The 142,995-nt window shown below is 46.7% G+C and overlaps 1 protein-coding gene across 6 annotated transcripts; it reads left to right on the forward strand.

Moving 5' to 3' along the window:
- Positions 1–757: 757 nt before the first annotated feature.
- On the forward strand, positions 758–102,667 carry FGFR2 (fibroblast growth factor receptor 2). Of its 6 annotated transcripts, XM_060098774.1 has the most exons (18): positions 758–961; positions 4,781–5,072; positions 26,882–27,148; positions 28,046–28,123; positions 39,400–39,569; positions 50,447–50,570; positions 66,711–66,901; positions 69,421–69,565; positions 71,632–71,828; positions 80,286–80,437; positions 83,289–83,410; positions 85,962–86,072; positions 87,982–88,172; positions 94,796–94,918; positions 95,476–95,546; positions 97,194–97,331; positions 99,025–99,130; positions 102,168–102,667. In XM_060098774.1, exons 2-18 carry the CDS (start codon positions 4,907–4,909, stop codon positions 102,330–102,332), a joined length of 2,517 nt encoding a protein of 838 aa, XP_059954757.1. In that variant the 5' UTR covers positions 758–961; positions 4,781–4,906; the 3' UTR covers positions 102,333–102,667. The 6 variants fall into 6 exon arrangements, with proteins under 6 accessions (XP_059954757.1, XP_059954762.1, XP_059954768.1 ...); XM_060098779.1 differs by lacking the exon at positions 26,882–27,148; XM_060098761.1 differs by lacking the exons at positions 758–961; positions 69,421–69,565 and adding an exon at positions 68,027–68,174 and having other exon boundaries at positions 4,809–5,072.
- The last annotated feature ends 40,328 nt before the right edge of the window (positions 102,668–142,995 follow it).

Raw genomic sequence — 142,995 nt, forward strand, 5'->3', positions numbered from 1 at the left:
TTTGAAGGACAGAGCAGTGTAGCGTCCAGCAACCATTCCCAAGTTGCTTCCTCTCCTCTCAGTTTGTTCATTACATTTCTCCCCCCAATACCACGCAGACGCATTTTAAAGTCTCTTTCGGGGGTAGAGCAGGCATTCTCTCATTTGTTTTGACTTGAAATAAGACAACGTAACGCAACCGCCCGGCAAACCGTCGGTCAGGCCAGCTCCCGAAGAAAGGGGGCGGGGGCGGGGGCGGGGGCGGGGGCGGGGGCGCGGGACCCGGCCTGATTCACCGAGTATGCTGCTGCCTCTCTCCGTCCCGGTTCTGGCCGGGCCCCTCGCCTTCCCGGCCGGGGTCTTGGGGCCGCTCGCAGGCGTCGGGAGCCGCGCGGAGCAGGGGCGGTCGGGGCGCGCGGCGCTGATTGGCAGAGCGGGCGCCGCCGTCCAGGAAACGGCTCGGGTTTCAGCGGGGGCGTGACCCGCCGGGAGGGGGCGGCGGCGGCGGCGCGGGCGGCGGCGGCGGCAGTGGAGAGCGCCGCGGAGAGCCGAGCGGGCGGGCGAGCGAGCGAGCGATCGAGCGCGGCCGCCACAAAGCTCGGGCGCCGCGGGGTCTGCGCGCGGCGTAGCTGGCCCCGCGCGGCGACTCCTTTCCATGCTGGCTGGGCCCGGCCGCGAGCCCCGGGCGCCCCGAGGCCGCGGCTTTCCTGCGCGCTCCGAGCGTTCGCAAGTTGCGAGCAAAGTTTGCTGGAGGCAACGCCAAGCCTGAGTCCTTTCTTCCTCTCGCTCCCCACATCCAAGCGCAGCCTGCGGGCGTCATGCCCGCGCGCCTCCGCAACCTGGGGTGCGCGTGAAGCCTCGGAGCCTTGGCGCCGGCGAGGACCCAAGGACCACTTTTTGGGGGGAGCTCGTCGTTTGCTCCGTCCCGACCCACGCCGGGCGCGGGGACAGAGCCGGTCGCCGGGGATCGTTGCCATTCAAGGTAACCGCCGTGGTGGGCCCCTTGGGGAGCCTCGCGGGACGGGAGAGTGGGCGCCGTGAAAGCCCGGGACGCCGGGTGCACGGCCCCCGAGCGGAGGGCTGGCACTGTGGAGGCTGCTCCCTGTTCTCCCTCTTTGGCGGCATAGGTGATGGGGGAGCTGGGTGCATGCTGACGGCTGGCGTTAGGGAAGTTCTGCCTCAACCACCCCCATCCAGATGCTGACATCTGCCTCTGGCGCTCACACCCGCCCCCCTGTCAAACTCCGGACGGCGCACTCCCGCCAGCCTGGCGAGATCCTCCGACCCCAGAGCTGGCGGGCGAGCGGCGGGGCTGCCTCGCTGGTGGCACAGCCGCGCAGGTCCGGAGCTCGGAGGGGCATCTTCGGGGTGCCTCGTTCCGGGCCCCGGGGAGCACCCGTCCCGTCCCATCCAGGCCCCGACGGGGGCGCCCTTCCCCGGGAGGGAGCCGCTGGGGTGGGGCCGGCGACACCTCTGTAGGGTAGGAGATGCTCGGGGGTGGCACATTTGGGGAGGGGGCTGCTCCGGTTCCCCGATTGCAGTGCCGGGCGCCCCTGGCCCGCAGCCGCCGTCGGCGCTGGAGGGAGTCCGGCGCGCCTGGGGCTAGGGGGCGAACAGGACCGACTTTTTCTAGTTCTCTGCCTGCTCCGCCGGCAGCAGCTCGGAGATGTCGAAAGCGCAGGCGAGTTCTAACTTGCGCGCTCATTCTTTCGGCTGCCGGACCGCGCCGGGGAATCAGCCGGGGGGCCGGGTCAGGAGCTGGCTCCGACCCTCGCGGCCAGAGGGCCAGGCGCAGAGGTCCGGCCCGGGGGCGATGAGTCTCCGCAGTTCCCCTCGCTGTCCGCTCCCTTGCAGACTCTTCTCGCGACCCTCCTTCCTCTCGCCCAATTCAATAAAACCTACTCTTAAAGGCAAACTTGCTTTCACCCATTATGTGTTTGGTGTGAAACGCTATCAACATTTAAAACCCCATTGTCCCCTTGGTCCCAAATCCCTGTAAATCTTCCACTGGCCTCGACTCATTTTCATCTGAAAAGACTGCTTAGTTTGAATAGAAAAGCAATCGGGAGCCCCCCCCCACCTCTTTCTCCGTGGAATGTCAATTAAAATGCAGATTTCTCTGAGCTCTTTAGCGCCCGGAGAAGGGGGAGAAAATCAGATATTCCAAGCAAACAAATGAAAAAAGTGCTACAGTGAAGCCGGGTTGGTGGTGTTCAGTTCTCCCGAAGCGGCGGCAAGTCCTCATTGGCTTGCCAGCGTTAACAGGGAAGAGAAGGTGGTCCCAGGTCAGCCTGTATTTTGTATTTTCTGAGATTTCAGTATGTTGAGGAATCCCCACACCCCTCGCATTTGACCCCCTGAGAGGCCCCCGCCCTGTTAGCTGTGGGGAGAAGGGGAGCTAGGGAGGCTCTGAGCCAGGAGGTGGATCTGCCCCCTGGGGGACCTGGGCGCACCCCCCCCCCCCCCCCCCGCCACCACCACCTTGCCTGGCTCTCTTGACTGATGTGAAATATACTGGGAACAAAACACCCAAGTGCTCGTCATGGGCGGGCAGGCAGACAGACAACCTCTTAGGGGTAGAAACTCAGGTAAGGGGGGCGCTGTATGGGCTGTCTTCTTGGAGTGTGTGTGTGTGGGGGGTGTTGGGGAATGTTCTGGTAAACCGAGGAGCCCAGCATCGACCTGGCATAGGGACCACTCCCCAGCCAAGCCCTCTCGCTTGTCACTCTGCCTGTCTTTGGGGGCAGGATTGTGCCGAGGTGAAAATGGACCAGGGGGACGGGTGGCCATGAAGAGCCATCCATCACTGGGAGGGTGACAACTCCTCCCGCGCCCGGGTGGAGAAGAGAGTTCCCTTTCAAGGGGAAAAATAAACACGCTGGGGCTTTCACTGAGGCTCAGACTCCAGGAGGGATTATGGTATTGAAGGCAGGAAGCCGGGATTGTGGCCGCCAGCGGCATGCTGGGCCTGTGTTCCCAGCACCGAGCCTGGGGACCTCATTATCCTGCCTAGGAGGTCCCTCCATACTTTTGTCCAGTCTGGAGAGGACTTGTGCAGACCTGCCGCCCTAGGCCTCCACCTTCCAGAGATTTGGGAAGGGGGTGGCCGCGGGGCCTGGACCTGGAAATGGCTAAAAGTCAGTTTCTGGTGCAAGCTGATGGGATGAACGAATGGTTTGCGATTTAGCTGAGGTCACTCACTGTCCACCTTTCCCTGCCTAGAGCAAAGGAAGCTCCTCTAGGCTGGGACAGGTGGGCGAGGCGGCTGGGGAAGCAGCCTGGGGCCCACTCTCCTGCTAGGATTTAAGATTGTTCCTGTGAGGCAGAAAATTCCCATGCATTCTGGAAATGCTTAGTCAATCAATGAGAATGTTTGTGTGTTTTCCTCCCACGTGTATGTAGAAATAGATATGGAATTATCTTTTGAGGCTCTTAACTTGAAGAGGAAGGAAAAGTTGGCCAAAAAATCCTTCAAGCAGTCTGAAAACAGGGTGGGCACACATGCTTTTCTTGCTTGTGCTGTGAATCACACCATTTCACATGTGCTTTCTTTGAAGCAGAGATTTTCTTTATTCCTCCTCTGGAAGTGGTGCAGCATCCTCTTTTCCCTTACCCACTTTAATCCTTAGTTAAGGCTAAAAGTTTTTTCTCATGTAGCTTTGGGGAGGCCCCAGCAGTATTGAAATCGTAGTCATAATTCGAAATATCAAGTCATGCAAAAAGCGTGGGGTTTAGAAAGTTCTCAGCCCTACCCTCAATCCTATAAAATGTGGTTCATTCATATATAGTTCACAGAATCTGACTGTGTCGATCAAATTCTCTAAAGTTTGTGCATTTCGGTTCTATACTTAGTAATTGATACCGAACAAATTTAAAGTTATTTGGAATATCTTAAGTGTGGAAACTTTTCTTTGCCTTTGGATCAAATGAGTGAACAGAATTGCAGGTTGGGCACCCCCTTGTAAGTTCTGCTCTGAAATTTTAGCCAGTAGGTTAGTATACTGAAAGTTCTTGGCCCAATCACATACCTTGATAATAATTTACATATCATCAGAAGCAGCATCATTAATAAATGCCTGTGATATTCATCAGAATTTGCACTTGCTCCATTTCTTAACCCGCTCTGTCTGAAGGCATTCGCTAGGCCTGGGTTGCCATTAATCATAGTGGAACGGGATTCAGCTTTCGAATCTCTTTTTTGGATCAGCTGCTTTGAATGTATTGCAGTTCCGTTCATTCTTTGTAAGTGACTGCTTGGCGAAAGATTGAAATACATTTCTGCGTTTGAAAATGAATCTCGACAAGTGTAAACTGGTGGGAATTTTTGGTCGCCTTCCTGGGGTTCTTTTTACTTTGCTGGTCTCCCTTCTTCCTGAGGCCTCCAGCCCCCAGAAGCAGATGCCTCTGAAGCCCAGTTGGCCTGAGAGAAGTTAACGAGAGGCTGGGTATGCCAGCCTGAGCATCATTAACTTGCTTTGTAGTTGCCCTTGAAACTAAGGTCACGTTGCTTCTGCTTTTTGAGGGCTGTAGAGGTGACAGTGGGTAGGAGAAGAGAGTACACTTTGCCTGACTGAAGTGGCCGCACGTATCTGTGTCCTGTAGCTACTCTTTTTTTAATCTCTGTTTCTTAAAAGTAGGCCTTCTAAACGATCAGCCTGACACCTTTTGTGGACCGGTCTGGTGGAAACCCCTGGGACTCACGTGCGGATGGAAGGCATTTGCAGATAATGAAAGAGAACTGGGTTGAAATGAATTGGCGTTGGGGAAGATTTCACTGACTTGCCGACTCTCTCTCCTCTAGAGGCTACAGCAGCAGCAGAAGTGGCTGCAGGGCCAGCAGAGGCTGTCACAGCACCTTGGTTCCCGAGCCCACCGCCGGCTGGAGGCATTGCTGCAGGCAGTCCATGCTCATAGAGGAAGTGTGCAGATGGGATTAACGTCCACATGGAGATATGGAAGAGGACGGGGGATTGGCACCGTAACCATGGTCAGCTGGGGGCGCTTCCTCGGCCTGGTTGTGGTCACTATGGCAACCTTGTCCCTGGCCCGGCCCTCCTTCAATTTAGTTGAGGATACCACGGTGGAGCCGGAAGGTAAGTTGTTTAATTTCACTTTCAGGGTACCAGGGTTGTTTTGGGATTTGTCCGGGGAAGTGGCACTCAGGTCAAGGCCTGTTTGAGAATCAGCTGCCCCTTGCGTTGTAAATGAGTCTTCCAAGGGCAAGGGAGAGTGGGCTGTCTGCTCCCCGCAAGCCAGAGATTGCGAGAGAAGGTTCCCAGCTGTCACACTGCAGGCAGAGTGGTGTAGTTTGGTGGTTTCTCGGCATGTGCGTTTCTCTGAGCTGGGTGAGGGAGACAGCGGGCAAGTTTATCCAGTGCCCAGGAGAGCCGTGGAAGGGGAGCTTGCAGCTGAATGCCATCTAGGGCTTCCTGCGGGAGCATGCTTCCCGGAGAAGGTCTTGCTCCCAATGTAAAGAATTGCTGTTTTCTAACAAAAGGAGTCACTAAGGGAAATTGCCAGCATCTGAAATGCTGACATTTTATTTTCATTGTCTAAGGAGAAAAAGCAGCCTCTGAAGTTCAGCACAGAGATGCTTGACACATTACATTCTTTTGAGCCGTTGTAATTCATAATACTTAAGCAGTACGTCACAAAGCGGCAGATTCTATTTTAAGTCAATTTGAAGTGTACCTGGGCCTTTCCTGAATCTCTGAGAACTTCCAGATCTAACAGGGTGTGCGTTGGTGTTTCAGCTTTGGAAATTGCATGAAGGCAACACATTATGCATTTTGGAAGGTACAGAAAGGCATGAGGCCAGTTGTGAGCACCAGACAGGGCCGAATTATCCCGCCGGGCAGATTTGGAACCTCTTCCCCAGGTCCTTCGGAGACGTCGGTAGCCAAGCCTTGACTTGGTGCAGCACTGAAATCTGTCATCAGTAGGGAATATTGGTAGCTGAGCTATTTTTCACGTGGTAATCTGAGAATAAAACGGCAGATCCTAGCACTCATCGCCACTTAATGAACCTGTTTGCTGAGAGCCCACCTGGTGCCTGCTGAGCTCGGGGGCCTGAGTGGGCTGGGGTCAGCTCAGCTGTTCTGGAAAGGCACCCAGCACAGAAGAGGACCGCAAGCCCGTCTAGGACCACGCGGGAGGGAGGGCTGTGTCCCCATCCGAGGGGGGCTCCTGCTGAGACCCTGAGTCAGGAAGCATAAAGGCATATCTTTTTCTAAGACGGAGGGACTTCTTACCGGAAGCAGTCCAGCAGTCGTGAGATGAGGCTCGTGCCCTTTTTCTTACACAGAGCTACGGAGGCTTTATAATGAACAGGTGTGGTGACATCGCCGAGGCTTCCAGATCTCCGGGAAGGAAATCTGGTAGGAGCTTGTGTCTGTGACTGCCTCCTTGTGACACAAGCATGGCTGTACTGTGCAGTGGTGATGCATTTTTAAAGGGCTTAACTTGAGGGAAAAGGGTCCTGGTTTCTGAAAGTCATGCCTGTACTTCTTTAATTTTGCTAATAATTAAAATGGATGTTTCTCTAATTGCCAGTTTTCCCCCGAGTGTGTGGCTCAGCCCACACCGAGGCAGCTGAGCTGGGATTTCCCAGGAATGGCCCAGGTTAGGAAGAAAATGTCATTTTTCATTTAGACTTTCAGGGCAGTATTATTGGGAGTTTATTTCAACATAAAGTGTAAAATGGTCCTGGAGGACTTCTTTTTATCATATTTAATTATTGAAGAGAGTTTAAAATAAGTGTGCACATACTGGAAGAAAGAGGTGAGGCAGAGAGGGGGAAAAGCAGTGGACAGGGATGAAGTCCCCACGGTGGTTCTTTGTTAAAAATGTGCATCCAACAATGTGAGTATTGTTGGAAGCAGGTCTTCCCAACTTGGCATCTGTGGATGCACTTGCGGGTTGAGGGGAGGTGCCTGAATTCCCTGAAATGGTAGGTCATATTTTGCAGATGTCCTTCTGTGCATATTTCGGGGTTCATAGCTCCTATGAGGTTTGTGTCCAGAGTTGTGAGAGGTTAAAAAAAAAAAGATTTAGTGGACCCCGCAAAACCCTGCAAAGAGGTGACTTTGGAAAAGCAAACAAACCCCTGGACCTCAGTTTCCTTCCCTTTCTGTCACCTGAGGGTTGGATAAGACAGTCTTCAGGGTCTCTTCATTCGTGCTAAATGAATATTTATATCCTCAGAAGCCTTCTGATGACCTGCCTCAAAAGCTTGCTGGGAGATTTAGGTGGGCCTGGACGTAAAGTGCAGTTAGCGCAGGGCCTGGCGTCTGATGAGCACCTGGGATGTGTTGTCATCGTTGTTCCCAGTGCGCTGGGCACATGCATCTTCCTGGTCCCGTGGGCCGGCTGGGTCAGTTGCCACAGTGTCAGGAAACATCTAGGCTTTTGGAGACAGTTGAGAAGAAGGTTGCTGTCTAATGGAGGAGGCCCTTCGTGTTTCCAGGCAGCTGTGTTTGCTTTCTGCAGGGTCTGTACTTCCCCCTTCAACTGATTTGAGCCCTAAGATGAGTTCTTCCAATGCCGGAGTTTTGCTTCGGTGTCCGAGGGTGTTAGGAAGGTAATCTAATTATAGATGAGGAAGAGGAGATTTTGGCAACTGGAAGCAGGCTAAGTAGGGCAGCTCCACTTTAGGCTGTGGTACCAGCGAATTGGAGAGAGACAGACAGAGAGTCCCCCATCTATGTGTGTCATCAGTCCCTGTCTGTCTTCCGCGGTGAGTTTAACTGTAGCTTTGGTTAAAATAAGTTCAGCCTTGACCTTCTAGTGCACACGGCCTTATCTTAATTTTGGTTTGCTAATTGGGAAGCTCAGTTTAGATAATGTGTATTGGGCTGGACCAGAGGAAAATTTGTCCAGAGAAAAAGATGACTAAGTTCCAGGAAGGAGCCTGAGCCCTAACGCTTGAGGGTCCTTTTCCAATTGTCCCGGCTTTGTACAGTATCATGTCATCTCTCATCACCCTATCCCATCCATCATCATATCATGTATCACATCATCTCATCTACCATGTATCATCATATCATATATCCCATCATCTGTCATATATCATTTGTCTCTGGACACATTCTGAAGTGGTAGCAGCAGGTTTGGGTCTACTCAGCTGACTTAAGAAGAAAATAATCTCTAGAAGATTTTAGTTGTTAATATTCCAGACTAAAAACGAATATTTTCAGCTGGTCATTCATTTTTGTAGGTGACCAGCTGCGAAGGGTTGAAACTCAGTTGACTCAAAGGGGCCAGTCCTCAATGCCAAGTACTGTTCTGTTGATTAAGATTGTAATTATTTAAAGTATAGTCAAGCTTGATTACCCTGGGGTGGAGGCGACTCTTACTTTCAAGTTCTTCCTGACATTGTCACCTACTCTGGTTAATTAAGTCATTGTTGACATTATCCACATCTTTGTTTACATCAGCCCAGTAGGAGCTAAAATAAAAGGACTTTTCCAACCCCAAACCCTTAATTACTCTTCCACCCTCCACAAAGTGTCATTCTGAAAAACAACAACCTGGGAAGAAAGTATATGCCTTTTTTTCTTCTTCTTTTTTTTTTTTTTTTGTAATCAATTTTTGGGCAAGGCAATGCTGACTGATGTGAGTTGGTCCGAAGTTCAGTAGTAGCGGGTCCACACGGAGACCTCCTTACCTCAGATTTTTCCAGCATGGTTTAAGTCCTTTGTTAGAAGTATTGTAAATGCCATGATATCAGCCATACGCATTTAATTGCAAGTTAAAAGAAAAGAAAAAAAGAATATATCCGCATACCAAGAATGAATGATTTAAAATAATCTTCTGTTTTGTATTATCTGCATCTTTGTTTCTCAATATGAGTGTTAATATTTAAGAGTTGACTGTAACTTGATAGCTTAGGAACAAGGACTTATTCTTGGTAAATTAAACCAAACGTAGGCTTATGCAGTTAAATACACAATGAAGTACACATTCTTTATTAGTATATAAAGTATTCACAATTCATAGACAAAGAGCTGTGTTTAATATTACTTCTAGAGCAAAAATTTGGCAAGCCCAGAGAATTGGTATTTGTATACTTTCTATACTGGCTCGCTCTCATCCAAATTCCAAGAGAGAGAGAGAGAGAGAGAGAGAGAGAGAGAGAGAGAGAGAGAGAGAGAGAGAGAGAGTGTGTGTGTGTGTGTGTGTGTGTGTGTGTTTGTTTTGCCTTTTTATTTTAACCAGTTAAAACACTGAGTACCTACTAGGTGACCAGTCCTTGCTAGGCCATAACTGAAGACTTGTTGATCTCAAGTGTTTCCCACTCAGTGGAGGGTGAGAATTCAAATAACTAGAGCAATCCAATATGAGATGTTTCCAATATCAGACTTAATGAATAATTACATGGTTATGAAATAACTGGGGTAGTGTTTAAACAGGAAGAGTTTTGTTTAATGTTTGTATTCCCAATAAAATGTGCCCAGGAGCCCTCCCATTTGTAGTCTCTTGTCTGGGTATTTACTTATCCAGGGTAATTGTTAAAAGGCTACCCCCCTCTTTCATCAGAGTCTGGCTTAGTTTTACATTTCCATTAAAAATGCTGTCTAATTTTAGTCTTTAAAGGAAAACGTGGGAAATTGATTTTTGGCTGCCAGCATCTTAGGCTCGGTAGGAAATACAGCTTAGTGTGCTACTTTCTGCTGTGTTGGTTTGATTCTTAGCAGGGTGTGCTTGCCTTGGTAAGCAATTCAGAAGTGATTGGAAGTTTTTCAGGCTGTCCCACAAATGATTCTGATCCAGTGGGTTTTATGAGGCTGTGCAAAAAGGCCCATTATCTTTATTATTATTTTGTTTTCCTGGAGGGATGACTTTAGCCTTAGGTTTTGCATCCTTTTTATGCTTTTGCTATATCCAAGTGAGATTTAGAGATGGCTCTGCTTTTCCTGCTTCCCTGGCATTGCAATGCCTGATGCCACACCCTCACCCCACGTCCTTCTCTCTGCCTTGCCATCTTAGCAGTAATTTCTTTTAACTGATGGTGACAGTGCTGAAGGCCATATGTGTCTGAATCGTGAACCCAATGTAAGGGCTGAACATTTGGCCTTAAGTCAGAGAGGTGGGTTTCTGATCATTATATCCAAGATGAACAAACCCCGAAGAATTCAGCTTTGACTTCTTAGAGGCTTAGAGGCTCTTGAACTTGAGTTTTTAAAGCTATGCACAAGTCGTGTTCCATTTTGCGGACAGTGTTTATCTTCATGGGAAGCCTTAAGGCTTTCTGGCAACCCGAGAGTCTGCACAAACCGGCCACTTCCTCCTGCTTACCCAGATAGACCTGGAGTGACCCAGCCAGGTTCAGCCCTAGCTTTCCTGGATCAGGGAATGTGAGGAGGTGGGGAAGGGAGCTGAGGCCGAGTTCTGTAAAGAAGTCTGGTTGAACAAGCTGCTGGCCTTTTCACTATGACGGTCCCCCATGTCTTGGAGATATTTCCTTTTGAAATTAACAAAGGTCACACTTTTCCCAAGTTTTTTTTCCCCCGTGCTCTGATTGTTACTACGCCATTTTTGGGCATGACAGGAAATCCAAAATGGTAGCCACATCAGTGGTAGATGGTGGTTGCAGGCTTTCACTGGCCTCTGTTTGTAGAACTTCAAGCTTTTACCGTTTATATAATCATGCAAAAGGATATTTTTAATTATCAGGCTAGACCACTGTTGTCCATGAAGAGTGCAAATCAAGTAAATTAGGCATGCTTTAGAATTTCAGTAATTTTGGTTTTAGGAAACTTGTACCATGATGGAGTTTTAAGATGTTGGGTGTGAGCTGTTGTCATTTATTCCACTTTGGAATACCATAAGTAGTTACGTCCCATTCTGGACTTTTGCCATTTCATGTGAATATTAAAGATGTCAACTTCTTTTTGACTGTACTGAGTCAGGGAGCTAAGGTGTGGCCTACTCTTTGCTTTAACCCCTGTCCAACTAAAGCATGGTAAATTCCGAGTCGGGTCTGAATGGAATGCACATATATGGGACGTCGGGTCGTGGTGAACGTGTTTTATGGGGAAGTCAAAAAAATAGCTTATAAGGAAAATACTGACAGATTCAGAATTGAGGTCAAGGGACATATATATTTTATGATTTATATACAGCACTTTACTTGAAAGAAAGAACCCAGTTCTGAGCTCTGACATTAATACAGTAAACTCTGTATATATTGTCATGATTATTTTCTAACACTAGAACTTCTTCTGAGTTACTATGTGTGACCTCTTTTTAAAGGCCAGTTTACTGTGAAGTTTTGCCATACATAACCGGCTGTAATGTTTTAAGAATATCAAGACATCGAAAAGGCCAACTTTATGTGTTGCAGAGGGCAGGGGGGTCGGAGGTGGGGAGGTGCTATAAAATGAATAGAAAGATCTTTGCAGTGGCGAGTTTAGGGTTTAAACTCTTTGAAGACCCTTACACTTCAGATTGTGAGTAGACAGTGAGTTTGCCCCAAAGGAGTGTGGCTGCCTTCAAGGCACCTCCTTCCTTTGGGAATTCCCTGGCGGTCCAGTGGTTACGACTCTGCGCTTTCACTGCCGAGGGCCCGGGTTCAGTCCTTGGTCAGGGAACTAAGATCCCGAAAGCTGGCTGCACAGGTGGTGGCCGCCCCTAACCCCAGCCCAAAAAAAGGCACCTCCTTCCCATCCCGCTAAGCCTCCTGGATCTTGACCAAAACTTGTTGCCTTTTTAGCTGACCCAGGTAGGCGCACAATTAACTATACATCCTAGGGTTCAAACAGAAAATCACTCAGATCTTTAAAAGACCAGGAATCCTCTATGTAATTAACCTAAATTCTGCATCTGACTTTTCTTTTTCATAGAAATGAATAAAATCATTTAAAGTGGTATGTAATGTGCTTTCTGGGGACAGAAACTCACAGAAGGAACTTGGCCTTGGGAGCTAAACAAAGCAGATTTGAATCTTTCCTTTATCTACTGGTGCTGTGACCTTGGATAAGTTAGATAACCTCTCTGAGCCTCTCTTTCTTTATCTAAAAGTGGGTCTGATAACATCTATCTTGAAGGGGGGACCATGAGGATCAAATGCAAGTGTATGTAAAGCCCGTACAGTAGTTCCTGGCAGATAGTAGGTGCTCAGTAAGTGCTGGTTTCCTCCCTGCCCCACCCCACTTCCTTGTAGAAGTAAAAACCTGAGATAGGATGTCAAACCAATATTTCTGGGATGTTTACCCTATGATATACAATGACAGATTTTCTGATGAGAGTCATTTACTTTAATTATAGTAGAAAGGGAGCCTATCCAACCCTTTTTATTATCCTGGGCATTTACAAGTCTGGACCTTAGAAATGGGGTCCTCTTGCTGCTTGCAGTCCAAATGGTTCAGGGTTGACATTTTTTTTTCCCTGTTGAAAAAAGTCAGTTGTGGCTATGTAATAACAACAGGATATGTGCTTCCTAAGGAGCAATATATTTTGGCAAGGAGTTCTGTGCTTGGGGCTTCCAAACAAAGGATTGTCAAGAGGCCCTGTGAAGAAGGATGGAGAGGGACTTCCCTGGCGTCCAATGGTTAGGACACTGTACTTCCACTGCAAGGGGCACGGGTTTGATCCCTGGTCAGGGAACTAAGATCCTGGATGCCACGCGGCACAGCCAAAAAAAAAGAGAAGGATGGAGAGAGGTTTATGGGATTGGTTGGCAGGGAAGGGGGGTGTCACAGGCTCTGCTTTTGTCCTGGCCCATGAGGGGAGCTCCATAGCATGTTATGATAGGCTCTGCCAGGTTGGCCTGTAGTGACTTCCCCCGGGCAGCCTGCTGGGCCTTCCTTAGGTGCACAGGTGGCTGGGCTTCCAGTCTTCGTGGAAGGGAGCTCAGGGAGATTGTTATGGTACCCATGGTACTGGGGGTGTGAGTGGGGGTGCGCAGTGTGAATGGGGTCGTATTCTATTAGCCCATTCCTTGAGAGGCTGAGGATGCAGGTGGTGGTAACAGTAATTTTTATTACCATCTATTAAGTGCCTGCTGTGTGTTGGACATTGTGCTAGGTACCTTGACATATTATCTCTAATCTCTTTTCCCCAGTTTTATTGAGATATAACAGACAGCACTGTTTAAGATGTATGGCATAACCATTTGAGTTACATATATTGTGAAATGATTGCCACAATAAGTTCAGCTAACATCCATCATCTCATACAGACACAAAAAAGAAAAAGAAAAAAATATTTTGGGATTAACTCTCTTAATGACATTCACATATACCAACCACAGAGCAGTGTTAACTCTAGTCATCACGCTGTACATTATACCCCTGGTACTTATTTCCCTTCTAACCGGAATTTTGTACCTTCTGAACCACCTTCCTCCAATACCTCCTCCCGCTACCATCTCTAATCTTAGTAATGCAGCTGACCCCAGCTATCCACATGCCCATTTTATGGCTGAGACTCTTGACTGAGACTCTTGGAGATGAAATGATTCCTCCAAGTCCCCATAGTTAGTGAGTGTGTGTCCAGGCCTTGGGGTAAATTTATTGGTGGAAGGGCTGGCCCACAAGGCAGCAGCATGAGGCCATCCCATTTTCCTTGTCCCAGGTGCTTCAGGCGGTCTGCCCTGGGACCTACTCTGTGTTCAGTTTTGGTTGTCAGTTTGACATTGTGTCAGGCTTTTCTTCAGCATTTCTGGTTTGAGATTGGGTCAAGGCTTACCTCTGCAGACTGGTATACCTGGGGCTTCTGCAACCTGTGGTCATGGACAGATACTGGGCCTTCTAATGTCAGAAGCTAGGAAAGCAAAAATAAATACATAAATAAAAGGGGTGGGGGAAGGGAAAAAATTCCGAGAACGAAAGGGCAGGAGCGGCAACACCTATATGCTTCCTGTAGCCTTGGCCAGGAAGGGTGTCCCGAGGGAAAAAAGAGGCCGAGGAGCAGAACCCATTTTTTTTTTTTTTTTTTTTTTCGGTATGCGGGCCTCTCACTGTTGTGGCCTCCCCCGTCGCGGAGCACAGGCTCCGGACGCGCAGGCTCCGGATGCGCAGGCTCAGCGGCCATGGCTCACGGGCCCAGCCGCTCCGCGGCATATGGGATCCTCCCAGACCGGGGCACGAACCCGTATCCCCTGCATCGGCAGGCGGACTCTCAACCACTTGCGCCACCAGGGAGGCCCCTAGAACCCATTTTTAAAGCAAACAGTTCAGTTTGGTGGTTTTTTAAAAAAAAGAAAGTGAACTCTGAGCGGTTCCAGCCCGACGTGGAGGTGAATGAAGCCTGGTTCAGTCAGTTGCACTCTGCGCCGGCCACCTGCTCGGTGACGCAGAAGACAGCAGGCATTCAGAAGGGGGGCCCCGTGTGGGTGAGAGGTTGTAGGATGCTTGGCTGGAAGGTGACACCGCACGGTTCCCTCTGAGCCTCTCAGCCCTGGGGCGGCTGCAGCTTCCAGAGCCAAGGTCATTACCACGGAACACCTTTCAGACTGCAGCGTAATTGCTGTGGCTCCTTTGAGTTTGTCCCCCAATGATGTTGAGACCCTACTATGTCCTACTGTGTGCCGGGCTCTGTGGGAATAGAATGACAAGCAGAGAAGTCTCAAGTCCTGTTGAGTTGGGAGGGACACGGGGCGGGGACTGGGACTGGCATTTGTCAAATACTTGCAAAAAACGAGGGGGCACTTCCAATCGGAGGTGAAGGTAATCTGAAGTAAAAGCATGGTGTGTCTCAGAGGGATTTGGGGAGCCCCGAGGAGGCCAGTGTGCTAGAGATGGGGCTGCAGAAGTAGGCCAGGCCAGGCGGGGCTGGAGGCAGCCTATGTGCCACGTTAAGGATTTTTCTGGGTCTTCCAACCGTACACCTTCCTGACGCTGGTCTTGAAGGCAGTGGGTGCCGCCTTGATTTGCTGGCAAGTTCACCGTGTTGGCCCTAGTCAGCCCCGGCCAGGTGTGCCGGCTAGGTTGCTCTGTGCCCACTTTGGGAATCCTCCTGACCTCTCTGCTGTCCGGTGAGAGGTACCTACCCTTAAAGGTATGGCGAGTAAGGAGGTCACGGGCAGCCCTCAGCTGGCACTTGAGTGGGGCATCTCCTCGCTCCTTGACAGTCTGGAGCTGCGGTTCCTTACCAGCCCTACGTGGATGCAGGGAGACGGCCCCGGGAAGCCAGGGAGACCTAGTGAACACGATTCTGGTCCCCTCTTGGGGGCCTCACCTGGGGACTCAGAGATTCAAACAAGGCTTCCTCCTCTTTCCATGGAGAGGGGTGCACAGTCTCAGCTAAAGAAAGGACCTGGTACGCCCTGTCCACGTCTTGGGAAACCAAGATGTGGGGGAGCCGTGCACAGCCTTTCCAAGAGCAAATGCTCCCAAGGGTTTTGAAAGGGGCTCTCTTAGGAGGTAGGGGCTCTTCAAAGTTTGTTTCCTTGAAGTTTTTACCTCTCTGCAAATAGGCGGCTTAGGGTTGGGGAGAAAGGTTAACCACGGTGGCGCCTATCTTAATTTGGAATTTCCTGAATGAATGTGGTTTCAATCCTCAGGCACAGGATTCCCCTAGGGAGACTTTTTCTTTTCTCTGCGTATCACGGGAAAAAAGTGATCCCTGTGGCTTGTCCTGCCTTTCTGGGCCCAGCCCGGCTGGGAATGGGCCCTGCCCACCACAGAGGCTCCCCGCCCCCTCTGACTTAGGGAGACCTCTCCCAGGGGCCATTCTGATTGAGCTGCTCGCTAAAGACCCCTCGGGCTAGGAATCTGTGCCTTCGCCTGCCTGAGCAGGATTTCAGCGCTGGCCGGGCCTGAACTTGCTGAGGCCTGGGCTGCCAGATGAAACCCATTCAGATGAGGAGGCCCATCTGTTTCCCAGTATCCAGCTGCTCTCCCTTCATTTGCAAATGGTTGGGATGCTGCTGGAGGGGGGACCAGACTGGGGACACATCTGCAGGCTCCGAGCGGGTGTTGGAACTGGGGTCCTGCTGAGAGAAGAAAGGCCGAGCCCTTTAAGTAAACTTGCTGAATAATACCCCCAAAAGGTCCTGAGTTGCAGAACCCGAGGCAACCTTGCCTTCAAGGAGTAACTCTTCACCTCCCTCTCCTCGTCAAGCTTCCCGTTTTCTTCCCCTCTCGTTTTCTTCCCCTCTCGTTTGCCGCTGGGGCCGCTTTAAAAGTATTCATGTATTCAGAACGTGCTCACTGAGGGAGGGGCTCGGGAAAATGTCCAATAGGATTTGGACATTGATCTAGGATTTGGATATTGATCTGACCTTTACGGGACTCAGAGGGCAAATGTATGCAGTGGAGTTGGCACCATTTATGTCAGTAACGGGGCCGTGTGAGCCGCAGGTAACACTAAGGTGGAAAGGCGACCGCCCCTGAAAACTTGCTTCTGAATGTAGTCAGACTGCTGGCTTTGGAGCATGCTCTCTGCAACGCAGGCAACTGCCCCACTCACTGGAGCCCAGGTCCTCAAGCTAGTGGCCTCTGGGTCTGGCGTTCAGGGGTTTTCATGGCCTGCTGTCGGGTTGCGGTGAGTCATCCCTGAGCTCAGCTGGGATCCCCTTTTCTAGGGAGTTCTTTGGGGGTAACCGTGCCCCCCATACAAATATCACTTATCTCAAATTTGTTGGATGGATGAATAGTAAATAATGGTATTTTAATAAGCCACAGGCTTCTTCCCTTACAGAAGTAATCAAACAGGTGTTGTACATGGCCGTTGAGGACGACGACTCTCACAAGATCCTTGGATGTTTAGTTCCATTTGGGAACATTCCAGAAATCCCCATTTTGGTAACTTACATATATATGATGTGGCAGATTTGTTCATTTGAAAGAAAACCCCTTTTTAAAATCAGACAAATTCAAATTGAGGTTCCCATGTGATTGGAAAAATGTAATCTGCTGATCAGTTAAAATATTACTCAGCCATAAAAAGGAACAAAATTGGGTCATTTGTAGAGACGTGGACGGATCTAGAGACTGTCATACAGAGTGAAGTAAGTCAGAAAGAGAAAAACAAATACCGTATATTAACGCATATATGTGGAACCTAGAAAAGTGGTACAGATGAACCGGTTTGCAGGGCAGAACTAGAGACACAGACGTAGAGAACAGAGGTATGGACACCAAGGGGGGAAAGCGGGGGTGGGTGGGTGGTGGTGGGATGAACTGGGAGATTGGGATTGACATGTATACACTGATGTGTATAAAATGGATGACTAATTAGGACCTGCTGTATAAAAAAATAAATAAAATAAAATTCAAAAAATTAAAAAAAAAAGTATCAAGCTACAGCCCACAAGCAGGAGCCTGGCCTGCTCTGGCCAGTGCTGAAGGGTAGGCAGGCAGGGCACCCCTGCCGGGGTGGAGGCTTCTTTTAGGTGTGCCCCCCACTTTACAAAAGCCTTCCCAGGCAGTCTCTGGTTTTGTCCCCGTGGTGACCTTGACCTAGCCTGGAGGTAGCCTCTTCTACAGACCAGGACTCTGAGGCTCAGGGAGGAGAAGGGGCCGCCCAAGTTGACAGAGTTCATCACTGCCGCAGCAGGTCTCAAGCTTGTGCTTAGACACTGGAGCTGAACTTCTCACAAGGCGGCCCTTGGACCAGTAGTATCAGCATTCCCCGGGAACTTGTGGGAAATCCAGAATCTCAGACCCCACCTCAGGCCTCCTGACCTAGAAACTTTGGAAGGGGGGCCCTGGAAGCTGTGTCTGGCTGATCTTTATGCAAAATAAAGGCTGAGAAGCAGAGCCCCCCTCCTCACACCCCCCCCCCCCGCCCCCCAGCTCTCAATTGGAGTGGGTGGGTGGAGGCAGACTGTATTCTGCTGGGAATATACTAGATGGATAAACAAAGACCTGATGAATTGGAGATGCGAGCCATGCAGTCTGTCTTAATGGGAATCAGAGGAGTCTTCACAGAGGAGATGGTATTTGAGTTGGGCTTTGAAGGCTGAATAGGAGTTTGCCACGCAGAGTATCAGGACAGTATCTTCCACGCTGAGAAGACCTGGTCAGGGGCGTTTCCTCCTTTCACGGTCAGCCGACTGCAGCCCCGGAGTAAGGCTTTCAGCCACAAGCTCTTCCCCACGGCTGGTACTTTGGAGTGCTTGCTAAGTGCTGGGCACTGTGCTGGGTGCTTTCCGTGCACTGTCAGTTATGGTTGTTCCTGGTCTGCGGGGGAAGCATGACGAAGTGATTAGAAAGCTCAGGGCCCTGTCCTGGGTCACGCAACTTCTAAGTGGCAGAGTTGAGACTCAGGCCTGTTCGAAGTCTGGTCTTTTAACATCCCCAGCCTGTCCTTGCCTTTTCTGAAGAGTCACCGGGGAGGGGACCACAGGGGAACAGCTCTAGGAATCGAAGGAGCATCGGACGAGGAAGGCGGCCTCCCACTCTGTACAGTGAAGAGGGCTGCCTGGGGGCAAGGGCTGCCACGAGGACTTGGGGACAAAACTGTTCTGGGGGGCAGGGGATTCATTTTTCAGGACCGGAGATGATGGTGTTTGTTCATTTTACAGGCGACGATGCCTCTGCAAGCCCACTCTTGACCTTAACGAGGGTGCTGATAAAGCTCAGGCAGATCCCGTTCATGCCTTCATTCCTTTACCTCCTCGTGACGCCCCCATCCCCGTTCCCCCCTTCTCCCTTCCTGGTTGTGGTGATACAGGGAGTACAAAACCTTCTGCTGAGAAAAAGAGACAGATTTTCCAGTGGTCTCAGTCAGTCGGCAGGGCCAGCTTTTTGATGATGTGGTTTTTCCTAGAACAGCATGCCCTAGGAAGCCTAGATTTCGAGAAGGGCCAGCCTCCTCCGCTGTGTCTAGCAAGCGTGTTTCCAGAAGGCAGGCTCAGGGCCTGGATGACCAGGTGGCTGAGCACGTAGGCTCACTGTATATCCGATCTGGGGCAGGGGAGCTACTTTGACACAACTCTAAGTGCCAGTTTCTGCTTCCCGGGCACTAGATACCCTGATGGCTTGTCTCTCTGGGAAATGGTTTTTGAACAAAGGGCTCAATTTTGAAGTTCTTGCTCAAGCAAAGCTGCCAATATCTAGGGATTTTATGCAGGTGGTTCTGCTCGATACCCTCATCCTGGTGGTCCAGTGGGAATCTTGCTCTCCCGAACGTGAGTTCGATGCACGCATTGTGACCAGGAGAAAACCTCTTTTCTGTCCCTCTTGTTCCCTTTCGGAGGACACTATCATTAATAGCCTAAAACCTCGGATCAAAAGAAGATGAGATGCTGACAGAATACGGGGTGAATATTTCCGCGTTTTGGGTCCGAATATTGGGCGATAATGGTGACTCACTCTTAAATGTGTACTTTCTTAGGCACTTTACTATTTCCACATTTTTATTTTCTCTTAGGTAACAACATCATTTCTTGTCAAACCTGGAGAGCCGTTCACCATGTTTCTCAAAGACAGACCTAAATTATATGAGGGGTGTGCCTAAATATATACTTTTTAATGGTTACCATATTGGAAGCATTAGCCATTATCCCATCTGATCACAAGGAATGTGAGCCAGGCTAGAGTTTCTGGAACAGTCAAGCTACTGTGGCAGAGACAGCTATTAGTGGTTGTTCTGGCCCCCGTGATACCGCCAAGGAGAGTTTTAAGTCCTGACGTGAGCCTGCAAGACACCCCGACAAAGAGTTGGAAGAGAAAACTGCAGCCTGTTTACTTATCTGTGTTCCAGCGCTTTGAATTCTTTGAGGCCCCCATTTTTATGTTGGCAGTATTTCTTGAGGTAGAGAACTTTCATCTTTATATTGTGCAGAGTATTTGTCTCTCCCTTCCCCCCTTAAGGAACAAGTAGTACCCAGGCCTTATAAGGCCTCTGTTTGAGGCCCGGATTTTGTCTTCTGCAAGCCCGTTCTCGTAAAGGAGAAGCTTCGAGCCTGTCTGAGCTGAAAACAGCCAGCTCTGCTGCTGCCCTCTGGGTGTCTGCAGAACCCCCGTGCTAGGGCACGCAAGGGTGGTCATTTCTGGCTTGATTGCAGGGACACCAGGACCTTTAAATCTTTCTACGGCTAAGTTTTGATGCCACCTAGATGGAAACTGTGCCATAGAAAAGTGTGGGCTTTGCTCTTCCAAAGCCCCTGTGCTCTAAGACATCGTGGATTACGGAAAAGTAATGCGATATAGATGTCTGTCTGTCCGGACTCCCTCCATTCCGGCTGGTAGAAAGTACTTTGGCAGTGCTGTGCATGTGAGAAATTCTGTATTCTGTTCCTATGGACAGGAAATGGGGGATTGGCCAGTTGAAACTTCTTACCGGGACCGGAGTGTGTCCTCTACGGGCCATCGTGAAGACCAGGAGGGCGAGTCTGAAACAGACACTTACCTGCTCTGTGCCCTGTGACATTGCAGTGACATGTGCAGCTGCGTCCTGTGTATTTCTTCTGTCAAGACGGTGGCAGCCCCACAGCAGTGATATTTATTCCTCTCGTGCAAGGTGGCAGAATGTCGGGAGGGCACCAGGAAACCAAGGTTTTACTACTCTTGCCCCACATGCTGGTGTTATAGCTCCCGGGGAGGCCTGCCACCCATACCCCCTAGCAGGACACCCCTTTCCCTTTCTCTTCCTTCCTCCTCTCTTGCTGAGGAATCTGTTTAGGGATTTCTTTCTCCATTTCTTCCCCTTCCTGGAGGAATGTCTTTAGGGCTTGGATGCCCCTGACTTTCTCAGATGGAGAGACCTCAGGGGGGATGCATTCCAGGGGTGACCCCCCTGCATCCTTGAAGCTGGGCTTCCCATTTCTTAGCTGTGATCATCTTGACCTTTGAAAAGACACTGGTCCCTAGGAAACCCTAGAAAAGGCTGAATTTGTGTAGTTAGTTGTCTCCTTGGCATATGCGGCTTTTTTCTTCCTTAACAGTTTAAACCTGTCATCCATTCTCCACGAAATGATTGGACAGGGCAAGACGTGGGTTTCCCATCTGTTCTCTGTTTGCGTTTGGGCGCCATTTCAGAAACCACACGGGAAAAGTTTATAGGCAAACATTATAAAAAGTGACAGTCTGAAGTGCTGCTATGGCTGGTACGGCAGCATCAAGTGTTACCTGAAATAGCTCCCTGTTCCAGATTCTCTCCTGCTTCAGTTGTCTCAAGACAGCCTCCCGATGACACCAGGGAAGAATCCAGCTGGTCGTGTACAGCGAAGTCCCAGAAACCACAGCCTTTTCTGACTTTTACAAGACTTCCCCCTCCCTGGGCTCTGCTCACCCCCAGCAAGGATTGGCTTCCCTGTGTTGATTTCCTGTGAAGTAAAGCTGGTGACATCAGCGTGATGTCACACCTCTGCCCTGATCCACTGCGGGACTTGGGGTGTCAGGCAGCCCTCGCCTGCCTCAGTCTTCTCTTCCCAGTTGGAAGCCCCTCAGTTCTACATTCCAGTAGCTCCCAAGGCATCCTGGCTTCAGAGTTTCTTAGGGGTGGGAAGGAGATGCAGCTCCGGACAGGAATCACACACCAACCGTATGCAGTGGCGGCTGTTAGTCACACCATTCACTTTTTGATGAGCTGTAGAGATGCCCATCTCTCATTTTTTAATATCAGATTAGTCCATTTATTGGAAAGCAGCTGTGTGATAAGATGCCACTGGTGCTTCTCAAGTGTTTGAAACTTGTGGGGAGAAGGTTCAGATTGATGCAACCAAAGATCTGCACAGCCGAGCTGTCCCCGCCAGTCGTGTGGCCTCAGCAAGTAGAAACACGTGCCTTTTCGTCCTCCCAGAAAGTACACTCAGCGCCTTGTTTGTTTAACGCTTTTAGGTACAGAGACAAAGAATGTCCAGCACTGGTGTGTGCGCTGCAGCCTTCTTGCTTCTTTGTGGATTGTAATTTATATTTTGAAAGATATGAGGAAGCATCTTCTGTCTGTGGAAGCCTCTGGAAGAGCAGTTGGTGTAGAGCAGGGTGGCTTCTGGAGCCTTCTCCTCAATGTGTTTTGGTGAGAACAGATGAGGGAAGCGTTGGGCTGTGTGTGTGCTCTGCATGGATCTCTCCACTCCTGTCTATAAGAAAGAGTAAAAAGGATGCTACAGTACCAGAAAAAATAAATGCAGGAGATATTAATATTGCTCTCAAAGGTACCGTTTAAATCCCTCAGGGAATACTTTGCCCCATGTCAACCATCATATTTTATAGAGCAGGCCGTGCACCTTGGTGGACTCAAGGAGAGGCACTGACCTGTGACCCTGGAAGGTGATCACGTCACAGTTAGAGGGGTGGGTAGGGTACCGCAGATGCAGCATCGCCGAGGTCAGAGGGAACCGGCCCGTGTCTCCACGGAGCAAAGTGAGGTCGGTACCACTGTGCAGGTGTCCGCTGCGCACTCGGGAGCACGTGGCAGGGAGTCGTGGAGGATAGCGGCACAGAAGAGAAACCAAGCCCCAGTGGCCGCATGGGAGGGGCCGGGACAGAGTTGCCTCCTCTGAGCCGGTGGTTTGCGTCTCGGGCTAAGTGTCCGTGTCCTGGGATGTCTTTGATGCAGGAACCTGCGAGCTGGGCCGCGGAGCTGCTGGGTGGCCTGGGATGGGCGTGTCGTTCTGCTCCTCACCCCCACCATGTGCCCCCCTGGTCTTCCCCGACTTTTTATCCCCAACCTCTTCTGCCTTTTTCCCCGCTTTCTGTTCACTCTCCCATCCTCCCTAAGTTGCGCTGGAAGTCCTAGATGACTCAGGAGTGTTGCTGGGTTCTGCTGGGGTTCCCCAAAGCCACCACAGACCCCCAGATGAGCCTGCTGTGAAATAATCAGCTGGGGAGGGGGGGAGCACACACTTTCGGAATTTCCCGCCGGTAGTAGTTGCTGGTTTCAGACCTTGAAGGTGGATGGCTTAATGTTATGAATGAACATCGTTATCTTATTGATGTATTTTGGGGAATTATTTTACTATCCTTGAAGCTTATCACCTAATTGGAAAACTGGGTGACAGGTTTTTTTTTTTTTTTTTTTTGCGGTACGCGGGCCTCTCACTGTTGTGGCCTCTCCCATTGCGGAGCACAGGCTCCGGACGCGCAGGCTCAGCGGCCATGGCTCACGGGCCCAGCTGCTCCGTGGCATGTGGGATCTTCCCGGACCGGGGCACGAACCCGCGTTCCCTTCATCGGCAGGTGGACTCTCAACCACTGCGCCACCAGGGAAGCCCTGGGTGACAGTTTTGACTTGGTTTTCCTGGAAATTAAAACCACTCTTAGTATCTCAATTCACCTTACTAGTCCGTTCGACCTGGGAGCCCATCATTAGTAGCATCATTCTGTATCCATGGCGATACAAATCCAAGGAGTCTCTCTGATGATCCTCCGAAAAGAGTGGTGCTCGAGATCGTGGCAGTGTCTTCAGCCTTGAAGAACGATGGAGATAGTGACCGTCATGGGACTAACAAGGTATAGTTGCAAGATCAGGTTCATATTGAATGGCTTGTTGGAGTCTCAACATAATATCCTGTTTGGGGGGCATTCTTTTTTTTTTTTTTTTTTTCTTTTTGCGGTATGTGGGCCTCTCACTGCCGTGGCCTCTCCCGTTGCGGAGCACAGGCTCCGGACGCGCAGGCCCAGCGGCCATGGCCCACGGGCCCAGCCGCTCCGCGGCATATGGGATCCTCCCAGACCGGGGCACGAACCCGCATCCCCTGCATCGGCAGGCGGACTCCCAACCACTTGCGCCACCAGGGAGGCCCTGGGGGGCATTCTTGCTTCTCAGGAGATGAGGAAGCTGAGGCCGAGAGGTTAGGTAGGAGCAGAGTGCGCTTGGACCTCAGGGCTTCATCCTTTTCCCAGACAGGCAGCACACACTTAACCAGCATCTCCTGTGTGTCCAGCCTGAACAGGACGTGGTCCTTACCGCCCCATGTTACCTCCTTCTACAGCAGCAGGTGGTGGTGTCTTTTTGGTGATGTTGGTCCAGCATCTCAGATACTCCTGGTTTCAGCAAGACTTTGTGGTTTACCCATTTCAGATGAAGGAAAGGCTTCTCAGTCCAAATGCTTTCCTTTAAAAATGGAGAAATCATAATTCCACCTTTGTCTGGAGAGACATTTTTCTGCATCATAATTGCAAGTGTCTTGCTTTTTTAAAAAAACAAACAAACCAAAACAAAACAGTATTAGAGCTTTCCAATACCTCCATGAAATAGGGACATGGCTTCCCCTTATCCAAGGGCCAGGACAGAACAGGTTGGCCCTACGGGTCCTGGGCTCTCCTTTAAGGGAGGAAAGTGTTGCTGCTTCTGACCAGCTGCTTCCTTGCTCAGTCATCTCTTGATGACCAGTTCTGGTTCAGAGGAAAGCAAATTCCACAACATTCTTGGTAACTTGCTCATCATACAATGTGGTTGTAATAAATATCGATTATTTTATGACCCAGGCTAAGCCACTGGCAATTCATTCTAACATTGTGGGTGCTGTTTCTGTAATCAGTTGTTGGAGACCCAGGACCCAAATGACATCTGATCCTGGCCTTGACCAGCTGTGAAAGGGGTGGGCCAGGTGGCCTTTGGGGGCCTGTCATTTCGGATATTGACTGGCTCTGACTCTAGGAGGTGGGAAGTGGGAGATGCTCTGAGATTACGGGCCAAACTGATTTCTTTGTTCTTCTCCATTTCCCCTCTTACCCGCATTTCTGCTCAGGATCCAGGGTTCAAAACATCTTTATTAGTCCCTGAATTCAGCAGCATTATGACTTAGCCTCGGGAGGCCTCATCTGAGGACCTTCCAACTAAGTTCCCAGCAACATCTTTTAAGCATTGCTTTGCCCTTCACTTCTCTCTAGAGAAGACTTCTCTGACCATCCTATTCAACAGGAGTTGGTGAACTTGCTCTAACGGGCGCGACTGTAAATATTTTAGGTTCTGCAGCCCATTAGGTCTCTGTTTCAACTACTCAGCTCTGCCACTGTCACCTCACAGCAGCCCCAGACAATATGTAAGCATGGCTGTGCGCCTATAAAACTTTGTTTACAAAAACAGACGATGGCTGGGTTTGGCCCGGGAGCTGTGGTTTGCCAGCTCCTGCTTTGGAGCCCAGAGCCTCCATCTCTGGGTGTGCCACTAACCTGCTGAATTCTTCTCCCTGACACTTAGGACCACCCTACATACTTTATAATTTTGTAGATGTTGTATTTATTGTCTGTCACCCCACTGTAATTAATATCCCATAAGTGCAAGGACTGTTTTTGTTTCCTGTTGCTTCTTGAGCATCCAGAATAAAAAGCAGCATGGCCCGTAGTAGGTGTTCAATAAATAATTGTTGAATGAGAAAAACAAACTTTTGAAATGTAACCTGCTTGTCAGTTGGGGCTCTCTGCCCTTGTTTTGGGGTGTGTTTTTCCATATTAAATATGATTTGTATTTTCTTCTCTTTGTGTGGTTACTTCTTTATGTTCCCATCCTGTTCAACGTCTGGGCCCTTCTTGGTGTGGATGCCTCAGTGAGGCTAGGGGCGCCCCTTTGGGGGCCCCTGGCCCTCCATGTTGGCTGGCGGTGGTGGTGGGAGAAGGATTTTTCTAGAACCAGATGCGTGCGGCTCTTGCTGGTCCTTGGATACAGGGACTGAAACGTGAAGTAACTTTCTTTCAATCTTATGTGGGAGATTGGTTCAGACCACATTCAAAAGGACAAAACAATTGCCTTGTGATGCTGCCCAGCTTTGGAACCGTCCCAGAGCTGGGAAGCTTTGTGTTTTGCTGGGCCTGGGACTCTGGGTACCATTCATAGTTCTCACTGTGAAGGATGAAAGCCGATTCATAGACCCTCGTGGGTCCCGGCTGTTCTTAAAGACGCATGGCTCCTTGTCACTCCTTTCGCGGAGGCTGGATCCTGCCAGGTCCCATCTTGCCCTGCAGGTTTGGGGACTGTGATCCTGTCCGAAATGATCACCTTCCATGTGTCTGCCTGGGGCAGGGGAGGGGCTCACAGAGAGCCACAAGACCTCAGCCCTGGCTTCAGGATCTTGGCATCTCCGAGGGGAGACCCGCTGCACTCTGGGCCAGGGTGGCTGGTGGCACACCCTCATCCGGGAGGGCACGAGTGATTTGGGCCTTGAAGGACAGGTTGGTGTTAGTGTGGAAGCAAGGGAGGAAGGAACAGCCCTAAAGGAGACAAAGGCCGAGGCCTGAGGAGGCTGAAACCCAGGGTGTATGGCGGGGGCTTGTGGGCAGGGAGCGGTCCAGCTTTCCGAATGGAGCAACAGGCCTGCAGCCTTCAGCAGCTTCATTTCAGGATCCATTTAAGTGTAATGGGGACCGCCTCTTGGCCCACTGGGGGCATTTTTCTCTTTTCTGTTTTGACGTTAACGCCTCCAGGCTATTATCATTGTTAAGAGAAAGCAGTGTATCCCAGCTCACCCAGCACAGAATTAAATCTCCAGACCAGAAATGTTCGGATCTGAGCCTGAGAGTTTGAGGCATTTCTTCTTAAGAAGCTCAGATTTATGACAACAGGCAGAGACAGCACAAACAAATAGGGGTGTGTGTGTGTGTGTGTGTGCGTGCGTGCGTGCGTGCGTGTGTGTACACAGCCATGCAGCCATGTGGAATGAAACCATTTGTAAAACACACGTTCTCACAGATTAAAAACGCCACAGTGATAGACTTTCCCGGGGGTTACAGTGTAAGCAGGCTTTGGATTGATAATCGGCTTCAGAGTTTTCTTGTATAGTGTCTTTCCAAGTTGGGTTTGGGGTTTGTGTTTAACGCTCTACAGTTTGCGGAAACTCAGTGGGGCAGCTTTTGCCGGGTGCTTCCTCTGGTTGGTTTTGGAGGCTCCTTTTCTCCTTGGTGAGGGAGGCTTCTGGGGGTGCAAGGAGAAGCAGACACCCCTGGGGCCATTTGCAAAGCATGAACTGCCTCTCCTGGGAGTCAAGGGGCCTCCACTGACCTTTGTTGGACGTTCTCTCCTTTCCCTCTTTCCCATCTGTCTCCGTCTTCTCTCTCCCACCTTTCTGCAGAGCCATCAACCAAATACCAAATCTCCCAACCAGAAGTTTACGTGGCTGCGCCCCGGGAATCGCTAGAGTTGCGCTGCCTGTTGCGAGATGCCGCCATGATCAGTTGGACTAAGGATGGGGTACACTTGGGGCCCAACAATAGGACAGTGCTAATTGGGGAGTACTTGCAGATAAAAGGTGCCACGCCTAGAGACTCCGGCCTCTATGCTTGTACTGCTGCTAGGAATGTAGACAGTGAGACTGTCTACTTCATGGTCAATGTCACAGGTGAGTTGGCCTGCCAGCTGTCTGCTCTCTCTCTTCTCTGTAGCCATTTTTCTGGGTAAAGTGTTATTGGACAAGTGAAATCATAGGGGGATCTGTTAATTGGATGCCAGGCACAGAACTTCACAGTTTGTGATTGATCTGTTTTTGAAGTTCTTCTACGGGACCTGGTATATCAGAGAGGCTGGTCATTAAAAATGACAGGATTCTCATGTGCACAGTAACATTTTTCTTTGAAGACAGCACACTTTCCTATAAGTGAAAACACATCTTTTTTTTTTTTTTTTTTTTTTTTTTTAACCCCCATACCACCGGCATCCTTGGCCTTTAGAACATAGAACTGAAATTTGGATGCTGAAGATTTCTGCTTCCTTTTGTTAAAATTTGAGTTTCTCTCCTTGACTTTTCTTCCATGTGGTGAGGAGGGACTGCACAGGACCCCTTTTGCAGCCAAGTTTAAAGTTCCGCTTTCAGAATATTAGTAAACGGTTAGAAGGCCACACGGGGGCTAAGTTTTTCTAGCGACTAATTCCTTTCTTGAAGTAGACCCCGAGTGCTGAAAGGTTGTGTTGGAAAGAATCTTTGGATATTACACAGTCAGTAAGTTCGCTGGGGACTCGAGTACCATTTGAAGCTTAAAATCCAGTTTCAGTATATCCAATTTTATAGCATGTTTAAATAATGTGAACGCAAAAAAACGTTGAGAATCATAATATAGACGAACTATCATCATGGAGTGAAAATTTAAGCCATTAAAACCATCTTAACTAAACATGGTCTCAGACTTCTTGCCTGGGCTCCTGGGTTGTTGAATCCCCTTTCCAGAAAGACTAAGTTGTAGATGATCGCAACCTTTGGCTTTGCAAAAACACAACCATGGCTATGTTCTTTTGAATACAGATGCCATCTCATCCGGGGATGATGAGGACGACACAGATGGCTTGGAGGATTTTGTCAGTGAGAACAGTAACAGCAAGAGTAAGTAATTGCTGTCTCCGAAGGTCCCCGAGAGAGGAGAGCTCAGTGGGAAGTCCCGACTCTAAGCTGTCTCCCTGTCGACTCTTCGGGATGCTGTTGCCTGCGGTCCCCACCTCTCTCCGCTGTGTCTACTCTGTTGACTTTCAAATCTGAGAATAAACCAGTGTTACTGTACACCCTTCTCTACTGTTTGTTCTTTCTTATTGTGTCAGTAGCCACTTTTCTTTTGAAAGCAGTTATGACTTTTCTTTCCTTGATTTTCCTTTTTCCTCTGGCTTCTCACTATTTGGAGATGTAAAGCCGGTAGAGCCATGGAACATCCTGGTCTTCTTCACAACCGTCGACGGTGCTTGGCTTGTCCCAGTGGTTCTCCATGGGGGCGTGATTCTCCTCCTTCCCCCTCCCCAGGGGGACACTGGGCCATGTTTGGTTGTCTCAGCACAGGAAGTGGGGGGATGCTAGTGGCTTTGAAGAGGCCAGGGATGCTGCTAATAAACATCTTTACAATGTACAGGGCAGCCCCATAACAAGAATTATCTGGTCCAAAAGGTTGATAGTGCCGAGGTTGAGAAACCATGGCCTTGTGAAACACTATTGCTTGCTGAGCAGAAATAAGGGAAGTGTGTCTTACGTTGCAGGTAGAAAAGGGGGGCAACGAATGCTGTTTGCGTATTTAAAGGCAGTTAAAGCACTGCCGTAACTGACACTAGGAGGCCTTTACGTGGTGAGTGAGAATGTGGCCTCTCAGAGCTGGGCAGCCTCGGTTCAAATGCTGTTCCACCACTGCTGAGTTGGGTAACCTTGGGCAAGTAATTTAACTTTTGTGCCTCAGTTTCTTTATCTGTAAAATGGGAATAATCACAGTATCTTTTGGGGTTATGAGGATTAGTGAGTCCATGTTTGTACATTGCTCAGAAAAATATTTGTGAGTGTTTATTCAATAAAGAAGATCAAATATAGCAAGTTGTATTTTCCAATAACATGGTTGGAATATTTCCAAAGTGATCTTGCATTGGTCAGTGGCATTCTTTGCTTAGATGTTATATTCTACGTTTTCTCAAAAGGATATTACTTTAATAACTTTAAACAAGGCCTAACTAATAAGATCATTCGTTATTAAAATAGACCCAGGGCTTTTTCAAGGAAGAAGAGAAAAATGCATGTTGTCCGGCACCTGGGATCATGTTTTGCTTAAGTGGGGAACTGGATTTGTCTCTTGAGTCTCCTAGCAGCTTAGGCAAAAAGGGAGGTATTTTGGCTTGTATAGTTTTCACTCTTTGGCAAGAGAAAGCTTGCGGCCTGGACCACTAGCATCAGCGTCACTTAAGAACTTACTAGGAATGAAAATTCTCAGGGCCCACCCCGGACCCACCGAATTAGAAACTTCGGGAGTGATTCTCATGCGCAGTAAGCGTAAGAACCACTGGCTTAGGGATTCACACATGCAGATCTGCTTCCAGAAGGAGTTTATTGTTAGAGATCTTGTTGGTAAAACAGTGGGTAATAAGGTGAGTGAAAGTGTCTTCGGCTGTGATTAGTACCAACCTTCTAATGAGGTGGTTATTATCATTGCGATTTAGTAATAAAACACTGGTACGTTACAACATGCCACTCACTTCTTATTAGTTCTTTGGCTCTGGCAGGAGAGGCAGTGACCCTGACAGTGATGAAAAGGGTCTGCTCTGGGCCGACTCTGGGCTGGCTGCGGGTTCAGTCAGTGCCCCCAACGACCAGATAAGGTTGAGAGAGGAGTTATTTGTGTTTTTTTCATTGGGAATTTGTGGTTCAGTGAGCCCAAAGCAGAGCTGCAGTTCAGTCAGAGGCCTGTCGCATGTCTAGTCACAGCGCCCCTCTGCCAATACTCAGGGTGATGATGGGGCTGAAGGGAGGATGCTCGCACAGCTGTTTACGGCTCTAAAGTGGTACCCGTGTGCGGGAGCCATTGCTGTTGACTGGGGCACCAGATTCAGCGCGGTTCTGTCGGCATGCCTGGGAACCGTGTTGTTCAGTCCCCTGCCTAATAGCGTGTTACCCGGAATATGCAGGAAGTTATAAAATGTAACAGCAGGGTAGGCTGAATGAACTGAATCTCTCTCTGATGACTCTCTTTTCATCCTGAATACTAGTCCTGATGCTCAGTGCCCAGCTAGGGCCAGGTAGTAGCGTGTTGCATTTAAGGAACGCCAGCCCACGTTGAGTGGATTGCCGTGCCTTCACCTTGCAACCAGGGTTCTTTGTAATTAGCTCTCGAATGACACTAGCTCTGCCCCGAAGTGGGTGCTCTGTGGTGATTAAGGGCTGGTGTTAGCTGTACCAGGCAGATACTGCTGTCGGGAATTGCCTCTGTTTGGTGCCTGTGAAACATTAGATGCGATTTAAAGTGATAGCAGTTCTTAGCTGGCTGCTTGGCCTCTGCCATCTGTTAGTGTGATTAGGCCGGTCTGATTCACAGGTGCAGCCTGGGGCAGCTGAGATTAAGCAGCTGTGGCCTGCGTGGACAGAGGAATGCCATGGCCCGGGTAATTGGCAAGGCGGGGAAGGGGATGTTGCCATTAAGACAATTTTTTGCCACCTCGAGTGTCAAATGCCTGACCTGATTAATAGGGAAAATTGTAGAAGCACTGAATTCTTTGCATTTTCAGCCACCCGGAAACCACTCATGTGTCCAAATTGATTCCTTCGGTGCCTTCTGATTGCCTGGAGATGCCACTGGGGTGTGTTTTGAAAGTTCCCCTTCAGTGAAGTTAACAAATGATGCTCCCGTAGCCCTGTGCTGACAGTGATATTTCTGAGCTTCTCTGAGAAGGGTTTTTCTCCTTTAGGATTGGTCTATGTTACTTCTCCATCAAGTGACTCCAAAAATAGATTGTAGGTTACTCTCATTGCTGGTATTCTTGTTTATCTAATTTTGTCAGTTAACTCTCAAGTTAAGCCAAGTTTATCTGCCTGGTAGAGTTCTTCTTAAATTCTGTACAGAGTACAAAAAGTGTGGTAGTCAAATATAATGGCAAAAAGAACAGTCAAAAATTAAGGCAGGGGCCTCCCTGGTGGCGCAGTGGTTAAGAGTCCGCCTGCCGATGCAGGGGATACGGGTTCGTGTCCCGGTCTGGGAGGATCCCATATGCCGCGGAGCGGCTGGGCCCGTGAGCCATGGCCGCTGGGCCTGCGCATCCGGAGCCTGTGCTCCGCAACGGGAGAGGCCACAACAGTGAGAGGCCCGCATACCGCAAAAAAGAAAAAAAAAAAAAAAAAAATTAAGGCAGGATTGTTGCATTTTTGGCCGTGAAACTGGTATCCGTTAACCTCCAGGTCCGATTTGATTTTTATAGGAATGTACTGCAATGTTCAGGTTGATCTGAACACTTACCTCATCCTGCGAGACCCAGCTCAAAAGTGGGCTCCTCTGTACAGGATTTCCTTGTTTACATTGGGCGATTGAGTGGCTTTGACTGTTGTTCACAGGTTCTGTGATACAGTGTATCACAGGTAGTGTACATTGTATCACGTGTAGTATCACGTAGTATCTCAGACCTGCCTTTTCTGGTAGATTGCTTCTGGAGGGCAAGGACTAGCCTGGATGTTGAATGAATATTTTGTGGAACTACCATCCTCACGTATATCTTTTACGAATCCCATTAAAAACAGAGCAGCGTTCAGGTTTGGTTTGTACATTAAGAGAATCAGCTGGTGTTTCTCAAAGAGTATCCCTTGGAACCCTAGTTCAGCATAATTCTCTGCCAAAAATGAGTTGTGTTTTGAAACGAATTTGGAAAATACCTCATACTGTGACCTTTCTTGAAGACTTACAGTGTCTATCAGCCTGTTACCAGCTCTGAGAAGTTCTGTAGTAAGACATCTGTTTCTTTTTGTCCTTTCCCAGGGTTTTCCAAACTTATTGACCGTAAGACCCTTTTTAAAATATAGCATCTATTCACATCCTGCTGCACGTGCTTTGAAAATCCCTGCAATGGGCTGATTTGATTGATCTGACTCCTCCTCCCCTTTAAGTCAGGTTCTTCCATCACAGATGTGAAGGGTATTCTCCGGTCATATTTTAGCAGCTGACTAGCTGATGACCTCACCCTTGACCAGTGCTAGACGTTTCCCTGAGTGGAAGAATCTTGTGATGTCACTACAAGCCTGGCTGCCAGGAAATAATGCTGCTACATATGCCCTTTGGTGAAAGAGACTTTCTCCGGACAGAAAGTTGTGATGTCAAATGCTAATTTTTGAAATGCATCCAGGTTGAGGATTTTGAAAAGGTTCAAGCTTTGTGCTTTAGCTTAAAAAAGCCTAACTTAACTAGTCCTTGCCTTCCCTAGGTACTAGGTATCTTAATGGGTTATCTGGCAGCAAATAAATAGACATGTCTGTCCGTTGTTTTCGAGGTACTTTTTATCACCTCCGGCTTGTGTTTAAGTGATTACTGTCTCTGGAGAACTTGAGCCTGACTTCTTGGGAAAGGCACGAGTGACAGAAGGTGCAGGTTGGCTGCTTAACTAGAGGAATTGATAGTAAGACGTATCAGGTGCAGTGGTTCTTTCTATTGAATGAGGAGAGAGAAGGTAATTTTCTATTTTGGCTTTATCTTTGTTCAGACCTGCAGCTGCCCATCCTCCGTATTAAGGAGAAAGGCAATTTTTTTTTTTTTTTTTTTTTTTTTTTTTTTTTTTTTTGTAAGCAACTGGGGAAAATGAAGGTTCTTGGCCTGAGATTCTAAACTTTCATTGAGAGACCTGCTGATAGTAACAGTTCGCCGTCTCCTTGGCTCTAATTGGGATTTTCCTTGGAAGAGATCATACCTAAGTTGGTAAATGCTGGTTTCTTAGTTGTGTTGAAGTTTCCAGGAACTGAAGAAAACAAATTTTTAGAAAATGTACCAGCTGCCTAAAGTGTTTGAAACACCTTTGCAGTGAAAACCTCATTACAAGTTGGTTTGGGTGTTTTATCACAAAGGCCAGTGATGATGTTCCATCCATTCGGCCAGACTGAGTGTCTTTTCTTTCTCGGCCTCCCCTCTGGTCCAGCAGCATCACCGGCCACTAGTGGGTTCTCTTTTGAAGGCAGAGCCCGGAAACTCCCCGCAAGCCACTTGGTCTCCCAGTGGACTTAGGCGTTTCACATGTGGGTCCCTTGCCTGGTTTGTTTTAATGTATTTCTTATTGAATGCCTTGTTGGTCAGCAAGCTGTTGTTTTAATGAGATTTCTCAAATAAAGCCCCCCCTGAGCCCCACAGTCACACCTTCACTGACATCTCCATATTTTGTTAGAATTGTTTTCTCTTTCTCTGTGCAAAACTGAAGACAGATGAACTGCAGTCTACTGCAAAGATGGGTAGAGCTCTCAGAGACGTGCCTCCTTCCCTCATCAGGGGTCAAAGCATTGAAATGTCCTGATTAGTGATATTTTTAAAGGCACTAACTATAGACTTAAGACAGAGGCCTTAGTGAGGCTTTAGAGAGTTTGTGAGACTTAATCTAAGAGCTGAAACAGGCTGTTTTTTTTTGTTTTGTTTTTTTTTACATCAATAAAAATACAGTTGGCAGTCATCAGCGGCCACAGCTCACATAAATCTTGAACTTTTGACTTAATTACCATGGGAGAGTTCAAAGGGCAGCATGGAGTGGTTGAAAGAGCACTGCTCAGGGAGCTGGAGACTTGGGTCTAGCCTCAGCCCAGCCTCTGGCCACGTGACCTTGATCAAATCACTTAACCTTTCTGGATGACACTGATCACACCAGCCGTTGGGCCAGATGGTCACTGAGGTCCCTTTTGGTACAGTGGTAATTTGAGCCCATGTTTTTCCTTTAAACCACCAGGCTGTATTCTCTCTATTTGGTTAGAGAGAGAGAGAGAGAGAGAGAGAGAGAGAGAGAGAGAGAGAGAGAGAGAGAGAGAGAGAAAAGACCATAAACCTTAGATGTCAGGGTGGGGATACGTAAGAGTTTTCATGGGAGCTGGCTCAGCAGCCCATGTTTTCTCCTTAGGTTTAGGTTGCAGGGTCAAAATAAATCCTCTGATCCTATCATTCGTTGACAGAATCAATATCTGTGTAGAATATAGATAGATACCTGGAAAGAATGTTAGAACGGGGAGGGGCCTTATCAGAACATTCAGTTCAGCTCCCTCATTTTATAGCTCAGGCTTTTAACAGTTGTCCGTCTGGTCGGTCCATCCATCCATCCATCCATCTGTTCAATAAACACTTGAGTGCCTGCTTCATAGTCTGAAGATGGTTCAAGCTGTACACTCCAGGTGATCTACCCTTACTGGTCAGCAGACATCGAGAGGAATATATTTCAGTCTAGAAACACCCTGGATATGGAAACAGACATAAATAACCAAGAAGATGGTGGACCAGAGAAGGAATGATGAGTCTTTATTGTGGGTTGAAGGGGGTTTAAGAAAGGCTGTGTTGAGGGAACGTTGAGGGAAGTTTCTGTGGGGTTATAAATCTGCTTAACCAGCCACAAGTTAAGAGACTTCTGTTGTATTAAATTAAAATTCTACTTACTTGGTATTATTACTAATACACAGTATCTGTTTCGGTGTAGAAAATGATAATGAGTCAATACGCTAAACCTTGATGATGGGCTTGTATTTATGTATTTATTTATTTTGGCTAGGTCTTACTGTTCCCTTAACTTGCTCGTTATTAGTATTTAATGACTAAGAGAATGTCATTCTTTTGCTACATACTACAGCAGAAGATTTGAGAGTGTCAGAGCAGAAGGGGCCATACCTATCATCTAGGTCAACTTATTTCCTCCTGATTTAAGTATAATTCTTGTTTTATGCCATCAGGGGTTTATACCACAATTCCATCTCTATTAAATATATCCCTAAGATTATGTCAGGGAAGGTGTACAAAGTGGATGCCGTACACCTCTTTCAAGCAACATGATGTGGCCTTGGCCATCCGTATTGAGTATCTACTGTGTGCTAGAGTCTTCTGTGCTCTTGTAGATCATTAATTTGTTAAGTGAGTTCCTCCTCCAAATGAAAATTGTTAATGCTGTTCACAGCCTTGGGATAGAGAGGCCTCATTAGGTAGAGGAGCTTCTTAGGAGCCTGGTCCCTGTTTCTCTCCAGCTGCATTGTAGTTCTTGGGGTGGGGACCCTGGCATTTCCATGTGTCCAGACTGCAAACATAGCAGGAAATATTGAAGCCAGGAAGAGTTTGCAGAGGACATAGGCCATTGATGATGGAAACACAGCAGGGCTGTTCCTACAGTGTCATTATTTTTCTGGACCTTCCAGATTCTTCAGGTTTTCCATAAAACTAGTTTATTTCAGAAAGAGCCCTTGTAAAATAATAAAATAACTCCTCCCCTCCAGCATCATGTTCTTAAAAAAATTCGTGAGCTTCACTTCTTAAAGGAAGGCCTCATCATGAAAGCACATCGTGCCTGTGTGATGTTAGCACCCAGAGTGGTGTTGGACACGGAGTTGGTGGTGACCCATCACTGCCACTCAGGGAACCTCGAAAACTTGGCCTGACGGCCCTTTTTGTTGAGTCAAGCTTTACCGTTATTCAGAGAAGGCGAACGTTGTGAATTCAGGTTTCCAGTGACAGTCATGTAGGTGATTGGCTTCTACTTTGTTGATTAGATTTCATGGTGCCTCACCCACCTGTGATCTCTGAGCCTTTAGATGAGACACATGGTGCCCACAGACTTTATTTTTAAAAATTTTTTTTCTGGTTTCTTTTTTTTTTTTTAACATCTTTATTGGAGTATAATTGCTTTACAATGTTGTGTTAGTTTCTGCTGTATAACAAAGTGAATCAGCTATACGTATACATATATCCCCATATCCCCTCCCTCCTGCGTCTCCCTCCCACCCTCCCTATCCCACCCCTCTAGGTGGTCACAAACCACTGAGCTGATCTCCCCGTGCGATGCAGCTGCTTCCCACTAGCTATCTGTTTTACATTTGGTAGTGTATATATGTCAATGTTACTCTCTCACTTCATCCCACCCTAACCTTCCCCCTTCATTGTGTCCTCAAATCCATTCTCTACGTCTGTGTCTTTATTCCTGTCCTGCTCCTAGGTTCATCAGAACCTTTTTTTTTTTTTTTTTTAAGATTCCGTATATATGTGTTTGGCATACGGTATTTGTTTTTCTCTTTCTGACTTACTTCGCTCTGTATGACAGACTCTAGGTCCATCCACCTGACTACAGATAACTCAATTTCATTTCTCTTCATGGCTGAGTAATATTCCATTATACATATATATACCACATCTTCTTTATCCATTCATCTGTCGATGGACACTTAGGTTGCTTCCATGTCCTGGCTATTGTAAATAGTGCTGCAGTGAACATTGTGGTATGTGACTCTTTTTGAATTAGCCCATAGACTTTAGATGAGGAGCATGGCTGTGTGTCTGTTTTGCACAAGCAGATTTTATGGGTGCAGTTTTTTTTTTGTTTTTTTGTGGTACGCAGGCCTCTCACTGTTGTGGCCTCTCCCATTGCGGAGCACAGGCTCCGGACACGCAGGCTCAGCGGCCATGGCTCACGGGCCCAGCCGCTCCGCGGCATGTGGGATCTTCCCAGACCGGGGCACGAACCTGTGTCCCCTGCATCGGCAGGTGGACTCTCAACCACTGCGCCACCAGGGAAGCCCTATAGGTGCAGTTTTGGTGATTGAAATTTCACCCCAGGGAAGTGGCTACCTGCCAGAAATTCCAACAAAATTCTTTCACCCTTGTCCTTAAATAATTCCTCAGGCTCCAAGAAAAAGGTGCTGGTTGCCAGTGTGCTATTGCCACAGGCCAAGACCGTACAGGCCCATGTGGCCTGGGGTTCCCCATGTGGGTTGCAGGCTCACCAGCAGCTTAGCCCAGTGAGGGAGGAGCAGCGCAGCGTTCCTAGTTGCTAAAGCTGAGTCCTGCTTTTCAACATAGGGAACATGGAAATCATGCCTATTGGCACATAAGCACATGTCTGTTGATTTCTTTTTATATAAAAATGAAAAGACATTCCACAGGATCAGGGCAGCTGTAATTGATGGTATCTGAAAGAGCTACTACATTAATATTTAGCTAATTCGTATGAATAGGCTATTGTGTTTACTTAAACAGATAACATGAATGCAGACACCTGACAGCATGAGGTATGCTTTTCATTTAGGTCAGATTTGTAAAAGTCTTTGTGTAGCGACAAAGCTCATTATTTATTTTGTGCTCTCAATGCTTTCTTTTTTAGTGGCTGTGGATGGAATTTTCTAAGTAGAAGCTTTTAAAATGAAAGATGATTGAAATTGTTTCTGTATATGCCAGGCCCTGGGAGACTTATGATAAATAGGAATCGAGTACTCCCTGGGGAACCCTCAAAAGAATAGGTGTGTTTATGGGCATTTGACACCCCAAGTCAAGTGGCTACCAAGTTGCCTACTCATTACAGACGCAACTGGATTCAGAGAAAGAAGGGAAGCTCTATTTTCTCCCCCGGCTCCCCTCCCGCCCTCCCACTGGCCTTTCTCTCTCTGGTGCACATGACTGACAAGTTTTGCCTCACTTTGCTCTGCCTTGGCGTCATGTCGATACCACCTATACCCCACCACCTTGACACTTAGATAAGCAGAAGGATAAAGAAGATACAGCATGTCCCTGTGAAGAAATCCCTGTTTCACCTTTTATAGCAGGTTTTAAGAGCAAGGGTGAGTCAGAGAAGGGTAGGTGTTTTGGATGCAGTTTTTCCACTTTCTGATTCCACCGTGACAGCCTGGCTGTTGAGTGAAGGGCATTGTTACCTTGCCAGGAACAAGCTGTGTCATCCACAGAACATAGGAGGAGACTTCTAAATCTGCATCGCAGACAAAGCCCCTTCCTGCGCCCATTTTTGCTTCTGGTTTGTGGAGGGTGTGTGCTGTTGCTCAGTCTAACCCTTGTTAGAAATAAGCACTTATGGATCAGTCTTCAAGAGTTTTAATGTTCTAGAATGTTCTAGGATGTTAAAGGCCCTGCTGATGGATGCTTTGGTGGGGGGGGGGATACAGGGATTTTGGTTACCTGTTTGCTAAGACAGAATCACGCATGTGAAAAGTTAAATTGCTGTATAAGATTTCATTGGAAATCCTGGGCAGTAATAACGGAGGCAGTGTGCCTTCAGCTGAGGCTGTCTGTCCTGGACGCCAGTCCTGCACATTCAGAGAGGTTAAAGGTATGGATTCCAATGCTTTGGAGAGTAGGTAGGGGAGACAAACAGTGGGCCCTGAAATCAAACTGCCTCGGCTCACATCCTGGTTGCGCTTCTTCCTGGTTTTGTGGCTGTGGGCAGATTACTTCTCCGTGACTCAGTTTCCCCATCCCTAAACAGGGATTATAATTAACCGTGTCAGGATTAATACAGTAAACACGTGAGAGCTTCTGGGGCTTTGTCTGCAAATAAGAAGCACCCAGTCAATAGTGGTCATGAGCCATTATTAGCAGGCTTGAAGAATTTATGGCAGAATTCCCGATAGATGCTGTGACTTTAATTTAGAAAAAATGTCCTTCCTGTGGTAATTGAAAAAGGTGTCTTCTTCCTTGAGTTTAAAAAATCACTAGTGTCCCTGTCTTTGAGGGCTACTTAGAGGGCACAACTTTCATGTTTAATTGGCAGCTTCCTATTAAGTTACCTGCTTAGACATGCTGGTAGAATTATGGGCATTCACAACCACCATTGGAGAGGAAAGAAACCTTTTTTTTTTTTCATTTTAAAAATTAAAACATATTTAGTAACATGGCTTGTTGACTTGTCATATAAAGTGCTGGGAAATTAATGATGCCTCCCTGAATTATTTTACCCTACTGAGATAAGTTATACTATTGATTACCCTGTGAAGCGCCAATGGATAAATTGATGGGGCTTTTGGGCACAACTTGTTTATGTGTATATGTGATCCTTTCATAGGTGTGGTGATCTAAAATGATATATTTGAGGGGGACTCAGCTGTTGTTATGGTGTGTGTTGTCACTGTGTGTCTAAAGTAGCATTTTAACACATGATTCATGAATTTATATTCTGGCGCTAAGAACAGGGAGAGAAGGTTCCCTGTTAATAGACATAAACTATAAACTATCAAGCAGCCCACCTCCAGGGACCTTCTGGGAGGCCAGCTGGATCAGACTTCAGAAAATATTTCCCTAATGTAAATATTACCCAAAGATTTTGAAAGCGTCAGATCGTTCACATACAAAAGAAAATGATCTTACCTGTTAGGAGTCTAATGATGGAGATGAAGCTATCCATCTATGTACATTATAATGTCATTTTCCAAAACAGGAGCACCGTATTGGACCAACACAGAAAAGATGGAAAAACGGCTGCACGCCGTCCCAGCAGCCAACACTGTCAAGTTCCGCTGTCCAGCTGGGGGGAATCCAACACCAACGATGAGGTGGCTGAAAAACGGGAAGGAATTTAAGCAGGAACATCGCATTGGCGGCTATAAGGTAGAGTGAAGCTTTCAAAATATTCTATTTCTTAAATTTTTATTTCTTTATTTTTTTAAGTAGTCAAAAATTAGCAGGAACTAGAAGGAATATTCTTTTTTAAAAAAATCAGTAATTATCATAATTGATCATTTCCATGTTTGATATTTTTAAAAAATTACCCTGGACTTGCATGTAATTTTAAAGTACAGTCCCCATTTGTGTTGTTCTTTATATGAAGAGAGTTTAGTAATAGAAGGGTCGAAAGTTGAGAGTCTGTTTTCTATATGTTTTATGGTCTGTAAAACTAAAACTGGAGCAGAATTTGAGAAGTGTAAGTACAGTTGCCCTATCTGAGCAGGATTGTATGAACAGTGGATGGACTTGGATGAGAGACTGGGGTATGAAATACTACTTATTAAGAGAGAACACTTGCCGGGACTTCCCTGGTGGCGCAGTGGTTAAGAATCCGCCTGCCAATGCAGGGGACACTGGTTTGAACCCTGGTCCGGGAAGATCCCACATGCCGCGGAGCAACTAAGCCCGTGCGCCACAACTACTGAGCCTGTGCTCTAGAGCCCACGAGCCACAACTACCGAGCCTGCGTGCCACAACTACTGAAGCCTGTGCGCCTAGAGCCCGTGCTCCACAACGAGAGAAGCCACTGCAATGAGAAGCATGTGAACCACAACGAAGAGTAGCCCCTGCTCGCCGCAACTAGAGAAAGTCTGTGCGCAGCAATGAAGACCCAACGCAGCCAAATAAATAAATAAAAAAAATTTAAAAAAAACGGTAATCATGGTTTCAGTTAAGGCTGGGGTCTCATCTGAAGGGTCAGTGGGGAAGAATCTGCTTCCAGACCCACTCATGTGGTTGTTGTCAGGATTCACTTCCTTGCAGGCTGTTGGACTGGGGGCCTCAGTTCCTCACTGGCCGTTGGCTGGAGGCCACCCTTTTGCCACATGGGCCTCTCCATAGGGCAGCTGACAGCATGGCAGCTGGCTTCCTGAGGGGGAACAGACAAGACAGAGGAGAGTATGAGGAAGACAGATGTCACAGCCTTTGTCACCTAATCACAGAAGTGCCATCCCACCACTTTTGCTGTTTTCTGCCATTAAGTAAGTCACCAAGGGAGGTGATTATTGAGGGCACGAATATCAGGAGACATGGGCATCACTGGAGCATCGGAGAAACCTGCACAGTGGATGAAACAGAATATGCATCAACTCAGGCCCCGGGTCCTTAAGAACCATGTGGGAGAGGATTTCTTGGTGGCAGCAGTGTGATACCCGGGAGGACTTTCCTTGATGTACCCCTTACCTGTGTTAACACAGCAACATCACTTTAGATGGCACGTGAGTCCCTGTCCCATCCCTGCTGCGCTCAAATGGGGCTTCCCTCCACACAAGGTGCCCTGGAGCCCTTTCTTGAAACACTATACACAGTTACTCATCTTGAAAGGGTTAGTATTTTCGTCTGTAAGAATTTTTGACTTTTGTTTTAACATTGAAAAATTACTTTCTAGAAGCCAGAACCCAGAGGATAATTGGGAAAGCCTACGAGTAAATTTCTAAGCGCACGTGTGGGCAGTTTATGTGTGAAACAGATGTGAAACATATCTGCTGGAAGGTGGATGCCTTTGAAGCTGTGGAGGAGAAATACTTGGGTTGTCTCCTACGGCTCCTGCTCATTGCGGGAAGCAGTAGCAGGAGGACGATTTGTCTCTTTGTTCAGTCCTTAGACTGGTACAATGAGATTGGAGGTTGGCTTTTTTTTTTTTTTTTTTTTTTTAAGAATGAATAGACAGAGATTTCATTCGGTGATGCTGGTTGTAAAGGAAGAGTTAAACCACTAAAATCGGGGCCCCTGGGATTGTTCTAACCACCAAACGTTCTCTGAAATCATAACTGATGCAGTTCCAATGGTTTATTTAAATACAATTTAAGTATAAGAAGGGTGGTCAAAATCTTGGTGGTTAACTCATTTCCTTCCTTAAGAAAGTCTGGGAAATGAGTGCAAAGGGTCAGTGAGCCTCCAGAAACTCCTGGTCTCAAAATAAATAGGACCGACATCATTATTATGGATAAGGAACTTTTTGCAAACCTGAATTAGTGATTACAAACGCGCTGGCAGACTAAGGGTGCCGAATGAGGAAACGCTGCTTGATTTTTAACAGGTGCAGTTCGGTTTTGATTATTGATGACAACATCCCACTAAATGAAGGGCAACTATGTTCTAAAAGCAAAACTAGGAACCTTGAGCCTCCTCCCGGGGAGGCACAGATGACCGAAGTATTTTTGTTGTTTGATGTTCGAGTCATTTCTGGAGTGAAAGAGGGATGGAATTTGAGGGTGTGGGGAGAAAAACCTAAACTCTGTTTTGCTTTTCAATGAAAAGGGCAAACAAAAGGGAGAGTATTACACCTTTGGAGCGGGGGAGTGCCGGCCAGCCGTGATGAGGGTGCATCTCTTGCCCAGCTGGCCTTTCTCTCTGGAGAAAGAGGCTGGGACGGTGGGCCTGACTGGCCTGGGGGCGCTTGCCGCCTCATTGCAAGGGTAGTCAACCTGGATTCACAACAGTTGTGGCATTGGTCAGTCGTTTTGGGAATACGGGACACCCTTAGAAATTCCATTGAGCCCAATGGGCTTCTGGGACTTGAAAGGAAAAGACAGAGATCTCTTACCTCCTGGGAAAATATAGTTACCTGAAGCCTAAGTCTTGCTAATGACGTGTTAGACCCACCCCAGGTCCCCGGGTTCCTAGGCCATGAAGTCACTAAAGGTCACAGAGGTGGACTCCCACCTGAGGGCCACCCCTGCTGGGCTGAGCTTCAGGGCAGAGTGGGGAGCACGGTCATGATGGGGGGTTTTGCCTCTGATGTTTTCTTTGTTACCTACATACACTTGTAAAGAACTGTGTCTCTGAACATTTGACTTGAGGGATCCGTATTGTACAGTTTGTAGTTTCCATTCCTCGGCACTTCCCCCCAAAGCCGAGACCTAATTGTTCACGTGGAGGGCCCGACTGATGTCCAAATGACCCCTCCTCTCACTCCCGTCCTTTTGCTCTTTTATTTAATGAAGAAGCAAAGTGTCAAGTTTTCCAAGATGTGTTTTTCCAGAAAGCAAGACCTGAAATTTTCCACAAACAAAATTGTGATTTTTTGGTGTGCATTTCTGTGATTTTTTTTTTTTTCTCCTTCATAAATCTCATTCCATAAACCATGGCTGTGCTCTGGTGGCCCAGCTGTCTGTCTAGCTCTTTCTACCTGTTTATGGGCTGGGCACTTTGGCCCTGGTCTACTGTATTATGCATATGTGGCCATTGAAGGGAGAAGGAACACAAAAAACCAAAACAAAGTCAAAGAGAATTATGAAACAGGACAGAAAGCTCATTTTAATTAAAATGGCCCATAGAGCTCTTTGGTATTCTGTGTTTCAGCCTTATTTATCAAAGAACTCATGCTGAGCCATTCTTAGGTTATTAAGAGTCAAATTACTGTTTTTCTTAGTATGTGGGCAAAGGCTTGCTGGATGTTATATAATGACAAAGCATGACTTGAAGCAAAACCATATCTCCCTAATTGTGCTGATGCCTGGGCTTTTTAACATCAGTTAAAAAGTTGGCTAAGCTCTCTGGGCTTCACATCACCTATCCTTAAGATGAGAAGATGGGATAGGAAATCTCTAACGTCTGATCCTTTCCAGCACTAAAACCTGTGATTTAGTAGCATAACCATAATGCAGCATCAACCATTTTTCATCTTAAACAACAGCACAGATTTTGTTTTTTATAAGGAGTTTGCCTTTAAGGCTAGATATTTAGTAGGGCTCCGAACAGCGATTACAATTAAATGTAGAAAAGCAAGATGACTGAGATAATTAATAGACCAGCTCAATTGCTAGCTTATTCCTAAGTAATGATTTAGGCATAGAGGAGAAGAATACTGTTAAAAACCGTCTTTCTAGTGGGAAGCAGCCGCATAGCACAGGGAGATCAGCTCGGTGCTTTGTGACCACCTGGAGGGGTGGGATAGGGAGGGTGGGAGGGAGGGAGACGCAAGAGGGAAGGGGTATGGGAACAGATGTATATGTATAACTGATTCACTTTGTTATAAAGCAGAAACTAATACACCATTGTGATGCAATTATACTCTAATAAAGTTGTAAAAATAAAAGGATATACTGTACAGGACAGGGAAATATAGCCATTATTTTGTAATAACTTTAAATGAAGTATTATCTATAAAAATATTGAATCACTATGTTGTACAGCTGAAATTAATGTAAAATGGTAAGTCAAGTATACCTCAAAAAAAAAAATGCAGATTAGGATTCAGTAGGTGTGGAGGGAGGCCCAAAATTCTGCCTTTCTAACAAGACCCGGGAGATGCTCCGCAGCTGGTGTATGGGCCACACTCTGAGTAGAGAGAGAAGAGAGTAGCCTGACTCCTGAGCAGAGACAGCCAGCTTGCATCCAGATACTCCTCTGACCATATCTTTATCTAGCTACATATTGTTTATAAATAAACTACTGTATGCTTAAAAACAAAACAAAACAAAACAAAACCATCTTTCAAGCCACGTACTAACTGCATAAGACCCAAAAGAGATCATGGGATAAAGCTCTCCCTCAACATGGCCATAGAATTGGCACAAGAGCCCACGGCATCCAAGAGGTTAGAATGCCCACGGAGTGGCCTGGCAGAGGAGAGGAAGCATTGTAGAGTATGGACTATTAGTTTCCAAGTACATGTCCAAGAAAAGACAACTAAAAAAATTATTTTCTTATCACAACTGAACTGGTTGTTTTGATGGTTAGGTTAGATTTACATTTTCTAGGTTATTAAGTATAATGCTTAACCCCAAAGTATGTTTTTTTGGAAAAATCACTACTAATGTGCTTTTTAATATATTTATAATATGTTGAACTTTTTTTCAACCAAGACACTTCTGCTTTAATGTCAGATCAAGCAGACTGTGATGAGGAGCTGGTGTATGTTGGTATCTGCTGGCATGTGTTGTCTGCTCACCTGTGTCCTGACTGTTCCAGGTGCCTCCTGTATACATGGCACCCTGTCCCCTGCACAGCCCAAAGAGGTGGGCACTGTTCTTTTGTTCCTTTTGCAGATGGGGCTCCTAGGCGGTAGAGCTGTTATTTGGACCCAGGCAATTTTTGCTCCAAAGTTCATGCCCTTATTAAACTGCTTTTTTTCAAAGATGGTTCCATGTTTTGTTAAGAAAAAAACCAAAACACTGTTATGATAAATGAAGGACACGTAGGTAGTAACGGCTTCCCAAGAGCATATAAATATCAGTTGATGCAAGGTATACTGTTGAGAGTAAAGTTGGGGGGAGGGGTATGATGCTGTTCTTCTAGCTTCTGTGACCTGTATGAGATTTTTTTTTTTTTTGGTGTGTGGTAAAAGTATAACATAAAATTTGTCATTTATTTCTAAAACTTTTTCATCATCCAAAATAGAAACTCTGTATCCATTAAACATTAATTCCCTCTTCCTCCTTTCCCCAGGCCCTGGTAACTTCTAATCTACTTTCTATCTCTGTATTTGCCTGTCTAGGTATCTCATATAAGTGGAATCATAGGAAATTTGTCCTTTTGTATCTGGCTATTTCACTTAATATGTTCAAGGTTCATCCATGTTGTAGCATGTATCAGAACTTCCTTCTTTTAAAAGAATGGCTGAATAATATTCCATTATATGGATATATCACACTTTGTTTATCCATTCATCTGTTGATGGGCACTTGGGTTGTTTCTACCTTTTGGCTACTGTGGATGGTGCAGCTATGAACATTGGTATACTAGTATCTGTTTGAGTCCTTGCTTTGAGTTCCTTTGGGTATATACCTAGGAATGGAATTGCTGGATCATATGGTGATTCTGTGTTTAGCTTTTTAAAGAAGGCCATGACGTTTTTAAAGAGTTAAGTTCAAAAGGCAGTGGATGCCCTTTTGGCAGTCTGTCCGCAGAGCACCTTTCTGGGCACCGTCAGGGAACAGGCATCGAAGAGATCAGCCTTGCATTTTATAATTCACTTCCCACCTCCTCTGGAGAGATCCATTGTTTACTGAATAGAGGGAAGAGTTTCTGCCACTGGTCCTCAAAGATCAGAGCTCACCCAGCCCTGTTCTCTGGACCCCTCCCGAAAAGCAAATTTCTTGGCGTTTAAGCATTAAACAGGTGTTTGTCTCCAGGTCTGCCTGGTGATAGGAAGCAGCATGTGCCACAGCCCTTGGCACATGTAAGCTCAGTTTGTATATACACATCCCAGAGGGATGGTTTGGAGTCCCCCAGGAACCAGCTGAAAATGGGGATCTGGCATGGGCTAGTAAGATTTATGCATCCTCATGACACCTGGTCTACGTTGAATTGTAGTTCATGGGGCACCTTATGAAGGCCAGGGTTGAAAGGGAGTGCTGTCCTTCTCCATAATTTGAGCCCTGCTACTGGTGGGAGGAAGGTGGGAGGAAGTGTTGGAGGTATTTACCATCATGTGGACACATCATTCCTGGATTTGGCACAGAGCAAAACTTTCCATCCAGCTTCTGGGTGTTTATTCTGCTTGTTATCGAACACCTGGCTGTTTGGAAATGTTCAGAGTTTTTTGCAATGTGGAAAGTAAACATCCAGGTGACAGCTGGGTCTTTGACCTTTCACCTTTCACCTAGGTGTTTTGGTGTCCTACCAGCTCCATCGACATTCCCAGTTGTCAGCTGAAGGCTAGGGGTTTTACGTGCAACGTGGAGGCTTTAGGTAACTGAGGAATTCCGAGAAAACCTGTCTGGGCCACCTTTTGTCTTTGCAATGACAGGGTGTAGAATGTTTGTGGATCCAGTTTTTGGATTACAAGTAAGAAGAGAGTTGAGGCCATTAGCTTCAGTCTGCTTGGTTTCAGTATTGAAATGTTATTTTTAGAAGTTTTTAGTGAACATAGTTTTGAAACCCCATGCTCTCTCATTTTGTTCCTTGGCAGATGAAAAATACTGATGAATTCCACGAAGATTTAGCCACAGGGAGGAATGAAAAGAAGGGATTGTGCATGTGTTGGTTACTGCAGGATTTCTCTTCTCCCTGGCTTCTGTGGTCTGTCTGCCGGAGAGTTACACATGCAGTGATTCTGCCACAAAACAACTACTACCCTAGGGTTTATTTCACTTTTTTTGTTGTATGTGTGTGAGATTTATGTTTAAATTTGAAAAGTGAAAATGAGAAAGGAGTAAACATTTTTAATCCTACTAAATTATATAAAGTATATCACTAACAATTTAGTACGTTTTCTTTCTGATTTTACTTTGTATACAAGTCATGCTTACAGATTCAGGCCTATATGCACCTAGAAGGTTGTGTGTGTGTGTCATGTGTGTGTCTTGTGTGTGTATATTTTTTACAAAATGGAATCATGACTATACATATTTGCATTCAGGCTACTTGTTTTCATTCATCAGTAACTATTGATGATATTTTACCAGGACCGAACATAAGAATACCTCATTCTTTTTAATGACTGTATGCTATTCTTTTGGAATAAACTGTTCATTATGAATGAGTCTCCTGTTGATGGATTCCAGTTTTCTTCTGTTACAAACTGTGCTTGAAGCAACAATTTTATTATGTGCTTTGAAGTAATCCTGCTCTTTTCTGTGTAGGCAAGATTTCTAGAAGTGGAATTAACTGGGTCCAAAAAAAAAAGTGTGTTGCTAATTTTACTGGGTACTAGCAAATTATTTTACAGAAAGATTTTTCTCAACTTATATTATCAATTTGAGTTTCTATTTCCCTCCACCCTCACCGAGTACTCAATGACATTGATCTTTCTAATTTTTGTTAATCAACTGGTGAATAACAGTGTCTCATCGTTGTTTTAATTTGCATTTCCCTGCTCCTTAATGAGGTTAAGCATCTTTTCATATGTTTATTGAGTATTTACATTCCCTCTTCTGTGCAACCAAAGATGGTTTATGTTCATTTGACTTAAGTGGCAGAAACAATGGAGCATTAAAAAGCTGAGGAATTGAGAAAAACGTGTTGAAGGTGACATCTTACATTTTTGCACTTTCTTTAGGAGTACCCGGAATCTGGTATGGAAATGGTGTGTTTAAAAAAGCACAGGAATCTTTGTGCCTCTGTTCCCCATCTTTGTAGAGTTACTGTTTGTAGTCTCTTAGCTTGTCATTAAGCAGCCGATAATTAATGGTAGGATGTCCCCTACAAAAGTGTCAACTAGTCTCCCTGTTGGAGGCTTCCAAGGGCATCCATTGGAAAATGCCACAGCTCATAAAATTGGGGATTGGTGCTATGTCAAGGAATCAAATCCTGGAGCCGCGGTGTAAGAAAATAAATATTAACAGCACTGTATGGGGCAATATTGATTGAGTACCAAGGTCTCTGGAAGGGCAGAAACACCCTGTTGGGTAAATGTGTTTCTCATTGTGAAAGCATTTTATAAATGTTAACTTATTAACATTATTGTCGTGCATCTCTAGGAAGTAAATATCCAGGGAGCACATGCCCTGGTAGATCTTACGTGGAATGCCACAGCCCCGACGAAAGACTGGAGCTGACCATATGCTCTAGGGTTAAAAAAAAAAGGCAGTGGCATGCGGGGCTGTATATGCCAAGATTTAATGTCTCGGGCAGAGGCAGACCATGCCCTGCCTGCACAGTTCAGGTTCAGCTCCATTTGGAATCCACTCTGTGCCAAATCTGGATCCAGGCACAAGAAAGACATTGACAGTTTGGCTGGGGTCCAGAGACAGGCACTAGCCATGATTAAGGGCTTATGGGCATGACATTTGAGCAGGGGCTCAAAGAACTGAATATTTACAGCAGGGCTAAATGCTGGATTACGTGGCTTGGTGACATCGGCCCGAGTTACCCTCCACGTGACTGGTTCCTCAGAGGCCAAGACAGTCCCATTCCTGATACTCCTGAGCGCTTATGGAGAGGGAGGGTCTCATTGTGGGCTCATCTGCCTCGAGCTAAATCAAGGAGCTAACACCCACCTTTTCCATGCTCTGAGCCTACAGCTCCGGGGTAGCCCCCAGGGGGGCCAGGACTTCCATAGAGGATTCTTAAACTGGAGATTTTAGCATTCACATCTTCTCCTCTTCCTGAGCATCCCTTTTATACATTCTGCAAAGAAGGAGCTTATCCCAAGAGGAGACACAGCCTCTTGTTTTGGTTCTCCTAAAAGTCTGTGGCCCAGCCAAGAGCAGAAAGCGAGTCTTCTCCAATGTAGAGAACAGACTCTCTCCATTGTAGGTCTGATGACTTCACGTTCATTTACTGCCAGACATTTCACCTGGGACAGTGAGAGAGCTCTAGGACCTTAGACTGAAACAACCTCCATGGTTTACAGGGGGAGTCGTTTTCAGGCAGCAGCTGAAGCAAAGTGGCTGCTCGGAACGCAGTCTTAATTCTGGGCTTGTAGTCTGTGAAGAAGAAGAATCCAGCCTTCACCCCCATGATGCTTCCTAAGACTGTTAGTGATGACTAGCAATCTTGTTTTTGGACTCAGCATCAGTAACTGCGCTCTGCAGTGATGGCTTGTGCTGAACCGAACGGCTGACATGAAATGAGTTGTCCTATAGTGTGTTCTTCTAACCTCTTACCTCGGTTGGCTCTGCTTTTCAAAGTGGACAGCTGCTCTGCCCTCCCCTTTTTATAATGGAGCGTTCGCCAGACGATTTTCTTTATTCTCTAATTTAGCTCCTTGAATCACTCATGTGCTTGCACGGGCTCTGCTGGCATTATCGGTTTTTTAGGTGATTAAGGCAGAAAACACTTGCAGTGCTCAGGGAATCATTCAGAAGGTCAGTTGGAATTCCTGAAATAAGATGAGTAGGCCCTGGCTTTTTATTTTTTCTTTCCATTTCTCCAGAATGCCTTGTCCAAAATGCCTTTAAAGAATGATACGGATTTGGAGAGAAATATTAAAGCCATGAACCTGAAAGATGAAATCTGCATTTTGGCCTTGATAAGGAAAAAGCATGCTTGCTTGAAAGCCTGAGTCTATTGAAATACTTTGAAAGCAAGGTGGAAACCTTAGAATCTTAGTCTGTTTGCATGTTGACAGAACGAGGGTGAGAATCACAATAACGTATTTTCTCACGCGCTGCTTATCTTCGAAAAGTCTCAAGGAGTTTGTAAACAGATGCATACACAACTGAAGTGTCCTGAGGATTCATTGCTCCCATATTTGAAATTCCGAGTGTATCTCAGGAACATGTAGCATCTATTCAGCGAGAGATGGGAGGGGCAGACCTATGTTTCCAGCTGACACTTCTTGAGATGTCCTGACAGCATCTAAGCGCTGTGGGGAAGGATCTAAGAGGACTTCACACCAGAAGCTTCCCGGAACAATAACAGCACCTACCTTGTGGGCTCCATGGGAGCGTTAAGGTTAAATTAGCTGCGGTGGAAAGGAGCGCTCAGGAAAGTGCCTGGTTTCCAGTACGTGTTCACTGGCGTTTGCTCTGCGTAGTTCCTTGGTGCCGTAGGGTTTGAGGGCTCCCAGTGGATGAGCAGTCTGAGGCTCACCTGCCCTGGGGTGCTGATACTGTGGGTTACTGTTAGGTTCCCCGGCTACTTGGCGGTTCCTGGAGGACCCCTCAAACCCATAAGAGTGACAGACCTACTGCAAACACTCTTTTGTATCTTAACATGATGATGTCAGCTTGCCAGACGTTCACCATGATGATAATTATTGTTTTCCTTTGTCACCAGTCTGAGTATTTATTATGAGGAAAATTTAGAATTCAGGTGATTCTTCTCTACCTTCCTTGTCTCCCTCAACTTCTTTTTAAATCAAGAAAGCAAAGCACCTGGTGTTCTGTACTAAGGTGATTCAATAACCACCTTTACTCTTATCTTTGCAGGTACGAAACCAGCATTGGAGCCTTATCATGGAAAGCGTGGTCCCATCCGACAAAGGAAATTACACCTGTGTGGTGGAGAACGATTACGGGTCCATCAATCACACGTACCACCTCGATGTTGTTGGTGAGTTTGCTTCTCCCCGAGTGGCAGCCACGTGCCAGCCTGCTGCAGCTTTACTCATTTGAAATTGTGAAAGTGAGTCTTGTTTCTCCCCGTGCTTTCAGGAGACTTGGTTTGTCTTCATTCTTTCTAAATACACGCTATCATTTGGGAAGGCTTCTTCTGTCATTTGACAGTGTTCTGTTTCCTGATTAGCTGAGTTTTATGTGTTTTGCGTGATCCCCTTGGCTCCCAGGCATCATCTTGTGTAATGTGGATGTGGTGTGAGACGTGCTGACGTTCTGGAAGCTGAGATTTCTCTGCAAAATGTTAGTGTGTGCAGGAAAAGGTACAGTTGGGCTGTGGGAGAACGTTGTTTCTGAAAGAAGGGCAACTATATAATGCTGGCTGAAGAGTAAAGGAAAAGGTATTATAATGACTGAGCTTATAGCTGGTTGGACGAAGGTTAACGTCAAGGGACCCTTCAGTTCCATCAGAAGAAAGTCATTAGACACTACAAGTTCAACGTCTATTCCTAGAAGCTATTTCTTCTGTGAAAAGGGAACTGTTTTAATGGGCTTATGAGTACTTTTTTTTAATCAAAGTGCTAAAATAAGCTATTTTAATGAAATATCTTAAGACAACATAGCTTGTTGTCCTGGAAACTCAAGTTTCTTCCTAAGTCTGGTCTATTATGATGGGTTTTGTTGTAACTGATGAAGAAGCTGTTTCTCTGTCTTGTTGGAGGATTGATAAACTTACACCTAGGAGGTGTCTCGTGTCGGGATGGTGGGCTGAGATCTTTTCTTTGTAGAAGCCACCTTTTGTCTTTGCCGTCAACCCTGACTCTCAATGTGACCATCTGTCCTTGAGTCCTTGCTGTGGGTTACCTAATCGGTTTGCACATCCCCACATGCAGGTTTCTGACTCCTGCTCAAGTCTCCGTCTCACCTTGATTCATTTTGCCTTAGTGTGACCCTCTGTAACCCCACAAACTCATGCCCACCCACTGTGCATCCATAAACAAAGGCCTTCCGCCATCATTTCCTGTGCATGTGCCCTTAGTATTATTTCACACGTGGGCATTTCTTCTCCTTCAATAAAATATAAACTCTTTGAGGAGAGAGACCCCATAGATATTTGAATTGTCCAAAGAGCCATTAAAGAAGCTTTGCAAAAGCTTGATTAACCAAATTACATAGATGTGGTTAATTGAAGTTTTAGGTTAACTGAAAATTAAATAGAAAACCATTTAAATTTTCTATCAGATTAAATTAAATCCATGAGAAACTCTGCCTTAGAAAACATAATACAGCCTTTATCTCCATTTGTAAGTGTTCAGTGAAAAAAGCAACATTTTATTATTCAGAAGCCTTAATGTGAAATTTGAAAGGATTTTGTATAATATAGATTCTATAGATATTCATAAAAGCCTGAGTTTTAAGAGCCTTCTTTTCTCACAGAGATATTTGTGGAATGTTTCTTAGTGGCAATCACTATGTACAGATATTTTACCAAACAAACACAAAGAGAAGTAACACTCAAACATGAGAAGAAAATGGTTAACATTTATTTTGGCATTGATGTGTCATAAGTCTATTGATCAAAGAGCACACGACTTGGACCTCCCTGGCGGTCCAGCAGTTAAGACTCCACGCTTCCAATTCAGGGGGCGCGGGTTCAGTCCCTGATCGGGGAACTACGATCCCACGTGCCGCGTGGCGCGGCCCCCCAAAATAAATAAATTAAAAAAAAAAAAAAAAAAGAGCACACCACTTGGATTTCACTTTGGACCTCGCATATCCTGAGTTTGACATGAAAGTATTCCTATTAAAGGGAAGAAAGTTTTGGGGCTAAAAGTTCTAAATAGTTAATTTTGGACAAAAGTCATTTATTGTGGGAATAAAATCATTGTGCTACAGCCATCTTTGGGGATCCTGGCTCTGCAGAGATCTACAAATCATTCATTAAGATTGGTTGGGGCCAGTCCAGGAATCAGGAGTCATATCTCGGCCACTTCAGCCGCGGGCTCTTGCTTATAGCAGGTTTTAGGTTGAGCTGTTATGTAAAACGTTCAAAAGCCCATCACCCCACCTCCCCTTTCAGCTTTCTGGCAGCTCATCTCTGTGAAGCCCTGAAATCTCTCTTAGAGTTTAGGGTTGGATTTGAATTGGGCTGCTGAATAATGGAATTGTGCTGTCTAATGTTAATCCCCTGGCAATCAGTCTTGTTGAAAAGAGCGTATGATTCAGTGGTGTAATGTGGAGGGAGCGTAGTGTATGGAGTAATGCAGAGAAAGGCCTGATTATGTCACAAATTTGGGAGATCGCCCAACTAAACGTGGGCCAATAATGACACAATGCTGGTTGGGAATATCCATTAAAGCTCAACCCCAATAATTTTCCAAGCCTTGAACCTTCTTTATAAATAGAAGCCAAAAGTCAGTGGAGTATAAGGCATTTTCAGGAAAGATGGAGGTGTGAAATACTCTCATCTTTGCTCAAAACCCTAGTAATTGCTTTGAGAAGTGGTAATAAAATAAGAATTGAGTCAGCTGAAGAGTCTCAGGCAGACTTACAGGGCTGGCAGACAGACATCCGGAACATCTCAGCAAGTGGAAACAAAAGGGGTTCAGGCTCGAACAGTGAATTTCTGGTGGCCTGTAGGTCCAAGTTTAATACATGGCTGCGTGATAGCAGCCTCTCAGCTACATCTCTGTTTGACAGGATATCAGAGACTCTTCCCCAGAGAAAGTGAAGTCCTGTCCTCGTTCCCATTCTCCGAGGTTTTATTTTTGTTGCTATGATACATAGGCTTGTAGTTTGGATATGACGACGCATCAAACTGGGTGAGACCTATTTATTGAAATTCTTCCTTGGAAAGGCATTCCCATAAGCACTTTAATGTAAAAGCTGTGTAATTTAAGTGACATTCTTGTGTTCTGGAATTAAATAGCAAGCCATTGTTGTGTGTGCGGGAAATGCTTTGGTTTATGGGAGCCCTTGTAGGAGCCTTGCTTGATGCTCATTAAAATTGACACCATTACTTTTCAGCCATTTACTTGCAAGGGAAAATTAGTGTGAAGCTCCCCATCTCAGTAATTGTGGTGATAATAAAACGGGCTCTCCTTAAAATAGCGAGCTCTGGGAGGTGGCAAGCGTTCACCCGTAGTTCATCCGTGAGTGAGGCTGAAGCGCAGAATTCTGCCTGGGGCCCTGCCACCAAGAAGCAGCAGCCTGGCAGAAGACGTTTAACTTTTGGTTTCACTCTCCTCGCGTCTGAAAAGGAAGGTGCTGAGACTCACTAATGTTAGATAAAGGCAGCCTGGTGCTGTGAGCCTAGCGGGTCTGTCGGCCCACACACTGGGGACCAAGCGAACTGGGACAAGTGACTTAGCTCCTCTGAGCCTCTCTCAGCAGTGATGCTTACCTCGTTTCTGTGATGGCTGTATCAGTTTCCTAGGGGCTGCTGTAACACATCGTCACAGGCTGGATGGCTTAAAACAATAGGAAGTTATTCTCTTGTCAGTTCTGGAAGCCAGAAGTCTGAAGTCAGGCTCTCTGTAGGGTTGGATCCTTTTGGAGATTCCGAGGGCGAATCCGTTCATGCCTCTGTCCCAGCTTCTGGTGGCTGTCAGCAGTTCTTGGCTTGTGGACATATCACTCCATCTCCAGCTCTTCCCGTGGCCTTCCTCTCTGTGTTGTCTCAAATCTCCCTCTGCCTTTCTCTCGTAAGGACACCTGTCATTGGATTTGGGGCCCACCTTCAATCCAGGATGACCTCATCTTGAGATCCTTAACTCAATCACAAAGACCTTATTTCCAAATAGGGTCACGTTCACAGGGGTTAGGATGTGGACTTATCTTTTCTGGGGCCACAGGTCAACCCACTATAGTGGTTATGAGAAATCGGTTGGGTAAACAGGTGAAAACACCCAGCTGGTACCTAGGTGGCTAGCAACAAATGCTACTTTCCTCCTTTCTAAACTTGGAAACTCCTCTGAGGGTTAGAAGACATCTTAAATGGGCTTTATTGACTCAACCAGAAGTTTTTTTTGTTTGTTTTTGTCTTTTGGTTTTTTTTTTTTTTTTTTTTTTTGCTGTACGCGGGCCTCTCACTGCTGTGGCCTCTCCCGTTGCGGAGCACAGGCTCCGGACACACAGGCTCCGCGGCCATGGCTCGCGGGCCCAGCCGCTCCGCGGCACGTGGGATCCTCCGGGATCGGGGCACGAACCCGTGTCCCCTGCATCGGCAGGCGGACTCCCAACCACTGCGCCACCAGGGAAGCCCTCTTTTGGTTTTTTTTGCTTTACACGGGCCTCTCACTGTTGTGGCCTCTTCCATTGTGGAGCACGGGCTCTGGACGCGCAGGCTCAGCAGCCATGGCTCACGGGCCTAGCCGCTCCGCGGCATGTGGGATCTTCCCGGACCGGGGCACGAACCCGTGTCCCCTGCATCGGCAGGCGGACTCTCAACCACTGCACCACCAGGGAAGCCCTCAAACCAGAAGTTTTATTGAACAATCTGGATGCCGTGTTGGGACCAACAGAGCTGGCCAGTGGCTGACAGTCACTCGTCCTGCTGAGGTTTCCATCTTTGGTTAATGCTGTCGTCAGGGCTTTCCCAGGACTGAGATAGTTGCTTGAACTCGCAGAAGAGGGTTGTAGAGTCTGAGAGCTTCAAGTTCATCGAGTTGGTCTCGTGACCTCCACCTCCACCTCTCACCCCATTTTACACTTGGGGGCCTCCAGGTTCCGGGCGGGAAAGTGATTTTTGCCAAGGTCTCCAAGGAACTCCAGAGCTGGGTCCTGTCGAATCCTGGAGTCGTGCTGCGGGCACCACACATTGCTGTCTCTGTTCAGGATTGCTGTGGAGTCAGCAGCTGCCGCAGCCAGACTCAAAGGTGAACCCCATGTGAGAGAGAGAGATGGAAGTATTCAGAAGACCAGTTGCTCCTTCTGACTCATGTAGACCCTTTCTTTGGCTTTGAATTATGAACTCTATCTCTTTTTGATGTCCCGTTCTGCATTCCCAGAGACCATCAGATACCTTAAGAGCTTTTCACCTGGCATCGGGTATTTTGGGGGCAGCAGAGCAGCAGAGGTGGATACGGGGCCTCTGGATTTGCAGAGGCCAGCCTTGCCTACTCCTCTACAGTCTACTTTCCAGAAATTTGTCCTCCCGGGGCAAGAGCTATAGGCAGCACACAGTGTCTCGGTGGCTGGTTGGGAGCCGGTCGGGGCCGGGAGTCCCTTCTGGCTGTGAGGGGATCACCCAGGGCCCTCCGCCAGCCCTGACTTGCTCGGCGGCAGACAGGGACAGTGCTGTCCACTGGCCCTTGACATCAGTCCGCTGTAACTCGGCTTCAGACGTGATGGGACTCAGCCCGAAAGCAAGAAGGAATCCGTGCCAGTGCTGACTGCCACCCCCCGGGTGTGTGTCGGGGAGGAGTGAAGGCTGTTATTGCGGGCGCTGACCCATAGGCCTGACTAAGGGGCTGACGCCTGGCGTTGAGCGCTCGGCAGCCCGTCCCGTGGGAGAGGTGGTGTCAATCGTTTGTTGCTTGGGGCAGTCCCGTCCTGGGAAGACAAAGGACCCAGTGTGATCCCTGAGCCCTAGGAAGGGGACTGAGGCAAGTCAGAGCCCCTGAAACCACACTTCTGCAGTACAGCGGACCTTTCTTTTTGGTGAGAGGTGTCAGGTTGGAACAAAGTAGTGTTTCAGTAAATGAAGAAAGTGGTCTAGTTCATTAATTAACTGGTTGGTTTATTAGTGAGGCCCTCAAAATTAGGACCATTCCCGGCCACTTGCTCCGTATGGAAGACCTTCTCTGTCCTAGTTTCTGTCACATCATGGCTCCCGGGCACTGCTTCTGTTTCTCTGAGTGAAGAGGGTGGCTGTAGTGCAGGTGGCATGAAACTACACAATACCGTGTATCTGGAGATTTGAACGCATTGGACACCTGACCCTCACCTTCCAGCTTGGAGCTCTTGTGCATTTCCCTGGCAGTCGCCAGGCCTCAGCTCCACAGAGCCCCTTGGGATTCTCAACTTGAAGCATCTTGACCTAGAAGCTTCCTGGCCAGACCTCATTTGATTTTCCATATTCATGATTTTGATGCCAATGAATTCTTTTCCATTTCTTGCTCTGAGTTCAAACCTTGGTGTTTATCCTGATACTGGTTCTGCGTGCCAGCTTGACGTTGTGAAATCTAGCTGGAGGAAGGCAGAAAGCCCCTCAACTGAGAATGGATGGATGGAGGTGCCATGCCAGGCATAGGTCACAGCGGTGCCTTCCTAAGTGGGCTTGTTAAAGTGGACATGGAATGGTGGGGCTGTAGTGGGGGTTGTGTAGGAGGCCAAGTCCTGCTGCTTTTGTGGCTCCAGCAGCCAATACCGCCTCCTCGTCCTAACCGTTGCTACGGCGTCAACCCTCAGGGGGGCACCTGAGCACCTCTGGAGGTCCTGGTGGGAATTACGTGGGTGAGTGGTTCAAATCCTGTTTCCATCCTTTGCTAGCTTTGTGGCCTGGGAAGTCATGGAACTTCTGAACCTCAGTTTCTCATCTGTAAAATGGGGGATGACATGCTTTGGTAGGAGGGTGGTGCTTTTAAATAATGGGACCCACTAGTGATGTCTAGTCCTGTCATTAGGGGGTCCCACACCTCCTTTCATAGCTCTAAGCCGAGACATGTACACTCAGCTCAGCCCTGGCTAAAGGGGTGGTTGGTTGGTCCTCTCCTTTCCTTCAGGACGCAGATTTCAAAACTTCCTTTGGTAGCTACTGTTTAACAAGCTTTTTGGTTGCTACAGAGTGGCTTTTCATACCTATTTCACAACAGGTATTCCAGGGGCAAAAGCTGGCCAGTGGGTGGCTACATCAGCCCCGAATGTACTGACCAGCAGAAAGTGCTTTCCTGCAGGACTGATACCAGCTCAGAGTTACTCCTTCTGGGCATTGAGGGCAGGTGATGCCTGTGGGTGCCAGCTCCTGGGGTTGGAGCAGGCACACGCTGGCCTGGATGGGACCATGTTAGAACTGCCGTGTCAGCATATTTGCCATGTTCTCTGCAAGCCATCAGTTGCCCTCTGCTCCATAGTGGAGGAAGGAAGCCTTATTGATTGTTTTAGATTCTGGCAGTGGGCCTGACTGAGGTGACTGGGGTGAGGGCTAATATTTGAGCTCTCGTCTGATCTTTGGCATTGAGTCTATGGTGTGGGCAAAGAGGATGTAGAAGTGTTACAGGGCTTCCCTGGTGGCGCAGTGGTTGAGAGTCCGCCTGCCGATGCAGGGGACGCAGGTTCGTGCCCCGGTCCGGGAAGATCCCACATGCCACGGAGCGGCTGGGCCCGTGAGCCATGGCCGCTGAGCCTGCGCGTCCGGAGCCTGTGCTCCGCAACGGGAGAGGCCACAACAGTGAGAGGCCCGCGTACCGCAAAAAAAAAAAAGAAGAAGAAGTGTTACAGACAAGTGAATGACTTACAGCATTTTGTAAGAGGGTCTCTTCGTCGTAGCTGGAAATAATTCAGGTGGGCGCAGAGGGCGGAGAGAAAGCTTGTTGCTATTAGACTCTGGGCAAGTAGGCTTGGCGTGAAGATGTAAATTCATCCATGGCAGTCAGAGTGCCCAGTAATTTGAGCTAGAACTTAGCAAGATTTTGATCAGTATGTGCTGAATTGAAATAATAGAAAAACAGCCTGAGTTACTTATATTTGGGGGTATGTGGTTCTTAACATATTGCAACTTCTAATGCAAGGAATCTTCTGAATTCCCCTCTAAACTTATATATACAGCTTCAATTACCGGTCACCTTTTTTCACAAAAGACCCCAGTTGAGATGTATTATGCCAACTCTCATTAAGATGAGTGTAGAAATGCCAACACATTCTTCCCCTTTTAAACAATACTTCCACCAGAGTGCTTTTATGGATTCTCCCTCCCTTAGAGCACCCTGCTGTTACATTCAGGTCTTGTGTTTGGTTTATTTTCACAGTCAGGAGAAGGTAGGGCAGAAACGACCTATCGTAACAGGGGTGTGCTCCCAAGTTCAAGAGCAGGTTTGAGCTGGAAAGGCAGCATTTAGAGTTTCACCATAGTGAGGTCAGAGTCAGGTTGGAAGTGGGGAAGAGATGGCTGAGGGGAGGATGTTAGTGCTTCTCTGGGAAAGTTTTTCTGTTTCTCCTTCTGAGAAGAGAGAGGTGAGGAGATGAGGACCTCAGTGCCTTGGTTTAGAGGGAAAAGACAGAGCAGAGCATTCTACAGGGATTGTCTTTATTGATTGTACTGTAATGATTAATCCTCTGTCTATGGGGCACCCTGTGCTTGGCCTAGAGGGTGTTTGGGACAGTTGGTTGAATGAAACACGTGCTTTGGCCTCTTGGGGTTCTCAGCTCACAGTGCAAAAGACCCCAAACTGCCGCAGTGAGAAGATGATAAATAGGGATGGAGATTCCTGGATCTTGATAGAACTTCTCCTTTTACTTTCTTTCTCCTGGAGCCTCCCCCTTAGAGAATTCTCTCAAACAAGGCCTGTAGGAATTCTGTCCATCCCAAATAAATGTGCAAATCACAGGTCAGGTGGTGCCCCAGACATATTCTCTATCATCTCAGCATGAAAGTGCTCTTTTTTAAGATAAGCATTGCATATTATTTGGGAGGAATCTTTTGGAAGTTGTGCTTTTTTTGAAAAAGGAATTCCTCATTTTATTTGGTTCTGTATACACTCTGGACTGAGACTGAGAAGTGAAGGATTTAGTCCTTTAAATTTTACATTTTGGCCAAAAGAAACAAAACCATCTTGTGTGTGAACCATCACTGAGTGATCAGTGGGCAGTGGGCAGGGTTGCAGGCTGGCCTGAGGCCTCCCATTTGCCTTGGATGGTGAGAAGAGACGTAGAACTCATATTGGAGCCTTTTGTGATCTGGGTGACTATTTTGAAACTTCTCTTTATATGCTTGTAGCAAGGAATTATCTAGAATCACTTTTATTTTCAGGGTCTGAGTTTGCCTCTAAGAAAACAAATGAGGTTTTATTGTTCCACTTCTCCTATGGTTCGTTACCAAAGGGAGGCATTTCTTGTCTGCTCAGATGGGCTAAAAGCTTTTGCTTCTGCTTGACACGCCCCAGGAGCAAAGTAAGGCATCTGAGAGATTAGCATGATAGATTTTTCTGGACTTCCTCTAGAAGTAAGGTTTTTTAATGGTGAAAGTTGATGAAACTGTCAACATTATTACCGTGGACATCTCTCCACGTCTGTACATATCTCTTTGCTTCATCCTTCCTAGTGGCCTGTATGCTGTCTGTTGTGAACAGAGTATAGTTTATTTAATCATCCCCCTTTTGCTAGGTATTTAACTTGTGTTCATTTTTTAGTTTCCAGTTACCAGAGAGGCTCCATTGACAAGCTTTGCATACACCTATTTCTTGGGCACCTGGGTGAATATTTTTCTAGGACCTATTTCTGGATCTTTTTTGATATCAACATTTTCACCCTAAACAACTTCGTTCTGACTGCTGCTGTCTTTGGGACTCCTCCATGGTTTGGTTTTTAGCTTCTTTGCAAATCACTTGAAAAAAGATATTCTAAATCAGAGTTCTGCCTGTGTGACAAGAGGGTATGTTTAATTCCTGGACTTTTTTTTTCTCTTCTTTTTTTTATTGTTTCTAGCATATTCTTCCCATGAAGGGAACCCAGCTCTGCAGACACCAGCTGATAATCTTGCATTCCTGAAAGATGTTGCACCCTCTATGGCAAGTGGCGGGGTGCTGAGGCTCCGTGATGGAGCTCCCCAGCGTGACTGCTCTCAGCTGTGTTTACCCCAGCTCCTCAGGAGGGAGCCTGGGGAGACTGTTGTCTGAGTTTCGCATCAGCGTGAAAACCAAGCACAATACAGGGAAGGGTGGGGGGGACCTTGTGCAGAGTCTTTGTGTCAGAAGAGAGAAAAGCCTTCATTTGGTCAATGGGACAAGATAAACATGCTTAACTAATTGAGAAGGCAGCTTTTCCATGATCCTAGGACTATATCTTACTCTATGATATTATCACCTTTGCCATGTCTCTCTCTCTCTCTCTCTCTCTCTTTTTTTTTTTCAGTTGTGGTAAAATACACATAACATAAAATGTACCATTTTAACCATGTGTAAGTGCGCGGTTCAGGGGCATTAAGTACAATTGTTGTGTAACCATCACCGCTCTCGTTCCCAGAACTTCTTCATCATCCCAAAGCTATGTCTCCTTTTAACAAAAAGAAGGGCATTTTTGAACCTAAAATTGGCATGCCTTTGTGGCTGCCAGAGAGTCTTCAGTTCCAGTTTAAGTTTTCGAAGGCACAGAGATCAGGGTATCGTAAACATTTGGGGTGTAAATGACATACCGCCCTGCTCTTGTAATTTGCCCAAGAAGACCTAAATTGACACCCAGCTGGTAGAAGCCACTCAACTCCCAGCCAAATAATACCGTCTATGACATTAATTAAGGAAGGCACTGTGCCTCCGCCTGCTTTGGGCTTCCCAGGCCCTCCAGCCTCAGCCAGCACTTCACCCTGCGTCTCCACCTCATCGAGCAAACACAAAGGAATTAGTGGTGTTTTGCTTCTAGCATTTCACATGGTGCAGCCTCCATAAGTCACTGAGGAACCTCAGTGCTGGAGGGAAAACACTTTGGCTTTTCCCAAACCAGCTTTTGCTCCCCAGACTTCGTTCTCTCTGCCGAGAAACGTGTATGTTTTAGAGGAAGATGGATCCCCAGCCCAGTTCCTCAAGACTTTCCAGAGTCAGATGTCCAAGCAGGAGGAAAATGAGGCTACGTGCAGGTTGGAGAAAGAGCAGCAAACCAGTCACCTTCTACCAAAATGCATTTCCCGCCCCCCCACTTTGTTTTTTTTTTTAAGTAATTCCAGGTACCCAGCATCCCTAGTCTGTTCTAGAAGGTGACAAGCAAAATACTGGTTACGCATACTTTGATTCTTTCTGAGAAAGAAAGAAATGTGGTACTCCTCCTGTGGCACTCCTTCTCATCCTATATCCTAACTGTCCCTTTTCCTCCAGATCACTTTTGGTTCTGACCTTCTTTTGTGCCAGTCTCTAGAGGTTGGAGGAAGCTTAGGGAAAACAAAACTCAGAACCCAGCTAGATGTAGCCTGTCTGGTTTGAGGGCATTTGGCACAGTCTTGACAAGACAATGAACTCATTCTACTAATTGTAATTAGCATGAGGTCTTTAGCAGGTTCTTGGGCTCCTCAAACTTCAGAGGCCTTTGATCGGCTCCCCTAATAACCATGCCTCATGCTAACTGGTTTAGTGCGGTTTTTTTTATGCAACAAAAGCCACCACCGCCTCCTCTTGAGAAAAAAAGGGAGGCTGGGCTTTAGAAACAAGAATTCTCAGTTGTTTTCACTTGTTCTCTAAATCGCAGAATGTTCTTTCCTCATTCAGGCCCTTGGAGTTGCTAAGAAACTGCCGTTTCAGAGGAGAGGTAATTAAATTTTGATTTTAACTTAAAGACAGGGAAGGCAGGGTTCTTCGCGTTCCTTAAATGAATGGGCGCCCCGAGAGCAGACTTTCTGTTTCCAGATCAGTCCTGGGCAAGCGGTGTGATTGGGAGTCTTTTGGTGTTTTGCTGCCAGAGAGCGGGGTTTTGAAATGGTTCTTTGCTGCAAGCGCTGCTGAACTTTGGGGAGAGATACTTAGAAGACCAGTGTGTGCTGGGAAACCAGTGACTCTGGGCTTGATTAATTTATAGGGTGTGATTTAAGAAGCTGGTTCTCCCTCTGATCCCCGGGATGCGTATTTACTGAGTCCGTACAGGAGGCCCCTCTGCCTGGTGGACATTTTTTATGGCCTTTGCTATGTCAGAGCAAAAGTTGTAGATCTCTTATGAGCAAACGTATTATTATGTCCAGGAGAGGATGGGCATGTTATAAAGTTTCAAATGGTCAATTAACAAAGATTTATTCTTTGTCACTCAGGTATTTTCTCTCTCTCTCTCTCTCTCTCTCTCTCTTTCTCTCTCTCTCTCTTTCTCAATAATTAGCCCTTGGAATGAAGCAGGCTGTGTTCTTCCTGCTTTCCGGGTCCTAGCTTCAGAGCAGGATTTTGAGACAGGCCATCTGATGTTTAGACTTTTAGCAGCTGGGCCTTCTGGTTCGGTAAAGTGGACTCATTTGGAGCACTTGACAAAAGGGAGTGAGAGGGAGAATGCGGGGGAGAGAATGTGTTTTTTAAAGCACTCCGGGCTGTGTTTACTACACATTTATTTGGTAAAACCTCATTCCAGCAGGGCAGCCAACTGTCCATTGGCTTCAGCCACGCCCTTTGGACTGCCTTCCATTCTGTCTTAATTTGGAGCTCACGCAGGGACCTTAGAATCTCTATTGTTAAGAGTTCTCATCCTCTTTTGGGCCCATGAACTGGCCCCTGCGACCTGCTGAGCCCAGAATATGTATTTTTAAACATTTCAGTAAAAACACAGAGGTGAGGTGCTCGTCAGCTTTTCTGTATACGTATTTCACTCCCCCGGTAAAGAGAAAAATCTATTTGCTATAATATCTGAGAGTTGAACATGCTGTAGGAGACCCTTGCCTAAAACGAAATCCTTCCTGGCGGAGAAGATGTGACTTTTGTTATCGCAGAAGAACAAGAGATGGGCCAGCTCTGGGTTTTATTTTCTCATCCAGAGATAATTCACTGACTAATTCTTCTTTTTATATCAGCTTGCTGCCCCAGAGAGTTGCAGACCCAAGGGCTTTGGTGTGGCCCAGGGCTGAGGAGAACACATTCGCTGTTGGAGGGTCTTCCTGCCCACCGTCACTGCCCTGTCCCCGTGGTGCTTCCCAAGTGCCCGCTGGGCCGGGCCTCGGAGGGGCTGCCCGCTTCCTGGGGGCTGCCACCCAGCCTGTTCTCCTAGCTGCCATCTGCACCCTGCTTTCACCCCAGCTTTTCAGAAGTTAGAACGGGAGTCCAATCGCTGTCATCCCCTCACTAACGATTCCTGTTCTTAAGGGTCTGATGGACGCAAGGAAGAGTGATCACTGAAGGATCTGAGAAAGGGGAGCGCCGTGCTCGGCAGATGCTGGCATCCAGGGACCTTTTCCAAGATGTTTCAGGCCTCATTCTCCGACTTGTTTAAGGGCAGAGAATAAGGTTGCAAAGGAAATCAAAGCCTGATGTGGAGAAACGAAACATGAGGCCTACTGACTTTTTAAAAACATTTTAAATAACATTCTCTAAGGTTTCATTTTATACTGAAGGCAGCTGTAATAAGTTTTGGAAGGCGGTGTAAGGTTTCGATTACAGAGCGATCCAGCTTGCAGTTTTTGTGCCCAAAGTGAGAAAGGGCCGAGGGGGAGTTGGGGTGGCTAAGAGGTTATTTTGAATAAGGTGAGAAAACTTGAAAGGATGAATTCAAGACTGTAAGCGGTAACATTTGGTACGCTGTAATTTGCAAATGCAATAACATGAAACCATTGCAAAGGTGGTGGGGTTTTTTTTTTTTTTTTGGTGAACATAGTCCGGATAGCAATGGAATAACTTAATAACTAGAGCGCAGCAGCACGCTGACCACAAGTAAAACAAGACTGCAGCTCCGTCGTGGGCCCTGCCAGTGTTGCTCCAGTGACGAAGTTCTCTGCTGAAGGCTGGCGCAGGCTGGAGCTGTCGTGCCGTATGAAAGACCTCATTGTTCATGGGCATCGTTATTTGGTATTACATGCACAGTGTTTGCTTGTGAAACGATTTATGAGAAACAAGCATGTTTAAGAAAGGGGACTTGGTTTGAAATTCAGTTGATCTGGCTTATGACATTTAAGATTTTATAGTGCCTTTGTTTCTGAGAATAAATATTTAGGTCCACTGTAAATATTTATCTTTGAACATGCAAACACATGCACGCCAAACTGGAACACTGAGCCAGAGAATGAACTGATACCTGACATTCACTTCTCTGTGGAAAGGAGTAAACTAACTCAGTATTTGATAGGTGCAAAGTCGCCTATTCTGTGAACTTGGCTGGCTGTGTCCAGCCCGGAGGGCAGTGATCCTTGGACTTAAATCTCTTGGGAGGAGGCCTGGTGGGGAGAGTGTGTGTGGACTTAATTCTGTTCTTCTCACGTGAATGGGGCGAGCCGGGGTTGAACCAGAGCTCTGTCCCTGCCAGCTGCTGGCAGGTCCCCGTAGCATCCAGCTGGCCGCCAGGCTGGACCAGGAGGCTCACAGTGGCCCATCGCTAGGATGGTGTCTCAGCCAAGCAGTGAGTGTTTCTAGTGATGCTTGAAAGGATCCCAGCTTTGAGATTTTCTGCCCACAAAAACTAGGAGCCTCGACTTCTGGGCTCTTTGCTTAGCCTGTGCGGATGATACTGTGAAAAATGAATGACTTCTTTGGGGATCTGAAATCTTTATCTTTTTAATGTAAAAATATAGGTGTCTGTGAAGTGATGGGAGGTTCTGGAATGAAATGTGCTCAGAGTAATTGCCAGCACTTTTTCTTTTTTCTATTTTCCCTCCCTCCCTCCCTTCCTTCCTTTTTTTTAAGTTTTTACAACCAGCAACAGGCTTATTGCAGTAAAATCAATTTGCACATGGTCTGGCTCTTGTCCAACACATTCCACTAAATGACATTTTAATCTGAAAGCCCAGATATAGAAAAGGTTAGGTAGCTAGCCATCGTGCTGATTGGCTGTTTCCCGCCCTGTGCGCGGGGATACTTCGGTGCACCATGGAGACATCCTTGCTGTGTTGGGCCTGTTGGCCTGTCCTCATTTTCCTTGGTGGTGTTTCAGGCTGGAGGGTAAAGGCAGTGGTACCCACAGTGCGGAGAGGGAAATGGGCGGTGACCCGTGCGTACAGGTAGGTGGGGATGGGGTGATATTTGTGAATGGACGGATGATTGGGTGTGTGACTCTTGACCGAGCTGCTGTGTAGGAAGGTTCCAGTCCAGTTGTGATTATGGTGCCTTTGCAGACAGGATCACACAGCAGGCTGGTCTGTTACTTGATTCTTGAGGAACCTGGTGTGTGTTTGCTCCTGCACCTTGATGTGGGTGCCTCTACAGGGTTTCTGCAGAGACCACCTCTGAACCAGAGAGTTTCCCTAGAGACTGAGGCAGATGAGGGAGGCTGGGAAGTAATTCCTGGCAGCTTCTCTATGGGGACTCCTTTAAGACACCCTGAGACACGGCCAGGGTTTGGGAACCGGTGTCGCTTTTTTTTTTTTTTTTTTTTTGCGGTACACGGGCCTCTCACTGCTGTGGCCCCTCCCGTCGCAGAGCACAGGCTCCAGACGCGCAGGCCCAGCGGCCATGGCTCACGGTCCCAGCCGCTCCGCGGCATGTGGGATCTTCCTGGACCGGGGCACGAACCTGCGTCCCCTGCGTCAGCAGGCGGACTCTCAACCACTGCGCCACCAGGGAAGCCCCGGTGTCGCTTTTTGTTCTTTCGGTGCCACATCTGAATAAGCTGAGGAATGTCTGTCTGTGCATCTAGCATGGGATGCACAGTGACACTTACTACTTATCGAGGAGGTGAATGGGGGCATAGGACAAAGAATGGCCGAATGGAGTGAATGCCACAGCAAAGAGATGAAACTATTTGTTCATAACTTTGGGCCTTCGTTTTTAGTTTATTTTCTTTTTGAAACAATGGATGGGAGTCTTCTCAGAGCATCTTAGAAATGCACGGGGAGACACTGCCTATAGGCACCATTTTGGAATTCAGGGCGACCTTAAAGTTAGTCTTGTCGCTTCCCTGGGATGGTTAAGCTGACGACCAAGGTGAGCTTCTGATGGTGTCCCCAGTGGAATGAGAGAAGAGGCACTCTTTTCCCCGCCATTTGTCTTTTAGATTGTCCGAATAAAATCTTATCCCTTGCTCGTCAGGTGGCCACGGACGTCCAGTGACTCATGATGTAGTAAGTTCTTCTCTCAGTTTTCTAAATAAGTACTCCTTTCACAAGGGTCACACTCCAGCCGTCTCCTTTGAAGTCGTTTTTGTTCTGTGTCGGGCTGTGGTGTTATTTCAAAGGAGTCAGCCAGCAGGCTCGAGGCCTTTTTGGCTTGAGTTCACGGTCAGCCTTCTGGACAACACAACTTATTTGTTCGTCTCTCCCCCCCGTCCTGGCCCTGCTCCCCCTTCCACCCCTCGCTCCCCCTTCCACCCCTCTCTCCCCCAGAGCGATCGCCACACCGGCCCATCCTCCAGGCCGGACTACCGGCAAACGCCTCCGCTGTGGTCGGAGGCGACGTGGAGTTTGTCTGCAAAGTGTACAGCGACGCCCAGCCCCACATCCAGTGGATCAAACACGTGGAGAAGAATGGAAGTAAATACGGGCCCGACGGGCTGCCCTACCTCAAGGTTCTGAAGGTGAGCACGTTCTGAATCCAAAGACGCCCATGGCTGGGGTCTCCCTGATGGGTTCGGCCACAGGTCCTTTGGCTTCTCGTTGGATTTGAGAGGAGACGACTTTCTTACTTGTTCAGCACAGGGTGTGTTTAAGAATTAGCAGATCGTTAGGCTTGCTGATAACGCCTCAGAAGGGAGCCAGGGGGTAGCGGGAGGACTGCCAAAGCTGGAATCAGAATAGTTGAGCTCTTTATCTGCTCTGAGGTCTTAGATGGGACATTTAGGCTTAGCTGCACATCTATAGAAGTGGTACTATCTCCCCTACAGGGCGTTACGTGGAGTAAACGGGATGAAGTAGCTGGAAAGAGCTTTGTAAACTCTAGGCGTTGTGCCAACGTTTATTGTTACACTGATGTTGTTTTCTCTTAATATCCCTTAATATGACCTTAGGATCACATTTTAGTAGCCACCTTTTAGAAACAATGTAGATTTTCCTTTTAAGAGAGACCCCTTAACCTTTGAAATTCATTCACACGTGGTTTAGGTGATAAGCTTGAGAAGGTATTCCTGCACTCATGTAATGTTGAACAAGGAAACTTTCTTTCCCCTTGTAGTTCTTACTTGGTTCCTTGCAAGACCTTGTTTTAATAGCACCAGCCTCTTTATTTTTTAGATCTGTCTTGCTCTTCAAGATGGTGATAGCAAGCGGCAGTTAAGTCTGTACAAATGCTTCTGAGTGCACTGCCTGCCACGCCTCCCACGTTGAGCTGCTCATAGAGAATGTCCTTTAAAAGAACAGTCTTCCAGTAGGACCATAGGAAGCTCCACTCAGAACATTAAACCCATGCAGTGTTCTCTCCAGCTGAGAACACCAAGGATCCAAAAAGCTGGAAAGAGATGAGCAGCCTGGGGAACTGTGGACCTGTTTTGCAAGGGGATCGATCCCACCCTTCCTCCCCTCTCCACTGGGTCACTTCTGCTGTCCACTAGTTGACTTCTTGTCTTCCTTCTAAACCCACAGCCCTTTGATGTTGCTGTTTAGATGAGATGGAGGTTGTTTTTCCGTGGTGTGTTGGTGGTGGGACCCTAGGTAGTGTGAAGTCCTTCCTGGTTGGCCATTATATTGTTCTCCTATGTCTGTTCCAGCACTCGGGGATAAATAGTTCCAATGCAGAAGTGCTGGCTCTGTTCAATGTGACTGAGGCGGATGCTGGGGAGTATATTTGTAAGGTCTCCAATTATATAGGGCAGGCCAACCAGTCTGCCTGGCTCACTGTCCTGCCAAAACAGCAAGGTAACAACGTTTTTGTGTTTTTTTGTTTTTGTTTTTGTTTTAAAGAAGGCTGGATATAGAAGCTGAAAAGACTTGGTGCTTTGGGAGACTGCAGGCAGCTTATAGGATAACTCTGTGGTCTTGGTATATTCATCATAATCTTTCTTTGGTGATGCAGCTGGTATGATGCCAGCAGCCATGGAAAAATGCCCACAATATTCAAAGTGCTTGTTCTAATTTCTTCTAAAGATTACCTTCCACCCCCACCCAGTTTTTAAGTTGTTCCTTCTGGTTTATCTCGTTCAGGCTGCACATCTACTATCATTACTGCACATCAGCACCATTGTAAACGCACACCGGCATGCCTGTTGAATTTGTGGCATTTGCATAGCAGCAGAATTCATACCTCTTCTGCCCCCACATTTTGAAAGAAATATTGGCACGATATAATTGGTTCAACAGAGCATCATTTTCCTGGTTGCATAACTGATACTTATGGAATACTGTCCTTGACTTTGTTATCCCAATTCAAGGATATTCCATCTGAGTGAGTAAATGTATGGCTGGCTGCTGTTGAAGACAGCAGGTTGCCTTTCTCGATTTGTCATGACTCACATTCAAATGTTTGTATTAAGAAAAGAAAAAAAAGAGTCTGTTTCTTTGCTACCAAGATCATGCCTTCTTCCATTTTCTTTCAATGCAATGTATGTCAGGATGGTTACGCAGGAATAAAAATAACCAGAGCCTGCTAACCAGCACAAACTCCCTTCACCCTGGTGGTTCCCACAGGCCTGGAAGGAGGTGCCAGGTGTCCACGTGGGCTTATCTGTGGTGTGCTGTCTTACGACACGACAGTTTAGACAGAACCATCCTTTTTTCGAGGTGGGAGTCTGCAGCCAACAGGACCAGAACCCAACTTGGACTTTTGGGTGCCATACTTTTGGAAAATCACCCCTATATCCAACGCAAAGCAAAGCAAAGCAAAGGCCAAGAGAATGGATCTCTGTGGGTTGATTTTTCCATGCCTTTGATCGCATGCATGTACGTCTAGGTGGTGAAGCCAGTGTGGTGACGGGCCTGTGGAGGTGAGCTGCTCCGTGTCGCTCAGTCTCTCTTGGTTGTGGGCTTTGTGGATGGGCTGCAGTCGGAATCTTCCGGTGGCCGGTACCCTCCGGAGCCCCCGGTGTGACGCCTCATGGTTCCACGGCCCCCTCCACAATCATTCCTGTGTCGTCTAGCCTTTTCTCTTGCTTTCCTTGTTTTCTAGGCCGCCGGTGTTAATACCACGGACAAAGAAATTGAGGTTCTCTATATTCGGAATGTAACTTTTGAGGATGCTGGGGAATATACGTGCTTGGCGGGTAATTCTATTGGGATATCCTTTCACTCTGCATGGTTGACAGTTCTGCCAGGTATATACTGCTCTTTCTCTCCATGGTTTTTTCCCTCTTCTTGGTTGATTGCTATAAAATTAACACAGCTTCTGTTCTCAGAAATGGCCCCTTTTCCCCTTGCCTAAAGAGTTTTTTTAAATGTTTAAAAATTATCCCCCAGGGATAAGAAAGTTGTCTTGGAAATTCACTCACATTGAGATCCCACCCTCACATTTATGATCACGTGAAATTTCACCCTTCAAACCCAAAGGGATCTTATATTTTTAGTGAGTCATTGGGTCAATGTATAGATTTATCCCATCCCCCTTTCTTTCAAGGAAGACATTGAAATTACTTTGTAAAATCCAAAGTAATTTTTTCCCATGTCAAATTCCATTTTGCTAAAATCCCGTAAGTACTTTTATTACTTTTGTTCTGCTTTCTGTTTTTAACAAGATGTAAATAGAGGGGTGTATGTTGAGGTGCCCGGGGAGAAGCACCCCCGTGTGTAGGGTGTACAGAAGCAGTGTGTTACCTACCTTGGGGATCGGTGGCTTGCTGCATGATGCAATGGAATGGACTCTCAGTTTGCTTTTACTGCAAAGCATGCTGTTGCCATCTTGGGCTTGATGTTATTTCCACCCTACAGAGAAATCAACATCACTGAAGCCCTGTTGCCTAAACATTGCTGCTGTCTGAATCTTTAACCCACACCTCTATCCTAGTCAAGCTTTCTTGATAATTCCTATCTCCTTTAATGCATCTGTCTCTCCATCATTTCCTTTGTGAAACTGCATAGACTATGGTTTGCTAGCTCATAATGTTCCACTGCAGTTATTAATTCCTTATTTTTAAAGTGCGGTGCCTACCTGCATGCTTATTTTATATCTAGTAAAAATAAATTGAGCATTTCGTTTTGTGCTGTGCTGCTAAGAGTTTTGACTATCTTGCAAATAGTTTTCTGTTTCAAATGTATAAGCTTTATTAAATAATGCCATTGCATTCATTTTTCCTTTTGTTGTGAATCTGCTCTGTGAATATTTGCTCTGAGACAGTGAGATGCCTCTTGTATTGAGCTTGCTTTTACTTGCAGTACTGCATTCTGCAAGTGCCTGATTGGCACTTCTTAACCAATTTGCCTGACAGTACAAGCACATTAACTAAGAGTGCAGTTTGAGAAAAATACTCCTTGGAAATACACTGCTTGTCGATTGACCGTTAAGCACTAAGGAGGAAGCAGATATTATTGGAAGTTGGTCTAAGAATGTGCTAACTTAAGTAATTATATGTATCCTCACGTGCGACATTATCTCTATTTTTCCTTTAAGAGAAAAGTTGCAGTGACATCAGTATAACGAGATACACAAAAATTTAAATGGTTATTGATGAAGGCATGTTACAAGCTTTTTATCGTATGGACGTAATGATTCGATATTATAAGCAATTCAGTCTTTACGTTAAATGCATTTGTTTGTTTAGTTGAATAATCCACTGGACTATATTAAGAAATTCGAACCTTTTTCAGTCCGGCCTACTAGATGGATACTTATCTCATGTCCGATGGAACTGTGTTCATCTGGGTCAATGACTGTCGCATCTTCCTTTGGAAGAGCTTACCCAAATGAGACTGAGGCACCATTCCTTTAGCAATAAAAGTGGGCATCGTGCATGTTTAAGAATTTTTCAGTGGTTTGCCTCAGAGACCATCAAGGAAGATGACTCTCCTTTTGTTGAGGTTGTGGTTGGCTGCCTTACTATGCCCACATGTCTAACAGAATGTGACCTCGTAACCTGCCCCTTGTAACTTGGCGGCAGCCAATCCACCACGATCACAAGGTTGCAGAAGCCCGTTGAGGAGAGAGATAGTGACCACCTGGGCCCCGGTGGTAAAGTGAGGAGCCCTTGGTTATTCACCTTCGCTTGGAAGAGGCGCACGGCTGGCCCGGAGCCCACGCCCTCCTGCAGCGCTGAGTTATCGGGAAGCCCGTCTTGCCTTGGGAATGGTCGTCGCCTTTTGATTCCTGTAGTTCTGACAGGATGCATCAGTCCGGTGTCCTAACTCTGTGGCCTGCTTATCTGTTCCTCTCCTGTGATCTGCAATCTAGCTCCAGTAAGAGAAAAGGAGATCACAGCTTCCCCAGAGTATCTGGAGATAGCCATTTACTGCATAGGGGTCTTCTTGATCGCCTGTATGGTGGTGGGGGTCATCGTGTGCCGGATGAAGAACACAACCAAGAAGCCGGACTTCAGCAGCCAGCCAGCTGTGCACAAGCTGACCAAGCGCATCCCTCTGAGGAGACAGGTAACAGAAAGTAGATAAAGAGTTTGAAGAGGTTTACCCCTCCCTCATGCCTGGCCAGCTCTTGGGTCTCTTCCTCCTCTGCCTCCGTGCCACCTTCTCCTTCTGGGGGTGTCCCTGTGCCAGTGGTTCCCATGGGCCTCTTAGCGGCCATCTGATCAGGGTCTGGAGCTTGGAGGGTCAAGTCTTGGTGCATCAGTGGGGTCGACCGAGTCTAGTTCCAAGGGCAAGAAAGCCCCATGGTGCAAGACTCTGAGCTCTTCCACGTGACTGGAAATAACCCAGGAGGCAGTGCCCTGGTGCATTTGGTGGGGCTCAAGTGCAGCGGTCTCTTCAGAGCATAAGCCCCTTTTGTTCCTGTGATCGAACGCTGCTTTTGGAGACAGGCTCATGCCACTAGTTGGAAAGCAAGGGACTCTAGTTCTCTTAGATTTATTTCTTTAAGTCAAGGTCAGAAATCTGTCCCCGGAGGTGACTGAGCTACTGCCCCATGAGGTCTGTCTTAACTGAAGTTTGGCTCCACCTCTTTGATTCTTGAAATAGAATCATACGCCTATAGTATATTGTTTGCACTAACATTGTGACTGTGGATTCGGTGGCAGAATGATTTATAATGAATAGGGAACAGACTGTTGTTAACCCCGCACTTGGTCTTGGTCTTGGTTACTTTTTCCTTGCGTGTTCCTCCTGATTGGTTTACCTTTGCTTTGGGCAGACAGGGCAAGATGCAGCCTACACCTCTGCTTTAAGCCCAAACCCTGCAGAGCTCTGATTCTCTCTCACGCTCACGAAGATGGAAAGGGGAAACATGTGTGAAGGCAGTGTTTCCAGAAGTACTTGGAACTTGGTTCCAATAAAGGCATGTTTTTTGGGGTTTTTTTTGCGGTACGCGGGCCTCTCACTGTCGTGGCCTCTCCCGTTGCGGAGCACAGGCTCCGGACGCGCAGGCTCAGCGGCCATGGCTCACAGGCCCAGCCGCTCCGCGGCATGTGGGATCTTCCCGGACCGGGGCACGAACCCGTGTCCCCTGCATCGGCAGGCGGACTCTCAACCACTGCGCCACCAGGGAAGCCCTCTTCTCTTTATTTAGTATAAAAGAGGCGGATGCCTGTAAAGTCCCCTCGACCCAACTCTGTTGGTTGTGGTTTATGTCTCTCTGGCTGACTGGCCCTTCTCCATCGTCATCTCCACCTAAGTTGGCCATGTCTCCTCTTCTCCCCTGTGTAACGAAAGGGAACATTCGAGCTCTTCCTCCTTTTGTATCCCTCCCTCCTTCCTTCCTTCCTTCATAATTTTCTGAGTGCTTAGTCTAACCCAGGTTCCATATAAGACGTGGCCTGTCGCCTTCCCCAGTGGCTCCAAGGTCATTTGGGGGCCTTCATTTGAGATGCAGTTGCCTTGTGTTTCCGTAAGGTCGAGTGCTATAAGCAGAGCAAAGTGGGCAAACACCAGGTCCCTGGAAAAATAAATCTCTGGGAGTTTATTTGGGGAAATGTTAACACATCTCAGCTGCTCGTATGGGAGGCCCTGATGCTTCACAAAGAGCGATTCGTCCATCATAAGCACAGCCCCTTTGGTGGAGGAGACGCTTATCAGGTAGCTGGATAAAAGGGGGTTATTGGACTGTAGCGGGAATGAAAAGCCCCAGAAAGGCCGGCAGATCATACCACAGGGATGCCAAGCATGCCTTTACCTGGCGACAGGTGAGCCTGTAATCAGATGTCTTAGGAGATGGGTTTTTCCCAGGCATTTGCTAGGCGCTTGTCATGCTGCATGTGCCCGGCCCTCTTTATCACACGGTAGCATTCTGCATCTTTGTGGTGAGTCCGAATTTCATCTTCTCGGGCCTGACCCTCGCCCCTCCCCAGAGGTGCACAAACCGCATCTCACTCAATCAATCATTGCTCCCTTTTTAGAACAAGAGAAGGTTAAAAAAATTTTTTTATCCTACTGTGAATTTTTTTTTTTCATTGACATTTACTAATCTGTACTGGACTTACCAAGTGTAAGACAGACATTTGAGTTTATTTGTTTTTGAGACAAAAATACTTTTTCTCCAGTACCTAAGAAGAAATTCCTTGTGATCATTACCCAGTAACCATGAATTTTTTTGAGACTCTTTCTGCGTTTTGATGTTTGGGGAAAGAGAAACAACTTTTAGGTCGGGGGGAGGCGGGTAGCACGGGGCATCTCCTGGTTCCCCTTGACGGGGGTCCTCCCACATTCTGAGCTGGGGCTCAGGCAAGGGGACCAGCAGGAGCCAGTCCAGAGAGGGCCATCTGCGTGAGCCTGTCGGCTCGTGTACAGGTTTCCAGGGCTGCTGGTGGACGGCGTGGCCGTTGTGAAGCCTTCCTTGCCCATCCGTGAATTACAGGGAGGGCTACCCTTCCCACGTTTTGCACAGATTGGTTGGGTGGGGGCAGGGGGGAGGGGTGTGAAGGGAATTGAGGACGTCTGTTCAGGAGGCGAGCAGCCTCGCTGCGTTTGTTGAATTGGTTTTTCAGGGAGCACATCAGCCTCTTTCTCTGGAACAGACACTTGCATAGGGCACGATGGAGCTTCAACTGTCTCCATAAGCAGATAAACACAGCTCCCGGGTGGGGACACGCACATGGGTGTAGCTCACGCTGTCTCTCACCACCACCAGCATCTCAGAAGGGGCTGCAGGTTTGTTTGGTGTTTTTTTTTTTTTTCAGACTTCAGTTTCACCCTCTTGGCTGCCGATACAGATAGGTTGAAAGCCAGAGAAAAATCAAGGGCTGTCAAGGTCATGTTTCATAACAATGTCTTTGAGGCAGATGGCACATTCCCAGGGGCGTCATGAACAGGACAAAGATGGCGTGTGTGATTCAGGAGCCAGTTCTCGGGGCTGGGTATGAATGGCTATGAAACATACCGAACTCCGTGAAAGGCAGTCCCACTTCTAGAAGCTCATTTACTGCCGAGCAGCTAAACAGCGTGATCTCGGAACATTCTCTGTATTTTGGTCAATCAAGTGGTCTAATGAAACCTCGCCAGTTCCAGAAAGCATGTGGGTAATTAGATGGTCATGGATGGTTTAACTGGAATTTGCCCTTTTGTGTGGGCGCCTGGCCCTCCCAGCCCCCATTTGGCCATTCTGTCCTCTCTGCTTCCAGAAGACACAACAGTTTGGCTCAGCTCGGACCTGGGTGCGTTCTTCTAGGAAGACCAGCCGGTTGGGGTTTGATAGGTTTACTCTGGAGAGTCCTGGGGGGAGGTTTGGGGAGACGGAGACTTGGTAAGGGAGAAAAGCGCGTGCCAGATCAACGACCCTGCCCCTTTACCTAAAATGTGTTTCGGAAGGAAAAAAATCCCCGTCCCCACACGCCTTGGACCTTTATTTCAGCTTGAGGTGGTGAAGGCGTTTTGCCTGCCGTCGGGGAGTGATGGGCAGGGCTTATAGCAAACCTGTGTTAACTCTGGGACCTTGTGCTTTGGTCTGGGAATGCGGGCCCGTGGACTGAGAGTCGGAGGGTTTCTCTGGCTGGTTGTGGTCCGTTTGTGAGTCCTCAGAATAAGCAAGCACACAAATATTCATACCTCTTCCCTGTGGCATCTGTGCCTCTGTCTGCTCTGTTCTCTGTGGGCCCCCCTCTCATTGTTGAATTGAATCTAGTATTAAAAGATAACATAGTTTCTCGGTGGCCCTTTAAACAGAAAAGAAAAAAAAAACCCCACTTCCTTGCTTAATCTCCTTTATGTACCGTGGAAATAGACAAAAAGCACATTTAGTTAAAGGCTTGATTTATGGCACGAGGAATTTATGGTAAAGAGATTCTGGAAAGTGAGGAAGCTGAATTGAGACTGTGAAAAAACATGCTAAAAAAGTGCCTGCCAGGATTTGGGAGTGGGGAAAAAAGAGCTTGTTTTAGACTGTTAATGTTTATTGTTGTACTTAACTAAATGATCTCTATCGATGGGCTATTTTAAAATTAGATAAAAAGGAAACCCAGAATTGAAGAAGCATATCTGATAGGGAGGATGATGTTTTTGTGCCAAGAAAAAAAGTGATCATCTAACATGGCTGCAGAAGTAGGATTCAGAGGTGGACATTGGATTTCCTTAAGGAGTGTGGTCCAAAGGAGAGAAGCTCCAGAAACACGGTGTTCCACGGAGGAATTGCCTGCAAGGGGTCGTGCCAGCCCTGCAAACACGTTAGCACGCGGAGTAAAACGGAGTGAAGAGAAAGCCAGTCATATTTTACAGTCTCAGAGGGGATTTTAAAAGCATAGTAAAAATGCATGGAGGTGAAATTAAGATATACGTCCACAGACGGAGTGATTGAATTCTGTCGTTTCTTACACTTGGGGCATTTTCTTAACCTTTTTTCTCTTTGTGTGTTTTACAAAAGTATTTTCCAGATCTGTACATGGAATCTAAACCTCTACACTTAATGTGAGCAAAATTTCCATAACTTTAATCATAGTGACAGCAACTAAGTTTGGAAAGGTTTTCCATTTTCAAAGCTCTCACCTTAAAACCTTGTTGGAGACAATCTGTTTGTGGGGGAAGATGTATATGGGTGTGAACTTTTGTCACGGTCTGTGGGCAAAGATTCCTTTGGGGTCACAGGTTAGCCGCAGAGCAGTTAACTTCTGACTGGATGTTTCGTTTTTCTTTCTGAAGCGGCCTCTAAGCCCTGTTAGTCATGAGGACTTTCCTGCTCTCCAGCTTTCCTCTTGCCCTGGGACCGTGCCCTGACTCCTGGGTCCTTAATTTCTGGGGTTTGCTTTTTTGCTCACTGGAGCCCCCGGCGCATCCTGGCTGTGAGCAGAGGACCTAGTCTTTCACACCATTAAGGCAAGTCCTGCCCTTAACGCCGGTGGGGTTTCTCTCTCCTCCATTGCACACCATGTCATAGGACCTCACACACGGAACAGCCTTGGGCTCCAAGTCCTTGGGCTTCCCCGGGGGAGGGGCCATCTAAGCTCCCTTGGACCTGAGCAGCAAATGACTCTAAAAAGATGCTAAGAGAAACCATTGTGGGGTTGGTAGCGAAAGCTGACTGAGCTCTCAGCAAGCACCAGGCTCAGCACCAAACGCTTTATGGGTGTGACCTCATTTTACCATCACGGTAATTCTGTGATGTGGGAACTGTTCCGGTCTCCCTTTAACAGGTGAGGAAACTTGAGCTGAGGAACGTCAAGTGACTTGCTAAACCTCTCACAGTTACTGTTGGAACAGGGATCCCACAGCCCGCAGTGGTGCACTTGGTCAGGATGCCGCCACCGGCTCACGGCCCCACATTATAAACAGTTTGCAGGGGAAGGGCACCAGCTAGGGGTGGCTGCTTGGCTAGGGGAGGTCACTGGGTACCCACATGGAAGGACGCAAAGACGCCCCAGCACCCAGCCTCTAGCCCAGGGAAGGGGCGACAGCAGTGATCTCGTTATTTTAACTCATTTTAGAAGTCAGTTTATTTTAAGCATATGCCCTGTTTCCCACCCCCCAGTTCCATGCCTCAGTCCAGATCCTCTTTATTCTTTTTTTTTTTTTTTTTTTTTTTTTTTTTTTTTTTTATTTTTTGCGGTATGCGGGCCTCTCACTGTTGTGGCCTCCCCCGTTGCGGAGCACAGGCTCCGGACGCGCAGGCTCCGGACGCACAGGCTCAGCGGCCATGGCTCACGGGCCCAGCCGCTCCGCGGCATATGGGATCCTCCCAGACCGGGGCACGAACCCGTATCCCCTGCATCGGCAGGCGGACTCTCAACCACTTGCGCCACCAGGGAGGCCCCAGATCCTCTTTATTCTTAAAAATATTTTTGTCATTAAAGAAAAGTGCTTTGTTTTCATAGAACGTAAAAGAGATACATATGCATGGGAATGAAATTCAGATGGTTTAGGAAGTTCTGAAATGAGACATAGTCCACCCCGTCCCTCAACGTCCTATAATCTCTCTCCCCAAAGGTGACCATGGCTAAGGCTCTTATATATCCTTCCCGAGGCTTGTTTTCAGTGCCTGTGTCCTCACACCTTGCCATGGGAAGGCTACTCTACTCTACGTTGTGTCCTGAAGCCTCAACCATGTGTGATGTGCGAGGACATGGCAGGGAAGGCCAGACGGGCCTCTTCACCCAGAGCTGCTCCCCTCATCACCGCCCCAGGGGTTTCTCCCTCACCACGATCCCAGCACACCATGCACAGGAGTTCTGGCCACCCTGCGGTCCAGCAAGGAGGGCTACGCTGCTGGCCATGGAGGGGGTGTTCGTCTGTGAAATCTGCCAGCCCTCGTCTGGTTGGGGCCAGTAACTGTCTCATTGCCAGGCTGACTTTGACTGCTGTTCCGAATCTTCTTGCCTGTCATCTTCAAGCCCGGTTCCCACTGCAATGAGTGGTGACTTTTGCTTCTTCACGTGGGAGACCTTTTTGTCTCTGAGAACACCAGTCTCCTTTTGCATCCATAGCTCAAAACCGACGCAGGGCGTTAGGATTTGGGGAATGATTTTTAGCCCAACTTATTCCTTGAATCTTTCTGAGCCCTTCTCTGCAGTTGGAGCTCAAGACATATATATGTGGTCAGTGAAGGCTGTGGAGATCTTGAGGATGTTACTGGTGGGCCCTGCAGCCGAGGTCAGCGCACTGCGGAGGTCATTTCCACGGGCTTTTCGTCTTTTTCTTTTTGCTTCTGCTGTTTTGCCTCTGTGGCCTAGACACTTGGGTGTGAAGCCTCAGCCTCTTAGAACCATATCTATTCATGAGGCCCCTCTCAGCTCCAAAATTAATGATTGTTCAGTTCCTTAAAAAAAAAATTATTTACTATGCTCACAGTGAATGAACATTGATCATACTGTCTGCATAATAAAATTTAGGAATAACAACCTTTGACAAAAGACTGCTCAAAAGGCCCAGAAATGTTTTCATGTACATTTTTTTTTTTTTTTTTTTGCGGTATGCGGGCCTCTCACTGTTGTGGCCTCTCCCGTTGCGGAGCACAGGCTCCGGATGCGCAGGCCCAGCGGCCATGGCTCACGGGCCCAGCCGCTCCGCGGCATGTGGGGTCTTCCCGGGCCGGGGCACGAACCCGTGTCCCCTGCATCGGCAGGCGGACTCTCAACCACTGCGCCACCAGGGAGGCCCTTCATGTACATTTTAAAAGATAATAGAAGTTCTGTGTTAAAAATTGCCTACTTCTTGCTATTAATACTAAAACCAACTTCCTATTCCTAAAATGATTCCCTCCGGATCCATTCTTGGACACCTTCTCAGGTTTCCTACCTGCTTTTTAAGGGCAGTCTGGGTTTAAAAAGGAGAGAATCAACATTTTTTAAGTAGGACGTTCCCAGGAAAGTACAGTCTTCTGGTTCCCCGCGGGAATGGTCCAGGCTCCACCTTGAAAGTTCATCTCCATTAAATATGTTCATCTTTACTTGGTCCTTGCCACCTTGATTTAAAAAGTGTTTGTAAGCACAGCTGGGAAGAAGGGTTGATGTGGGCAGTCATGCAGGGGACAGAACCACATTTGAGGGGTCGCGTCAAACCCCAGATTCCAGCTCTCTCGGGCCAGAGTCTTGTTCACGGCTTGGAATAAGGTGATGGTCAGGCAGCCCGCGATGGTGTTTTCCTTTACAGAAACCAGCACAGGGAAGATGATATATTTAAGAAATAACCATTTTATCAAATGCGGACTATAATGGATTAGAGTAAATGAGAAAACTCAGTGAAGCCCTGCAGGCTTCCCCGGGGGAGAGGAGCTTTCCCACGAGATTGTGAATAAAGAGGTATTTTTCTTTCCCTTGACTCTTCGTCCACTAGTTTCTGAAACTGAAGTTGACAAGAGGCGGTTGATTTTCTGCAAATGGCCTGGGCATCAACCAGTTCCCAGAAGGACCAGGGAGAAGCAGATAGTGGTCCCCAGTGCCTGGGTCTCTGGTGACCTTGAATAAAGGCATGTGGAGCTACTGGAATGCTTTTCACGTTCAAATCCTAGAGCTAGTTCCTTGAGGTATTCTGCTTACATTTCAAAATGTAGAGCTGATTGAAGAGCTGATTTTCCAGAAGTTTTTATGGAATCTCATAAGCACAGCACTGATTCACCATCCCTGCTGGTCTATGGGCAGGAGATTGATAATCTGGGGCTCCAGTAGAGGCACGGGGAAAAAGGCAAGAATGAAGCCCATATGGGGTCTGTCTCTATGTCCTCAAGTGATTATCTTGAGGAATTAGGACAGAAAGAAGACATTTTTTATCAGGCACTCTCTAAAACTGTTGTTTGGAAACCTGGCCTTAGGACCATGTAATTTGGATGAAATCTAGCACATACTGCATGGATGGGAAGACAGAGGAGTTGGAATCCAGGGTTCTGGTCCTCAATTCACGACTTTGGCCAACCCTCACCTTCCCCCCTTTCTAAGAGCTGACTGGCTGGCAGGGCTCTGGCCGTCTTCCAGCCTTCTCAGGTGGAGCCAGGATTACATCTGTGTCTTTGTATTTTGTATCCAGGTTTCTGCTGAGTCCAGCTCCTCCATGAACTCCAATACCCCACTGGTGAGGATTACAACTCGCCTCTCCTCAACAGCAGACACCCCCATGCTGGCGGGGGTCTCCGAGTACGAGCTGCCAGAAGATCCAAAGTGGGAGTTTCCAAGAGATAAGTGAGTACTTCTATGGGGCACATCCCTGAATGGGGATTAAGTATAAAATGGGGATATTGGGCTGACATTTTCTTTTTATTACCCTTAACTGCCAAGGTCTTGCTGTGATGATGTCAACAGGAGTGGGTAAGATTGTATCTAAATAACCAACTCTAAGAAAAACAAAGAACTAATTTTCTCGCTCTCTCTGTCTCTCTCTCTTTTGTAATAGTTCTTTTAAAACAGAGCTACTAAGCCATGGCTGATCCCCAAACAAAATGGTACCTTGTTAGCATTTTTTTTTTTAACTTTCTAGATAATTCAAACCCAGTCAAATGGAATAAAAGTGGGATTATCCCATTTATAAAACAGAGTTGACATTCCAACTTCTGGTTCCTAGAACATGTCTGTTCTACAGTTCATTTCCTTAGAGAAATTAGGTCTAGCATATAAATTGCCTTAAGAATCTTCACCCAGTGTTGCTGTTTTTAATAGTTATTAATATAATATTGGGCTGGAAATCTTCAGATACGGTACTTGACATCGAATTTCTTGTGGTCCCTAGTGTTTTCCTTATTGGATGATATTGATGTGTTCCAGTCAGATGTTCAAAGTGTGGCCACCTGGGCTCTGCGGAAAGCATTGTTGGGAGCTGTGTGTCTCTTGGTCTGGCTTCAAGTTCAGGGACTTTGGATTCTATTGGGCTGGATTGGAATCCTGGCTCTGCCAGCCAGTGGCTGGGCAACCTTGTGTGAGTTCCCTGATTCTCTTTGAACTTCATTTCGATGAAATGAAGGTCATGGTACAGACCTCCCAGGACTGAGCACAGTTCTTGGCTCATGTGAATTTCCCTTCCTTCCATTTCCCTTCATAACCTGAGAGATCTGAACTGCAGATCTCAGCAAGATGGCAGAGCTGGGCATCGAGTCAGTGGACAGATCTTGGACTACCAGCCCCCACACTCGCCTTCTGAAATGAATACGATGGTCACTGAAGGGCTGTCAGCTCATTTCCAGGGTCTCTCTTGTAGTAATCAGAGTCCAAACAGCTTGAGAGTCATGGAGGGTAGAAGTCGCTGACTATACATCTGCATCAAATCAGCTGGAATAAGCTTTTGACTTGCTCATGTACAGCAACCCTATTGGTCTTGACATTTGCACTGTCTCCCTGAGATTATGTCGGAGAAGTGTCTAATTAGTAGAGAAGGAACTCATACACAAATTTGGAAATACAAAGATAAGCTTTTCCAGAGGCTGGATATCATGCGCTCTCTTTGGAAGGAGAGATAGCTTCCAGGGCACTTGTAATTTTGACTCACACAGCTCCAGCCAGCTTTGTTTTCTACTGGCTCGTTACTTTAAATAATAAACAGCTCATTTATTCATGTGCAGCATACGTTAGAACCAAGTTATTGTACCTGTATCATTCTGTTAGTGTTAACGGAAATGATTTCCAGTTTATGTGTGTACTGTTCATTCATTCAGTACTTGTTTACTGAACACTTACTAGTGAGGTACCAGAAAAAACAAAGAATGATTTCTTGACCTGTAGAATGTGGAAAGGGGGTGTTTCTCGTGAGCCCTCCCAGCTCCCTGGTTTGATTAAACAAGTAGGTGGGTTAGTGTGCACATCCTATGGATATAGGACTGAGTTTGGGAGCTGTGACCATATTTTAAGAAACTGCAGCTCTCAGGTTCAATCTGTAGTTTTTGCCACCTATGACACCACCAGCAACAGTAGCAGTCTGTCTGTTCGCTCCCACCCGGGGTACCCGGAGTGCGGGAAATCTGAGTGCAGAGCATTTCAAAATAGTGTGTAGCACAACCGTAGGTGAAGCAGATTTCCAATGAATGAAGCCTATTTAGAAGCAGTTTATTAGATCGGAGGCAGACGTTATACAAAGAAAGGATTGTCATGCTTGTAGCAGCAGGGCGGTAGGACATAAATTAGCCATTTTTCCAATGCAAATGTTTATTTTCTGCCAAGATATTAAATTTAATTTTAGCTCAGGATAGAAAGGGAATGACCTCAGCATAGCACACACTGCCCTCGGTCTTTGCTGTGACTTCTGCAAGCCATTGCGTACTTACCAAAAATACCGCTTACTAGTGGCAGCTTGGTACTTTGCTGTGTTATGCTTAACTGAAAAAACCGCATTCATAAGTATTCCAAAGTCTCTTCCATTCGGTTGGTTTCTGGAATGCCCAAGGAGTCTATATGGCTATTAGTATGATGTATGTAGAGCTTCTGAGCTTAGAAATTTAGTGTGTTGTGTTCGCTTTGGATTTTCTTCATTATTAATTTTGGGTAGTCATAAGGATTTCTAAACGATTATGTCAAAAAAAAATTCCCCCAATTTCTAGCATTTCCTTTTTCCTTTAATGAAAAAATAGAGATCCCTTGAAATGCGTTTAAGATTCATATCTTGTAACTTGGCCCAGAATGTGACCATAAAATCCATTGGTATTCGAATAATAGCGATTTTTAAAGACATCACAGAGACAAAAAAATAACAGCTTTAATGGTTTTCTTTGAGATATCCTAAATTATGAAAATTCGATAGGCTCAAGATCAAAAGCTCCTTGTTTTTAGCACTTAGGAAGGCTGACCACCTCACTTGCAAGGATACCGTCCATAAAGAAAATAAATGGAGAATACAAATGTGAAATTCAATAGCTGTTCCAGCAGTAATTGACCTTCTCTAAAACGTCACTAAGAAAATACTCAAGCGCATGTGTACCCCAAGTCTCATTAGTTCCATATGATAAATGCTCCATGCTTTTGTAAGCCGCTGAAAGATTTTTATATTGAGTTCTGGAATTTCCCTCGCTACACCAGATGCTGTTTGCTAATCCTCTCTTTACACATTTAGGCTGACGCTGGGCAAACCCCTGGGAGAAGGTTGCTTTGGGCAAGTGGTCATGGCTGAAGCGGTGGGAATTGACAAAGAGAAGCCCAAGGAAGCAGTCACTGTGGCCGTGAAGATGTTGAAAGGTGAGTGGGGTGGAGGTGGGGAGGGTGGGGGAAGGGCGGGGTGAGGGCGCCTTATCAAGAATGTTCCTTTTGTGGCATGTGAACTCTGTCATGGCAGGGGGTTAGAGAGCACATAGCTGACCTAGGGGTTGAGAAGTTTTCAGTATAAATCAGCATCTCGGACAGACTATTTATCTTGAGCCGTGTGCACTTATAAAAAAGAAAAGCCAGTTGTATTGGAAAGTGGCAGCCTCATTCCCTTTATATTTGTAAGTGCTTAGAAAGTATCGACTCACGTAGAATCGATTATTTTAGATGAGTGTTGGTATGTCGGATTCAGGACCCAAACCTTCATTTACAAATGAAGGAAAATTGGCCCTTTTAGAGGGAGAAAGGAGGCTCAGGGAGAGGAGGACACACTTGCTCCTTTGCAGGAGGAACAAAGCAGGGATGACGTTGTCTGTGGGAGTCGCTTGGGAAGCTGGAAGGGGACTCACCGGATTGGTGCTGGTCCAGAGCCTTCTGGGACGTGTGAGCCGTTACCCAGGGATGTAAACGTCGAGTGGCATTCGTGGGAGCCTGAATGTCTCTGCATTAACCTTCCAGCCCTGCTTCATGCCTGCGTCCAAGGAGCTTAAAGAACTTTTAACCATTAACTTCATCCTCCCACAGTGTTCTTTTATGAGAGCAGTTACAGGGAATGGTTGCATTATAAATCCCGTTGGAGGCATCTCAGAAAGGACACCCCAAGCTGAGTTTTCCCCACGTGTCCCAGAGGAGAGAGGTCTGTTCTTGGGACATGGTGGGGGGGTGCCTCACGCATTGTGGACGCCCTGGGGGCTAGGCTTTTTCTTTCTTTCATGGGTTGTTTTTGTTTTGTTTTGTTTTGGGTTTTTTTGTGGTACATGGGCCTCTCACTGTTGTGGCCTCTCCCGTTGCGGAGCACAGGCTCCGGACGCGCAGGCTCAGCGGCCATGGCTCACGGGCCCAGCCGCCCCGCAGCATGTGGGATCTTCCTGGACTGGGACACGAACCCGTGTCCCCTGCATCGGCAGGTGGACTCCCAGCCACTGTGCCACCAGGGAAGCCCTCTTTCATGGGTTTTTGTGGGATAGTCACCACGTCTCTCCCTGAGGGGAGGGAGCAAGGTGGAAATAGTAAAAAAAAGTGTTGGGTGCTTTTTTTCTGTTTGTTTTTTTAGCTATGGATCTGAATGGCTCCCAAGGCACACTAGGGTGTTTTGAGCTGCTCCCCACTTTGGGGTGTGATGCCTGGGAGGACTGTGTTCTCGCACCCTGCGTGTCTCAGCTCCACCCACAGAGGCAGCCAGCCCTCTGCCTGCATCCTGCATGGCCTGGGCCTGCCTCCTGTGCCTTTGCCTTGGTGAGTGGCAGGTGCAGTGAGCTGTGGGCTCCCACCGGCCATCCCAACAGCCCCTGGCCATGTACCAGGGCCGAGTATGCGGAAGGCCCAGGCTCCCGGCCTCTGTGGACAGAGCTTCTGATTCGGTTTACGGAGCTCAGGGGAAGGAGGTCTGGGAGTTCTCTTTCTCTGGTTATTTCAAGGCTGGCCTTCCCTTAGGATGGAGAAGGACATTAGCCACAGAGCCCTTATGACGTGGCCATTTTTACAGCCAGTGGGTGGCTCAGAGCTTAGAGGAGGCCCCACAGTGTCACCGCAGTGGAGCCTCCGCATCCGAGGGGCAGGCGCTCAGCCCTCCACGTGAGTCTGCGTGGATTTTACACTCCAGGCAGTTGTGTTGCTCTTCCTGTTGTGAAGCTAAAAAGCTTTATGCAGCATGGCTTCTATCCATACCCTTACCTCATTTTTTTTAGTAAGCCCAGATTCCCCCATATTGAATTAGCTCAAAGGGGGATACCTGCAGGAGAATCTAGCCACTCTTTGGAAGCTAACTGTGAGCCTGTGTATGCAGAACCTAAGCCATTCTTGCTTGAAATTATGGAGCAGAGGTTTTTAAAACCTTAACTTTTTAGGAGGGGAATCCCAGCCCCTTTCGAAGCCCGTAGAAGGCGCACACACGCACTTTTGTCCTCAGTCCGGGGTGTCCTCTGAATCCATCTGTGAATGCTCCGTGGGCTGCGAGGGCTCAGCTTAGCAGCACGTGGTGCAGAGAAAGTCTGAAGTGATGTGAAATGCTCCCAAACTCCTCTTCCTCTTCCTCCCCGGAGGTCCTCACAGTTGCTTTCAGGCTCCATGAAGTTTGATGTGATTCTCTCAGGTACCTTAGGTCTGCCAGAGGATGGAATTATTTCACGATAGAGAAAAATGCCCCCATGTTTGTGAGGTTTGCTGGAAAAGATTTGTCCTTGGCATCCAAGGCCTATATATTTGTTCTGACTTTTGACCCTCTTGACCCCAAATTAGCTATTCGACACGGAGCGGGGCAGTGCTGGGCCCTTCCCGCTTCACCAGTAAGATGAGGGAGATGATTTGGAAAGTTTTTCTGGTTCTAAAATTGACTTTCATGCTGTATCAACCAAATTTTCATCAACTAACAGTAGCAACCAAGGAGTTAGAGGAAACTGATCTGTAATTTACCTAATGTTCCTAGATGATGCTACAGAGAAGGACCTTTCTGATCTGGTGTCAGAGATGGAGATGATGAAGATGATTGGGAAACACAAAAACATCATAAATCTCCTCGGAGCCTGTACTCAGGATGGTGAGTAGGAGGGAAAAGAGCTTTCATCCACATGACCCAGGGTTCAATGTCAGCATCGTTTTAAAAATGGATGGACTCTTAGATCTTGCTCCTAGGGCCTCTCAAGTGCATGTTTAAAGTTTTCCTTAAAAACCCCCTCAGGGGGAATTCCCTGGCGGTCCAGTGGTTAAGACTCTGAGCTCTCACTGCCTAGGGCCTGGGTTCAATCCCTCGTCAGGGAACTAAGATCCCACAAGCTGGGTCTTCCCTGCTGGCACAGTGGTAAAGAATCCACCTGCCAATGCAGGGGACACGGGTTCGAGCCCTGGTCCGGGAAGATCCCACATGCCGCGCGGAGCAACTAAGCCCGTGTGCCACAACGACTGAGCCTGCGCTCTAGAGCTCGCGAGCCACAACTACTGAGCCCACGTGCCACAACTACTGAAGCCCTCGTGCCTGGAGCCTGTGCTCCGCAACAAGAGAAGCTACCGCGAGGAGAAGCCCGCTCACCACAACTAGATAAAGCCTGCATAGCAACGGAGACACAACACAGCCAAAAATAAATAAATGAAAGTAAATAAGTAAAAAAAATAAGTAAAATCCCACAAGCCATGTGGTATGGCCAAAAAACCCACAAAAAACCAAAACCCGTCAGGAAGTGTTCCTGGCCACGAACACAAAGAAGACGTTATGACTGTGCCTGGGTTCTGGGGGCGGGAAGGTGGGCATTGGGCGACTCTGGATGGGAAAGCCTATAGCGTCCTCCTGTTTTTAGGGCATAACCTGGAGGGTTTTCAGGAAAGGCAGCCTCCTTATGTTTTCGTTTTGTAAGTGCTAAGAGAGATTTCTCCAAATAAGATCCTACATTTTGGTTGACAAGTTCTTCCCTTAAAGTGGGGATTGAGGAACCCATGTCTCGTTATGGGTACCAGGTGGCTGAGCTCCCACGAGTGGCCTGAAAGAGGGGAGATAGATAGGAAGGGGCACATTATCTTCCTCAGGGGAGCGAGACTCCTGGCTTCTCTCATGGATGATCTGTGGCACTTTGCAAATCAGTCTGATGATAATTAATGAACTTGAAGATGCCTGTCTTTGCCTCAGCAGTTTCCCTTTGAGGTCTATACCAGGAGTCAGGAGACTTTTTCTGTAAAGGGTGATTGTAAATATTTTCGGATTTGTGACAACTACCCATCTCTGCTGCCGCAGTGAGAAAGCTGCCACAGACAACACAAAAATGAATGGGCCACGTTGTATGCCAGTAACATTTACACACAAAAACAGGCTCGTCTATACCGTGGGGAAATTATTGCACATATATATACAGAGACGTGCATAGCGGTGTTCACTGCACCCTGTTTGCAATTGCCCAAACCCGGAAACAACCCATAGGGGGATGGAGAAATAAATGTGTATTTATATGATAGAATCTATGTAACTGTTAAAAGGAATGATCTAGATCTATTTTTATCAGCCTGACTGGCTTCCAGAAAGATAATATGGGGGGGGGGGGCGGAAATGGTGCAAAGCTATGTCTTTATTACTCATTGATGTGATTAAAAACAATACCTTGTTTATTGATACGTAGGTATCTGTAAAATAGTTAAAATGCACTACAAGGACCAAATTTATGATAGCTGTTGCTTTCCAGGAGGGCGCAGGTGAGAGGCTGGGCAAGACAGGGAAAGGACACTCACTGTAGTATCGCTGTTTTATTTCTTAAAGACTGTTGAGTCTATCTCGACCAAGCGTTGGTTGTCATTTGGGGGAGATTAGAATACAGGTGTTCTATTTCTGTGTGTGCTTTCTGTATGTTTAAAATTTTTTTTAAAATGATAAAGCACTGGGTTGGAATAAGTAAAACTCCTTTGCTGAGCTGCCCCAGGGCAGATCCGGGCTTCCCTGCCTCTCCAACCTGTGTTCTCGTCCACAGGGCCGCTCTATGTCATAGTCGAATATGCCTCAAAGGGCAACCTGCGGGAATACCTCCGTGCCCGGAGGCCGCCCGGGATGGAGTACTCCTATGACATCAGCCGGGTTCCCGAGGAGCAGATGACGTTCAAGGACCTGGTGTCGTGCACCTACCAGCTGGCCCGGGGCATGGAGTACTTGGCTTCCCAAAAAGTGAGTCCTTCCCTCTCTCCTTGGTTGGGTGGATTGCAGTGAAACACGTCTTTGAAGAAAACAGACCACTGGGACGTGCTCGTTTGCTGAATCAAGCCCTTGCCTGTCTTGTACGACCTGGAGACTATACCTTGCGTTATTCACATTGGGGTTTAATGAACTCTTTAAAAGCCAAAGCCTCATAACCAGTAGTGACACCACAGAGATGAGCAGAAAAGATGTCTCTTTTCGCAGGCACGGCTGGCCGTGGTCTGCCAGGGAGTCGGCTCTCCAGGTGGACAGCAGTTGGGTTAGGGGGGGCGCTGCCTTTAATTCTGAGGATATTTTGGCTTTATTTGCTTTGTGGTTATTGAGTCTCGGGACGTGGACTTCGGGTGTTGTCTTCATGGTTTTGAGTTTGAAATGACGTTAAATGGTCTAAGAACAAAGCTCAAATGAAGGAATATTTTGGTAACATCGAGTGCCAGGCATCCGCTGGATTTATTTTGTCTCGTTTGGCGGGGTGACCCTCTGTGGTTAGAAGTTGGCCAGGTCCCCTGAGGTGAATCGCCTGCATTCCGAGCATGCCACACGCAGTGGACTTGAAACATCTGAGTTATTGTGAAAGCAGTTAGACAGGTGCCCAGATATCCCCTGGGGCATTGTGGACGGCCCAAGACACCCTTCCCTGGCCCACGCTTGGGGGGAGTACACAGCTACCTTCTTGGGCAGAGGTGGGTCAGTTCCTAACTGCGCTGGAGCTTAATGCAGCATCAGGGATTCCTCTGGTCCCCAAAGAAGTAAGAGCCTCTGGTGGGTGTGGACCGTCTGTCCCCTTGTGGCCTGGGCTGGGTCCTGGCCATGCCAGTCACATGAGTGAGCGAGGCAGCCCCTGTCACATCACACCGAGTAGGGATTTGGGGACCGGTGGCTGCACCTCAGCCCCTGCTGACTGTAGCCGTGTGGGAACACGGCCAGAGCCACCACATGTTCTCTTTTTTGTTTTTTTTTATTTTCAAGAGAGTCAGAGCTTTTTTTTTTCCTGTAAGATGTCCCAAAGTATAGATTTTAGGAAACCGAAACAAGGTTGTGCAATTGTGTACACGTGCGTGTGCACAGCGGACTTTGCCAGCTGACAAGTCTTTAGCAGGAAGAAACAATCAGATCTAGAATGTGGGACATTTGACAAGACATTGCTTCGAAATGTCAGTGTCACAAAAGACAAAAAATGCTGGGGAGATGGTTCCAGATTAAAGGAGGCTTGAGACGTGACAACTGAATGTACATGCGTGATCCCGGAGGGGATCGTGTTCTGGATGGGAGGTGGGGCTGCCGCTTTTACAAAGGACATTTATGAACAATTGAAATGTGAAAGTGATTGGATAGTAGATAATGTGACTGTTTCAATGTTAAATTTGGGGGTGGTGATAGAGGTCTTGTGTAAGGTGGGAGGTATGTGCTAATGAGGTCTGCAGCTCACTTTTAAGTGGTTCAGCCATAAAACGTGTGTGTGTGTGTGTGTGTGTGTGTGTGTGTGTGTGTGTGTGTGTGTGTACAGGGTGGCTGGGTATAGAGAGAAAGAGAGAGCAAGGAAGCATAACAAGTGAATCTGGCAAACCTGGATAGCTGTTGTTCTCTTTCGCCTTTTCTGTAGCTTGGAACTATTGCTAAATAAAACCCTGGGGAGGCAGCCTGTCCGCAGGCTGCCTGTCCTGAGCCTCTGGTCCTGGTCGCCCTCTGTCCTCCTGGTGTGGGAGAGGGAGGAAGGATTTTTTGAACTCAGCAGGGCGCTGCTCCTAATCCAAAGTGGTGGGAGACTGGCCTGGTCATTTTATTAATCCTTCAACGAATATTCCTGAGCGTTCCTGACTCAGGTGCCTGGTATCCTGGGTCAGGTGACCAGGACGGACATAGCCCTTGGCCTCTTGGAGCAGGAACTATGGGGGGCAGCGGGTGAAATCAACAATAAATATGGGCATGTGAAAGGCTGAGGACCATGCTGTGGAGGAAACCGACGGTGTGAGGTCAGGAACAGGGGGGACCTGGGAGGTTGCAGGGGGAGGTGAAGGGCGAGCCCTCCCACAGAGGGACGGGCTGTGTGGAGCCTCTAGGGCGTCAGGGCCTGACAGCCTCAGGCAAGGACTCTGCCCTGTGTTCTGGGCTCTGGGGAAGCCACCTAGGGGGAGTGATTTTGATCAGGTTTGTGCTGTAAAGCTGGCTCCTGTGACCATGGTTTGGGCTGAGGTTTATTGGCCCCGATAGACACGAGGGAAGTAGGTTGCTTTGGGATATATTTTGCTATCAGGACAGTTAATGGATTGAGTAGCTATAGGAGGGAGAAAAAGAGGAATCAAGACTGACTCCTGGATTTCCAGCTTGAGAAACTGGATGGTGGTGCAGCTTAATCAGGATGAGGGAGATGGGGGCATGGGGCGGTGGCAGGGATAGATTCTGGTGGGAAATCCAAGGTACGTTTTGAACATGTCTGAGGGTCATTCAAGGGCAGATGTCAACCAGGAAGCTGCGGGCTGAAGCTCAGCTCTGAAGGCTGGGCTAGACACCGGAGCCAGTGAAGGAAGTGTAGTTTCAAGCCATGGGAATGGATGGGTTCTCCTTGGGTGGGGAGATTGGGGAGAGACAGAGAAGAGGGGGAACAGAAGCCTGGAGTCAAACCCTGAGAAAACTCTCAAATCTAGAGATGGGCTGAAAGCACAGGAAAAGATGGAGGAGACATGGTCAGAGAGGGTCAGAGAGGGAGGAGGGAACCCAGAATGCGGTTCACAGAGGCTCTGGGAGGAGTCTCAGGAAGGTGGAATAGGAGAAAGGAGCTGGTGGAGTCTGGCTTGTGGAGCAGTGGTGGGTCCCCACCACCCCCTACAGCCGAGGACGAGATCCTTCCTGCTTTGGAGCTGCTTGGTGTGGTGGAGAGAGAACTAAGAATCAGGTGAACTTGGCAAAATGGGGAAAAGGATACATTTTAGAATGACAAACTGAAAATGCCCTTCTTAATAGTATTGTAATAATAATAATGATCATTATTACTAATCACTACCACTTTGTGAGAGCTTAATGTCTGCCAGGCATGGAGCAAGCATTTTACATACAGTATCGTGCATAACCCCAGAACAACACAGAAACAGGTGTGTTTAAATCCCCATCTTATGGATAAGGATGCAGGGGAGTGTTTGGAAGTGCCAGGAAAGCTTTGAGCCCAGGTATGAAGGAGTCACTGTCCTCCTTTCTGAGCTGGGGACTCATCAGCCTGGAGAGGAAAGTGGCTGGTCCCAGACCTGGCCTTTTTGTTCTCTACCCACCTATCCTGCTCTCAGATATTCCCTGCCTCCCTGGACCGAGAAGAGGACCATTGAGATGCCCTGTGTTGGGGTTTTGTTTGCTAACCCAGGGTGGGGTAGAGGGGATGGAGTCCTGTTTCCTGAGGCTTTGTAGTTGTGTTTCCAAAGCTCTTTGCTGAAGGCCACTGGCAATTAAGGACCTAGAACAGGTTTGAAGCAGGTTCTAGACCAAGATCTTAAGAACGGTCCCCCGAGTGGAGCCTGCTTCCAAAAATGGAGGGCTTATTCCTGACAGTGGAAAATGAAGAAGCAGGGGACAGGTCAGCCCCGTCACACCCATTCCCTCCCGGTGGATGGCGATAAGTTTGTTAGAGACCTGCCTGAGGAACTATTGGGTGAGACATCTGGTTCATTGCTGATGGAGTGTAATTAGGAATTCAGCTCAGTGGCCGTTTACTGGGTCAGGTTCTGTGCTGGGAATGTAGAGGTGAACCTGGAGTCCTGCCCTTGACCTGGGGACGCTGGGGGTGGACAAGTTAAGAAACTCCATGATGTGTACAGTAGTACAATTAGGTGATGTGGGATTTGAGCCTTCTACCAGTTATGGAAGCCTTTCTATTTTCAGTGCAAAGTACACTAATTTTTCTTTTTTTACAAAATCCTAAGGCCAGTTAAACCTCCAAGGTGTTAAACTTGAGCGGCTGTTTTTGTTTTTGTTTGTTTGTCTTTTCTTTTTTTAGCAAACTCTAACTTCCCCATCTGTAAAATGGCTATAATAATACGCATCTCATAGGCTGCTGTGGGAATTTAATGTGATCAGCTGTGCAGAGGCACCCAGCACACTGTCAGGGTCATAGAGGTGTTAGTTTTCCTTCCCTTAGTGACCTGTTGACCTTTGTTTATTGAAGAAATGGAACACCAAACAGTCCGAGAGCCCTAGTTATGTAAAATGGTCAGCTCTTTGCACTGGAGAATAACTCAGATTTCTGCAGATGATGGGAATTTGGCTTGACTTTGATTATTTTCTTTTTCTTGGTATTGGTTCCAAGTCTCTTCTTGTTCAGCCCAGAGGGTGAGCTTTGGTGTTTCCTAGCACCCTGGGATGCGGGAGGTTGGTGCTGAGTTCTGGCTCTCTTGGAGAAAATGGGGGTCGCCGTCGTAGTGACTCTGAGTTGAGCCCTTATGTGTGGTCAGAGCCCCACGCACAGGGAGTCAGATTCTTCTGACCACACAGCTTGCCAAACTCACAGAGTTGTGTCGGCAGGGAGCACACCACTGGGAGAGTTTGGCCCAGGGCTTGGAAGTTCAATTTGAAGAGGCCTCCAAAACCAGGAACACAGCTCCCGCCCCAGCTGGATCCCCGGGAAGCTTCTGGGAGCTCTCACATTTCCTGCTTCCATTCTGGCCGGGCACAGGCATGCCTGTGGTGCTCTCCTGCCTTCCCTTCAATGATCTTAGCCCATCCAGGGGGCCACAGAAGCAGATTAAAAACAAGGAATAGTTGAAGGGTGGGCAGAAAAAAATTATCCCTCATTTATTCTTCAGAGAGAGTTTGGTCTGCTCCTTTTTCAATGGGCCATGTTGTGGAGTATCAATCTCAAATCAGCCCTATTTCACCCATGTCAGATGGGTTGATAAGACTCTCTCCTTCATATAATAGTTAGCCTTTGCCTAGAACCTGTGTAAAAGTGTTTGTTAGGGATGTTTGTTCACTTCTTTTTTTTTTTTCTGGCGGTGCGCAGGCCTCTCACTGCTGTGGCCTCTCCCGTTGCGGAGCACAGGCTCTGGATGCGCAGGCTCAGTGGCCATGGCTCACGGGCCCAGCCGCTCCGTGGCATGTGGGATCTTCCTGGACCGGGGCACGAACCCGTGTCCCCTGCATCGGCAGGCGAACCCCCAACCACTGCGCCACCAGGGAAGCCCTGTCCACTTCTTTATACCTTACCATTTCGAAAACTAAGAGGTGATGATTTGGGACCCTAATTACCATGTATCCTGGTAAAATCTTGGTGTATTAAAGTACAGCTAAAACACTTTTAACAGCTTACAAAAACATATCATTTGTAGAAAGGAAACATAGAAGTTATAACGACTAGAGCTTTCTGAGACCAAAGAGTTAGTATTGGAACCATAAATCAGCTGCCCTGTAGTGAGCATCTCAGCATCTGGCCCCCATGTATGTGGCAGACATAGGTTGGGCCCCGTGTGGGGACCAGGTGTTGGGTGAGAACTGGACAGAGAATATGAATAGACAGGCATTGGCCTTCATATAAGCCTAGAACAGATGTGATCAGCTCCTTCAGAAACATAATATGAGGGAAGCAGAGAAGATGCAATAGTGCTGAGTTTGAAGCACGGAGACCTGTTGGAAGGGTGATGAGACCCCGGACTAAGGGCTTAGCAGTGGGAACGGAGCCGGGTGGACAAATTGGAGTGGCATTTGGGGTTTGAAATCAAAAGAACTTGGGAGGAGTGTGTAAAGAATTCTGGTGTATATATCTCAGGTGTATACGAAAAAGACCAAGAAAATAAGAATAGAGTAGAGACCTTGAATTTAAAAGTGCCAAAGGGATGTCAGTGTGGAAATGTCCTATTGAAAATGAGAATCTGGATCCCAGGAGAGAGGTCAGGTTAGAGATAGGAATTTGCATATCTTCTGTATGTATCTAAGAATGGGAGCCATGTGGATATGTAGAAATATACAAAAGTAATGGGACAGGTCCTCTATTTTGAGGGAGAGAGAAGCTAAAGCCAAGGAATCTGAGGGATCGGGGAGAGAGAAAGAGAGTGAACCAAGAGAAGGGGTGGGTTTAGAACTCAGTGGGGGGATGGTTTCAAAAATGAGCAAGAGGGCTTCCCTGGTGGCGCAGTGGTTGAGAGTCTGCCTGCTGACGCAGGGGACACGGGTTCGTGTCCCGGTCCAGGAGGATCCCACATGCCGCGGAGCGGCTGGGCCCGTGAGCCATGGCCGCTGAGCCTGCACGTCCGGCCTGTGCTCCGCAACGGGAGAGGCCGCAGCAGTGAGAGGCCCACGTACCGAAAAAGAAAAAAAAAAATGAGCAAGAAAGGAACAGTGTCCGGAACTGCAGAGGGGGAAATAATTGTGGTATTAAAAGAGGTCATTTAGGTGTTCATAATACGAAGGATGCCAGTCAACTGCAGATAAAAGGGCATGTGTTTTCTTATCTACCTTTGCTCTTTGAAATAGTTGGGGCCTTGGTCTTTTATTTTAATTAGAAAAGAAATACCAATTTTTGACGTAAGATGTATTTTCTCTCTGCATTATAAGAAGTGCATACGTTACCTTTTTATTCTTGTAGCATTCTGAAATGAGTTCTTTCTCGATTTCAGTGCATTCATCGAGATTTAGCTGCCAGAAATGTTTTGGTAACAGAAAACAATGTGATGAAAATAGCTGACTTTGGACTGGCCAGAGATATCAACAATATAGACTACTACAAAAAGACCACAAATGTAAGTTGTGGCAGTGATGCAGTGGGAAGGGGTGGAGAGGTGGCACGGAATGTTCCAGGTGAAAGATGTTGCTCAGAGCTAGAAGGACCAATGCCTTTTTATTCCTGTTCTTTTGCCTTACTCTTTACAAACTCCTCAATAAACACATTTAGACTACAGTTAAGATACTCTTGGTAAACGTGAATCAGTCTTATATACAGAATAATCAGCAGCAAGAATCTTCGTAAGGCTCCTTGTCAAGAACTTTCCTAGCAAAGGTTAGAGCCTGGGAGTTTCTGGGTTAATTTTCACCTAGGAGTTGGTCAGGGTGTGTCTGCCTGCTAGGGAGATAGATGATCATGAGAATCCAAGGAAACGACATTTTATTAACGTGTCCAAATCTGTGCATCTCCCATGCTCTGTGTAGTCCCAGTTGGAGCTTATTTCTGTGCTAATGACTGTCCAGCAAAAACCATTAGAGTGTCAGCTCTTAAAATAAACAGGGCACAGCCGGGTTGAACCTGCTAAAATAAATCGGTTTTAATATATTGGTTTGTACATTTCTTCTACACTTGCAGGGCCGACTTCCAGTCAAGTGGATGGCTCCCGAAGCCCTTTTCGATAGAGTGTACACCCATCAGAGTGATGTGTAAGTAATTCCCTTGTCTCTGCCTTTTCCCTCGGGCTGAGTTGTAAAAATCTCGTACATTCTTTGCCTTCCTTCATTCTTTGGTCCCTGCTGCATTTCACACATGCAGAGAAGGTGCAGGAGCTGGCCTTAGAAAGGATGGATTTTATGGTAGGCTGGTAACCAATGCTCTGTTACTAATCTGCCCGGCTTCAAAGCGCACAGGAGGTGGAACCACTAACCTGCTCCTGCCAGAGCGGAAGTTCTCCCCCTTGAACTAATTCACGGATGTGCAAGTACAAAGCTGCTATCTAATTTGCCAAGCTGTTGGCATGTTCTTCGCGCCCTTAAACTTTTCCTACTTGAGAGTAGTTTGTCCTGTTTTCCCCGTCCTAGGTTTGTCCTCATAGGGGAAAGCTGGTTGGGACACGGTCCACTGGGATGATCTCGACAGGGCCTGCTCCCCGTTTATCCGTTGAAAAAATTCTGATCTTGTCTTAGCATCCTTGATAATGTTACAGAAATAGAGTGCAAACTATACAATATTTCTATTGTGATACACTTTAAAATATTATTAGGGCCAGGCTCCAACTGGTATTTTAGAATTCCATCTTTGGAAATGTGGTCGAAAGATGTTACCATTGTGAGAAACTGGGTGAAAGGTACAGAGGGTCTCTCTCTGTTCTATTTTTTGCAAGTTCCTATGAATTAAAAAATCAGTTGAGCTACTCTTGTTTGTGTGGGTGGGAAGATTTCTGGGGCAGGCATGGATCCCATGCTATAGCCACTGGTCGTGTTCAGCAGTTCCAGAAGGAAAGTGTTACGATTCCCAGTTCTGCAGTGAGCACACTGCCTGGATTGTGCTGCTCTTCTCGCTCTGCACAAAACCAAAGGCAGTTTAATTTCTGAAACTCAACAGAATCAGTGAGGGTGTATTTCCAGTGACCTAGGTAAATGCAGGATTCTCGGCCTGATTAGCTCAGGAATTGTGAGTCTCTTGAACAAGGCTCCGGATCCAACTGTGGGTCTCCGCACGGTCAGGAATAAATTGTGCCCTGTGAGATGTTTTCACTTTCTGTCGTATGAAGTTTTTCTGGGGCACAGGGCTCCTCCATCCTAATCCCAGCCCGGCACTAACTCCCTTCATGACCTTAGTAAGTTGGGAAACTTTTGTGTGCTCAGATGGTCCACTGGCCACCTTGGGCAGCTGTTACCTCTCAGAATCAGCATGCTGGCCTTAGTCTGTCAACTGCTCATACTGTAGGTCACAGCCCTGGGCTCAGGCACGTAGGCCGGTGGAAGAGCTGGACAGGAGCATAAAGAGCTTTGCAGTTTAGAAGTTCATGTTTATAACACTGCATTAAGACAAAGAGTTTTATTTGAGAGTGATGGAAGGAGGAAAAAAACCCCAAATCTCCACCCTCCCCTCTGCCCCCCAAAAGAGTGAGGGTTTACTATCACTTGTCTGTGGATGGAAAATTCCATCCGAATAGCCTCTGGGGATGCTCTTTGGGGGCAGGAAGGGGCAAGTTGGATGAACTGTAGGAGGGCCCCGGTCAATTGTCTTTGAATGTAAGAAGTAAGTGGGCGTTTATTTTCTTAACTGGGCATGTTTAGGTCTCTGTGATTCAGATGGATTACTAATGCTGTTTTCTCCCTTCTTTGCAGCTGGTCCTTCGGGGTGTTAATGTGGGAGATCTTCACTTTAGGGGGCTCGCCCTACCCAGGGATTCCCGTGGAGGAACTTTTTAAGCTGCTTAAGGAAGGGCACAGGATGGATAAGCCGGCAAACTGCACCAATGAACTGTAAGGGCCATTGTCTCTCCCGATGCCCCAGGAGCCCCTGCCCGCCAGTGACGCTTCTCCTGGATACTTTGGTTTTCTAAGGCCCCTGGTTTTTTAAACATGTCCTAAGAAGAAGAATTGCTGAAACTTTCTGGGCCCAATCCTGGAACTGAGATAGAAAGCTCCATGGACAGCCCTGACTGTCCAAAAGAAAGAGCATCCTTCTGAGGTGTATGGAGCGAGCTTTAAACCACAGAGGGTGTCGGGCTGCCCGGCCGAGGGCTCCTGAGTTCACACAGCGAGCCCGGTGATCTTCCTGGGCCACTGTACTGTGCCTTGCTGTTGTCAAAGTGACAGGAAGGTACATCAGGCTTCCCACATACACAAGCTCAAAAGCCGTGGGGCTGCCCCCTTTCCTCATGGGTTGTGCCTGGCCCCTGCACAGCGAGTGGAGAATGGGTGCTTCTGCGGCCTCTTTGTGACCATTGAAAATTGCTATTATAGATGGACCTCAACCACATTCCTCGGGGCGAATGAACTAGCGTCTGGTTACCTATATTTTACCCATATTTTAGTGCAGAGAATTAAAAACTTGTCCAGTTGCCATCCTTAGAGTACCCGATCTGACTCTAAAACCATGAGCTGGTTTCTAGCAAAACCTACCCCGCACTTTAAGTGGAATTACATTGTGTTGGTGACATGGGTCTTGTGCAGTAAAGTCAGTGCTTTGGAAAGGAGTCTCTCCTCCCAACCCCCAGAATTGACTAAGAAGAGGGATTGTCCCAGAGACCGCGGTCTCTTGGGTATCGTTTCACGGGATTTTACATCAGTAATCCCATGAGTGCTTTTTGGTGTACAGTGGACATCTGATGAATGGCCACATTTTATAGTATGTTATATAAAAGCATTTATTTATTTATTTATTTATTTATTTATTTTAACATCTTTATTGGAGTATAATTGCTTTACAATGGTGCGTTAGTTTCTGCTTTATAACAAAGTGAATCAGCTATACATGTACATATGTCCCCATATCTCTTCCCTCTTGCGTTTTATTGTGTTCCCTGTCATTCCTGGTGCTTTTGCTGCCTTAGAGGGTCTCTCGGAACCCATCATCAAGATAAGGCCTGGGAACCTAGGCCTATCCAAGAGTTAATCAGGAAGTGAAGGTACAGCCCAGTGACAGCAGATTATTTCATAAGAACCTTGCCTTAAAGTTGTAGTTTTCAAACTTCAGTTTTTTAAAACTGAGGAACCTTTGTTCAGGGTGTCAGGCAGATAACAGTAGAGCAGCTTTGGTCCAGGCAGGGGCCCGTGGGGAGGGAAGACCGGATTCCCGCCTGCTCCTATAGGGCTCTTCCCACAGTGTCCAAAAGTGCCGTGGAAATGTGATACCCTATTATAAGTCACTGCCACAGGGATACCAGAAGTCAGCCGTGAAAACACATGGAAGTGTCTTTTTTGATGGCATATATACCTTCCTAAAACATTTTGGTTAACATGATGTTTTTGTAAATCAAAGTGCTTTTCAGAGGAATTAAGCAGTGCCTCTTTTGGCAAAGTGGATCACCACCCCCTAATTTAGTTGCTAGGGAAGTTCTGATCCATTTTCATAATTGAGGACATCTCTCCATATTGACTATTAAGACTGGCTTATAGCCATGCCCCCTAATACTTAGGGAATTAATTCACCAAGGAAACCCATCTCTTCCAGGTATATGATGATGAGAGACTGCTGGCATGCGGTGCCCTCACAGAGACCCACCTTCAAGCAGTTGGTAGAAGACTTGGATCGAATTCTCACACTCACAACCAATGAGGTAAGAACCTCCTTCCAGAAGCCCAGGGTCCTTGCTTGGGAGACCAGCACAGGTTTTGAAATGTAGCCTCCCCTGTTGGACTCTAGGGTACAGTTTATCCTTGTTCCACAGGGGTCAGACAGAGTGAACCTATGTGTTCCTCCCAAATCCTGACTTTTCTCAGAACTACGTCTTGAGAGTTCTGTCTCACAAAACCAGAGACAGAGGACCCCACCTGAGGCTGCCCCTCACTGTGGCACGTGGGCGGTGGGTCCAGGGTGCGTATATGTAGGAGGATGGGGAGAGGAAAGAAGTGTCCGACTGCAGTGTTTGGGTTTGCGTGGAAAGGAGCTGGGGTTTCTGTGCTGGTTGGATCCCTTGCCCTGGTCATTAGGGTGAGGGCTGCTGATGGTCCGTTACTGATGAGCTTGATGGGATGCATTGAAGTTGTGCCATTCCAGCTTCTATATAACACATGACACAGCTTCTATATAACACATTCCAGCTTCTATATAATGATGCGACCCTGCCTGGTCACAGCGTAAATGTACACAGAGTTTCCTTTAATGAGTGACTTACAGGATCTTTAAGTGAAAATTCATACCTTTTGTTAAAATATTTATTTTCTAGAAAATATAATCTATATCAACAAAAGAAACTCTCTTTTGTCACTCATTGTCCACACTCGGCCATGTCAGTGGCTCCTTCGCCATGCAGAGTCATCTCTGGTTGTGGAAACAAAGTGGTCTGAGCAGGAAAGATGATAAACCCATCAAGGCCAGAAAAACCCCACAATAGGGAGAACTTGTTAGCGGATGAATTAGAGATATTTAATGAGGATGTAGAATAGTGTTTCTCCAAACAGTGGCGGGGGGGGGGGAACCCTACAATTGTCTCAATAACAGCAAAAAAAGGTTAAAATTGCCTAAATATTTTAGAAGGAAAAGAATACCTTTATTTTAAAATAATGCATTTAATAGTGTCAGGCTGATTTTTTAAAAGAATAATCAAATGTTGTGATTTGAAGCCTTAAGCCAGCAATATTATCTGTGCGTCTGACTGTAGCTGATAAAGGGAGAGATTGCATTTAAATGAATACAGCTGACCTTCAGAAGTTGAAAGGAACAGTTCAAGGGGAAAAAAAAAAAAAAACACCAACTTTCTTCTCCTGCCAAAATTGTTGTTTCTAGTATAAGTTCCTTTAACCCTAGACTTGGAATCCACTGATATCCCTAGTTTTTTTTTTTTTTTTTTCTTTTTTCCCTATCAGATCTGAACATTTATGGCTTCAATTAGAAACTGGGAAAGCACTAAAGTTCCATCTTAATGATCCTGTGTCCATGCTCTATGCTGTTTATTTATATATTTACATTTAAAGTGGGCCCATTTTCACCCTGAAATTTACATCTAGCATCCTAAAATTAAAAAGCAGAATGCCATATTGTCTAGCGGATATAAAAATCGAAGTTTCTTTCCTTCTGAAAATCATTACCATATGCTGGAGAAAATTGGTTCCATTTAGGACAAAATTTCATTTTTATCATTGTAAGCAAAAAAGTTCTCTTTTGATGTGGTGGGCGTGTTTGTTTCCAGTTGTGCAGTTCCTGCTGATGTTGTTGGAACTGACACATCCCCCATTCTTGGATGGGGACTCTTTTCCTTGCCAAACCTGGTGATGAATTACAGGGGTGGTTTGGGTTTTGTGTTTTTTTTGTTTTTTTTTTGTCTTTTAAAATGTATAAAATGTATAGTTGCCAACATTCTGTGGGCGCTTTTCTGATAACACTGAGGCTGGTTGTGCTGTGGTCTGCACTTTTTGCCCCCCTTCAGCAAAACCATGTGTCATAGTATTCTCCTTGGCTTTTGGGGGTGTGAGCAGAAGCACCCCAACATGCTAGCCCAGTTGAGGCAGTGATACCCAGAAGTTCCCCAGTTTAGAAATCTTTTCATAGTTTGCAGACCTTTTCTGTCAAGGGCCAGACAGTCAACTTTCAGCTTGATGGGCCTCTTTGTGGGTTTCTGTAAGCAACAACTCAACTCTGCCGTTGTAGCAGGAAGGCAGCCATGGACAATGTGTAAATGAATATGTCTGTGTTCACATAAAACTGGATGGACCCTAAAATTTAAATTTAATGTGAATTTTGTTATTTTACATAGTTTTAATACCATGAGATGTTACTCTTCTTTTGGTCTTTTCCCCAACCCTTTCAAAACGTTCCTAGCTCATGGGCCACACAAGAGCAGGCAGTAAGCTCTCACCCTGTCTTAAGTCGGAAGCAATGTTATCTGGGGGCCGTCGGGTGGGCTTTCTGACAGCAACACCGATGGATGCTTCAGGGAGCCGAAGAGCCCTTTTTGAACTTCCAACCTTCAGAGCTTTAAAACGCAACCTGCGTTTTCCTAAACTGTTCTTCAACAGTCCACTGTGGGTGTAACGAACACGAGTATATCCAGGCCTTTTCTGAACCTGTTTACATTTTCAGCTCAGAGAGCTTCTGAGAGTAATGAATTGCATCTGTGAAATTACCCGCGGAATGAAGACATATTCCCCTTAAATTATCCTGGAAGCTACAATAGTAGAATGTAACTCATGAAATAAATATTCATGGTCTCAGCTATGGAAAGGGGTCCCGGGCATCCACAACATCTTGCGTTTTTTCCATTTTGCTGGGTGCGGATTTGAACCGTGTGGTCTAACAAGCAGGTCCTTGGGTCTGTGCCCGTCGAGGTGACTGCTCAGCTGGGTGTTAACATTCCCGACTTGCCAATAGTTCATTTGAGATGGGTTGAGAAGAAAAGTGAAGGGCACCCTAGAGGAGATAAAGTTGGGATCTCAGGGTGGTCTTTGTGGAAGCCGGGGAGGGCAGGTCTCAACCTGCTGGGCGTGCCCCATGTTGTCCTAACTCTCATATCAACGTCTCAAGAGCCTGCGTTTGAAATAAAAGTCTTCTCTTCGCTTCTTTCAGGAATACTTGGACCTCAGTCAGCCTCTCGAACCGTATTCACCTTGTTATCCTGACCCGAGATGAAATAAAACGTCTCTCTTCCCTTCTTTCAGGAATACTTGGACCTCAGTCAGCCTCTTGAACAGTATTCACCTAGTTACCCTGACACAAGGAGTTCTTGCTCTTCGGGAGATGATTCTGTTTTCTCTCCGGACCCCATGCCTTACGAACCCTGCCTTCCTCAGTATCCACATAGAAACGGCAGTGTTAAAACATGAATGGGCTTGTCCCCCGTCCGCAAACAGGGCGGCACCAGGAACCTAGCTGTACTGAGCAGGGAGGCCCTGCCTCTGGGAGCCTGTTGTCTTGGCTTGTGTGTGTATATGCATCAGAGGAGTAAATAATTGGAAAAGTAATCAGCACACGTGTAAAGAATTTGTAATCTTCACCAGGAGAAGAAGAATGTTTCTGGGGCGATGGACCGCCATGGGCCATCACGTGCTGATGACCCACTGTGGGTACTGGCTGTGGACCAGCCAGACTCAAGGCAAACGTGCATTCTGCATTTCTTGTGAATTTTGTAATAAATGGAGAAAATATATGTCAGCACATACTTATAGAGCACAATTGCAGTATATAGGTGCTGGATGTATGTAAATATATTCAAATTATGTATAAATATATATTATATATTTACAAGGAATTATTTTTTGTATTGATTTTAAATGGATGTCCCAATGCACCTAGAGAATTGGTCTCTCTCTCTCTCTCTCTCTTTTTTTTTTTAAATAGCTATTTGCTAAATGCTGTTCTTACACAGAATTTCTTAATTTTCACCGAGCAGAGGTGGAAAAATACTTTTGCTTTCAGGGAAAATGGTGTAACATTAATTTATTAATGAATTGGTAATATACAAAACAATTGTTTATAGTTTTTTTTTGTTTTTTTGGCTTTTTTTTTGGTAATTTAAGTGGCATTTCTATGCCGGCAGCGCATCAGACTAGTTAACCTCTTGCTTGGACTTAACTAGTTATCAGATCCTTTGAAAAGAGAAATATTTACAAACTATGACTGATTTGGGGAAAATGAAGTTCTGACTTCCTTGTGTTTCAACTCTGCTGTCAGATGATTGTTCTTCAACCACCTAAATGCCCATGTTAAAAAGAACTCGTTAATAAGAAGGCGTTTTGTTTTGGTGCAGCTCTGTCTTTGGGCCCATCAACGTTGAACTGGGCTCCCCAAGACACATGGTACCACCGTTCTCTTAAAAAGATGCCTTAGTCCATTCCTCAAGGAGGGCCCTTCGCTGAGATGCTGGCAGTGTTCTGCTCGCCGGCAGCTGGCCTTCTGCCTCTTGAGTTGCACGTTGATCAGATTAGCCTGTAGTCTTCGGCGACTCTTCATAATGGCTTCCAGAGTCACTGGCGACAGAGGAGCCTTTTAGAATCTTCATGTCCCATCGAAGAAAATGGAAACACCGAGTTGTTCTGCTGATAGTTTGGGGATCCTTCCACCTTTTTAAGGGATTGCTTCCGCCTAGCAGGACCTCACCAAAAGAATCCCGCGTCATGCCAGCGTCAGAATACTGCCACACTGTCCGTTCTGTATGGAAGTGCTGTGTTTTGCTTTCGAAACACCTACTCACTGTGCTGTAGCCATGCAGCATGAATGGAGATGACACTGATTTTTAACATGCTATGAAATTGGAGAAAGTATTTAATAAAGCCTGTTAATTTTTATACTGACAATAAAAATGTTTCTACAGATATTAATGTTAACAAGACAAAATAAATGTCACGCAGCTTATTTTTTTAATACTCGTGTCTTACCAAATGGTTTCCCGTGTTCGGAGGTGCCGACTCGTGCTGTGTGGTGTGATTGTGCGGAAGGAAAGCAGAGCTGGGGAGGTCTGTTCTTTGCTACAAGCGGTGACTTGTCAGAGAGGTTGTCCGGGACCAGCAGTACCTGCAACAGGTGGGTCCAATGGAAAATCAGAAGAGGCTGGTTCAAGTCCTGGCTCCGTTGCTCCCTGGGACCCCAGGGGAGTCCATGTTCCTTTCTGGGCCCCAGCTGCTCCCAGAGGAGCCCATGAATGGCATCGGAGGGAGCTCTGCAAACGGGCAGCTGTTCTAAGGCTGGGAGGTATTGAGAGGGGAGATAGTCAGAAGGTCTGGATACTGGGCACCTTGAAATCTTAGGCTGCCTTCCTCATGATGCAGAATTTGCTTCAAAATCTCAAAAAGACAACTTGAACAAACTTTGAAAATAATTTTACTTATTTCCATGCCACCCAGAATCTGAAGAGAGAAAGGGCTTTTTTGGCCTCTTAACAAATGTGAATCTGTGACTCTTACAGCTTCATTATATTCGCTTGCCAGCCTCAACACCAGGAAAAGGAGACAAAAACAATCTGGCTTCTGAACTTCAGCCACGCTCTCAGAACCTTCTGGGGCTGTTGGTGGTTAAAAAGTGCCGTCCTTGGCCAGCACTCAACTTTTCAGTTCAGAATAAAATATTTCTCCTGGGGGGGAAAAAAAAGAAGGTTCCATCCTTGGCATCTTTGTTCTGTTTGAGGCCATTAGTGGTAGAGTGAGGGTCTCACCAGCCAACTGAAGCGTGGCCTCAGCCCTCTTTCTGCATTTGCCAATCTCCTGTGCTATTTATTATCAGGACAGGGTTATAATCCCACCCAAAAGAATGGGATTTAAAAAATAAGATAACACGGGAATTCCCTGGTGGTCCAGTGGTTAGGACTCGGCGCTTTCACTGCCTTGACCCGGGTTCAATCCCTGGACGGGGAGCTAACCCACAAGCTGCGTGGCATGGCCAAATAAATAAATAAATAAATAACATCGTAAATCAAGTATACTTCAATTAAAAAATTAAAATTAAAAAGAAAAGGGAAAGCAGCCTTTAGTCACGTGTGTTCAGGAAGATTATTCTGCAGCCCTCTGGCCATCTACACCAATGGGCTCCCCTTGGCCAGGCTGCAGGAAGGACTTGCTGGTGCTCCACATCCATGTAAATCCACGGTACATCTTCTATACTTTTGAGACCGAAGGAGCAGGTTACGGCTTTTTACAATGTAAGCTATCTCGTAAATAGACAAGGTAGATTATACTCCTAGCTATTGGCCATTTTAGTTTTAGAATTAGATTTGTCATCAAGGGAAGGAAGGTAATGTGGTCCATGAAAAGGATGGGAGATACTTCTTTTTTGATACCTACCCCAAATAAACCGACACGGGCAAGGCTTGGTAAGAATCCTGGAGCATAAGGCTTACCCCTGCCCGGCTTAGCTTAGCCCACCTCCCACCCCGAGACTTAAGGAAACAATGGGAATGAGTCGAAACACAGTGTGATTGTCATCGAGACATGAAGAACCAAAAGTCGCAGGCATCTTGGTGAGGAAGGAGGGGTACCTGACTCTGCTGTCTCCAGCCCGGAAGCAGGGTGATTCGAGAGGCTGCTCAAGGTCCAGCTGGTGGCGACCTTGGGCAGGATGCGTGGATGGAGAAGCACGGCGGCGAAGTCAGGCCTTCAGGGGCGTTGGGTGGATTCCCTGAGAACCGGGTACCCTTTTCTACTCTCAGCTTCTCCATCCCTTGTTACCTCAGGGAGCTTCCCTCCACCAGATGTTTTGGGAAGTTCCTTGATACCACGCATAGGAAACTAAAATGTGCAGTTACAGTAAACCATCTGACAGACTTGAACAGCTAGGGATTGAGGACCCAGGCCCCATTCTGGAAACAAGACGTTGGTCTGCTAGCTTGTACTGTATAATTGAGGCTCTAGGAGGGCTAGGTAGAGAGGCCACTATTACAGATCAGGAATTTGAGGGTCTGCTTGAGGTTCCTAAGGGTCACATGGCTGGGAAACGATCTAAGTAAACAAGGCTGCAGCCTTATGCAGTCCAGGAGAAAGACAATGGATGGTGGATTGGGAGGGAACTGGCTTGGTTTATTTCTTATAGCTGGGTGATGTCGGGCAAGTCCTGGATTCTATCTGGACCTTCATTTCCTCAGCTGTAAAACTGGTTATCACCAGTATCATGGTCTTACCATGAGGGCTGCCCGTAGGAGCTTAGCTCAGCTCTGGCAGATGGTACTCTATCAATAAACAGTTTTCTCTTCCTGAGAACCTGTTTTTGTATGTTTGTGATTTTTTAGTATATATTCACAAGATGGTGCAACCATTACCACCACCCAGAACATTTTCCTCAGTCCAAAAAGAAGACCTGTCCCAGTTAGCAGTCACTCCCCACTCCCCACTTCTCCCAGCCCTGGCATCTGCTATTTGCCTATTCTAGCCATTTCCCATAAATGGAATCATCTATGGCCTTTTGTGTCTAGCTTCTTTCACTTACCAGAATGTTTTCAAGGTTCGTTCATGTTGTAGCATGTGTCAGTGCTTCATTCCTTTTTTATTGCCATATCATATTCCATGGTGTGGATAGGTCCACATTTTGCTTATCCATTCATCAGTTGATGGATATTTGGGTTGTTTCCAGTTTTTGGCTATTAGGAACAGTGCTGCTGTTAACATTTGTGTACAAGTTTTGTGTAGTCGTTATGTTTTCGTTTTTCTTGGTTGTATACCTAGCAGTGGAATTACTGGGTCATAGGGTCACTCTGTGTTTAACCTTTGAAGAACTGCCAGACCGTTTTCCGAAATGGTTGTACCGTTTCGCATTCCCATTAGCAGTGTATGAGAGTTCCATGTTCTCTATATTCTTGCCAATACTTGTTATTGTTCATACTTTTTATTATCGCTATCCTAGTGGGTGTAAAAGGTCTTCCTAAGATTTCAATAGCCGAGGAAATAAGACGTAGATCATGGATCAAGATCCATAATAGCTACTGGGTTTTCTAAAACAAGATATTTCCGTGAATTGGCTGGCTTTTGCACCTATAAACTGGCCAAGATAGCTAAGAGGCCTCCGTGGAGCTTCACGGAGTGGAGGGCCTGAGAAATTGATCAATTCCATGTCTTTCCTCTTGACTGAGAAAGGAAGGAAGCGCTAACATGTGATGCAGAGGGACAGAGATTCTTTCTGGCTGGAATCCTTGAGTGCCTCTCTGCCCCCTGTCCCCAGTTTTATAGCAAACAAAGTCTAGTGCGCTTGAGCAATCCCCTGGGACCGATGAATGCACTATTACTTATGTATGCACATCCGAGTCGTCCTTATCCAGCCTGCATTTTGATGTTATTTATTTTTTGATGTTTTTGAAGATGAAAGCGAAGTTTATCTTCTCTCACATTTCATTCCTTGGAAGCCTTGAAGTGACTTGGCTGGGCCAGGACTACAGAAGCCCTTCCACGTCTTAAGTGACATTCTGGAATGGGGCCCCTCTGTGTCCTCTTTTCCTCAGGGTTTCCGGGGGTTTTGATGAAGATGCCAAACACTGTTCCAATGCTGGCCACTGAAGCAGCCACACCGACTGTAGCAGCCCCGGCACCAATAAACGTGGCCGCTGTGTCAGTGTCCCAGGGGCTTCAAAATTGCCTCCAAGGCCCGTCTCAGAGGTCGCATGAGGTGCTCCAGAAGACAGTGGATATGAGGACAGTCAGTGCCAATCATCTGGAAACTCCAGCAGCCCTTGCCATCCTCCCGGGACCTTCGAAATAAAAGGCAGTGGATTTCTTTTATTCGCAAAGTTGAAGTCTAGGGTATGTAGTTCAGTGACGGAATTAGGCTTAAAATACACTTGTAGGGGGCTTCCCTGGTGGCGCAGTGGTTGAGAGTCCGCCTGCCGATGCAGGGGACGCGGGTTCGTGCCCCAGTCCGGGATGATCCCACATGCCGCGGAGCGGCTGGGCCCGTGAGCCATGGCCGCTGAGCCTGCGCATCTGGAGCCTGTGCTCCGCAACGGGAGAGGCCACAACAGTGAGAGGCCCGCGTACCGCAAAAAAAAAAAAAAAAAAAAAAAAAAAAAAAAAACACTTGTAGGTAAGTAATCTATCTCTCTTCCTGTGACTCAGAACACTGCCTTCTGTTGGGTTGTGTGGTTTTGAGTCTCTTTTTCCCTCTAATTCTTTAGTTGACGGCACTTAACTGAATCTTGCCTGCATCACTTACGAGTCAAAATCCCCAGCATAATGTACTTGGAAAGGGACAGATTGATGGATTTATAAATTAAGAATAAGGGAGGAAATGTTTTCTTGGTCTGTAAATGGCGTGACAAATGATCCCTTCCTCAAGTGAGAGTTGAATTCAGTGAGATTTTACTAAACACAGTGCCTGCTACATAGCACTCAAATATTAGCTGCTGTTTTATTTAGCTATCGATCAAGCAATCTAGATGTAGACAGACATAGATGTAGAGACAGATATAAAGAAAAATATAGGTACATGTATGTGTTTATAATTGTCATTTTTACCAAAGAAACTTATTCATGAAATTGCTAGTTAATTGTGAATTTCACTAGGACCATGTCTCCCCCACTTTTGTAAACAAACAAACAGACAAAAATAAGTTTTAAGTCAGTGAAAATAATGATCAAAATTTGTTTAAATCATGAAATTATGTTTACAACAGTGAACCTGTTATGTTCCCCTTTTATTTTTTTATTGAAGTATAGATGATTTACAATGTTAATTACATTCCCCTTTTAAAACAAGCATTTGCTCATAAATACTGCTAGGCAATGCCCTGGATGAGCTTTAAGGGACGATTCAATGCTTTCAGAACTGTACCAGCCAAGCTGGTGAAGGGTTTAAGTTACCACAGTTAAAAAAAAAAAAAAAAAAAAGGCAGACCAGACCAAAAATGTAAAAGTTTCGAAGGGTTTTTTGCAAGGGAAGCTCCTCTCTGGCTCTGCATGTGATGTCGTTTTAAGCAAATCAAAACTGGTACCGTGACACATGGAAATATCACATGGAAAAAATAGAGGAGGCCTGAAGCAGTGCTGTCCAAGGATTATGATTGTAAATTGTTCAGGGGCGGTCCCAGTGAATCTTCGGCAGTTGTGAAGTTAGCGTAAGTTCCCACACAGGGTTGGAAATGTTGAAATAAGCTCTCTCCGTTCTGTGGGGAAGTTCATCAGGGGTTCTGGCCGACTACAGGCATCTCTCATTGCTGCTAATTCTACTGCAGAAGTTTAAATGGGAGAAGCTGGCCAGAGCCTTTATTCAGAATAGGAGCTGCCTTTTTACATTGTTTTGTGACTTGACTTGATGCCTCTTCTGGAAAAAGGCTAACTGTGTATCTGTGCATATACTAACACAGCAGGAGAGGAAATCAGAAACCTAGACTCCTTCCTGGCCTGGTCTTTATTCCCCATGAGACTAGCCCTTTGGTTGCTTCTAAGTGGATTTAGATTTAACCAAAACACAGAAGTTCCTGGTTCATTTTGGCCATCACCCCGTAGTAACCAGAGCCAGGAATGAAAAAGACAAAGACAAAACGTTAAATCAGAAACTGGCAATGAAATTACTGGGGCTAGGGGTGTGGCTAGTGGGGGAGCTTGTCTTGCTCTTGTGCAGAACAGGGGTGGACAAACTATGGCCCACAGGCCAAATCTGGCAGCCCACCTGCTATTTTGTACTGCTTGCAAGCTAACCATTTTTAAGCGGTTGAAAGAAAATAATAAAGGTGTATCTTGTGACTTGTGAAAGTTACATAACCCTCAAATTTCAGTGCCTATAAATAAAGTTTTATTGGCACACAGCCATGCTTATTCATTTATCTATTGTATATGGCCACTTCAGTGCATATTATATCAGGGAGCTGAGTAGTTTCAACAGAGACCAAATGGCCCACAAGTTAGGATATTTACTATCTGTTACCCTTTACAAAAAAGTTGACGGACCCCTGGTTTAGATGATGATGTACCAGGTGGATGCCAGGCCCATGCAAGTGGCTTGTGGTCAAGGATAGTAGCAAATAACAAGGTTCTGAAATTGGGGGATGCTTTCAGGATCAGGGTCCACTTGAAAGGCCTGGGCGGGTGGGGATGAAAGTCATGAAAAATACCCTTTGGCCAAGCGGGATGTTTTGAGATCCTTTGGAGACAGTTAGCGGCCAATGTGATGTGTCGAGACAAGCCTTCCTGGCGCCGTTTCTCCCCTGGAGCATCGTGTACCAGCATGCCCGGTACTCTTCCAAACAAGGTTGCCACAGAGAGCCCCAAACCAAAGCCTAAATAAATAACGTGGTTCTTCCAGAAACGGGAAAGGAGAGAGGTTGACATTCGGATTTGAATGATGCTTGTTTGGCAGGAAGTAAATCTGATCTCTCCCAGCGAAAGAGCACCTTTGGACCGTCACACTCTGTATTCCTCTGCAGGGCTGGAACACTGTGGTCAGGGGGCAGGGTGGCCCTCTTTACAGTCTTGTTGGCTGGACCTTATTTTCCATCACTCAGGTGTTCTCGCATGCATTAAGATTTTCACGGATGAGATGGTAGGCACACATTCTCGTCCAAACTTCTCCCTGACCACAAAGGCCATCAGAGGACAGATCGTGTTGGCGCTGCCTGAGTTCACCTGGGCCCATCACTGAGCGTGACTTCTGTTTGCTTCCCTAAAGCTGGAGTTAAAGTTATCTCTAAAGGTCAGATTGCTGAAGGCTTGAAATCACAGAGCCCCTTATCCCATAAATCAACAAGCAACTCTCCCACGTACACAGATCCAGAAAAAAAAAAAAAAAAAAAAAAGCAAACCTACATATGCAATAAATGTATACAGGTAAAGGAGACTGGTAATAAAAATGCTTGGATCTGGTTTCAGCTTTTTCCCTTGTCTTCTAAATGAGGTTTAAAGCGCATCAAGCACTAAGCCCTTATTTTTCTGACCTGAAAGCAGGTGAGTTTAGTCAAGTGCAGGAGACATGACATGAAGGGGACCCCTGGGAAAGGAAGCCGGGGCGTGTGTAGCTGCTCTGGGGAAGCTGAGCCTTTGGCAGCTCCCCAGGGTGAAAGCCTAGACCGGGGCGGGTGCGAGGGAGAAGGCGAGGATGTAGGTGGTAGTCCTTGAAAGGTACACATTGTTGTCCTGACCTGATTTACATGGCACCTGTGGACCCAAAGAGAACCTGAGAAGGGGCCCCAGGGCAGCGGCCGGGTGGGGATTTGTGGTTGCCTGTGTGTGTGCACACGCACCATTGTAGATGAGGTTTTTAGAGCTTTTCAGAAAAATAAGAATATTCCGAATTCCTCTGGTCACCCCACAACATAGGGCGTCCTGGTTATTTAAGATCTCATGGGACCCAAGCACACCTTAGGAGAGTTCAGTTCAGTTCCACATCTACAGAGGAGCACACTGCCTATTAAGAAGGAAAGAGGTGGGAGGGCATAGGTGTTTCCAGAATTTCTTCACAGAATTGGTGGAGGGTCTGAAATTGGTGTGGAAGGTGGTTTGAGGATTTAGGGAGTTGGTCTGGAGCTGCTTTTGCATTGCAAGCCTTCTGCTTTTATGTAAATCAAATGGTTTGGTTGTTGATGTTGCTGCATTTCAGGGCTTGGAGATTGGACGGGGGCATTGAAAGGTCCCTAAACCCCCTGCCCCCCACTGCCCACCTCTTCTGAAAGGTCCAATTAGCCTGAGCAGTTTCATTTCTCAGGCCTTCTCCCCAGAAGTCCCCCAGACCAAGTTTCTAACCACTCCTGACCACCCCTGCTCCCCAGCTCTCGCAGGCAGCGAGGAACACAGAGCATCCTTTCTTGCCCCTTAAGAAGTCGTGCGTGACTCCAGCTGGTGCGGGGCCCCGCTCCATGGGATGAACGCGGGGCAGTGTCTGTCCTGCACAGCTGAAATGCTGTCCGAGTTTGTGCAAAGGGAGGCTCCAGTGGAGTGTTTCACTTAGCTCCCATGAGGCAGCACCAAGGGTCACGATGCATTCTAGAAATGTGTGGCCACACCCTGTTTCCAGGGGAGGAAAGGCTCTTTGGGTAGAGTTGACATTGGGTGAGGAGAAAGGGGGATGGTACCTGCAGAGATGGCCCTTTAAGACTGTCCCAAAGGACATTCGTGAAGTTGCTTTGTCAGGGGACAACTTCTGAGACGATGTAGATGTTCATTCTGGCACTCTCCACCAAGCCAGCCAGTCATAAACTATGTGCTGTGGGCCCAGCACTGCACCAGGGATGGAGGGTGTATTAGCCATTATTCATTGTTGAATAGTCCTATAGTTCCCTCCTGCTGCTGTAAGAAATGACCACAAACTTGGTGGCTTAACACAAGCAGAATTTATTCTGCCACCATTCGAGACCCAAATCAAGATAGCAACAGGGGTGCGCTCCTTCTAAAGGCTCCAGGGCAGAATCCGTCTTTGCTCCCTCCAGCTCCTGGTAGCTCCAGGCATTCCTTGGCTTGTGGCTCCATCACTACCATCTCAGTCTCTGTCTTCACATGGCTTCTCCTCCTCTCCTTATGATCTCTACTCCTTTGTGCGTCTCAGATAAGGACACTTGTCACTGGATCGAGGGACCACCTTCACGAGCCAGGTTGATCACATCTTGAAAGTCTTAATTTAATGATATCTGCAAAGACTTTGTTTCCCAAAAAGTTCGCATTCACAGGTTCCAGGGCTTAGGACATGGACATATTTGGGGGTTTGGAGGGGCACTATTCAACCCGTTACAGAGGAGGAGGGTGGGATCTTTGAGACTTGGTGGCCTCTCAAATAATTTTACAATCAGGTTGGTGGACCTGGGGGCTCCCATTTTATCCAAGGGCCTTCTGGTGTCCTGACTGGACAGAGCAGTAAACCCGTTCCCTGCCTGACCCTGGCGAGGGGGGGACTCAGCGGGGGTGGGTCTTCCTAGCGTCTCCTTTCATGTTCGCACCGCTCTCCCAGGACAGGTGCAGGGAGCTGAGGCAGTGTAGTCACAGTTACACAGCTGCCACGTGGGAGACTGGGATCCAAACCCGAGCTGGCCTGTTTCTAGATTTGGGAGACTTTCCTCAGTATGCATACTTCCGACAACTGCCCAGCAGTTAGTCCCTCCCCGATGGATGAGCGTTGGGTGAGGTGGTGACCCATGCTTAACCTTCTTGGAGCATAGAACAGGCTGAGGAGGAATGCACATGACCCAGGTCAGAGGAAGCCTTGAGGGTCATTCTCTGGTGGACAACGGAATCAACAGTGACAAAATCTGTCCATGTGAAGGGGAGTTTTAAGGAAAAAATTGTTACCTGGGCTGACTGGGGTAGATCTCAGCCCAGGTCTCTGTGGAATAGGCCTCCTGGAGATGGAAGAGATTCGGGTCTGGGGGAGGGTGTCAGGCATGGAAACAGAGGGGTGAGTGTGACGTGAGGCACCCTGGGTGGTGGCTGGCCACAGCGAGGTTGCTCTTTCTCCCCCTTCTTTGAGTTTGTGCTCGTCTTAGTTTGCTTGGGCAGCCATAAAAAATACCACAGACTGAGGGGCTTAAACAACAGACATTCACTTCTCACAGCTCTGGAGGCTTGAAGTCCAGGACACGGCTTCAGGCAATTTGGTTTTGGGAAGAGCTCTCTCCTTGGCTTGCAGATGGCCACCTTCCCACTGTGTCCTTACATAGCCTCTCCTCAACGCCTGTGGGGACAGAGACAGGACAGGGAGGAAGAGAGGACTCGCCTCCTCTTGGTTTAAGGCCACCAATCCTATTGGATTAGGGCCTCACCCTTATGACATCACTCATCTTTAATTACATCCCTAAAGGCCCTATCTCCAAATGCAGTCACATTAGGGGACAAAGGCTTCCACGTGAGTTGAGGAGGGACACAATTCAGTCCATAGCTGTCCTTTTCCCTCTCTTCCTCCTCTCCTTTTCTTCCTGGTCTCATGTCCAGCCCTCTGACCTTGTCCCCCAGGGGTACAGGCTGCGTTTCCCCACAGACCTCAGCCAGGGGCTGTAGACATGACACCTGTCTCTCCAAGCCAGTGGGGTAGTTTCTGAGCAGCCATGGGCTTCAAAGCCAGGGCTGGCATCTCCTGCCTGCCCTCACTGGAGGGACCCCAGGGAGCCCTCTCGGCCTTCACGTGGGGGTGAGAGGGGAGCAGAGTGAGGCAGGCTGCCCAGCCCAGTGGCTTGAAGCCCAGCTCAGCCCTCACCAGCCAGATGGCCCTGGGCAAGCCACTTAGTCCCTTGAGCCTCAGGTTTCTCATCTATAATGTAGGGGCAGTTAGCATCTCTGGCCCTGCCCCCCCCCCAACACAGCTGTTGTCAAGTAACTTTGGGGAAAGCCCTGGAAAGAGGCAAAACAGAAACAGGTCTAAAGGGTAACTGCGAGCGTGATTGTAAATAAAAAGCCTTAAGGTCTCGGTCACGAAGAAGATACCTCTGCCCAGACCCCCAAGTTCACAGGGGAGCTTCAGGCATGACGGAATGAGTCTTGGGTCCCATGGGGGGTGACCCTCTGCTGCGGACAAGGCGGTGTGGATTCTCTGGTTCTTTCTGGCTGCTCGAGGCACATGGTTCCAAAGAAAGAGAGACCCAGTTCTCCCAGGGCACAGGGGAACGTCATTTCTCCGGAGAAAAAGGCATACTTGCTATGTCTCCTCTGATGTCAGGATACGCCCCAGGATGAGGGTGGCCCGGCAGTCCTGGCCCCTGCACTTGTCAGACACAGTCCATATCCTGTCCTTTTCCACATCCGGGGTTCTGAAAGAAAATACCATCAAAGAGAAAGGAGAAAAAGCGATTTTCTTTCCAGGTAACGAATCTGTGTTTTGTTTTTGTTTTTGGTCTTTTTTAAATTGAGTTATCTAGAAGGAGGGCGGACTACTTGGTTGATCTTTCAAAACAACAGAAATGTGGTCCCAGAAGGAGTTGTTAAGTTGGACCTAAGTCAGAGCTACCCACGGCTGTCTCTATGTGGCCAGGAACGTTGTAAGAGGGGTAGAGTGTGCCAAGATGCTGAAAATGGCCCATTTTTAATTGAGACACTCTCTCTTCTTACAGTATTTGGGATTTTAGTGCCTAGAAATGGGTGGGCCAGCCTTTCCTGATAGAGACCACCCTCAGTTTACTGTGACCTTCTCTTGGCCTTCTCCTTGCTGTGTGACCTTGGGTAAGATGATGAATACTTCTGAGCGTCCATTGCCTCATCTTCAAAATGCAGGCAAAGAAATGGACAAGGGTACCTACCTTCCAGGCTTATTGTGAGGCTGAGGCGTGATGAGATTGCCTAGAGTCTCAATGCCTCAGCAAGTCCCTGTGGAGCCCACAGGGGTGGGAAGACAGGTCACCCTATCACAGGAGCCTCACTGAGACTTCAGTTTATTAGCTCTTTTTCCTTCTGGAGGTTAGGGAGATTCCTCCTGAGAAATCACCTGAAAACCAAGAGGGGAGTACAGAAGGCTGCACCCACCTGAATTCCTGAACCATTAACTCAGGGTCACCTCTGATTCCCAGAAAACACCTCTTACGCGTTGAATGGTTTCCATCAGCTGAGGGCATAGCATCCCAGGCTGTAGGTGGCCAAGTGCTTGGAATTCACCTCATCCTAGCCCCTCCTTTCACAGGCCCGGAGAAGGGGCAGCTGGCAGCTGGCCCAGAGACATACCGAGGAGTTAGTCAAAGAGCTGGGACAGGAACCCAAGTCTCCCGGCTTCTAGTATCAAGATAGCGCCTAACAAACGAGTCCTCTCTTTTCTTTCCTTCTCTTGACATGTTGAAATTCTGCCTCAATCCTGATTAGCAGGGGAGAGAAGAGATCTCAAATGGTGCCAGCAAGCTGGGCTGTGTTTGGCCTATGTTGTGTTTCAGTTTTTTTGGACTTGGTTCTCAGTGTTAAAATTCAGAAGATTTCACATAAACATGCATCTCTCAAGCTCCTCCTGGAAATGCAGAGGTTGGTGACACTGGCATCACATGGCCACAGTGGCCAGAGCAGATTAGCATTTGTCCCCTCATGACCAGGCACATGAGCTCCACCTGTCAGCCCCTACCTGGCCAGCCTCACTTCTCAATGCACCTGCCTGGGCTCGGTGGGCCTGAGCCTGTGGCACCTGAGTAGAACTTGCTTACCTAGGAAGGGTCTGTCTTCCCAGCCCGTCAGACAGCACTTCTGAACAACAGGTGGTTCCTGTTTTTCTGCCACTTTGTTCTCTCAACCAGTTAACCTGGCTTCAGGTAAAAGAGAAAGCAATAAGGCATCCCATTCCGTAATGAAGTTATTTTCCTAACGTCCCATTTGAAAACTGTGAACTTTCCAGAAGAAACTGTTGTTTTCTTTCCACGTTGACCTAGTTGCAAAGGAAAATCTCATTTTCTTAAAGAGCCGCCATCTTGCTGGTGTGGTGTGTGGACAGGCCGGTCAGCCTTTCCATTAGGAACACTTTCCTGGGCTTTAAAAACCCAGCCATAAGGATGTGTTTTGGACTGAAATTGGTCCTCCCCCAGTGGAACCTGGGAATCTTTATTTCAAGGACTCTTTCAAAACATCTTTCACTCTTGAAGTGCAAATGTGTGTGGTTTGCGGCATCCTCGACCACGTTTGGGGTTTGGGATTTTGCTGCATGACGTTTTTCCAACATTTAATTTTAAAGCCATCATCTTCTCTATGTATTTCCGTGGTTAAAATTGGTTTTTTCTTTTTCTATTGGGAGAGGATTGCATGAAAGGGGACTTTGTCCATCATTCCCAGTTGGGGTACACACGGACATGGGGCCTTGGTAGAGTCCCTAGCGTGGATGTCTCTTAAGTGAGTTAATTTATATCACCCAAGAAGAGTCAGTGGACGTGATTCAATGACAAGTTAAGAGGAGGTTTCCTTCCCAGTACTGCTTTGCTTGTTATTCTTGTTTTGATCCTTGCCTGCCCTTTGCAGGTATTTTTGATGATCTTGTTGGCTTTAATGATCAGGAGATAGAGTTCCAGGCTTGAGATGATTGTTCTAGGGGGAAATTTTGAAAATCTACTCTGTATCACTTAGTCATTTCTATGTTTCAAGAATTACTTGATATGTGCAGTATGAAGAGGTGGCCTACAGAAAATGGCCCAATACGTGTCCATTTGCTCCATTCATGCCAAGCTACTCAAGTCTGCTCTTCTTCCTCACTCCCTAACTTGGTCAAGACCGTTCATCAGCCTCCCAAACCGGAGACTCTGGATGTGGCCTTGACTCCTCCCTCTTGTCCTCTCCCACGTTGTCCTGTCCTCGCTCTGTCCCTCTCATTCCCATCTCCATAACCATGGCCTTCCCCCTGTCCTCCCATGACTTTGCCTCCTGACTAGCCCGGCTGTCTCCGTCTCTCCCTGGCCAGGCCACCCTCCACCCTGCTACCAGTTTTAGGCCTAAAAATGTCACGTCTCATCCCATTCCATTCTCTTGCTTAAAAAAACTTTTGTTGGCCCCTGCCATCTCAGGGTAAAATCCAAACTCTGCAGCATGACGTACTAACCAACTTTCCAGGCTTGTCATTCACCATTCCCCACCGAAGGACCTTATGTTCCCATCACTCTGGACCCATCATTCCATGGACAACCTCTCCACCAATCAACGTTCTGTTCTCTATATCTAGAATGGCTTTCCCCAGATGCCTTTCTTTGGCAAACTCTTTCAAGGCCCAGGTCAAACATCACAGCCCTTGGAAGTCTTCCTTGGTCTCTGGCACGTGGAGTTAGAATTTTATTCAAAGCTCAGCAATAGTGTTTGTCATCATGTACTGTGGTTTCTCTTTCTTTGGGTCTTATCTTCCCCTAGACTATGAATACTTTGAAGATATTATTCCAGATTTGTATTGATCTCTGAATTTCTGTCACCTAATACAGTGTCTGACCCATAGGAGGTGGGTCTTCAATGCCAGGTGAATTGAATAATCTTAGCTAATAGTTATAAAGTGCTTGGCAGGCACCAGGGACCATTTCGAGCGCTTTGTACATTTGAACTGTCAAAACCACCTTTGAGGTATAAGCACTCTTAGAATTCCATTTGCTGATGAGAAGCCTGGGGCATGGAGAGGTTATGTGAGCTACCCAAGGTCACACAGCCTGGATTGCGTTCAGCCTGCCTGAGCGCAGAGCCTGTCTGCTGGCTGAATCCTGACATTATTCTGTTTTCCAGTAAATGAGTCCCAAGTCAAGTGCCCTGATCAACCTCTGGATAGATTTAAGGTAAAGATCATAGTAGGGGCTCAAACCCAGGATCCATTTCTGGTCCTAAGATTTTCATCTCAGACTGGAGATCCAAAGCTCCATCTCTGTGCTCTTTACTTCCTCAGCTACTAGACACAGGTGAGCCATGGGCGGCTTGGGTAGGAAGGCTGATAAATGGCTGGCTCACTTTTGGGAACAAATCATCTAAAACGTGAAATCCTGATCTGAACAGATACCTCCTAGGCAGTATCAAACCTCAGGGACAAAGGCAGAGACACACTGGTCCCTTCATTATCATCTTCATCATCACCCTCGTCCTCTGGGAGTGTCTCTGAGGTCAGCAAATAGACACTGTGCAAGTCTGCAAGCCCAAGTGTGATTGAGAGTTTTCTGTATGTTTGTCCAGGACACAGGTTTGTACATGAATGACCCAGCGTGAGTCCTGCGTGTGGCTGAAGTTTCCCCGGGGGACAACTGTCAGGAGAGCCAAGGTAATTACCTCCTTCCTGGAAGGATGTGGATGGGTTCATCTGTCTGGGATGTTTAGGTACAGTCTTCCCTGGAGGTGGGGACCTGAACTAGGACTCCTGCCAGATCTAGTCCACTTTGGAGGCAGGTGGGCTGGAAAGAACAGAGGCTGAGGAGGGCGCCTCGCTGGGGTTCCAGTGCCAGCTCTTGTCTCTCCAGCATCATTCCCTCTTTTGACCTTTCCCAATTATCGGCAATCTCTGTTTTGCTGATCTGAGTGGTTTGGGGGAATGGATTCACCTGCTGGCTCCAGGGGTGGAGCCGTGAGAAGGCCAGTCCGATCACAGGACCTTTGCTGGGAATCCAGGGCAAGGAGACTTTGTTTTTCCCCTGAATATGCCTGAGCAATTCTGTAATCCTGGGGGCTTGTTAGAAATGCAAATTCTTAGGTCCTACCCCAGACCTATTGAGTCAGAATCTCTGAGCCCGAGCCCAGGAAACAAGCCCTCCAGGTAATTCTGATGAGCACTCCAGTTTGAGAAGCGCTTCTCTCAATTTATAGATGACTAAACATATATATATATAGGCACAAAAAAGCAAGGCGATTTGCCCAAAGTCACACAGCTAGTGAGGAGCTAAGCCAGGTCTAAAAGTCAGCTGTGCTCCCACCCATGCCATTTAAAGGCATCTCTTTTTGTTTGTCTATTTGTTTTTGGTTTTTTAAAACTTTTAATTTTATTCTGGAGTATAGTTGATTAAGAATGTTGTGTTAGTTTCAGGTATACAGCAAAGTGATTCAGTTATACATGTACAGGTATCTATTCTTAAAGAAAAAATGAAGAGGCATCTCTGTGTTTTCGTTAAACTGTAAAACCATCAGCAACAGAAATCACTTCTCGCCTTTGAAGGTCCTCCCCTACCCGGTCTTTTTCTCCAGGGATGAAGATAAATTTCACTTGCTCTGAGGTTAGGTGGAGTGAAGTCTCACTATTACTCACATATTTATGTGCCCTATCACAGACTTGATCAGCGTCGGCTGCCCTCAGGAGACCTTGGAGTCAGCGAGGACCACGTCCTGCCTGAAGAGACAGGTCCACCTTTGGCCCAAGCCCCAGGTCGTGCTGGGAGAAAGGTGGGTGCCATCCTTTCTGGGGTCAAGGTCCTGGTCTCTTGGCTGGCTCCTCCCAAGTTGATCTGGGCTCCCAGCTTTGGTTCGCCACCCAAGCCTCTGCTCCGTGTGTATGTGAGGGTAGGTGGGGCTGGAGGGGTACGGCTGGGTCCTGGCCAGAGTCGTGGCTCCAGTCTGGAAGTCCAGGCATACCTAAGTCGTCTCTCGTGGCTCCCCAATGCCATATTAGGCTGCCCCCTCTGAAGGGTGGAATCTCTGACTCATCCTCCCCCTCCCCCCACACCCTCACACTCCTGCCAGTTTTGGCCAAGATTAGAATTCACTCAAATCTGTGGGTTCTAAGGTTTCTGCGCTATTTCAGTTTGGCAAATGACTCCTTGTTTCAAGTCAGAAAAAGAAGTCCTTTCCCGAAAGAGGCTTGGGAAGGCTTTTCTTGGTGACCCAATGGTTTGGGCAACTGAAAAGGTGATGATTTCAGTGCATGTTAATCAGAAAGAAGCTGACTCTGTTTTCTCAAATACATCTGGGGTTAACAGTTGAGAAGCAGTGAGACTTTCTCATCAGCATGACAATCTAATCTACCCTCCCAGAACATCCTGTAGATTTCCAGACCCGTGCTAGGTCCCCTCTGGGCATTTTAGTAAGCCACACCCCAGTCCCACCAAGTAGGCAAACTTTCCCATTTTAGAGATGAGAAAACTGAGGTTCAGAGTAGTCACATTCAAAGCCTGAGGCCCTACAGCTGAGAGGTGGCATCGGGACAGGAGCTCTGGTCTCACCTGTGGTTTTGCCACACCGATGGTCCTGACTCTTGGGAAGAGGCAGGGGTCTCGTTCTGCTACCCCAAGAGGACCAGCTGTGCAGTCTCTATACCTCTGCCTTTGGATTTGAAAGGTGAATCAGATAGGGCTTTGGGGATGTGGGCAACAGAACAGGCAATTGAAAATGAGGGACAGAATCAGGGAACAGTAGAGCAGCCAGGGCCGAAGGATCGGAACGTGGCTGCTCTGAGAGTCTCGGCAGAAGCAGATGGAAGGTCTCTCTGTGGTGGTGCCACTGGAACAAGGCCACCAACCATTTCCTGCTTTTTGTCCCTCTGCTCATGATTCAGATTCCAAGGAAAACCTGCATAGTGGGCTCTGTGGGGCTCAGGTGCCATCTCTTGTCTTGGGGAGAGCGGGGCATCTTGAATGACGGTCTCATCAGACAGCTTGCAAGTTTCCAAAAGGAAATCAGGATGCCAGTACTGAGAGAGAAAGTGAGGAGAGTGGGTGTTGGATTGGGTGCCAGAAAGCCAGAAACACAGCACTGGGTGCTGATGGGGAGCCCAGACAGCCCCTGGTCCCCTGGCTGTGGGGTGGGTCTTTTTTCCTCCTCTCATTAACACCTCTGAGGTCTGGATGTGTTTTTTAAGTCTGGTAGACCTGAAGACATTTTTGGGTCCAGGCTGACCTGTTATCCTGAAATGTGGCTTCGAGAGATGGCCCAGTTGTGATAATGGGGCTGGGAGATGCCAACCTCATGCAGCTCAGGCCCCTCCTTCAGAGCACAGCCCCCTACCGGCTAAGCGACGCCCAAGGGGTGTGCAGTAGGGGGGCGGGTCATGCGTGCCAACTATGAGAACTCCCTGTTGTTCTGCAAACTTTGAAGCTCTGGGGCAAAAAGGGCCAGGAGATAATGAGTGGGGGCTGAACAAAACGACTCCCCTGCCTGACTGCGAAGAAATGCTCCTGGGATGAAGAGAGAGGAAGACAGTCCAAGGGGTCTTAGAGATGACCCACGCCAAGACTTTTGACTCTAAGAGGGAGACTGAGGCTGGAGAGGGGAAGGCAGCGGCCCAGGTGGTACCACTGATGACTCAGGTTCCAGCCTCTGCTCTGGCCATGTCCCTCCCATTTAGTCTCCCAATCACCACTGATCAAGCACCAACTGTGGGCCGCTCGGTGGGCACACTGGGTCTCATGAAACTACTCTTTACCCCCAGGGAGTTTATAGCCAAGAGGGAGGAAGCAAGGAAATGAAAAACCACAACAAGAGGCTGGAGCTGAAGGGTTTTACCTCAGAGACTCAGGGGGGCACATTTTTGGCCTCTGTTGACCCCCAAAGCTTGTACCTTTGTCATGAGGAACCTTGGGGGCTCTTGTCCAGAAGCTCAGTTTCCTTCCTCTATGCCTGTTCTACCTTCATCCTGGTCTTCTAAGTCCTAGCTCGAAGGCCTGCCCACACCTCTCCCTCGGGGGAAAGACACCTTTTCTGCATCCCAGTCCCGGGATCCCTCTCTCTGCAGATCCCGAGTGAAGTGCCCAGGGCCCGCTCGTGGTTGGCTCTTCAGTAGGGCCACCTGCATACAGTGAGGATAAATGATGAATTGTACCCTCTCTCGGCTGGACCCCCCGGTGTTTGCCCACCTGCTTGCCCTTTCTAGGCTCACTCCCAAATAGCACTTGCCCAGAAATGCTTTATACACTTGCTGAATAAACATCTTGGTTTCATTCTGGGGCCACAAAAGCATCAAAAGTGGAAATTATGCTTCACTGAAGTGGAATTTGGCAAGCATGTAGTGGCCATGGCCTCACGGTACGTTTAAACTAGAAGTTCAAGCTCCAGCTCTCCCACTGAAAGGCCGTGTGACATTGGGCCAGCTTCTGAACTTCACTAAGCCTTAGTTTACTGATCTGTAAAATGGACAGAATTCTGATGCCTATCTCACTGGAAGTACGTGAGAATCAAATAAAAGAGTATAAATATAAAAGTGCTAGGTAAACCTCAAAGTACTGAGCAAATACTAGGTATCATGGTTACATGGCCCCTTGATATGGTCCATTTGAGAAAACATAGAATAATTCAAATCTTAGTGCCTGGGCCTAATCTTTATGATAAAAAGGAAAAAGAAAAAGAAAGAAATTTAGTAACCTGTGGTGCTTGGCTGTTTTCTCTTAAAAATGAAGTTAAAATCCAACAAGAAAGGCCTGGGAAACTAGAACTGATTAGATAATTCTCCGAGGGCGTCCCCAATCCTTTTCCAGGAGGGCAGGCGAACATTATCACAGGGCTCAAACAAAACATGTGTTGACTTTTCAAAGTGGGTATTCCCCCACCCACAGAAAAACCTGGCCCGGAGGGGTGGCCTGGCTGATGTTATCTTCAGGGAGTGCCTGGTACAAAGGAAAGAAGTGGGGACATGATGGCATCCAGAACAACAGAGGCAGCTACGGGGAGGAGGCCAGGCTGGGAAACGCCGAGAACTTTGCCTGTCTTTAAAGAAGCTCACTCGTTCCAGGAGCAGGATGGGGCGTTTAAAACATTGTTCTTTTCTGATTCTTATCCAGAGAACGATGTAGTAACGCTTTCCAGTATATGACAGGGGAATGCCACAAGGAAGGGGGTTACTCCAGTTCCCCTTGGCCTCAGGATGGGGAGACCGAGGGCTCAGTGCTGTGAAGAAGTCGTAAGCTGAGCTGTCTCCAGAGACAGAGGTGTTGACACAGAGGCTGTAAGGCCCCAGGGAAGAGGAGGGGGTGATGCAGAGAGAATCCCCATTAAATGGGATGAAGATGAGATAGAGGGTCATTTCGACTCAGGTTCTTCAGGTTTTCCCAGCTTTGAGGTTTGGGGTTAAAATCCTAACAAGCACCTTCTAAAGATGAAATCCAGCAGAATGCATGGTCCTCTGCACTGTAGATCCACCAGTGAAAAGATATGGACTCTCTGGATCTCCACTGGGTCCTCAATCCCTCCATACAGGCCCTGCACAAATAATTATTAGTTGGATAATCAATAAATGAGCAGAGTCTGGTGGTTGAGTGTGTTGGACTGCTTGGATTCAACCATGGCCCTATTTCCTGCTACCTGTGTGACCTTAGCGAATTATTTAACCTCTCTGTGCCTTGCAGCCCTCGTTGGTGAAGTGGGGCTATAAATACACTCGGCCTCATAGGTGGTTGTGGAGTTCAAATGGGATGATACGTGCAAACTGCTTAGCACAGCGCCTGGCACGTATAGTAAGAGCCCAGGGGGGTTAGCATGGAGGTCGTTAGGACACAGCATGGGGAGGACAGTACTTCCCACCCCCGTGAACTTGGGTGGGTCCATAGCACTTGCTGTGGCCAATAAAATACGTGTAAAGTGATGTGTGGGACTTTGTAGGTGAGAACTCTTTACTACATTCCCTTCCCCTCCCACAGCCACTGTGGAAGCACATGCTGAGATGGACCCCTGGGTCCCCCAGTGACTACAACAAGCAGAGCCCCCTGCCTCCCTGCACCAGACAGTGATGGGAGCCAGAAATGAACTTTGGGTGGTTAAGCCTCTCAGATATGTGGTATGTTTGTTATTGCATCATAGCCTTAATTCTCCTGACTAATACAATCCCTTATTTCAGTTTTAGGATGCAGGTACCCATGGAGAATTCTCCTCACACACTTTATTTTCTGGAAAGAAGCAGCATGATAGGATGGCCAGAGCTCAAGCTCTTGGGCAATAGACCTGGGTTTGAATCCTGCCTGGTTGCTGTCTAGCTCTCTCTTTTCAGGCAGGTTCTTTAACTCCCCAGAGCCTCAGTGCCCACGTATAACCAGCCCTGCTGCATTGGGTTGTAGGGGCTCCAGGTGCTGGAGGAGTGCCTGGCACAGGCTGGCAAGCCTCCCGTGTTTAGTGCTGATGGGCTGTGGCCAGGGCTGCTCATGAGAACTTCTAGTGTGGCCGCACATCACCTCCTCCTGGGCTAGTGAGACACATTAGGTAATTCCCCGAGGGCGTCCCCCGTCCTTTTCCAGGAGGGCAGGCAAACATTATCACAGGGCTCAAACCAAACGTGTTGACTTTTCAAAGTGGGTATTCCCACTTTGAAATTGTGTGTAGTAATTGCTCAGAATCCCTCTCTGGCCATCTGAGCTGGGCTGACATCTTTGCTTTGCCCCCGTGGAACCACTCTCTACTCTCCCCACCTTCTCTGCCCCAGGGGCTGACACATATAGACACACAAGCAGGCCACTGGCCTCCACTGGGTTGGGGATATTTATTCCTTCCATATCTTCCCCAGCTACCTGCCTGTGAAGCCACCTCAGGCTGGCATTGCCATTTGACTCCAGGGCCCTGCTTCTCTCAAGCTGGCCTCACCACACAAGGTTCCCTGGGGGTATGGTCACTATACCTGAAGGTGGTGAGGGCTGTGCTATTGCCATGTTTCTGCACTGTGGGGTTCCTCTCACTCCACTTTCTAGAATGATCCTATCTTCAGTGTGCCACCCAGTTCCGGCCAAGGTCCTGAGGATGTCTCAGTCCTCAGGGCTGTCTCTCTCCCTCTCTCACCTCCTGTGATCTCTCTTGCCGGTCTTGCTTCCCCTGGGCAGAGCCTTCTCTTCTCATAGCAGACTGGCTTAGCCCCTTCTCTATACCTCACCTTTCCAGTTATGTTACAGGCACGCTCTTTAAAGGCAGAGCCTCTCAGGTCTTTCTTGGGCACCTGCCCAGAGTGGACTGGAGGACTCTCTTTTCGTTGCACATGTGGAGCTTATATAAAAATACAGATGCCTGGGTTCTACCCAGACCTATTGCATCCAGATCTCTGAATGGGGCCCAGGATTCGGATAAGCAGACAAGGGTTGAAAAGCAACAGAGGATGAGAGTTCCCTGGTGGCCTAGTGGTTAGGATTCTGGGCTTTCACTGCCACAGCCTGGGTTCAATCCCTGCTGGGGGAACTGAGATCCCACAAGCTGCGTGGTGTGGTCAAAAAAAAAAAAAAGCGGGCTTCCCTGTTGGCGCAGTGGTTGAGAGTCTGCCTGCCGATGCAGGAGACACGGGTTCGTGCCCCGGTCCGGGAAGATCCCACATGCCGCGGAGGGACTGGGCCCGTGAGCCATGGCAGCTGAGCCTGCGCGTCCAGAGCCTGTGCTCCGCAACGGGAGAGGCCACAGCAGTGAGAGGCCCGTGTACCGCAAAAACAAAAAAAAAAACAAAAAGAAGCCACAGAGGAGATGGTTGGTAACTGTGATACACCAAGGCCCTGTTAATTATATTATGATTGTACAAGAAGGTTGATTATGCACACTCATTCCACGTGGACACGTGTGCCTGGTGTGTGAGTATACGTAGGGGCAGGCTGGCTAGTCTGCTCGATGTCCCACAGAAAGGCTCTGCTCACTGCTCCCCCTGAGCCTTCGTTCCTGCTACTCTCCTGTAAGAACAGCAGAGAAATACCCTTCCTTCTGCTCATGGAAATTCCCCCATCTTTCAAGGCCCACCAGCTTCGGCCAGCCATTGCTTGCAGCACACAGTGAGGGAGAAGGTCCCCTTTGATATTTACTGTGGTTTCATGCCCAGTTGTATTGATACATGAATGATCTCATGCTGTATATTCATCTGGAGAATGGGAACTCAGTTTTAAACTTGTTTTTTCCTCCTTCCCCTCTGCACTGTTTATTGACTGCCTTGTCTATGCCAGTGACCATAGGTGCTCTTTTTTTTTTGCGGTACGCAGGCCTCTCACTGCTGTGCCCTCTCCCGTTGCGGAGCACAGGCTCCGGACGAGCAGGCTCAGCGGCCATAGCCCACGGGCCTAGCCGCTCCGCGGCATGTGGGATCTTCCCGGACTGGGGCACGAACCCGTGTCCCCTGCATCGGCAGGCGGACTCTCAACCACTGCGCCACCAGCGAAGCCCCATAAGTGCTTTTTTATATGTCAGGTCATTAATCGTTGCAACCATCCCATGAAGTAAACATTATTATCACCATTTGACAGATAAAGAAGCCAAGGTTCTGGGTGGGTGGGTGGACAGGTTGGGGGTAAATAACTCGTCCAAATGTCAGAATTGAGTTTTCATCCCAGGTCTGTCTGGCTCCAAGTCATTTGCTATAAATCAGACCAAGCTCTTTGGTCTCAGGACTCCTTTACATTCTTAAAAATTATTGAAGAGTCCAAAAAAAACTTTGTTAACCTGGGCTATATCTATCCATATACCATATTAGAAAATAAAACCAGAAAAAACACAAGTATTTATTTCACATAAATCAGCAATAATACTCCCACTATATATTATACGTATAACTTTTTAAATGAAAATTAACGATATTTCCCAAAAGAAATAAGAGCGAAAAGTGGCGTTATTTTACATTTCGCAAAACTCTTGCCTGCCTTAATGGAAGACATCTGGATTCTTGTACTGGCTTGTGCAGTCAATCTATTGTGATACAAATCATGTAGTCCCTGGGAAACTCCACTGTACACTTTGGAGACAATGAGAGTGGAAAGGGCAGACAATCTTTAGTATTGTTACGGAAACCATTTTGAACCCATGTAACCCTGAGAAGGTCTTGGGGACCCCCGGGGATGCCTGGGCGGTACTTTGAGAATCACAGCTCTAAGCTGATAAGCTCTGCCTGCTCTTTTCATTCTCACCACTTCTGGGTACTTGTCTATCTACAGCACAGTCTGGACTTCATGCATACCCAACCATCACTGGGTAATGTGAAGGTAGGAAGAGGATGACTAGGCAGTCTTCATCCATCCTTTACCACCAGAAAAGGGCACCCATTGAGTTTGGCTCTGACCCTGGGCTCCTGGAGAGAGGCTGCTATGGTCCAGTGAGTGGCCCAGGTTCTCCAGGCTGTAGAGGGCACATGGGAGGTATGGTGGGTTCTTTTTTTGTGTGTGGTACGTGGGCCTCTCACTGTCCTGGCCTCTCCCGTTGCGGAGCACAAGCTCCGGACGCGCGGGCTCAGCAGCCATGGCTCACGGGCCTAGCCGCTCTGCGGCATGTGGGATCTTCCCGGACCGGGGCACGAACCCGTGTCCCCTGCATCGGCAGGCGGACTTTCAACCACTGCACCACCAGGGAAGCCCACGGTGTGTTTTTGACCAGCCTTCATGAGAGTTTGCAAGCTCAGCTTGATGATGAGCCTATGACCTGAATGAATCACTGCCATTTATTTTCAAGGGAAAAAAGAGAAAAAAATATAAATGTCTCTAGCACATTGGGGATCAAAACACATTCCTGTCAGTTTTGGGGGGAGGGAGGGATAGGTGGAGCCCAGGGGATTTTTAGGGCAGTAAAATTATTCTGTATGATTCTATGATGGTGGATACAGGTCATTATACATCTGCCAAAACCCATAGGGTGTACAAGACCAAGAGTGAGTCCTAACGTGACCTATGATTTTAGTTCATAATAATGTATCAATATCAGCGCATCAGTTTTAACAAATGAACTACGCTAATGCAAGACATTCATTATATGTGGGAATGAGGAGAGAGTGAGAGGTTCTATGGGAACTCTCTGTACTTCCCGATCATTTTTCTGTAACCGTAAAACTGCTCTTAACAAAATAAATCAGAACAAAACATCCCTGGCCGTCTGGGTCTTAGCAGAGGGTCTTTGTGGTTTGGGGGCTGGAATGGCCCAGAGGAAACCCCTGAACCACTGTCTTGACTGTGCCACCACCCTGGGAAACTGTACCCACTCACACATCATGACCCCAGATGAGACGTTCTCCTGGGATCTTTCTCCCATCGTCTGCATCTGTAGCTCCCAAAAGTCTACGGTAGCATCAGCTAGGATTTGGAAGGTATAATTCTGGTGGTGAGACTAGTAATTAGAGGATTGTTTAAAGACTCCTGGCGTTGTTTAATTACTTGAGAACTATCAGCCCATCATCACTGGGATAATAGCCCCACTAAAGCACAATGAAGCCAGGACACTGTGCATCTGTGGCTGGGCAATCTCCTGTACTGTGATCTGGGAGGGAGCCCCAGCTCTTCTGCCCAGGCTGCTTGGGACTCGAGCCAGGAATTCAACAGGAAGATGTCTGGTGACTTGGGGAGGAATCAGAAGATGTGGCTGGCTGAGGTGTACGCACTGTGAGTTGATCACCAGCTCAGGCAGCCATGCTTTGACTTGCTATAAGAAACACCCCTCCTCCCCGCCACTAAGTCTTCTTTTAAACAAGCCGAGTTGGTAGAACAGAACCTGTATGGCCATCCTTGGGGATGTGTGGACCATAAGGTTGGGATGGAGAGGGCAAGGGAGGCACCTAGGGCACCAGTTTTTAGGAGGTACGGTAAGTGCAGACTTGGCACCTGAGAGCCTTTTGCATCCCAGGTACCTGGCTCTCAGCTCCCTAGACCCTGTCCTACAGTGTGCCTTACCTTGATAGCTGGTTGAATCTTCAGAAGTGTTACTGGTCTTCGCCACACCTGAGTCCTATGCACTATAAATAGCTCTCAGTGTGGGCTCCCCAACTTCTTTCTCCAGTGTGCCTCTCCTTCCCCAGCTCCTTCAGGGCTGGCGGTCCCAGGAAATGAGCCTGACCCTGGAAGGTTTGTTCCACAGTCCAGTGAACACACAGGCTCTCAGATAAAAATATGCTTAGGAGAGACAATAAGTGGTTGTTTTGAGATTGAAAGCGGAGACCCTAGTGACAAGGCATGGGGGAGGCTTTCCTAAGACTTTCTACTTTCAGGGTGAGGAGTGATGGGGGGGATTGTTTGTGAGGACAGCTATGGAGGTGACCCCTCAAGGAATTTGTTTGGGTTTTTTTTTTTTTTTTGGTTCTCTATTTGCTCAAACTTAATTAGTAATATTATAACTTTCCATTTAATCATTGACCTAAATGAGTTGTATTTTTATCTCAGCAGGAGTCTGGCTGGGGCTGAAAGAAGCAGCTGTGGCAGCTGAGTGAGAGGCAAAACTCTTACTAGAATATTTGGGCCGGCAAGTGACACCACTTCTGCTCCAAGATAAGATGGAGACTCTTCCAAGCTATGTTTTAAAATCATAAAAAAACAGAGTCTCCTGCTGGAGATAAGATGTATGTTGGTTTGGAGCATCTGGGGGCTGTAAAAGAGGAGGGTTATACCAGCATTACTGAGATTATTGCTGAAACCAAGATTATAAGTAATTAAGGTTTTGAAAGTTTTCTCCAGGTACACAATAGACTAGTCAGTATCTTGGATTCTTGAGCTGGGGTCAGGTTAACTATTAAAAGAGGAAAAAAAAAGTATTTCTAGCAAACCTGAAGTTTATTTAAAGCCTACGCCATTCCTGTTGCTTTAGCAGATCTCGCTTTAAGCTGTAGCTCTTTTCCTGGCTCTCAGGACATCTAATGTTGATTCATTTCCATGCTGTTTAAACTCATTGCCAAGTCCATTTAGCCTCATTTTTACCCCGGGATGGATGTCCTTCACCACCCTGTCCCCTGGGATCCAACAGACTCACAGCCCTAGGAGAAATGAGGACCAGCAATCATTGCATTTCTTCTCCAACTTTAACTCCCTTTCCTAGAACCAAATGCTGGGTTTGCACGGGAGATTCTTGCTCCCTTTCTTTCTCAGAAGGAACAGATTGCATTTTTCATTGCAGAAGCACATGAGCCCTAACTTTCATGTGACTAAAATGTTCTTTTATAGGCATCCTTTTTCAGTATCTTTGATCTGCAGGATGTAATCACATTTTCCTTGAAGATATAAATCATCTAGAAAAACATAGAAGAGGAGAAAATGCCCTTAAATAACTTCTCAAACTGAATTAAAAACATAAGTTAATTATTTTGAATTATTTCATAATTCTCCCGTCTGTATCTTCTGTTCTCATCTTGTCTTAGCATCATCTGTGCTGGCCACCCTGGATCTTAGACACTTCATTCACAAAGGGAAACTTTTAATTTGCTTAAATTGGCATGGAACGACTTTCACAGGATCAGAGGATTTAACTTTGTTTTTTAAATGTCCGTTTTTAATTTTTAAATGTTTTTAATTTTTTTAATGCCCACGGATAAATGGATAAAGAAATTGTGATACATATCTACATAACAGAATGTTATTCAGCCTTAAAAAGAAAAAGGAAATTTCTCCATTTGTGACAACACAGATGAATCTGAAGGAGGTTATGCTAAGTGAAATAAGCCAGCCACAGAAAGACAAATGCTGCCTGACCTCACTCATATGTGGAATCTAAAATAGTCCAACACTTAGAAGCACTGAGTAGAGTGGTGGCTGCCAGGAGCTGGGGGTGGAGGAAACGGGGAGATGTTGGTCAAAGGGTATAAACTTTCAGTTACGCAAGATGAGCAAGTGCCGAAAATCTAACATACAGCATGCTGACCGTAGTGAACAATACTTTATTGTATATTTGTGTTTGCTAAGACGGTAGATCTTAAATATTCTCACTACACACATACACACACACACACACACGTAATTATGTGAGGTCATGGGTATGCTGATTAGCTTGACTGTGGTGATCATTTCACGATCATACACAAATCATACATCAAGTTGTACATCTTAAATATATACAACTTTCATTTGTCTATTATACCTCACAATTACCAAAGCTAAAAAAATTTTTTTTTAAAAAACAAGAAATTAAAACAAAACAAAACAAGACATTTTAGCAATCATTTAACCAAAAGTGTGTCATAGTGTTCAGGACTTTTTGTGTTGCAGATACCAGAAACCTGCTCAAGAAATAGAGAGACGCTATGGAAAAGATAAAAGGGTAACTCTCAGGACGGAAGAGGGGGCCCCAGGGCCAGGCAGCTCCAGCGTCTCAGGAGCAGGTGCTGGGCCCCTCCGGGCAATCGCAGAAGCTTCTCCGCCCTGGATGACCTGTGCTGCCCATACCTTGGGGGTTGCATCTTTGGAGCTTGGTGCCAAAAAAAAGGAGGATGTTTCCAGTCTGCAGAGTTAAAAAAAAATATCCAAGAGAAGGGCTCAATTTTGCTGAACTTGGGTCATGTGCTCACGTACACCAGCCACAGCACTCTTACAGGGGAGACATTCCAGGTTCCAAAAAAGTTCGTGACTCTGATTGTCCCTCAGAGGAGTTGCAGAGTTGCACCAGGAGCTACACTTGCCCCCACCACACAGGGTGACTTCATCCCCTACATGCCAAAATGCTCCCCCCCCACCACTCTTTCTCTGAGGAAAAATGAGCAAAGAGTAAAATACAGTGTTGCCATGACCAACTGGAACCTTTGATTAACCAGAAATCGGGTTTTCATTCAACTTCAGGGGAAAATAGAAGAAAGTCTTGGGGGCTTACTTCACAGTCTCACTCTTAGGGTATATTCCAGGGGGCTCTCATTCTTCCAGATATCTTTTGCATGCTTTTTAAATTGCGATAAAATACACATAACCTAAAATTTACCATTTTAAATGTACAGTTCAATAGCATTAGGTACATTCACAATGTTGTGTAATGATCACCACAATCCGTTTCACCATCCTAAACAGAAACTCTGTACCCATTAAATAATAACCTCCCCCCGCCCCCTGCCCCAGCCCCTGGTAATCTCTAGTCTACTTTCTGTCTCTATGAATTTGCCTATTCTAGATACCACATAGAGGTGGAATCATGTAATATTTGTACTTTTGTGTCTGACTCTTTCACTTAGCATAATGTTTTCAAGGTTGGTTCACCCATGTTGTAGCATGTGTCAGAATTTTATTCCTTTTAATGGCTGAATTATATACATATATATATATAGGTATATTTACCTATATATTCCATTCATCTGCTGATGGACATTGGGTTGTTTCCACATTTTGGCTCTTGGGAATAATGCAGCTATGAACATTAGCGTACATTAAATGTCTTTTGGCAGTGCTGAAAATGTATTTATTTTCATTCAAATGATGCTTCAGTGTCTTCAATTACAACAACAAAAAATTGTTTCCAATCAAAATGGAGGCTCTGTGGGCTCATGGAGAAAGGATGGGCTCCAGAATCCTACAGACTCATCTTTAATGCTGGGTTTATGATTTCCTAGTCTGTGACATGGAGCAAATTATTTAATCTCTCTGAGCCTTTTTTTCCCCCTCATCCAACAAATGATGGACAAAAAAGTCTGAAATGGACATTTCTGGGTTGCTCTGAGAATTTAATGCTTCCCAAAATCACTTAGTAACCACAAGAGTGCCTGGTAGCACTTTTGAAAAACACAATTCCTGAGCCCCACCCCAAAACTACTGACTTAGAATACCTCGGAGTGAGGTCAGGATGTCTGCATCTTGACCAAAATCTTCAGATGAGGTTGATAAAGCCAGATTTAAAACTCATCACTGAAATCAAGCCTGTGAAGCCAACCCCTAACTCAGGACTTGATACAAAGTAGGAGTTTAATAAATGCAAATCTTCCCTCTTCCCCCTTTCACTTCTGTATACTGTACCTATGAATAGAGGACGATTGCCTTTTAAGGGACATTTGCAACAATGACCGTTCCACGTAACAACAACAGAAATTCTAATGATGGGTTGTTTTCTAGTTTGAATGACTAACCAGTCACCTCTGACTCTAAGTGATGTTGGCCGTTCAGGCTATAAAGCCATTCCCTTTATTCATTTACATCTTTGTTGATGCATTTGGGTACCATTGCACTGTGGGCAATTCAAATGGGCTAATGAGGGTGCTGGGGTGAAGGGAAGCTGGAGGAATGTACCAAGTCATGTTATGTGGAAGAGAAGACTCCTAAGAGATCGTCATGCAAACCCGAGGCTCCAATGCAGAGAGAGAACCCATGAATTTCTATCAAACAAGCCAGATTGATGTTATTATTTATTTATTTGGGGGTGCCCTTCAAATTATAAAAGGAGCGGACAGAGGGAATGTAGTAGACATAATTTGTTCCAGGTTCCGAAAAAGCATACTTGTGTCTTATGAGATCTTGCAAGAAAAATGTAATACGAATTGGCTTAGAGATGAGAGCTGTCAAAGAGATTGAAAGCTGAATTATGAACCAAGACTAATGAGAGCCTGCAATGTGCACCAAGTTAGGGATGGAGTCCAAGAGAATCACTGCAAGGTCTTACGGGGGCGGTAAACAGCCTATTAATTAAGGTAGCAGATGGTAGTAAATTGGGAGATATTTCAGATTCCAAGGACAGAAAAAGGAATGAAAGCGTGAGATCTGTATTGGGGAGTTAGAAATCCCAGCACGAAATCAATGACAGGAAACTAATAATAGCCACAGGTAGTCTTGGATGCGAGCGGTATCTGGAATAGTATGGGATTCAAAAGAGGCTGTAAATATTAGTGGAAAGGCTGAGAAGCTACTGGAGAAAGCCATCCACCGTGCAATTGCTTAGTTTGAGGGACCCAGCAAGTCAGCTTGGGTATGTGTGCCCGGGCTGTAGGTTTAGGTTAACACATTTCTGGGTAAGTGTAGTCTTCAATCTCCCCATGAGCATTTGCAGACAAGGAAGTTGCCTGATTAGAAGGGACTAAATTGCATGTAAATTGAAGAAGTAAATTAGCATAGGGAGATAAAAGCAGATGAGCTGAGATAATCAGTGTGATTTGACCAGAGTAAGAAGGCAAAGTGGTGAAGCAGCTAGAATGTGGGCTTTGGATCTCCCAGATTGGGGGCCTACATCATCTCTGCCACTTGCCTTCAGTTCATTATTTAGCCGTTTTGAGCCTCAGTTTCCCCACCAATGAAATGAGGGCAAGATTTCTTACTTTCTGTTGATAATGTAATTTCAATGAGATTTCTGTGTAGATCACCAGGAACACAGTAAGTTTTGAACACATGCAGGGCTCCTCCCTGCACTACCTGCATAATGAATGTGACCAGTACTTACTTGTAGGAGGGGATGGTGAGAGAGGTTTGGGGAAACTTTGGGTAGCATTTATACAACTGTGCCTGTTTCTCGGTTCTTATTTTCTACAAGCAGAAATTGGTTGTGCTCTGTTATTAGAGTGAAGTCATATCCAACTCAGGTGTTAGGTTCTATAGCCATCACATGAAGTGAGAATCGCATATGAGCAAAATTATCCTTGAAGATACCTGAAAGTGCCCATAAAATACAGTACTGTGCTATCTTTCAAAAAGTTCTTTTTAGCCAGTTTTTCTTCCCGTGTTGGAACTGATCACAATTTTTCCCCCAATTGAGCACCAGTAGTTGACTAGCTATGCTATATAAAAAATATGTATTTGAGCCATGCTATATAAAAAAACTTTTAACACTAAAATGGCACCCGGCATGGTAAGATGCTCGCACCAGAGGGGCCCCCAGGAACCGAGGGCAGGGCTGGGGCTCCCACTTCGTGCTGTCTCCACACCTGTGCAGGCCATGTGGAACTTGGCATCTTTTGTTCTCTCTCTGGGCCACTCTTAGAGTCTGTCCTCATCCATTCTGGCTGCTATAACAAGATACCATAGACTGGGCAGCTTAAACAACAGAAGTTTATTTCTATTCTTCTGGAAGCTGGGAAGTCCAAGATCAAGGTGCTGGCATATTCTGTGTTTGCTGAGGGCCTGCTTCCTGGTTTGCAGACAACTGTCTTCTTGCTGTGTCCTCCATGGCACGAGAGACACCCTTAGTTTCTTTCTCTTCTTTTAAGGACACTAATCCCATTATGGGCCCCACCCTCAAGAACCCACCTAAACCTAATCACCCACCAAAGGCCCTACCTCCTAATACCATCCCATTGGGCGTTAGGGTTTCAGAGTATGAATTTGTGGGGGACACAAACATGGAATCCATAACAAAGCTGAATGTGGCAATTCTTATGAGCTGAAGCAACTGAGGAGGATCAGACTGGCTGTCTGAGGGGTTGGCTTTGTGGAGTAAATGTACACAACAGGGCTCTAACTGGTCACAAGGTGACCAGTTCACCTTGCCAGGTTCCCCTCCTTGGCTGGTTATGATGGGATCTCTGGGGCTGTGTCAAAGGGAGTGAGCCCCAGACAGTGGCTGCCTGTTCTAGACCCAGCATGAGTGTGGGTGAGTGGGGGCAGCCTGACTGATTTTGCACTCTGTGTAAACAAGTCCGATCAGCCTTGGCAAGGGCTCAATCAGCAGCTACATCCTCCTTGGAGGAGGGTGTGTTCCTCCCTTGAGCCTGGAGATAGCCCAGGTGTGGGTCTCTTTCTCTGCTTCTGCTCCCAGGGAGGTAAGTTATATTAAAACTTGGTCAATTAATGCATTGAGAAGAAAGAAAATGATAGCATGTACATTCACTGTTCTGCAGTGGTAAACTTCCTTTTTTAAATTTAAAAATACATCTTGGAGATTATTTCTATTGATACATAAAGGACTTCCTCATCTTTTTTTTTATTGAGGTAAAATTTATATAACATAAGATTCACCATTTTAACCATTTTAAAGTGTACAGTTCAGTGGATTCCAGTATATTCACAACGTTTTGCAATCATCACCACTATCTAATTCTAGAATATTTTCATCACCTCAAAAAGAAACTCCATACCCATTAAGCTCTGATTCCCCATCCCCACCCCCCATCTGTCCAGCCCCTAACAACCATTGATCTTCTTTCTCTCTTTATGGATTTGCCTTTTCTGGACATTTCATATACATGGAAAATCATATAATATGTGGCCCTTTGTGTCTGGCTTCTTTCACTTACATAAGTCCATCCATGTTGTGGCATGTATCAATATTTAATTTCTTTTCAATGCCAAGTTATATTCCATTGTATGGGTATACCACAGTTTTTTTCTCTGTTCATCCATTGATGAACATTTGGGTTGTTTTCACTTCTTGGCTATTATGAATAACATGCTGCTATGAACATTCACGTGCAAAACTTTACTTGAACACCTGTTTTCAACTCTCCTGGGTGTGTGCCTAGGAGTGGAATTGCTGGATCATCTGGTAATCCCATGTTTTCCTTTTTGACAAACCATTGAACTGTTTTCCAGACCAGCTGTACCATTTCACAGTCCCACTAGCAATGTGTGAGGGTTCCAGACTTTCCACATCCTTCCTAAATACTTATTTTCCAGTTTTACTTACTATTATACTATCCTAGTGTGTATGAAGTGGATTCTTACTGGGGTTTTAATTTTTGCTTCTTTAATGATTAAGGATGCTGAGCATCTTTTCCTGTGCTTATTTGCCATCTGTGTCTCTTCTTTGGAGAAATGTCTGTTCAGATTCTTGCCCATTTTTTAATTGGATTGTTGTTTTGTTGTTGTTGAGTTAGAAGAGTTCTTTATATGTATGTTCTTCATACTGAACCCTTATCAGATATATGATTTGCAACTATTTTCTCCCATTCTGTGGGCTGTCTTTTCACTTTCTTGATAATATCTTGTGATACACAAAAGTTTCTTATGTTGGTGAAGTCCGATTTACCTATTTTGTTCTTTTGTTATTTGTGTTTTTGGTGTCATATCTAAGAATCCATTCCCAAATCCAAGATCATGAAATTTTACCCTGATGTTTTCTTGCAAGAGATTAATTGTTTTAGCTCTTACATTTAGTTCTTTGATCCATGTGGAGATAAATTTTGTATACAGTGTGAGGTAAGGATCCAATTTCATTCTTTTGCATCCTTTTAAATATCTGCATAGCATTCTGTTCCATAGTTTATTTAACCAGTTTTCTACTCAGATATTTGGGTTACTTCCCGTTTTTTACTACTAAAAACAATAATACAATAAATATTCTTGTATATAATCACTTCCTACACATCTGGCATATTTGTAGGCTATGTTCCTAAAAGTGGAATTGTAGGATCAAAGATTGATTGGCTAATTGCTCTCCCTGGAGGCTGAGTGGATGTGCTTGTCTTCCAGCACTGAGTGAGGATGTGTTTCCCCACATTGTTGCTGATCCTTGTAGATCTTTGTGAACTAGATGGGTAGTTTTAATCTGGAATGTTCTTATTATGAGCAAGGTTGTACACTTTTAATGTATTTAAGAGCCTGTTGTAATGTCTTTGTTATGAACTTTTCTTAACTTTTGCTTATACTTTCCATTGGATTATTGGTGTTTGTTTTGTTTTGTAGGAGACAGTCATAAAACAAATGAGGACTCTGTCTGTAATAAACTTGTCATCTACCTTTCAGCTTTATTAATGATGTTGTTTTTCTTCTCTAGAAAAAATGCTTTATTCTTTCGTTAAGGTAGTTTGGTTAAGTGGCTACTTGTAATAGCTTTTTCCATTCCAATATTATACTATTGTTTTATGTTTTTTTAATTGTATTTTTATGATTTCAATATATTACTTAATCTTTGGTACAGCTAAAATTTATTTGGTTATGTGGTGGGAGGTAGGGATTCTTTTTTTTTTTTTTTTTTTTTTCTCTCCATAATTCAGGTAGTTGCTTTTGAGGTCAGATATTCTCAGTTCCCTACTGCAAATAAAGCAGTAAAAGTTCAGTCCTGACCTGAGAGAGGCCCCAGCGACCTTCAGTGTTTGGTCCAGGCTAGGAAGGGCATCCCTATGCACTGGGACCAGAGGATGGCCCATTCTTGGCTTTGCCTACTTGAGGAAGCATCGAGTAGTGGTTAAGAGCAAGACAGGATAAAAATGCTGCTCTCTCAATGCCTGGATGTATGACCTTGCTCAAATTTGTAATCTCTCTATGGTGTTTTTTCCTTATCAGCAAAATAGGGATAATAACACCACCATAGAATGGTGATGAGAAGGAAACAAAGCCCTGTATGGAAACTGTTCAGCACAGGGCCTCACAAGTAGTAAATACAGGAGAGCTGCTACCATCACTATTGTTGCTGTCATCACTATCATCTGGGCACTTTGTAACGGCTCCAAACTCAGGTCTGCCCTTTCCAACATAGAGGGCGCTGAACTTGGGCCCCTCCACCTGGACTGGCTCCATTATTTGTCCAGTCTTCTTCCAGGGGAGCAAGTGGTGACCCTCAAGTGTCTGGCTGAGGCCACCCTAGAGGGTTGTTCTGGGTTTTTCTATGCCACCACCATTTATCAATCTTTTTAATGAGATGAAATCAAATAAAAATACAAAACGTAGCTCTGAAGGGAAACAAGACCTCACAAAGTGTTAGCACCAAAGCTTGGTGATTTGTAGGTGGTAAACTGAGGTTCAGAGTGAGAAAGTGAGTCAGTAACCCAAATGAATGATTCCCTGGTAGACCAGGACCCAGGGACCTGACTCCCTAATTAGGGCTTGGTTCACACAGGCATAGTTCCTGCCTCATCAGCTTGTGGTAGCAAGGAGACAGGGACCCTTAGAATTTTTTTTTCTTTTTTAATATGGATAATAAAGCTACCTTTTTACTTGGGGAGCTAACATCATTCTCCAGGAGGGTCCCTGCTGCAGTGTCACTTGGCATCACTCTTGGCACTCCTCTGTCTGAGAAGTGCCTGGGCGGTGACCTTTCAGTTTCTGAAAGCCTGGAGCTATGTTGTTTCAGGGCAGTAATTGGATGAATTAACCCTGGTGGGGTTTTGGTAACCATTACTTTCTGTGATTTTGTGACCTTTGATAAGGTAGCTATTGCTTTCTCTTCCCAGCCTCAGAGAAGGGAGACAAAATTCAGAGAACAAATGAGGTAAATTCTTGCCTTTTGAGCTTTTCTACAAGACGAAAGCCTGTAGTTCTCAGGACTGGGGAGAGACCCCAGGAAAGGAAGGGAGATTAGTCTCTGGTGGGTCCTTCAGAAGAGACTCCAGCCTCCCAGTGCCCTGGGGGAAGGAGTGGCAAAACCAGAAACCCCAGGCAGGTGAGGGATCTGAGTTCCAGAGGATCTTTGCCTCCCCTCACCCAGTGGATCTGGTTCTGGAAGTGGCTGCGCTGTGGGAGGCTGGCCCAAGATTGCTTTGCAAAAGGTCTCTTAATACAGGAAGGGATTTAATATTTATGGAGCTTGAGGCTTAAACAATTCGAGACCCTCTTTAGAAAACAGAATTTGAAATTAGGTATACCTGGGGTTTCTTTTGGAGGTGATGAAATATTCTGGAATTAGATAGTGGTGATGGCTGCAGAACTGAGACAGGAAGTGGGCAGGGCACAACCTTTGAAAGAATGACATAGCTGTTGAGAACACGACATAAACTGGTTAGAGCCAACTAGGTCCAATATGGTGGACGAGTCGACTTCCACTAGACCTTGAGCCTCATTATATGCTCACTGTAATACATTAGCATATGCGAAATGACACACCTACAGGCACCATGACAATTCTGAGGCCAACCATAAAAGGCCAAAAAGTGGGTGGTGACCCAATTCCTGGAAATCTCTGCCCCTTCCCCAAAATAGTTGGAATAATCCTCCCACTCATTAGCCTATGAAATTACCCAGCCTATAAAAACTAACCACGCCGTATCTTGGGGCCTCTTGCCTTCTGAGATGGCCCACACTCTGTCTATGGAGTCTGTATCTCCCTGAACAAACCTTCTTTCACTTTACTATGGCTCGCTCTTGCTTTCCTGTGCAAAGCCAAGAACCCACACTTGGCAGCTGTCCCAGGGATTCACCTGAGACCTGGGACGTGACCATCCTCTTGTGGCCCACTTTTTTCCTACAACAGAACTCTGCAAATATACTAAAAAACCACTGAATTGTACCCTTTAAGAGGGTGATTTTATGGTATGTGAATTAGATCCCAATTTAAAAAATACATTGTTGAAAAATATCCGGCACAAGGTTCTAGAGCAGTGGTCCCCAACCTTTTTGGCACCAGGGACCAGTTTTGCGGAAGACAATTTTTCCATGGATGGGGGCGGGGGGACGGTTCAGGCGGTAATGCGAGCAATGGGGAGTGATGGGGAGTGGCAGATGAAGCTTCACTGTCTCACTCGCCGCTCACCTCCTGCCATGTGGACCAGTACCCGTCCACAGCCCCGGGGTTGGGGACCTCTGTTCTAGACAGCCTGAAGCAAAGCTGTGTTTGCCTTAGTCTCTCTGATCCCAGCCAGAGCAGTCCTGCTAGGAGCTGTGGTCCTGGAGAGATGGCCCCTTGAGGAGTAGGTCCTCCCTTCTCCTTGGCCGTCCTCCCATACCCAGGCCAGAGTGTGCCTCCAGGAGATTCCTTGCAATCCCAAAGGAAGAGTGAGAACTAATGGTGACAAAGCTGCAGCTCTGTGGGATGGCACTAGGAAAATAATGCAGTCTCATTTCTTGTACTCCTGACTCTTGTACTCGGGAACTGAGACCTGAACCTGCTATGTGTGTACAAGCCCTGGTGTACAGGAGCTCCCTGACTAGGCTTCCCTTGGACGCTGCAGGTGATGGGGGAGCAGGGCGGGCTTATAAACTACGCCTTCTGTGCGGGGGAGGGCTGGCCAGAGGGGACCTCGATTCTTTCCTCGGTGCAGTTTTGGACGAAGAAAATGTCTGCAATCTGGGCAAACAGATGAGGCTCTTTGGAGGCCAGGGATATGCCACTGTCATATGTATAATCAAATCCTTGTTTATCTTGAATCAGACCCGGCTCTCTGCATAACTTCTGTTCCTCACATTTTGAAGATTCGGGCCCAAAGGGCCCAAAACCCATTGCAGGGAATAAGGAGAAAGCTCATGTTTGAAAATGAACCAGCAACATAAATCATTGTGTTTCTGACATGATGTCCATTGAATACTTTTCAATTCTGAGCTTTGGCAGCAGCGTTCTAAAAAAGCACACACACACACAAAACCTATCACATAATTCTTTCTGAAAGGCTCATTCAGCAGGCCTCCGCTTCTTGGTTCCCAGCCCCACTCTTTCCCTTTTCTTCTCTTTCTTTTTTTTTTCTTTTAAACCAGCCCTTCTGGTGAGAGGGCAAGTGTACATACAGCCTTCCTTTGTGTTTGTAAAACAGAGCCATATCAGTTGAGCAGTAATGATAACATTTGTAGTTATGCAAGCAGAGATAACAGTAATCAGATCTCATGCGCTCAGCAAAAACCAATGGCCAACATCTAACAACCAGCTGGCTCAAGGTTGGGGGGTTATGCGGAAAGGTGAGTGGAATGTGTGTGTGTGTGTGTTTGTTTTATCAAAGCACCCAGCACTTTTTTCTGCCAGAGGATCTCCTGGTTATAAAGTCAGAAGTTGTCCAGTTAAGGGGACCCTACTTTAAACCGAGATCTGAAGTTCCCCTCTGCGCTCAGGTTCTCTTGGCTATTTTTTCTTGCTTCAAATGATTTAGGGCTTCCTTTGCTTTCCAGCAGGTAATCTGACCTCTCTATACTGGAAGGAGCGAAGCCTAATGTATTCGCTCAAGCAGAGGCCAGTTAAATGATGGCATCACTTTGCAGCGCTATTTGGATTTTTTAAAAGAAAGGTGTTGTTCTGGAGTTGCCCTTATTCTCTCCAAATCTGATTTCCCTGAGGGGGTTTCTGTTGCACTGTTACCCAAACAACATGAAAATATATTGATACCTGGGAATTTAGACCGTGGCAAGGACGGGAAATTGCAACTGTAGGACAAGGCCAAAAACAGAGCCCGGGCATATATGGGATTTGATGTAATCGATGCTAGCATCCTCAAAATGTGATGGATGTTTAGAGATCACCAAGTTAACTCCTTATTAGGTGTTGGGTGTCTGAGTTTCTCTGCTGGTTGGTTTCTCCGCTTTCATTTTGGGGTTGTAGTTCAGTGATTTGGGGGGCAAGGAAGTAGTGTTGAGTTCTCCAGGTGTAGCCAATAGTGGCTTCACATAGACCAAATGCCTCATTATGGGCAGTTGTCAAGAGACAGATTCTGATTCTTATCTGTCTTGAGAGGAAACTTGGATCCACGGGGACCATAATTTTCAGCAAAATGGAGACCAGACTATTTTTCTCTTCTATTAAGAAGGGTTCGTGATTATGTTTAAAATAAAGTGCATCTTTTTCTACTTCTCTTCTGGGTACCTGAAGAGCTGTCCCACTTTATCCCCCCTTTCTACTCATTTCTACCCAAAAAAGATACTGGAAATAGGAATGCAGAGTATAGGAGTTGTGGAAAGCAGCAACATAAACCAGGAAGTGCTAGAGGGGAGCGGGTGGGAGGGCGGAGAATTGTATAAAGAAATACATTTTGTTGTATTTTTTTAAAGATACACCTTCTTCCCTGTCTCCAGACATAAGTGTGTGAATTAAAAATTGTACTCTGAATGCTGTACAGATGTTGGCATTTTAAAACCAAATACTATTGGCCTGTGGGGTACTGAGCAACCTATGCAAACTGTTCCAAGAGACAAAATGAAGCACCCAGGGCTCTGTCTGGTGTTCTGGGCTGGCAGGACAGACTCCCTATGTGCTGGCTCTAGTTAGAAGTTCAGCTCTCCTGGCTTTCTTTGCCTGAGCACACATTTTAATTTCACCGTGTCAGTTCTCATTATCTGTCTACATGGAATTCCCTTTTTGGTTTTCAGAAATAATTAAGTAAAAAGCCCTTTCACTCACTGCATTTTTGGCATTGATAAAGACATTTGAGGCATTTCAGACAAGGCCGGGGGCCAGTATCAGAGCAGTCTTTGAAGATGTTCTTTAAAGACAGTTCTGACAAACAGTGACAAACAGACCAATTAACCCCAGAATCGAAGTCCTGGTCGCTTTAAACTCCCTTCAAAAGAAATTAGCCCTAATGTTAATAAAGTGGGTGTTAGACCATTTCAGAATAGCA

The sequence above is a fragment of the Mesoplodon densirostris genome, chromosome 1, assembly GCF_025265405.1.
Source record: "Mesoplodon densirostris isolate mMesDen1 chromosome 1, mMesDen1 primary haplotype, whole genome shotgun sequence".
Classification (NCBI taxonomy): Eukaryota; Metazoa; Chordata; class Mammalia; order Artiodactyla; family Ziphiidae; genus Mesoplodon; species Mesoplodon densirostris.

Coding starts and splice junctions, on each gene's coding strand:
- FGFR2 (XM_060098761.1), top strand. CDS start 4,907: ATGGGATTAACGTCCACATGGAGATATGGAAGAGGACGGGGGATTGGC. Junction 83,411..85,961: donor GGCCGTGAAGATGTTGAAAG/GTGAGTGGGGTG, acceptor TAATGTTCCTAG/ATGATGCTACAGAGAAGGAC. Junction 95,547..97,193: donor TACACCCATCAGAGTGATGT/GTAAGTAATTCC, acceptor CCTTCTTTGCAG/CTGGTCCTTCGGGGTGTTAA.